Raw genomic sequence first — 144179 nt, 5'->3', positions numbered from 1 at the left:
TCTTCTGGCTGTGCCGGGTGGAGATTATAACAGAACATGGCCAAGATGATCAAATGTTCATAAATGATCAGCATGGTCGAATAATAATAAGGCAGAACAGTTGAAACTGGAGCAGCAGCACAGCCAGGTGGACTGGGGACAGCAAGGAGTCATCATGTCAGGTAGTCCTGGGGCATGGTCCTAGGGCTCAGGTCCTCCGAGAGAGAGAAAGAGAGAAGGAGAGAATTAGAGAACGCACACTTAGATTCACACAGGACACCGAATAGGACAGGAGAAGTACTCCAGATATAACAAACTGACCCTAGCCCCCCGACACATAAACTACTGCAGCATAAATACTGGAGGCTGAGACAGGAGGGGTCAGGAGACACTGTGGCCCACTCCGAGGACACCCCCGGACAGGGCCAAACAGGAAGGATATAACCCCACCCACTTTGCCAAAGCACAGCCCCCACACCACTAGAGGGATATCTTCAACCACCAACTTACCATCCTGAGACAAGGCTGAGTATAGCCCACAAAGACCTCCGCCACGGCACAACTTAAGGGGGGGGGGGGGGCGCCAACCCAGACAGGATGACCACATCAGTGACTCAACCCACTCAGGTGACGCACCTCCCCCAGGGACGGCATGAGAGAGCCCCAGTAAAGCCAGTGACTCAGCCCCTGTAATAGGGTTAGAGGCAGAGAATCCCAGTGGAAAGAGGGGAACCGGCCAGGCAGAGACAGCAAGGGTGGTTCGTTGCTCCAGAGCCCCAAATTCCACCCCAAAACAATCTTTAGGTATTTGTTTCATTAGTTCATTGTTGACAAAGTCACAACATATTCACGATACAGTATGTAACTTAAAACATACAGAAATCAACCCGTATGATGCATTTTGTTGGAAAGCAGATTGAACCAGGTTTTCTTCTGGGATTTTGTCTGTGCTGTTTGTCTGGCAGTTTAATGTGTTTCATAGCCCGTAATGAGAGGGTTTCCTCAGTGTGTCTCGACAGAAGGTTAAATGTTCCTGTTATTTCCACTGGGCCATTTCCCTCCACCAAGTTGATTGCACAAGATGTTCAGCAATTATTCCAGAAAGCTCAATAGTGACCTTGAACAATAACAATTATAGAAACCACCTCACTGAGATGTGGACAAAATCCTGAGAGGAACTGGAGTCTCTCAACACCTGCAAAGAATAGGAATGCAAAAGATGGCATATCCTTACACCTGCAAATACTGAGACGTACATGTTTGGCCCATACCTCTTTTCAGAAACTGTATATCGTTGTTAATTTTCACGTCCATGTACAGTGGGGAGAACAAGTATTTGATACACTGCTGATTTTGCAGGTTTTCCTACTTACAAAGCATGTAGAGGTCTGTAATTTTTATCATAGGTACACTTCAACTGTGAGAGATGGAATCTAAAACAAAAATCCAGAAAATCACATTGTATGATTTTTAAGTAATTAATTTGCATTTTATTGCATGCAATAAGTATTTGATCACCTACCAGCCAGTAAGAATTCCGGCTCTCACAGACCTTTTAGTTTGTCTTTAAGAAGCCCTCCTGTTCTCCACTCATTACCTCTATTAACTGCACCTGTTTGAACTCGTTACCTGTATAAAAGACACCTGTCCACACACTCAATCAAACAGACTCCAACCTCTCCACAATGGCCAAGACCAGACAGCTGTGTAAGGACATAAAATTGTAGACCTGCACAAGGCTGGGATGGGCTACAGGACAAAAGGCAAGCAGCTTGGTGAGAAGGCAACAACAGACCGAGGGTCAATCACCCTCGGTCTGGGGCTCCATGCAATATCTCACCTCGTGGGGCATCAATGATCATGAGAAAGGTGAGGGATCAGCCCAGAACTACACGGCAGGACCTGGTCAATGACCTGAAGAGAGATGGGACCACAGTCTCAAAGAAAACCATTAGTAACACACTACACCTTTTTGTTTTCAGTGTATGCCTACTTTGTTGGTTGATATCCTCAAAATAGTTTTCAGTTATGCCGGATTTCAACTTCTCTGTAATAATACTACAATAAAAAGTGTGACCATTTCCAGTACTTTTGTTAAGATGATTATCTCCATTCTTCAACAGTTAGTGCTATTTTGGATCCTTGGGATTTCCTTACCCTAACCCTTGGGATGTCCATACCCTTACCCTAACCCTAACCTTAACACTTACCATAACCAATTAAATTGTCAACTTAAATTGGGTAGAGATGTACCAATGATCCCAGATAGCAAGGATCATTCTTCAACACTGTTGTAAAATGGGATCTGTGATATAGTAAATTGGGATCTGGGATATAATCATAATGCCACTGGGCCATTATGTGTTAGCTACAGTACAATATATTGTGACTTTCCTACAGTGGATGAAACTAAGCTTTGATGAAAGTTATTGTATTTCTTTGAGATCTAACCTAAGCCACAATGCATCTGACATTCCTAATAAGACAACACAACACCCAACTGTGATTCGTAATCACCAAAACTTGAATACCGCTGTGTAGGTTTTATTGCCATTGCAATCTGTCAGGCACTTGTTTCTCTCCCAAGATAAAGGATATTATTCTGTTTATTTGCTCTGTGCACAACATGATTATGACAATCTGATTCGCTACAGTATTTATTTTTGATGAGCATGAACACTAAATAACTCTTGTGATGACTAATACTAATATTTATGCAGTGTTAGATGGGGGGTATTAGCATAAAATTGATTAGGAGTTGTTTTTCTAGCCAGACAGTCATGCTGGTAATGTGTTGTTTTTCAGATTGAGTTGATTTTTTTGAAATGCAAATTGAAAACTATTTCTAACGGAGTTTCGATTTGAAAATGCCTTTACATTTTGTTCCAACATAATGCATGTGGTTTCAAAACAAACTCTTCCCTCCTATGTGGTGAATTAATGGTTGTATTAGCCCCAAACATGCTCTTGATAAAACAGTAAGTATAATGATGATCAAATGTATTTACGTGATATCAAGGTGTTAACAAATCTGACTCACTGTTTACCTCAGAAGCCCTGTAATATACACTGAGGGTACAAAACATTAGGAACACCTGCTCTTTCCATGACATACTGTAGACTGACCGAGTGAATCCAGGTGAAAACTACGATCCCCTATTGATGTCACTTGTTAAATCCACTTCAATCAGTGTAGATGAAGGGGAGGAGACGGGTTAAAGAAGGATTTTTAAGCCTTGAGACAATTGAGACATGGATTATGTGTGTGCCATTCAGAGGGTGAACGGGCAAGACAAAATGCCTTTGAATGGGGTATGGTAGTAGGTGCTAGGCGCACCGGTTTGAGTGTGTCAAGAACTGCAACCCTGCTGGGTTTTTCACGCTCAACAGTTACCTGTGTGTATCAAGAATGGTCCACCACCCAATGGACATCCAGCCAACTTGGCATAACTGTTGGAAGCATTGGAGTCAACATAGGCCAGCATCCCTGTGGGACGCTTTCGACAGTCCATGCCCCTACGAATTGAGACTGTTCTGTGTCTTCAAACTAATTGCTGAGGGAAAGATGTACCTCCTAAGGCAAATTGAAAATATTCAGCTGCAATACTCCACCAAAAACTAACACAGAGCATTCAGAAGTATTTCAGTTATTGAAAGTGATATTAATGAGTAATCTGTCACATAACTTGAGATGAAGAGGTATTCTCCTGTCTTTCTCCTCTTTTGCAGCGTTAGTACAGGATAGGTCATTGAAGAAGGTATGGGCCATCACCATAGTCATGTTTGGAGTGGTGCTATTTGACTTTGCAGCAAACTTCATCGATGGGCCAGTCAAGGCGTATGTCTTCGATGTCTGCTCGTACATAAACAAAGAAAGAGGACTGCACTACCACACCCTTCTCACTAGTAAGCAATGGTTGATGACATGCAGTAGCCTCCCTCCCACTTTGTCAAAACCTGGTGTTGGGTTGATTGGCTGACATATATGCTGTCTGGATTGATATAGGTTTACTTTGATATGTATTTATACTGAACAAAAATACAAACACAACATGTAAAGTGTTGGCACCATGTTTCATATGCACAAAAAGCTTATTTCTGTCAGCTTTTGCGCACACATTTGTTCACATCCCTGTTAGTGAGCATTTCTCCTTTGCCAAGATAATCAATCCACCTAACAGGTGTGGCATATCAAGAAGCAGATTTAAACAGCATGATCATTACACAAGTGCACCTTGTGCTGGGGGCAATAAAAGGCCACTGTAAAATGTGTAGTTTTGTCACATAACTCAATGCCACAGATGTCTCAAGTTTTGAGGGAGCATGCAATTAGCATGCTGACTGCAGGAATGTCCACCACAGCTGTTGTCAAATAATTTAATTTTAATGTGTCTACCATAAACTGCCTCCAAAATCAAAAGTAACAGTCAGTATCCTGTGTGGCCACCAGCTGCATTAAGTACTGCAGTGCATCTCCTCCTCATGGACTGCACCAGATTTGCCAGTTCTTGCTGTGAGATGTTACCCCACACTTCCACCAACGCACCTGCAAGTCCCAGGACATTTCTGGGGGGAATGGCCCTAGCCCTCACCCTCCGATCCAACAGGTCCCAGACGTTCTCAATGGGATTGAGATCCGGGCTCTTTGCTGCCCTTGGCAGAACACTGACATTCCTGTCTTGCAGGAAATCACGCACAGAGTGAGCAGTAGGGCTGGTGGTATTGAGATTTCCTGCCTCAGTCCAGCCTCTCTCAGCCATCCTGTACCTGTCCCGTGGGTGTGATGTTAGGATATACCGATACTGTGCAGGTGTTGTTACATGTGGTCTGCCACTGCGAGGATGATCGGCTGTCCGTCCTGTCACCCTGTAGCGCTGTCTTAGGCGTCACACAGTAAGCTGTTAGTGTGTTATCGACCGTTCCACAGGTGCATGTTCATTAATTGTTTATGGGTCATTGAACAAGCATGGGAAACAGAGTCTAAACCCTTTACAATGAAGATCTGTGAAGTTAATTCATAAAAATCCAAATATCTTTGAAAGACAGGGTTCTGAAAAAGGGACGTTTCTTTTTTGAGTTCATGATGGTGTGTGATGTATGGAATGCCGTTTGGGTCTTTGCGTGTCAAAAAATATACATGTCAAATAAGCTTGTTGACCAATCAGGACCTGAACATGACTCCACATCTTATAATAATTTAATTTGTTCATACATTTTTTATGTAGTTATTGCACATTGATTACACAATCACTCGCATGTCATATGTCACAACGATTCATCGATACGTATGCTATGACGCTGGTAAAGTTGTCTCGCGCACCTACAGTGCTGGTCATAAAATGCTAGATAATGTTCTTCCTCAAAAACATAGCAAAACGACCATCTGTTTCAGTAACTATATAGCTTGGTGTCATCATCTAAAATATTCCTAATTTACAAAGCTAGCCACAATAAGGATTAGCCACAATAGTGACTTTGCGGTTTGTCTTCAAAAGTATGTCATTGACAGTGATGCAAATGAATACAAATATTAGCATTATGGCATAGTTGAATAGATAATGCTAAACGAGGTTGGAATGTTGTTTAAATAAAATCAACAAAAGACAATTAGTTAATTTGACAATCTGTTGAAATCACACTGGATGTATTATACTTCAGAATTGCATTGGGGGAATACTTATTTCACTGTACAGCCTTACCTATGGATTGTGGATCAGTTACATGGGGTATCAGTCTCCTCAGTGATACCCAGAGACCATTATCATCGTAGCTCTTATTGCGGGATTCTGAAACAACTGTGAATTGAGCCACATTTATTGGCAAGTGTATTGTACACTATTCCAGAGGAAAAACAATACTGCCTGGATGTTTTGGAGTCTGAACTCTGAGGAGGACATTGGGAAAAATATATTGGGTATTGAATAGACTGATACCCCATTTCATTGATCCCCAATCCTTAGGTAAAGCTGTACAGTGCAATATGAATGTCAACACACACAATGGACTGACTGGGGAGGTGATTTCACACAGTCACAGTCCCGCAATAAGAGCTACAATGCTAATATTTGCGTAAATTCGTCACAGTTGTGTTCTGTGGGTGTCACTGAGTAGACTGATGCCCCATTTCATTGCTTCACATTCCAATCTTGTTTAACATTATCTAGTCTATATATGGCTTGATTCCACCAATTGTAACCTTCTGCATCACTTTTAAAGAGGTACTTTTATTTTGAAGGCAAACTGCAAATTCCACTATTGTCCATAACCCTTATTGTGGCTAGCTCTCACCACATACCTCAGTTCGGTCGAGCCTAGCGAGATGAAGCTAGCTGGCTGCTTATAACGTTAGCTTTGGGCAACAGGGTTAAGTAGCTGGCAGGCTATTTATTTTCATGAACTGAAGTTCAATTTCAATAGGCGAACATTAAGTGGCTACCTAGCTAATACTTACACACAAGGATTCCTAAATCATTGCTAAGAATAATGAAAATGACTGCAGTTTCCACTGGTCATTGTTTTCAGACTGGTTGTATTGGTTCTAGCTAGGAACCAAGCTACAGCTAGCTAGCTACCCCAGAAGTTGTGGTTGAACAAATAATGCTTTATTACCAATGTGGTATTGAAAACACAACGTTTGTGGCTGGTGTTTGCTTGTTTGCAGACTTTTTTGTACAGCTTTGACAGTGCTACTGATAGTTGTGGTGGCGCTAGGTTTGCACGTGCAAATTCAGCACACACAACATTCTATAATAGAACTGTGTTATTTGACGAGTCAAATTAAAGCTTATTTATTTGACGCGTCCTTCATTTCACGTGTATCTTTTTTGACATGCAAAGACCCAAACGGCGTTCCATAGTTTTGCATCATCAGGATGGTGTGTTTTGCATCATCAGGATGGTGTGTTTTGCATCATCAGGATGGTGTGTTTTGCACCATCATGATCGTGTCACATCTGCTCCTGCCACAGCCCCTAGTGGACATCCGGTGTCTCCTTGACCTGCAGCCACTCCTCCAGTACACACTCTCTCTCTCCCCGTCCCTTTCTGTATGTTTGTGATTGTGTGGTTGGAGACAGGTGTGCTGGAGCCAGAGCGGATCCTCACCAGCTGCATCCCGTTCCATAATCAAGACCTCTACAAATGCTCAGTCCTGCCACTTCCACTCTGCCAGATTGTAATCTCTGCTAAGTCAGTTTATGATTCTAGCTATTTATGATTATTCAAGATCCTGTTACCCTGCTGTGTCTGTTTCCCTACCCAATGCTGTTTATCCTCTCACTGCAGTTTTGCCACTCTGGTTCCTGTCTCCTGTTCCACATCTCACCACCCTGCTACCCTGTTCTGGATTCACCACACCACCACTCCATTGGATTCCTCTCTGGACCTGTTTACCCTGTTCCAACCCAGCGCACTCCAACCTCAGCCTCCACATCTAGTTTCCTACCACTCATCCGAGCTTCCCCGGATCTGCACTCCATATCTCCCTGTGTTACAATACATATCTTGGTTCATTCATCCCTGTTTCCTCATCCGAGTCTGCTCTTGGGTTCCCCTGTGTCGCTCCACCTAACAGATGGGGGGTTTTGCATCATCATGATGGGGTGTTTTGCATCATCACGATGGGGTGTTTTGTATCATCTGCCCATTCAGCACTGAGTGCACATTCAATGTGATGTAAAGACCTTTCAATGTGCTCTAAGGTTTGAAGCGCCTATTTAGTAACACGCAGGCAACACTCAGAGCTTGCACAGTCAGTCAGTCAATGAACAAGCATGTGAGGAGGTATTTGAGGGTACTAGCGAGTGAGTAAGTGGACTCAGTTGATTTTTATATTTTTTATTTTTTATTTAACCTTCATTTAACTAGGTGTTATGAGAATTATGTTCTCGATATTCATAAACCAATTCAATTAAACTACTCAGTCTGCAAACCAGGATTTGTAACAGACGGAGGCCCAGTCTACAATAGTCAAATGTTTCTGAAGTCCACAATACAAAGACATCCATTTTATAGCGCCGCACATACTTCCACACAAACAGCAGATATCATACGCACATACATACACACGAACAGTAGGTATCCTACGCACATACTGTATCAGTACCCAGCCGACAAAGATTAGGGACCGTGAGAAGCACTCCCTGTCCTTTCCCAAATCTCTCAGTGGCCCCTAGCCAGGGTCGGCACCAAATCTTGCTCAGACAGTCTGTGTTTAAAACCTGTTAGGGTTAGGGGGCAGCATTTTCACTTTGGATGAATTGCGTGCCCATAGTGAACTGCAGCCTACTCTGCCCTAGATGCTAATATATGCATAATATTATTACTATTGGATAGAAAACACTCTGAAGTTTCTAAAACTGTTTGAATTATGTCTGTGAGTATAACAGAATTCATAGGGCAGGCAAATTTCCAAACAGGAAGTGGAAATTCTGGGGCTGGTCGAATTTCAAGTCATCGCCTATTCACATCCAAACAAGATATGGATATGTTCGCACTTCCTACGCCTTCCACTGGATGTCAACAGTCAGTAGAATGTGGAATGAAGCCTCTAGTGTGATGTATGACCGGATGGGATGGGTAATGAGTCAGGGGTCTGTCAGAATGCCAGTTCCTGGTTGCGCACATTACTGTTGATATCGCCTGCGTTCCATGAAATGAATGCTCCGGTTGGAACGTTATTGGATATATATGAAAATAACATCATGAAGATTGATTCTCTACTTAGTTTGACCAGTTTATTCGACCTGGAATATAACTTTTTGAAGTTTTCGTCTAAGTTCGCCTGGACCAGCGCCAGCTTTTGGACATGTGAACTAACCGTGCTAGCAAAAGCAGCTAATTGGACACTACTAATGGACATTATGGAACAAAACAACGATTTATTGTGGAACTAGGACTCCTTGCACTGCATTCTGATGAAAGATCATCAAAGATAAGGGAATATTTATGATGTAATTTCATATTTCTGTTGACTCCAACATGGCGGAGAAATATTGTTACGTCTTAGCGCCGTTTTAGATTATTGCATGGTATGCTTTTTTCGTAACGTTTAAAAAAAATCTGACACAGCGGTTGCATTAAGAACCAGTGTATCTTTAATTATATGTAAAACATGTATCTTTCGTCAAAGTTTATGATGATTATTTCTGCTATCTGTAGCTCTCTGTAATTACTCTGGATATTTTGGAGGCATTTCTGAACATGGCGTCAATGTAAACAGAGATTTGTGGATATAAATATGCATATTATCGAACAAAACATAAATGTATTGTGTAACATGATGTCATATGAGTGTCATCTGATGAAGATTATCAAAGGTTAGTGATTAATTTTATCTCTAATTCTGCTTTTGTGACTATCTTTGGCTGGGAAAAATGGCTGCGTGTTTTTGGGGATTTGGTGGTGATCTAACATAAATATATGTTGTGTTTTCGCTGTAAAACATTTTAAAATCGGACATGATGGGTAGATTAACAAGATGTTTATCTTTCATTTGCTGTATTGGACTTGTTAATGTGTGAAAGTTAAATATTTCTAAAAAATATTTTGGAATTTCCCACGCTGCCTTTTCAGCGGAATGTTGGGGGGTGGTTCTGTTAGCGGAACGTGTGTCCTAGACAGGATTATTAAGATACTGTAGAGACATATTTGTACAGATATATTGTTTTACTGACTAAAACTACACCCATCATTATTAATTATGATTTTACTGACTAATCAATTTCATACAATTATATGGTTTCAGGGTAGAGTATATGGTTTCAGGGTGGAGTATTCTGTGTTGATGGAATTTGAAGTAGTGGTGGTCCACTTTGGCCAAAGACGTGAGGGTTTATGTTTCCTCCTGCTCGGTGTGTGCTCAGTGCAAGGCTCCTAGGCAGCTGCCCCGAGGGAAAATACAACCCCTTCCCGTTCCACAGCGGCCTTTGTCACACCTGTCGGTGGACTTCCTGACCGATCTTCCTCCGTCACAGGGCAACACCACGATCCTGGTCGTTGTGGATCGGTTTTCCAAGTCCTGTCGTCTCCTCCCTTTGCCCGGTCTCCCTACGGCTCCACAGACTGCGGAGGCCCTGTTTACACACGTCTTCTGGCACTACGGGGTGCCTGAGGACATAGTTTCTGATCGGGGTCGCCAGTTCATGTCCAAGGTTTGGAAGGCATTCATGGAGCACCTGGGGGTCTCGGTCAGCCTTACCCCAGGTTTTCACCCCGAGAGTAATGGGCAAGTGGAGAAAGTAAACCAGGATGTGGTTAGGTTTCTGAGGTCGTATTGCCAGGACCGGCCAGGGGAGTGGGCAACGTTCATTCCATGGGCAGAGATGGCCCAGAACTCACTCTGCCACTCCTCTACTAACTTATCGCCCTTCCAGTGTGTGTTGGGTATCAGCCGGTTCTGGTACCATGGCATCCGAGCCAGACCGAAACTCCTGTGGTGGACGAATGGGTGAGGCTCTCGAAGGAGACCTCGGGTGCCTGAAATGGGCTGAAGGGCGGCAGAAGGCAAGCGCTGACCGTCACCACAGTGAGGCCCTGGTGTTTGCACCGGGGGACCGGGTCTGGTTCTTGACCCAAAACCTGCCCCTCTGCCTGCCCTGCCGGTAGCTGGGTCCGCGGTTTGTGGGGCCATTTATAGTCCTGAGGAGAATAAACGAGGTGTGTTACAGGTTACAGCCCCCCCATATTACTGTATTAACCCCTCATTTCATGTGTCTCTCAGGCCGGTGGTGGCTGGTTCGCTTCAAGAAGCTGAGGTGCGGGAGGTCCCCCCGCCCCCCCCCCCCCCCCCCTGGACATCGAGGGGTCCCCGGCGTATGCAGTTCGGATCATACTGAACTCAAGGCGTCGGGTGGGGGGCCTTCAGTACGTCATGGATTGGGAGGGGTACAGAGAGATGCTGGGTGCCGGTGGAGGACGTATTAGACCCATCTCTTCTGAGGGAGTTTCACCGCCTCCACCAGGATCGCCCTGCACCTCGTCCTCCGGGTTGCCCTTGAGGCCAGCATCGGCGTGCTGCAGGAGCCGTGCGTCGGGGGGTACTGTCACGACTTCCCTGTTCGGGCGGTGCTCGGCAGTTGGCGACGCCGGCCTACTAGCTAATCACCTATCCATGTTTCCTTTTCCATTTGTTTTGTCTTTGGTTCAATCACACCTGGTTTTTATTTGCTTTATTTTCTGTGTGTATATTTACCCCTGTTTCCCCGCTTAGGTTTGTGCGGGATTATTTTCTTGTTTCACGTGGAGGCTTTCCTCTGTATTTTGTGTGTGTTTATTATAGTAAGGTGCGTTGTGGTTTTGCGCCTTACTTACTGTTAGTTCCCATTGTCTTGGACGTTGTTTTGGGGTATTGTACTGTACTGTTTTTTTGGACTTGCCCTTATTAAAATATACGCTACACAATCTCTGCTCTCCTGCATTTGACACCTTACCTACCTTCAGTGTGTAAACGCAACATTTGCATCATATGATGGTGTGTTTTGCATCATCATGATGGTGTGTTTTGCATTATGAATAAAAATGTATATACAGTGCCTTACGAAAGTATTCGCCCCCCTTGAACTTTGCAACCTTTTGCCACATTTCAGGCTTCAAAAATTGTATTTGTTTTCTGAGTGCCGTCTCAGATTATTGCATGGTTTGATTTTTCCATAAAGTTGTTTTGAAATCTGACACAGCGGTTGCATTAAGGAGAGGCACAGTGCCTTGCGAAAGTATTCGGCCCCCTTGAACTTTGCGACCTTTTGCCACATTTCAGGCTTCAAACATAAATATATAAAACTGTCTTTTTTTGTGAAGAATCAACAACAAGTGGGACACAATCATGAAGTGGAACGACATTTATTGGATATTTCAAACTTTTTTAACAAATCAAAAACTGAAAAATTGGGCGTGCAAAATTATTCAGCCCCCTTAAGTTAATACTTTGTAGCGCCACCTTTTGCTGCGATTACAGCTGTAAGTCGCTTGGGGTATGTCTCTATAAGTTTTCAACATCGAGAGACTGAATTTTTTTCCCATTCCTCCTTGCAAAACAGCTCGAGCTCAGTGAGGTTGGATGGAGAGCATTTGTGAACAGCAGTTTTCAGTTCTTTCCACAGATTCTCGATTGGATTCAGGTCTGGACTTTGACTTGGCCATTCTAACACCTGGATATGTTTATTTTTGAACCATTCCATTGTAGATTTTGCTTTATGTTTTGGATCATTGTCTTGTTGGAAGACAAATCTCCGTCCCAGTCTCAGGTCTTTTGCAGACTCCATCAGGTTTTCTTCCAGAATGGTCCTGTATTTGGCTCCATCCATCTTCCCATCAATTTTAACCATCTTCCCTGTCCCTGCTGAAGAAAAGCAGGCCCAAACCATGATGCTGCCACCACCATGTTTGACAGTGGGGATGGTGTGTTCAGCTGTGTTGCTTTTACGCCAAACATAACGTTTTGCATTGTTGCCAAAAAGTTCAATTTTGGTTTCATCTGACCAGAGCACCTTCTTCCACGTTTGGTGTGTCTCCCAGGTGGCTTGTGGCAAACTTTAAACAACACTTTTTATGGATATCTTTAAGAAATGGCTTTCTTCTTGCCACTCTTCCATAAAGGCCAGATTTGTGCAATATACGACTGTACGATTGTTGTCCTATGGACAGAGTCTCCCACCTCAGCTGTAGATCTCTGCAGTTCATCCAGAGTGATCATGGGCCTCTTGGCTGCATCTCTGATCAGTCTTCTCCTTGTATAAGCTGAAAGTTTAGAGGGACGGCCAGGTCTTGGTAGATTTGCAGTGGTCTGATACTCCTTCCATTTCAATATTATCGCTTGCACAGTGCTCCTTGGGATGTTTAAAGCTTGGGAAATATTTTTGTATCCAAATCCGGCTTTAAACTTCTTCACAACAGTATCTCGGACCTGCCTGGTGTGTTCCTTGTTCTTCATGATGCTCTCTGCGCTTTTAACGGACCTCTGAGACTATCACAGTGCAGGTGCATTTATACGGAGACTTGATTACACACAGGTGGATTGTATTTATCATCATTAGTCATTTAGGTCAACATTGGATCATTCAGAGATCCTCGCTGAACTTCTGGAGAGAGTTTGCTGCACTGAAAGTAAAGGGGCTGAATAATTTTGCACGCCCAATTTTTCAGTTTTTGATTTGTTAAAAAAGTTTGAAATATCCAATAAATGTCATTCCACTTCATGATTGTGTCCCACTTGTTGTTGATTCTTCACAAAAAAATACAGTTTTATATCTTTATGTTTGAAGCCTGAAATGTGGCAAAAGGTCGCAAAGTTCAAGGGGGCCGAATACTTTCGCAAGGCACTGTATTTACACAAAATAAATGCAGGTGACAGTGAGAGGACGTTTATTTTGTTTGCTGAGTTTATATCAGCTGTCTACAATGAGTATACCAAATATTTGGAACACCTTTAAATGCAGGGAAACTGAATTCCATTTTACCTCATTTCTGCCAGCATCTGTGCAACTAGAGGCGAAAAAACTCTAGATCACCTTTACACCACACACAGAAACGCGCACAAACCTCTCCCTCAGCCTCTCTTTGGCAAATCTAACCATAACTCTATCCTCCTGATTCCTGATTACAAGAAAAAAACTCAAACAGGACGTACCAGTGACAAGCCCAATAGATGGGTTATCTGACACTGTCACGAAAACGATGTGCACTGTTAAATGGGGAAGAGGTCCGTGAGTTGTTGTGATTCTGGATGGCCAGATAGCTACCACAATGACAAGAAACTGCCATGTGGGAAATCCCAAGTCACTCGTTTCAGGTAGTTTCATCTTGTTCTTGAAACCATTTCTTGTTTTGAGGTGTTTTGACTGATTTCATGTCAATGCTAACATGGCTAAAATTTACAAGCTATCCAACAACTGTAACGATGCATTTGAGGAATAACAAATGCTCATTGTGCAAATGTATTGACACTGAACAAAAATATAAATGAAACATGCAACAATTTCCAAGGTTTTAATGAGTTACAGTTCCTATGAGGAAATGAGTCAATTGAAATACAATCGTTAGGCCCTAATATATGCATTTCACATCACCGGGAATACAGATATGTATAAGGGCACATGGCGAGACCAAAATGCAGACACAGGAGGCAGATGGTTGAGCTCCAATATTTATTATACCAAAAGGGGTAGGCAAAGGGCAAGTCGGGGACAGGCAAGAGTTCATTAACCAGGTCAGAGTCCAAACAGTACCAGGCGATAGGCAGGCTCGAGGACTGCCTATCACTCAATCACAGGACCTAATGAAGAGATAAGTCTTCAATAAAGACTTAGAGGTCGAGACCGAGTCTGCGTCTCTCACATGGATAGGCAGAACGTTCCATAAAAATTGAGCTCTATTGGAGAAATCCTGCCTCCAGCTGTTTGCTTAGAAATTCTAGGGACTGTAAGGAGGCCTGCGTCTTGTGATCGTAGCGTACGTGTAGGTAGGCAGGACCAAATCGGAAAGATAAGTAGGAGCAAGCCCATGTAATTCTTTGTAGATCAGCAGTAAAACCTTGAAATCAGCCCTAGCAGGAAGCCAGTGTAGAGAGAACACATTCTTATTTACAATGACGGCCTACCAGAGAACAGTGGGTTAAATGCCTTGTTCAGGGGCTGAACAACAGATTTTTACCTTGTCAACTCTGGAATTCGATCCAGTAACCTTTCGGTAACTGTCCCAACTCTCTAACCACAAGGCTATCTGCCACCACATCATGTTTTGCACCATCATGATGATGATGGGTTTTGCATCATCATAATGATGGTGGGTTTTGCATCCTCATGATGATGATGTGTTTTGCATCCTCATGATGATGATGTGTTTTGCATCACCATGATGGGGTGTTTTGCATCACCAAGATGGGGTGTTTTGCATCACCATGATAGGGTGTTCTGCATCACCATGATAGGGTGTTTTGCATCACCATGATGGGGTGTTTTGCATCACCATGATGATGATGTGTTTTGCATCACCATGATGGGGTGTTTTGCATCACCATGATGGGGTGTTTTGCATCACCATGATAGGGTGTTCTGCATCACCATGATAGGGTGTTTTGCATCACCATGATGGGGTGTTTTGCATCACCAAGATGGGGTGTTTTGCATCACCATGATAGGGTGTTCTGCATCACCATGATGGGGTGTTTTGCATCACCATGATGATGATGTGTTTTGCATCACCATGATGGGGTGTTTTGCATCACCATGATGGGGTGTTTTGCGTCATCATGATGATGATGTGTTTTGCATCACCATGATGATGATGTGTTTTGCATCACCATGATGGGGTGTTTTGCATCATCATGATGGTGTGGCAAGTGACACTTTGCTTCTTGAAAACCTGCTGGGACTATATTAACAGTGGACTAATGAAAAAATACGATTTTTCCTTTAAGTTATCATGGAGTTAATGTGATTATTTTGACATTTTAGAAGTCCTTTTAGTCATGAGTAAACAGCACACGACCCTCAGAGCTCACTCAGTCAGTCAGTCAGTGATTGCGTGAGTGAACAAGCATGTGAGGAGGTATTTCAGTGTACTAGCGAGAGAGCAGGCGGACTCATTGATGGCAGGGAAACCGGCACAGGGTGGTGTGAGTTTGTGTATAGTAGGCTCTAATCCAGCAAATACTCAGTCATGGTTTGGAATTGAGAGAGGGGTGGCACATGACCTGCTAGTCACTGGTATGTGGAGGTGTGTGTGTTTTCTTCATACAGAGAGGATGGTTGTAATGATATTTTTCTTTTGTGTTGTTCATTTGCTTTGCAGTCACACGGCCTGAACAAAAAATATTCCTTGACCTTCGTTTTGACTACCCTCACAACTCACAAAAATGTATTAGCTTGTGAAATAAGAGGATAAATGCATGGAAATATACAAATAAAGAAACCAAAACATTTCATGTTGTGTTGAAAAAGGCCATGTCCAAGAGCTTTGAAGTATCTATGGATTATTATTTTAGAACTAGAGTTGTTTCCATCTCTAGATGTTTTTAGAGATTAGTGAAATGTATTATTTTTAAGCATGTGGAATATTAATAGGATTTATGGTTTTGGTTTTATATCCATTAATTCTAACTCGCACTGTATCTCCAACCATCAAATTAGAATACTGTGAAACTTTAATTCCTTGACAGAATAATTATTCTCATCTATGACTGCATTTTCGGCCGATTTATAAGGGTCTGTACTCCCAAACTTGTTGACTGTTTTTTATTCTAGGCAGTTACTGTAGCTAGCAGTTCAAGACACATTTCAGTTGAATGCATCCAGTTGTACAACTGACTAGGTATCCCCTTTCCCTTTCTCAGCTGTTAGCAGCCATTGGCCAGCAGTTTCTTACTGGCGATAAAAACGGATGATTGCCACCATTTTATGTTGTTGTTGTCATTACTCAATTATTTAATGTAACAAATCAAACACAACCTCAAAAATTCATGGTAATTAATGGTAAACCTGTTAACAATTCATGTAGACTCTGTGTTTATTTGAAACAGGCAATTATTTGCTGAAATGTATGCTGTTGCCCGGTTGTTTGAGACTTAGAAGAAAGAAAAAAAGATGGTAATGCAGATGTGACTTTTTCTAAACTGCTTCTTTGGATGGATACAAAATGGATAAAGTTGTACTAGTTTCTCTGCAATACCATACCGTTTACCATAATGGAAGGAGGGGGCTAGGGTTGCAAAATTCCGGGAACGTTCAATAAATGCCATTGTTTTCCTGAAATCCCAGTTGGAGGATTTTCAGGTTCAGAAGGGAATTAACAGGAAATCTAGAATTCTCCAACAAGGATTTCTGGGAAACCAGGGAATTTATTGAAAGTTCCCTAGAGGGGGCCAGTGAAACTATATATACATTACATACATATAGCCTACCATGTCTTTCTCTATATATGGCTCTAGAGAGGGTTTTTGATATTATAGTCAGGGAGTATGCACGAATGTGCAGTGACATTCGTGGTACACAAAATGCATAATTTATGAGAACGTTTAATTTGCAAGCAGGTTTCTTATAGGTAGGGTGCAACATTTAGGGAACATATTGTGTGTCCAGACTTAATGCAGGCAGACACTTGACATCCAATCCTAGTTTGACACACTCAAAAGTGCTGCACAATTTATGAGAAAGATTGATTTACAGGTTTCTCATTGTAGGGTACTGGTGTAAGAATTGAGGGAACATATGTCCAGATTATTGGGATATGTCTAACAGAACAGGCCACTTGTTCTGTGTGCAGGATCACACATACTACGTGACAAAACATATTTATCATTACTCTCAGGTTCTATGAGATAACCCAGCCTCAACATTGGATTGTGATATGAGCTTTATGTTCAGATGTAAGAAGCATTCTTTTATAAGTCAGACCTTGTGGGTATTAATACAGCACATGGTACAACCACTACAGGCAAATGTTTTTGCAGATAATCATATGCAATCCAGGAATTGTACTGTATTTATAAACATTTGCCTGAGGTGATTTTGAAAATATTAAAAATGTCCATGAAGATAGTGTACTCAATATCTGATGATTGCCTACATTTACATAATTTAGCAGACACTCTTATCCAGAGCAATTTACAGTAGTGAGTGCATACATTTTCATACTGGTCCCCCGTGGGAAACGCGCCAAGCTCTACCAACTGAGCCACACAGGACTTGGGCTATGACTAGTGGCCTTGGGCACCCATCACCTGACCTGATAACCAATCGGTATTGTGCATGTTGTCTTTTGCAGGGCTAGGGGGTGCCTTTGGGTACTTAATCTTAATCTTGTATTGCCGCTTTGCCTGTTTGATGGTTCAACTGAGGGCATAGCAGGATTCCTTATAATCATCTGGATTAGTGTCCCGCTCCTTGAAAATGATAGCTCTAGCCTTGAGCTCGCTGTGGATGTTGCCTTTAATCCATGGCTTCTGGTTGGGATATGTACTTACATTTACTGTGGGGACGACATTGTCAATGCACTTATTGATGAAGCCGGTGACTGAGGTGGTATACTCCTCAATGCCATTGGATGAATCCTGGAACATATTCCAGTGTGTGCTAGAAAAACATTCCAGTAGCGTAGCATCTCACCACTTCCGTATTGAGCAAGTCGCTGATACTTCCTGCTTTAGTTTTTGCTTGTAAGCAGGAATCAGGATGGTGGTGGCGTCATGGTGGTTACATTGTCATGCTGTGGGGATGTTTTTTAGCGTCAGTGACTGGGAGACTAGTCAGGATCAAAGGAAAGATAAACGGAACAAACTACAGAGAGATCCTTGATGAAAACCTGCTCCATAGTGCTCAGGACCACAAAGGTTCACCTTCCAACAGGACAACGACCTTAAGCACACAGCCAAGACAACGCAGGAGTTGCTTCGGGACATGTCTCTGAATGTCCTTGAGTGGCCCAGCCAGAGCCCGGACTTGAACACGATCGAACATCTCTGGAGAGACCTGAAAATAGCCATTCAGCGATGCTCCCCATCCAACGTGACAGAGCTTGAGAGGAACTGAAGAGAGGAAACTCCCTAAATACTCTAAATACACCATAAATACAGGTATTCCAAGCTTGTAGTGTCATACCCAAGAAGACTCAAGGCTGTAATCACTGCCCAAGGTGCTTCAAAAAGGTACTGAGTAAAAAGGGTCTGTTTTTAAAAAATACATTTGCAAAATATTCTCAACCTGTTTTCGCTTTGGCATTATGGGGTATTGTGTGTAGATTGAGGAAAAACCTTTTTTAAGCTGAAACGTAACAAAATGTGGAAAAGTCAAGGGGTGTGAATACTTTCTGAACGCACTGTCTCTCTTTGGACCATTGTGAATAGTCTGTATCCATAATAAAAATGTATCATCACTGTGTGAGACATACATGTATGTGTTTAAATGTCTCTTTTGTGTTCATACAATTGTACATACAGTGGGGCAAAAAAAGTATTTAGTCAGCCACCAATTGTGCAAGTTCTCCCACTTAAAAAGATGACAGAGGCCTGTAATTTTCATCATAGGTACACTTCAACTATGACAGACAAAATGAGAAAAAAAATCCAGAAAATCACATTGTAAGATTTTTTATGAATTTATTTGCAAATTATGTTGGAAAATAAGTATTTGGTCAATAACAAAAGTTTTTTTGTCTGTCATAGTTGAAGTGTACCTATGATGAAAATTACAGGCCTCTCTTATCTTTTTAAGTGGGAGAACTTGCACAATTGGTGGCTGACTAAATACTTTTTTGCCCCACTGTATGTAGGATCTTAATTTGGTGGTGAGAATTGTCCTGTAGATGAGCTTCGGAATATTCATAAATTCACTGGAAACCCGCACTAACAAGTGGCGGCCCATCATTCAGGGCAGAGCCCCACCTGTTTTGAGCCCCACCTGTTAGCTGAAAGAAATACATCTCTATTTTTTTCCTGTTTTGCATGTTATTTTGTCATTAATACGTGTCACATATCAGTTTGCAAACAATAAAAAACAATCATTGAGTTAGTAAAGGCGCATACGAACATACGTCTCTTATTTGCTTTCTTGAGTAAGACAGCTCCAAAATGCAGGTGTTTCAGCCTAGCTCAATGCTTTCCGTGGTGGTGAGGCAGAAAATACAAGGGTTGGTAATGTTCTCTAATTGCACTCTGATTGGTTGGCTCAGTGTTCTGTCACTCATGGGGACGCTATGTCACCGCAAAATCTACAGGGAGAGCTCAAAAGTTCAAGCCCCTTGGTTGCTACCATAGAGTTACTTTAGAAGTGCCCATCCAAGAAGACTCAGGGTCATTGGCTACAGATAAAATTAAGTCAAATCACGTTATATCTACTGTAGCTTTAATTGGACTGATCATGTCAACGTCACACATTCAAAATCTTAGCTAGCAAGCTAGACAAGCAGTCATCGTCATGAATCTACTGGCAAATGTTTTTTTTAAATTACAGAAATTCTATATAAAATGTATCGATGCTCTATGGCCATGGGACATTTAACATTACTCAACAAGTTGGAAATCGCAAATTCAACAATTTGTTTTCTTGGAAGGAATCAGTGGCTAACTACAAGTGTTGCAAACCAATCACTACCCTGCTATTCAGTGGAGTGGGTGTGTGGTATACGTTTGGGTTTAAGGGTCTCTTTCCCAGGCTTAAAAGGATAAACATTCAACACCATGGGCCAGAAAAGGTTGAATACATTGGCCATGCTGTCAATCCAGCATGACTTCTCCGCATTCAAAACTACTGGAAACTTGGAACTGGGAAATCTCAGAATTCAGTGAGTTCAAGACAACTGGGAACAAGCTCCAACTGGGGACATACGTTTTGAATGGTCATCCAACTTAGAATTCCAAGTCGGGAACGCGGGCCTCTTTCTAAATCTCCGACCTGAAGGTCACTGAAGTCATGATTCAACCGTGTTTTCTAAACCCAGAGAATGCCAGACTTTGATGACAAAGTTTGATGACAAAATTTGCCCACAAGGACCGCCGCTCCACCTTCCTGCTCAAGTGAGCACAGCAAGGTGAATCCACAAATGTATTGTATGCTGCTGCATAAATTATGTAATATACCAGGGAGATATGTATACTGTAGCAAAGAAAGTAATACTAAGTGTATGTTGTGTAGTAAAGTGTTAGAAGCCTATGTGCCTCACCCTAATAATCTTCCCCCCTCATCACTTAGCCTACTGTTCTGACTTGGTGATGCACATGCATCCTATAGCCTGTGTTAGAGAAATGTAATCTTTTTATATTTTAAGAGCATTCATTGCCTGCTTATATGCCCCTTTATTTCTCCTACAGTTCTGACTTGGTGTACAGGGAGAATACTGTAAGAATGGCCCGTGTTCTGAATTCTGTCGCTGTACATTTCAAAAGTCCTGAATAAATAGTTATATTGCCTACGTCCTTCCTAGCTCACTCATTAACGTCTTAGTAAAAATTACGGATTGCCTCTTATCCTCTCGTCATCCTCTTATTCCATAGTTTGTACATCTCAATTGTCAGTAGAAACCATATTTCTTTAAGCAAGTCAGCCATATCAGCTATGTTTTTTACAAAGGCGGTAAATGAGGCTGAATGATCTGTTTTGCTGCCAGACAAGGTTCTGCTGATAGCCAGGTGTAGCAATGGTAAAGATTCACTCCATGGTACTGAAAAGAAAGCCCTGCTGTGGGACAGCTTTATGTAGGCCCTAACTGTTTGTGGGCACCGTTTGTCACCGTTCTAGTACAATTAATGTATTGTTTAGTGTTGTGTAGCAGCTTTGCTGGCATGCATCAAAAAACATTTTGGGTTTTTGCCTCACCAAGATTTAGATGCTAAAATCACCACTGGCACTAACACACGGTCTAGACTAATTTTGACCAGCTAATAGCCTAACCACTGATCAAACAACATTATGGACAACATGTTAAAATCCTCTTGCTGCAGGATTATTTTGCTGTTATAATTCAGGTCAAATTAAGATCCTATATGTGTAGCATTGAAATTAGCTCTGGTGTGTGGCAATGGTGACCACTCCCCAGTCATTGCGAGATGTGAGAATTGTTAGAGGACAAGGGTCATGTAGTTATTCTTAGTTACCGGCGGCAGCTGGATTGCATGCATGGATACCTTGATGTTGGTGAGACCAGGCAGTCGTCAGGGTGTAAGACAGTCATTAAAAGTGTAACTCTGTGTTGTTGTTTTTGTTGCACTGTTTTGCTTTATCTTGGTCAGTTCGCAGTTGTAAATGAGCACTTGTTTTCAACTGGCCTAGCTGGTTAAATAAAGGTGAAATAAAATAAATAAATAAAGGTTATAACGTCACCTCGTTCACACAGATAAAGTAATTGAAATGGCCATTATACTGTATTACATGTATAGGTAGCTCACGTCCTGGAATTAAATGAATGATATGATCTCTAAGGCTCAGACAGTCATTCAAACCAGTGCTCTGAATGAGATTCATTGAAACTCAGACTAGCATTCAACAATTCAATTCAGCACCATAGCATTTGACAATGGTAATTTAATGATGATGGATATTTATGCCCAGTGTGTAAATATAGCTGGAAATTAACGATGACTTTGCAGAAGTAATTCAAAAATCTACGAAAAGAGTCAGGAAGTACTTACTATGAATCCTTGCTAAAGAAGACTCTTTTGCAGGCAAGGTTCTCCATTATCACAGTAGCCAGACAGGGCACTTTGGTGCAACCATATAGATTCTCATATTAATTTTCGATTTTGCAGAAGCATTCCTGTAAAGGTTTATGGGGAATATATTTTGGGATGATGATTCGAATAAATGTATGCTGTCATGACAATCTGTGTACACGTAAGCAATAGAAAAACGTTGAATCCTACAGAACACAGAACTATGGTATATTAAACCAGAACAAACTTAAAGAAAGAGCACATGGTTTTAAAAAAAAATTCTCACCCATTTCTTTAAATGTTTTATTTTTTAAATTCCCTCTCTTCCTGACTTGTTAAAACATATATATTTTCAGCATAAGGCTAGTGTATCTGTCATTAGCTACTAGCTTTCATCTGACGTCTTTGTTCTTATCTGACACCCTGCTGTTCCTTGTTCTTTTTTAAATTTCCTGTTTTTGACATTCACTGACTCCCTGCTGTTCTGTGTGAGACCCTCTGAAGTCTCATGATCTAATGATCTGCCATGTGTGTGTCTCTCTATTGTGTCTGCCTGCAGAAGTCTCATGATCTAATGATCTGCCATGCGTGTGTCTCTCTATTGTGTCTGTCTGCAGAAGAAGTCTCATGATCTAATGATCTGCCATGTGTGTGTCTCTCTATTGTGTCTGCCTGCAGCAGAAGTCTCATGATCTAATGATCTGCCATGCGTGTGTCTCTCTATTGTGTCTGTCTGCAGAAGAAGTCTCATGATCTAATGATCTGCCATGTGTGTGTCTCTCTATTGTGTCTGCCTGCAGCAGAAGTCTCATGATCTAATGATCTGCCATGTGTGTGTCTCTCTATTGTGTCTGTCTGCAGAAGAAGTCTCATGATCTAATGATCTGCCATGTGTGTGTCTCTCTATTGTGTCTGCCTGCAGCAGAAGTCTCATGATCTAATGATCTGCCATGTGTGTGTCTCTCTATTGTGTCTGCCTGCAGCAGAAGTCTCATGATCTAATGATCTGCCATGTGTGTGTCTCTCTATTGTGTCTGTCTGCAGAAGAAGTCTCATGATCTAATGATCTGCCATGTGTGTGTCTCTCTATTGTGTCTGCCTGCAGCAGAAGTCTCATGATCTAATGATCTGCCATGTGTGTGTCTCTCTATTGTGTCTGTCCGCAGAAGTCTCATGATCTAATGATCTGCCATGTGCATGTCTCTCTATTGTCCGCCTGCAGCAGAAGTCTCATGATCTAATGATCTGCCATGTGCGTGTCTCTACCCTGTTTCTGCCTGCAGAAGAAGAGGATAACTCTGAAGTCCTGTATCCTGGCTATGATTAACATACCCAGTCACTACCGCTGTCTCTGTGTCACTCACTTGCTGGGATGGACCATCTTCCTCTGCAACAGGCTCTTCTTCACAGACTTCATGGGACAGGGAGAGAGGAAGGGAGGGAGAGAGAGAGACCATTAAAGGACAAACTAATTATATCACTCAGACTACTAATGATTGCCCTTATTTGACAGTGGTCATAAGAGAACTTAATGTTTTCACTCCATTATGCGATCGAGGTTCATCACTGTGTTCATTAAAAGGCTTCCTGTTTATTTATTTAGCACCATCACAACATGCCCTGATTGGTGGGTAGTCTCTCGTCACAGCCTTGGCTGATTTGGTTCTGTGTGCCCAACTATTAATTGCTCTGTAATGAAGACATTGACAGACCGGCTTTATGGTGGTCAGGTCTCATCTGATCTGTATGCTGATGACTGCTCTTACGCAGGCTGCTGTCACATGGTGGTGGTGATTTAGTGGTTGAGACTGAGGCAAACTAAGCAGCAGGTCAGACCTAAACATACTGTGCTTTCACTGTATCAATAGAGAGCCGTGGCAGATGTTCTACACCTGCATTGCTTGCTGTTTGGGGTTTTAGGCTGGGTTTCTGTACAGCACTTTGAGATATCAGCTGATGTACGAAGGGCTATATAAATAAATTTGATTTGATTTGATGTGGTTTATGTTGTTGACACATGGGATGGAACTTGTTAACTGTTACAAGCTACTGTACAGCACATGCATTATAAGATAAATACATCATCGTCCTCCATCACTTCATGCAGGCACAGGCTTTTATCTTAACCCTCAACCACCATACCACCACTTATTGATTATATGTCAGAGGAGTGGGTAGAGATTGGAGAGACATATTGAATCAAACACCACATTTATGTAAGTAACTAGTTCAATTCGTATTCAGCTGTGGTGGTGACTTTGTCTCCATTGTGCATGTAATTATCATAATTATGATAATCATCATACTTGGTCATAAAGTGTGTGTAATAATGGTTATTTGTGTGTGATGACAGATTGTGTATAAGGGCAACCCGTATGCGGACCATAACTCTACAGCCTATGAGCGGTATGAGAGGGGGTGGAGATTGGATGCTGGGGTCTCTGTATCAACTCTGTCTCCTCTGCTCTCTATTCCTGTTGTGTCGCAGCATTCATAAGTAAGACATTATTGACAGGTAGCCTAGTGGTTAAGAGCATTGGGCCAGTAACTGAAAGGTTGCTGGTTTGAATCCCTAAGCTGACTTGGTGAGCATGGAGATGTGCCCTTGAGCAAGGCACTTTACCCTAATTGCTCCTGTATGTTGTTCTGGATAAGAATGTCTACTAAATGACTAAAATGTCAAACGTAAATGTAATTGTAGTCATCCAATGTCCACAATGTGATTTAGCTCCAGGGTATTCGTGTAGTCACCCAATGTCCACAATGTGATTTAGCTCAAGGGTATACGTGTAGTCACCCAATGTCCACAATAGAGCCGTAGCTAATATCCTTTGCGAATGTTTGTTTTGTTGTAAAGAGACTTACTTCACTCCTGATTCTAAAGCTTATGAGTTCATATCTTGTCTGCTCATGTCCAAACAACATAGGGAACTTTCCACAGAAGTTTGCTCCGAGCCTGCTTGGCGACTGTGGTATATGTTGTGTGACACACACTGATGTAATAACGCATACCCTTAAGCTAAGTCACAGCACAGAACGTATTCAATCATTCACTGCATAAGTGCATAGCAGATGCTTATAATTTCATTATTGTTCGGTAATTTATTTAATTAAGTAAGACTTACTTGTCTTATACTTAAACTCCAATCACTGAAAGTAGAGCATGGAGAACAAACCAAATTGATTTTCTGTCTATGGAGAATAGTGACACACATTTGCATGCATTAGATCCAATGCCGGTAAGCAGAACAGCAGGCCATCGTCATCCCATGTAACTGAATTACCAATGATGACGTGTTTGTTTATTCAGTGGCATTCACATTTTTGACACAAGGAAAGCAAAGTAATAAGGAGCACTATCGCAACACTTTGCTAAAATAGATATGGAGGGATAAGAAATGGCTTATTCAAATCCCAAGCAGATAGAATTTTTGTTGTGCCCTTGAGTAAGAAATCACTTCTCTATTTAGTTATACCTGCAGTCTTCTTAGACATGTTGCATGTTCTTACACAGTAGTATATACTGTAAAAATAAAAATAAATCTTACTTGGCAGTACCAATCCACATACCGTGTAAAGATGAAATCTCCCTCCCTCTCTTCCTTCTCTCTTTCTACGTCTGATGTGTCTTCAGATGTCCAGAGGCTGCTGCAGCCCTTCGTTGATCTGAAGGGGCTCAACTTTGTGGGATACTTTGTGTTTGGTCTGGGCATCAGTCTGATCAGCCTGATCCCCAACATCATCACCACCCTCATCCTGTCTTCGGAGTCATGTCCAGCACCTTGTACACCATCCCCTTCAACCTCATCTCAGAGTACCATCAGCAGGAGGAGGTCAGTACCCTCTCTCTCTCTCTCTCTCTCTCTCTCTCTCTCTCTCTCTCTCTCTCTCTCTCTCTCTCTCTCTCTCTCTCTCTCTCTCTCTCTCTCTCTCTCTCTCTCTCTCTCTCTCTCTCTCTCTCTCTCTCTCTCTCTCTCTCTCTCTCTCTCTCTCTCTCTCTCTCTCTCTCTCTCTCTCTCTCTCTCTCTCTCTCTCTCTCTCTCTCTCTCTCTCTCTCTCTCTCTCATTGCCTGGTTCCACGTGTTTGTCCAACTACAATGACCATAGGAGTTGGCAAGACTGCACAAACAGATATCGGACCAGGCTAGTCTCTCACCTCCAGATAGTTATCATGGAACTGACAGTGGGTTGTGCATTCTGGAGCTGTAAATGCTTACATTAAAAGTTAATAATGTGTAGAGTTTGCAAAATTCATCCACCACCTGTCTGCAGCTCAAATATGGAGTGATGCAAACAGCTGCCCTTTTAAACTTGAATGCTCACCATGTCATTTACCACAGTGGAGAGGTGACCTCCCCTTTTCCTTTTGATGGAGGTGTAAAGGTACTTTCCAATTATCTTTATTGATTGGCTCTATATTCTGGTTTCTGTCCAAAGTGTCATAAATCACTTGTAATTCACATAGCAAATGTAATCCCACTGTAGGTTGGTGTCCGTGGAATACTTGAATATCATCTATGCCAAATTACTTTTTACCCTAATTTCTTTTGAGTTTATTCCAAAACTGTCTAAATCAATACCCATCACCCTCCAAAGAAGAGGGAATTTACCTGCCAGCTTGGCCCGAAAATATTTTTGGGTATCACAGATTGTTCTGGCAGTTCTCACATAAAAACTTAATTGTGAGGAATGTGTAACTTGCTTTTTACATTTGTAACACATACAATGTTTGGGAAAATCATGCTGAAAGGGGCCATTCTTGGCCCTTTCAGAACCTTTTCTAAATCCACTTTGAGCCAGGAGAGATTGACATGCATATTATTAATGTTAGCTCTGCGTGTACATTTAAGGATCAGTCGTGCTGCTCTGTTCAGGGCCAATTGTAATTTGCCGATGTCCCTCTTTGTGGCGCTTTACCATATGCCTGGACAGTAGTCCGGGTGCAACAAAACTATGGCCTGTAAGTCTTGTTTTGTTGATAGCAATGTCAAGAAAGTAGAGCAGCGCTTTATTACGGACAGACCTCTCCCTATCTTAGCAATATGTTTTGACCATAACAGTTTACAGTATTTAAGGTGCTCCAATGCTTGGTAAATTAATCGCACAAAGTCAAAGACCTAAAAATCCTACAGCCTATCCCACCCCGAGCTGCAACACTGACAGGCTAGGGGCTGTCCACACTTGAAGAGCTGAGTGAATATTTGTTTTTAGAAGCTCTGTGCACAGGCATGACAGTTGGTATAATTTACTTGAAGCAAAAGTCTACTGCAATGAGACTTTGTCCTTGTGTTTCTTGGCTATTTACATTGTTATGTTCACAAGCTTGGTTGTTTTTCAATATTTGAGTTTCAACTGCTAGGGAAGAGAAGACAACGCAGCCACAGATAGAACAATGAGACAGATATTTCACCGGATGTGTAAATGTGAAGCAACCGCTTGGCATTTCCACTCACTACCCAATATGGTAATGAGAGGAAGCCCAGTGGCTGGCAGTGGGAGAAGATGGATTTTGGCCAACATTCTGCAAATGTTCTCATCGATAGTTCCCACTCTTCCCTAGTTTTCTGTTCCCAAAACTAAAATCTGTTATGAACAGAGTTGGCTACGTTTTAAATACTTTAACCTTTGTCAAAAAAAAAAAAAAATGTTGTTTAGGAGTGCAAAGGCGAATTTAGTTATTGCACACGTGCACTTCACAGAGTAGGCGTTCCCTAGTGGAAATATGCAGATGTATGCTAGAATGGGCTAATAGGACCTCCTTGCTTGTTCTGCCCACGATGATTCATTTGTTCCCATTGGAAACGACAGGCTGGGGTCTGTCTTGGTTTATTTATACAAATCTTTGACGCAGTCAGACTCTCATTCTCACAGGAGAATGACTCAAGTCGCATTGCTACGGAAATCTCCCACCCTTACAGGGACAGGTGAACATCTGTTAAACAATATACCACATTACTTCTTATTAGTAATGCATTTATTGTTTTAGAAACATTACAAAGCATGCTCATCCATTTTTGTTTTGTTGGTGTAATTTTTGCTGAAAAAAAAAGATTTTGTCTGGTAAAAATCTGAATGGCTGGTAGATTTTTTAATTTACCTGACACAGTGGCTGGTGGACAAAAAAAATACATTTTTGGCCCTGATAATACTATATTGAATGCATTAACAGAAATGACCATAACCAAACAAACATTGCAGATTAGAAATGATGGACAGTAACGGTAACTGTAGGCTACTAACTGGTGATATATGTAATGGGGAATTGATAGACAGCAAACAACGCACACAATGAAGTTATGAAACAATGAATACGCACAAAAAGGAGGTAGTGAGCACATCCTGGAGAGAGACGTACCTTGTGCATCTGAGCCACAATCCCCATATTCTTGGTCCGTGTCATCCCTGCGGCTTCTTCAATGGATTAGTCCACTGAGAGAGGCGCAAATCAGACAGGTCTGGTGTGATACTTAACTTGACATTTCTGCCATCCATCGTGAGATCGTGGGAGGACAACCAACCTTTCAATTAATGGCAATGCATTTCTAATATGCAATAAATGCTAGGTTACACAATTTCTTATAATAACAGTCTCCAGTATCATCATTTCCAAGCAAACAAAAACAGGGAGAAGGTCGTATCTGTAGACATGCTGAGATAAAAGAACATCCTCTTTGTCAGAATTCAGTCAGCCTTCACAAGATCAGGCAAGTCAGTTAAGAACAAACTCTTATCTACAATGACGGCCTACACCGGCCAAACCTGGACGACGCTGGGCCAATTGTGCTCCGCCCTATGGGACTCCCAATCACAGCTGGTTGTGAAACAGCCTGGATTTGAACCAGGGTGTCTTTAGTGACACCTCTAGCACTGAGATGCAGTGCATGATATTCAGTTTCACTGGCAGATACTGTAGTTTGTTATATAGATGGTCTTAAACTGCAGTAATGTATGTCTGAGATGATATGAACATGACTGGGCATTCAAAAATATCTGTATCCACTCATCATCATCAATAGCGTCTCCCAGGTCTTCCTCACATTTTAGTTTGACATGTTTTGTGTTATTGGGAAAAGCCTCTATCAACCTTAAATACAGTTTGGAAATCAACTTGAGGTTTGTCAGACTGCCTTAAAATAGTTTCAATCTTTGAAGTTTCTGGCTTGTCCAGTGTTTTCTGCACTGAGAGAATAAAGTGTTGTATCTGCAAAAGGTCACCTCAGCGACGTCACAGACTGGTCTTGCCTAGTTGCCTGGCCCTGATGAGACCCCTGTCACCATCTGATCCTGCTCAGATGAGGCATGACAAAGAATTACCTTGGTGTACATTTATACATTGTTTTATCCAATAATATAATCAATGGTTCTATAATTGAAATAAGCATTATCCCCAGATCCCAGACTGTAGCCCACCCATCAACTCAAGAAGGAACTTTATACATTCATTGATTGTAATTATATACTGCAAAATTCACCTGTTCTCCGTAGACTGCTCTTCCCTGGCTGTCTGACCCTGCTGGGACACCTGTCACCATCTGATCCTGCTAAGACTGACTGTGCACCATGACAGCATAGTCTGTAGAGCTGTTTATACTGTGTCAGTGTGAAAAGTAGGGAATTAGCTAGGGAAACCGAAAGATCAATAACGTTACATTGCTTTACTGATTCCAATAAAAACGCACATTGCACTGTCAAAAAAAGTCAGAATATCGGTCTTCAATCATTTGGCTGCTGGTTTCATTTTTTCATTCAGGTCTAGTGTGATTGAGGCAAAGATAATAGCTAAAGTTAGTAAGATAGCTACCTAATGTTTGCCAACTTATTGCTAGCTCTAAGGGTACATCAACTGACGAAAACTAGCCAAGTTAATTGCCTTCTGTTGAAACGGGACAAAAAGGATACAAAACATTTTCATACACACCCCAGCTGTTAGATACTGCTACCAGACAGATAACTCAAGCTGCACTGGCTGTGGTAGCTACTAACTAGCTAGGTAGTTCATTCTCTTCAGACAGAACTTCAAGCGAGAAAGGATGAAACATCACCATAGCTAAAATTACATGTTAGTTACACTACTAGTTCAGCAGTTACCTCGCCAGCTACATCAGTCAAATAAAGAGTAGCCAGTTTCTGCTCTGCTCGCTTTTACAACTAAGAGAAAATGCTCAACACACACAGCACACAACAGCTGCAGTGTCTTTCAGAATCTTTGCCTTCATGCAGCCTATCTGCATGCTCTGTGGTGTCCCCGTGGTACTAAATCTATCCAGCCTGCTGAAACCGCCAAACAGCCTATCTGTCGCATCTGCATGGTCCTAGAGCACACCAGTGGGACTTCTGGTATCACAGTGCAATGAAAAACTGGGGGAGACAAAATGCAATTTTAGAATGTGGAGGGTCATGCCCCCCCCGTCCCCTTTCTGTCCTTACAACCCCAATCTCACCAATTAACATTACTATAATAGTCTGGCCATAGTTCAGCGTTACCTGCTGAGCCTGTCAATGCTGAGTGATCAACAATTTGTTGGTCAGTATGTGACCTAAGCTAAGAGCAGGTGTGACCTTCACAACAGACACACGTCCCAAAAACCCTCCCCTCTCTTCAGACAGAGAGGACAACCTCCTCCTCTCCTTAAATCAGCAGTCAGCTGTAGAAACAATAACAAAGCCGTGTCCCAGGCCCTGGTTCGGTACAAAGCTGAGGGATGGGGCTGGAGAAATTTAACCACTCTAAAATTCATAAACAGAGCTTTGGATGCAAGGACTGACTATCCATGATATCACAATTATTGCTTTAACCATGTTTTAAGGCTATATAGTGTTTGTTTATATTTTCTTTGTTCAAAAATGTTGAAATAAAACCAGATGTTATTTGGGGTTCTGATGGACTAAGCTCATGAGGCATTTATAAGTAAGTTATATTCTTCAAAAATCAATGGGTACATATCATTAATTCATAAGTCCAAAAATGTATGTGGCTGATTGACCCTCTGAAATCGTTTCTGTTAGATACAGATAAGATTAGCATTCCTGCAACATTATTCTGAGAAATTAAGCTAATTGATTGCACCCAAAATGGCAATTTTAATTTATAGCATTCATATAATATTTAATAAATATAGTACCTAACATCTGATTTTTCTAACAATGAGTTAGGAATCCAAAGAAATGGTGAAAAGCCACCCAAGGACACCCCACGTCAATCCTACCATAACAACCAGTATATAGTATCAGTTCTCTATCTCTGACAAGTAGTATGGAGCTGCAGCTCAGAGTATTGTTTCTTCACCCTATGTAACATATTCTCAGTGAATTTGGTGATGTTCAGAGAAAATATTAATTGAAGTTGTTAGGTTTTTGTCCCACCCCACATTCTGATATTACCAGGTTCTGACCAATAGATGGTGGTGTTCCCTCTACTAGGTGAAAATCTGACACTTTTGTTGGCCACTGTTTCAAATGTTGTTTCACAAGTCAGTGCATTCAGAAGATATTCAGACCCCTTGACTTTTTCCACATTTTGTTACGTTACAACCTTACTCTAAAATGGATTCAATACCCCCCCCCCCCCCTCATCAATCTACCTACACACAATGCCCCATAATGACAAAGCAAAAACAGGTTTTAAGACATTTTTGCAAATTTATTTAAAAAAAAATGAAATATTACATTTACATAAGTATTCAGACCCTTTACTCAGTACTTTGTTGAAGCACATTTGGCAGCGATTACAGCCTCGAGTCTTCATGGATATGACGCTACAAGCTTGGCACACCTAAATTATATTTGGGGAGTTTCTCCCATTCGTCTCTGCAAATCCTCTCAAGCTCTGTCAGGTTAGATGGGGAAATTAGATGGAGAAATTAGTCATCTGAACAGAGGAAAACAAATCCCACAACTCACTGAGAACACAGGACATAGGATGAAGAAACAAAACTATTTGCCACAGCCCCATACTACTTGTCAGACATAGCAAACTAATACTACACTGAATAAAAATATAAACGCAACATGTAAAGTGTTGCTCCCATGTTTCATGAGCTGAAATATAAGGTTCCAGAAAGGTTTCATATGCACAACAAGCTTATTTCTCTCAAATATTGTGCACAAATTTGTTTACATCCCCGTTAGTGAGCATTTCTCCTTTGCCAAGATAACCCATCCACCTGACAGGTGTGACATATCAAAAAGCTAATTAAACAGCATGATCATTACACAGGTGCACCTTGTGCTGGGGGACAGTTAAAGGCTACTCTAAAATGTGCAATTTTGTCACACAACACAACTCCACAGATGTCTCAAGTTTTGAGGGAGCTCGCAATTGGCATGCTGACTGCAGGAATGTCCACCTGCAGTCAGGTTGCCAGATAATTTAATGTTAATTTATCTACCATATGCCACCTCCAATGCCGTTTTAGAGAATTTGGTAGTAAGTCCAACCGGCCTCAACCGTAGAGCACGTGTATGGCATCGTGTGGGCGAGCGGTTTGCTGATGTCAAAGTTTTGAACAGAGTGCCCAATAGTGGTGGGGCTATGGTATGGGCAGGTATAAGCTACGGACAATGAACACAATTGCATTTTATCGGTGGCAATTTGAATGCACAGAGATACCGTGACTATATCCTGAGGCCCATAATTGTGCCATTCATCCACCGCCATCACCTCATTTTTCAGTATAATAATGCATGGCCCCATGTCGCAAGGATCTGTACTCAATTCCTGGAAGCTAAAATGTCCCATTTCTTCCATGGCCTGCATTCTCATCAGACATGTCACCCATTGAGCATGTTCCACCCAATATCCAGCAACTTCACAAAGCCATTGAAAAGGAGTGGGACAACATTCCAAAGGACACAATCAACAGCCTGATCAACTATGCTGTGTGAAGTGTGTGTGGTGCTGCATGTGACAAATGGTGGTCACAGCAGATAATGACTGGTTTTCCCAGTCATGTGAAATCCGTAGATTTGGGCCTAATTTATTTCAATTGACGATTTCCTTATATGAACTCAGTCAAATCTTTTAAATGATTACATGTTGTGTTTATATTTTTGTTCAGTGTATATATACTTGTTGTTGGGGTGAGATTGGCATGTGGGATGGCTTTTCACCATTTCTTTGGATGCCTCATGTCTTACTCATTGTCAGAAAAAACGTTTGGCACCATTTGGATGATAGGTACTATATTTATTGAATATTATATGAATCCTATTAAAATGGCCAATTACATTTTATAATATATTTCAAAATGATAACGTTGCAGAAATGATAATCTTATCTCTTTCTAACTACAGAAACGATTTCAGAACAATCTGAAGTGGTGGGTGTCATGATTTGCTGAAATGACATGGAACTACCCAGATGTGAAACAGGCTTCGCTAAGACATAATGCTTTTCTATTAGTGTTTTGATTTAGAAGTGAACACAACCTTTCAGGATGTAAATAGGGAAAGGTTTGGCTTTGGATGGAAAAAGTGATTAATGAGATTATCTTCGGCCAATCTGCACTTTACCTTATATTCAACCCTTCCTGTCACCTTCAGTAAGGACATCTCTGGACAGCACTTTTCACTGGTTAGTGAAAATATCTATAAACTTAGGACAGTTTTGATCCAAATCTGAATTTGATCTAAATCATTTATATTGTTTATGTTAATATATCTCAATGAAAATCAATTTTCTTTTATATTTAATTAGCATAATCAATCTAAATTATTTGGATCAAATTCAAATTTGGAACAAAACTCTCCTGAGTTTAAAGATGTATACTATTTTATCCATATTATCCACCTGAGAACATAATGTACCGTAATAAAGTTCCAAATTACTAACTGTAGTCCAGTCTGCCGATGCACGAGGCTGATTAATTTCAGTAGAGATAATCCTTAAATCACTGCTTTCACTATAAATTGGGGAAATACTAATACTGCATAATAAAACAGATGGAATGATTCCAAACAAGTTCATAAGTTACAAAGCAAAAGTTCTCCCACCCGGTCAGCGGTCGAAGGCACTGCAGCTCAGTGCAAGAGGTGTCACTACAGTCCCTGGTTCAAATCCAGGCTGTATCACATCCGTCCGTGCTTGGGAGTCCCATAGTGCAGGGCACAATTGGCCCAGTATTGTCCAGGTTTGGCCGGGGTAGGCCGTCATTGTAAATAAGAATTTGTTCTTAACTGACTTGCCTAGTTAAATAAATAAACACATTTTAAAAATCCTCAATTTCACTACCATAGAGCACACATTTGTAATGTGCCTGCTTTCCACTATCCCCTCTGATAGATTAGTCAATTACACTGATTTATTTCAAACTCAGCTCCATTGCCTAGTAATCTATTGTGTTATCAATTTATTTACTCCCTATTGTAATGATGGGGCGGTGAGTCGGAAGCAGGTGCAGATGAAATGTTTTAATAAAACAACAAAACCAAGAACACGACACTAACATAAGGCAGGACATCAATACACAAGGACAATGCAAACTGGTGAATGAAATGGGGACTGACATATAAAGAGGAGGAAATTATGAAGGTAACGGAGGCCAGGTGTGAATCATTATGATAATGATTCCCAGGTGCACGTAATGATGAGTGCCAGGTGTGCGTAATGATGAATCCCAGGACCGGTGGTTAATATTCTGGCGATGTCGTACGCCAGAGGGGAGGAGCAGGAGCAGACGTGTCACCTACAGTATAGAGCAGGACATGAAAGGGATTTGTGTTAACTAGTTTATTGATTTGGAGATGAGGCATTGCTTCTAATTCTGCTTACCAGGCATGTTCACAAGACTCTTCCCCAGCCACTCTTACTCAAGTATTGTGTCACCATGTCTCCCATTCCCTTCAGTTTTACCACATGCTTTTCACTACATGTTTTATAGTGTGAACTGTGAATACGTTTGTCATGAATACATTTTGTTGTGTGTGCATATGTGTGTGTTTGCATATGTGTGCACATGTGTGTGTGCGCATATGTGCATATTTGTGTGGTGTGCACACTTGAGTGTGAGAGTGTTTCTTATGGAATTTCTAAAATGAATTTTTTCCTCTTGTGACATTATACTTATAAAAATTGAATTTTTTCCATCTTCCCACCAGGTGCAGAGGAACCTGGGGAAAGGTAATCTTGCTGGACAGGATCGAGGCACCGGCATGGATTGTGCAGCGCTCACGTGTATGATGCAGCTGGCTCAGATCATCGTAGAGGCGGGACTGGGTCGTTGGTCAACATGGCAAGAAGTGTGATTGTGGTGGTCCTCTTCACATCAACAATGTCTTTACTTGGTTGTCTGTTCATCGCCCTCCACATCAGATACGTGGAATAATCTCTTTTAATAAAGATATTTACGAAGACCCTGTATTAACCTGGTCTCCCTATATTCTTTAAATCATTTGAAGGGTTTTGTAAATGGCTTCAAAAGATGCATTATACAGTTGAATTTGGAAGTTTAAGCACACCTTAGCCAAATACATTTAAACTCAGTTTTCACAATTCCTGACAATTAATCCTAGTACAAAATCCCTGTTTTAGGTCAGTTAGGATCACCACTTTATTTTAAGAATGTGAAATGACAGAATAATAGTAGACATAATGACTTATTTCAGCTTAAATTTCTTTCATCACATTCCCAGTGGGTCAAAAATTTACATACACTCAATTAGTATTAGTATTAGGTAACATTGCATTTAAATAGTTTAACTTGGGTCAAACGTTTTGGGGAGCCTTCCACAAGCTTCCCACAATAAGTTCGGTGAATTTTGGCCCATTCCTCCTGACAGAGCTGGTGTAACTGAGTCAGGTTTGTAGGCCTCCTTGCTCGCACCCACATTCTCAGTTCTGCCCACAAATGTTCTATAGGATTGAGGTCAGGGCTTTGTGACGGCCACTCCAATACCTTGACTTCGTTGTCCTTAAGCCATTTTGCCACAACTTTGGAAGTATGCTTTGGGTCATTGTCCATTTGGAAGACCCATTTGCAACCAAGCTTTAACTTCCTGACTGATGTCTTGAGATGTTGCTTCAATATATCCACGTAATTGTTCTTCCTCATGATGTCATCTATTTTGTGAAGTGCACCAGTCTCTCCTGCAGCAAAGCACCCCCACAACATGATGCTGCCATCGCCGTGCTTCACGGTTGGGATGGTGTTCTTGGGCTTGCAAGCCTCCCCCTTTTTCCTCCAAACATAACGATGGTCTTCATGGCTAAACAGTTCTGTTTTTGTTTCATCAGACCAGAGGACATTTCTCCAAAAAGAACAATCTTTGTCCCCATGTGCAGTTGCAAACTGTAGTCTGACTTTTTTATGGCGGTTTTGGAAGTGTGGCTTCTTCCTTGCTGAGTGGCCTTTCAGGTTATGTCGACGTAGGACATGTTTTACTGTGGATATAGATACATTTGTAGCTGTTTCCACCAGCATCTTCACAAGGTCCTTTGCTGTTGTTCTGGGACTGATTTGCACTTTTCGCACAAAAGTACGTTTATCTCTAGGAAACCGAACCCGTCTCCTTCCTGAGCAGTATGACGGCTGCATGGTCCCATGGTGTTTAAACTTGCGTACTATTGTTTGTACAGATGAACGTGGTAGCTTCAGGCGTTTGGAAATTGCTCCCAAGGATGAACCAGACTTGTGGAGGTCTACACATTTTATTTTTTTTACAATTTCTTTTGATTTTCCCATGATGTCAAGCAAAATTACTTGCACTGAGTTTGAAGGTAGGAAATACATTCACAGATACATCTCCAATTGACTCAAATGATGTCAATTAGCCTATCAGCAGCTTCTAAAGCCATTACATAATTTTCTGCAATTTTCCAAGCTGTCTGAAGGCACAGTCAACTTAGTGTAATGTAAACTCCTGACCCACTGGAATTGTGATACAGTGAATTATAAGTGAAATAATCTGTCTGTAAACAAATGTTGGAAAAATGACTTGTGTCATGCACAAAGTAGATGTCCTAACCGAATTGCCATAACTATAGTGTGTTAACAAGACATTTGTGTAGTGGTTGAAAAACTAGTTTTACGCCATCCTAAGTGTATGTAGACATCCGACTTCAACTGTACAGTATATGTTACTGAGCATGGCAGAACTAACTGTGTGCAGATCAATGATTTCCATTCCACCTCCCTCTCTTCCGGTGTAGATGTTCTCAAAAAGATCTTGATAAAAACATATGAAGCATTCTAATGTTGTGCCCTTAGGCAAGGCTTTTAACCTGACTACTCTCCAACATCAATCCATCTATTAAAGCCTAAACCGTGAACCAAGTGGCTCCAGATTAATTCTGTCAGGCACATAAATCGAAATGTAATTAATAAAAATTAAGAAGTTGAACTCCTCTGAAAGAGATTTACACAGAAGCATGTATTGTGCAGTTTATCGCGTGGTATGCATCCATAGAGATGCAGTATGTCATGCGGTCTACCCTGAGGGTTATTGTCAATGATGTGCCCCTTGCAGTGCTCTTTATAGTTGGGACCGAGAGACTGAAAAACAGCTTCTATCTCAAGGCCTTCAGACTGTTAAACAGCCACCACTAACATTGAGTGGCTGCTGCCAACACACTGACACTGACTCAACTCCAGCCACTTTAATAATGGGAATTGATGGGAAATTATGTAAAATATATCACTAGCCACTTTAAACAATGCTACCTAATATAATGTTTACATACCCTACATTATTCATCGCATATGTATACGTATATACTGTACTCTATATCATCTACTGCATCTTTATGTAATACATGTATCACTAGCCACTTTAACTACGCCACTTTGTTTACATACTCATCTCATATGTATATACTGTACTCAATACCATCTACTGTATCTTGCCTATGCCGCTCTGTACCATCACTCATTCATATATCTTTATGTACATATTCTTTATCCCCTTACACTTGTGTCTATAAGGTAGTAGTTTTGGAATTGTTAGCTAGATTACTTGTTGGTTATTACTGCATTGTCGGAACTAGAAGCACAAGCATTTCGCTACACTCGCATTAACATCTGCTAACCATGTGTATGTGACAAATAAAATGTGATTTGATTGATTTGAGTGAGTAGGTGTCTGTCAAGCAACTTTACAGGTCACTGCACACCTCTGGCATGCCAATTTTTCCTAGAAGCAATTAGCTCAGAATAAAGGACTAACTGCTGGTGTATGCTCTTATAATATTCATGATTACAAGTGATGTCAAATAACTATCTCACACACTGCACCTCTAAATTGAACTCTGAAAGACAATGAAGGACAGAACATTCAGATAAATGTGGGGGGAGAGAAGAGGGTAAGATAGCCCACTGTTTTTTTCCACTTCAATTACTGACTTATAACATCTTTGTGCAACTTAAATAGATTCTGCACAACTGAATACATTCCCTACCGGTTAGATATATCCCAGTAATTGTAAAAAGGCAGTGCAAGTCATGTAAAACCAAGGAGCATGTGTAAGATTTATTTACCACATCACAGTTGTAATCTATCAAGCTGTGTATGTCAAGATGATCCAGGTCTTTATTTTGATGTGCCACACATAGACATTAAAGCCCACAATTTACATAAGATTAACCGACCGACTTATTTTACACATGAATGATGTGCATCTATGAAACACATTTCGAAGAGGGAAATGCCCGTTATTCAGTTGTAACACGATTGAGTGGCATTGGAAAAGGTCTCAACAATACATTTCTGAATCTGTCTAGGCAAGTTTTGGCTTCAATCAGTCCAGGGCATGACACTTCTCACTGATGCGTAAAATTGACAAAAATAGTGTTGATAGAAATAAATAAATACATGTATACATAATTAATAAATAAATAAATCGATCAACACATTAATACATCCAAACAAATCGACTTGGCACCGTTGACAGCTTGGTAGGCTGCATGTACTACGTACTGTTCGGGAGCATATCGTTTCTCCCATTGTAAATGACAACACCAGGTGGATAGAAAACCAAGGCTGGCTCTGCCGGACTTAACGGTACCAACGCATGTCCATGCTCGTCTTGCTCTGGCTTGGTCGTCGCCGTAAATGGTCTCATGTTGGTCACGGATGGAGAAGTTATTTGCCAAAAAAGTTTTTTCAAAGCCTTTCTGAACTCTCTTCTCATTAGACAATATAATATGGGGTTTAGACAGCTGTTAGAGTGCGCCAAACAGACAGACACTGGGAATACATATGCCTGCGTGGTGTAATATGCCCAACTGAAATGCACAAAGTTGAGTTTTATGAGAATTCCCCACGCCGTTAGTGCCTGGTTCGGCAACCAACAGAGGAAGAATGACAGAACCACTATAGTCACAGATTTTGTCACTTTGGAGCGCCTCTTTGCGCTGGAGGTATTCACATTCCTGGATGTGATGAAGCGCAAAAGCAGCAGGTAGCAGACGGAGATGATCCCCAGCGGTATTAGAAACCCGATCAGTACTTTTTGACTATGGTAAAGTCCAAGCCAGAATTGTGCGTCAACGGTGTCTGGAAATTTAACAAGGCACAGTTCCTCGTTGGAGACAGTCGCCGTTGTGGAGAACACCGCATGGGGCAAAGCTGCGGATATAGCAGCAACCCATATAACAACGCTCATAAAGCGCGCGGAGCAGCAGCGGTGACGGCGCCGCCTGCTCTTGAGAGCCGATGCAACCGACCAGTACCGTGCCACACTCATAGCAGTCAGGAAAAACACACTTGCGTACATATTCATCGCTGTCACGTAAGACACTATCTTGCACATGGCTTTTCCAAAAAGCCAGGTGAAGTCCAAAGCGTTCTCCACTGCCCAAAAAGGAAGAGTTAATACAAACTGGAAATCAGTCAACGCTAAACTCGTCACGAAAAAGTTAATGGACGATTTCTTCCATACTTGTTTAGACTTCATCAGATATAAGACAAGGATGTTTCCTATCAACCCCAAGGTACAGACCACAGAGTAAATCACTGAGATTATTATTCTCAGGACGGCGGATCCATCCCCGAATAAATAACTTTTCTCCAAATCAGACAAGTGAGCGTACTCTCCAAAGGACTGGTTCGTTTCGTTAAGCATGAAAGAGAAGTTGAAGTCAGCAACAGGATATAATCCTGAACCTTCCTCGCTTTGTTCCCCATGCATCTCCGACCTCAGCCCCTCACCGCTGCCGCTCAGAAAATCCATTTCATGTCCTGACAGTTGCCTCGGATGTTATGGGTATCCCAAGTGTCGAGACGCACCTGCTGCAGCTTGGTCTCTCTCACAATGTTATGGGTAGTGTTCTTGTTGAGTCTTGCAGAAACACACACAACAACCTGCTAGATGCCAAATCCGCTTTGAAATGGTCGAATCACGACCCCAGATGACCATTATCAAGTTTTGAACGGTTATATCATCATGAAGAAATGAAGGGACCCATCCTCTGAGTGTTAAGTGGGGTATGACTTGGAAGGATCTACCTGGGACGTGTCTTATTTAAACATCGCCGCAGGGATTGGACAATGTGCCTTTTTACGCATGTGCATTTATGGCGCTGGCTGCAGTGCTGGTTTTAGGGAGGTTGCTTACATGAGCGACAATGGATCTATCCAAATCAAATGGATCTATCCAAATCTCTTCTCCCCGCTGCAGTACATCTTTAATGGAACGAAAAGGGAGTCATAAACCATTTGAGCTCATGCATTATATCATAGACCCATAATTGTATTACTCTGCCATTAATCCTGGAGAGCTCCATATTACCTGAAAAACGTATGAGGTAAACTTAAGTTTGTGGCTTCAATTCCACTGCCACGTGATCTGCAGTTGTGTGAGAGAGCCATGCCTTCCAGTTAGGCTTTCCAGTACATTACATACATTTATGTTGATTATAAATAAAAATGTTATCTCAATCATCAACTGTAAACCACTTTTTGACAACTGTTGATGCAAAAGGGATTACTACATATAATGTAATTGATTGATTTGATGAAGTGAGATAATAAAACAATAATTATCTTTATCCTCCTCATCAGTTTTACTAGGCACGTCGCCCTGCTCCACATCCCCAACACTGTCTCGGGACTCGTCTGAAGTGGATAAAGCTGATATGGCAACTTCTGTCTGTAGCATATGAACCGTTTGAGCTACAAACTAATATGACCTACTATGGAAAGGGGAGATTCTCACGAACACGATGGTACTCTCCTTCTGAAGGCAATCCATACAAACAGGCCACTCCAGGACCTTGAGATGATTCTTACGGAGACACTCCTTAATTGCCCTGGCTGTGTGTTTCGGGTCGTTGTCATGCTGGAAGACCCAGCCATGACCCATCTTCAATGCTCTTACTGAGGGAAGGAGGTTGTTGGCCAAGATCTCGCGATACATGGCCCCATCCATCCTCCCCTTAATAGGGTGCAGTCGTCCTCTCCCCTTAGCAGAAAAGCATCCCCAAAGAACGATGTCTCCACCTCCATGCTTCATGGTTGTACTCATCCTTCTTCTTCCTCCAAACACGGCGAGTGGAGACCAAAAAGCTCTATTTTTGTCTCATCAGACACATGACCTTCTCCCATTCCTCCTCTGCATCATCCAGATGGTAATTGGCAAACTTCACAGACGGTCCTGGACATGCGCTGGCTTGAGCAGGGGGACCTTACGCACACTGCAGGATTTTAATCCATGACGGCGTAGTGTGTTACTAATGGTTTTCTTTGAGACTGTGGTCCCAGCTCTCTTCAGGTCATTGACCAGGTCCTGCCGGGTAGTTCTGGGCTGATCCCTCACCTCCCTCATGATCATTGATGCCCCACGAGGTGAGATCTTGCATGGAGCCCCAGACCGAGGGTGATTGACCGTCATCTTGAACTTCTTCCATTTTCTAATAATTGCGCCAACAGTTGTTGCCTTCTCACCAAGCTGCTTGCCTATTGTCCTGTAGCCCATCCCAGCCCAGTCTACAATTTTATCCCTGATGTCCTTACATAGCTCTCTGTCTTTGCCATAGTGGAGAGGTTGGAGTCTGTTTGATTGAGTGTGTGGACAGGTGTCTTTTATACAGGTAACGAGTTCAAACAGGTGCAGTTCAAACAGGTAATAAGTGGAGAACAGGAGGGCTTCTTAAAGAAAAACTAACAGGTCTGTGAGATCTGGAATTCTTACTGGCTGGTAGGTGATCAAATACTTATGTCATGCAATAAAATGCAAATTAATTACTTAGAAATCATACAATGTGATTTTCTGGATTTTTGTTTTAGATTCCGTCTGTCACAGTTGAAGTGTACCTATGATAAAAAATTACAGACCTCTACATGCTTTGTAAGTAGGAAAACCTGCAAAATCAGCAGTGTATCAAATACTTGTTCTCCCCATTAGGTTTTCCAGTTTCTTGAAATACTATGCAAATGAAACTTATTAAAAAATGAAATGATCTATTCATTCCTTTTACTAAACACTCTACTTACAGTAGTGAATGCATATATTTTCGTACTGCCCCACTGTTGGAATTAAACCCACAACCTTAGCATTGCAAGCACCATGCTCTACCATCTGAGCCACATCATCACATCACATCATCACAAGCCACTTGATGTCTCATTGTAGGCCTACTCAATTACTGTATTGCACATGTTTTTCTTCATGGTGATGGAAAGTCTACAGGTTCCAAACCTAGATGACCAGCCAATGTACAATACAGTAATATACATTTACATTATGTGGTTTGTAAGGATGGTAAATTAATACTGCAGAAAATTCATTTTAGAAATTCCATAAGAAACACTCTCACACTCAAGTGTGCACACCACACAAATATGCACATATGCGCACACACACATGTGCACACATATGCACACACAACAAAATGTATTCATGACAAACGTATTCACAGTTCACACTATAAAACATGTAGTGAAAAGCATGTGGTAAAACTGAAGGGAATGGGAGACATGGTGACACAATACTTGAGTAAGAGTGGCTGGGGAAGAGTCTTGTGAACATGCCTGGTAAGCAGAATTAGAAGCAATGCCTCATCTCCAAATCAATAAACTAGTTAACACAAATCCCTTTCATGTCCTGCTCTATACTGTAGGTGACACGTCTGCTCCTGCTCCTCCCCTCTGGCGTACGACATCGCCAGAATATTAACCACCGGTCCTGGGATTCATCATTACGCACACCTGGCACTCATCATTACGTGCACCTGGGAATCATTATCATTATGATTCACACCTGGCCTCCGTTACCTTCATAATTTCCTCGTCTTTATATGTCAGTCCCCATTTCATTCACCAGTTTGCATTGTTCTTGTGTATTGATGTCCTGCCTTATGTTAGTGTCGTGTTCTTGGTTTTGTTGTTTTATTAAAACATTGCCTTGTCAAGGTCTATATCTGTCCATTAACACAATACCCAGTGCACTACTTTTGTGAAAAAATATTTATAAAAAAATAATTATATATACAGTGCATTTGGAAAGTAATCAGGCCACTAGACATTTTCACATTTTGTCATGTTCCAGCTTGATTCTAAAATGGGTAAAAAATAAAAAAAAGTAAAAATCATCAATCTAAACACAATACCCCATAATGACAAAGCAAAAACAGTTTTTTAGAAATTTTTGCAAATGTATGAAATATGACATTTACATAAGTATTCAGACTCTTTACTCAGTACTTTGTTGAAGCACCTTTGGCAGCGAATACAGTCTTGAGTCTTCTTGGGTATGACGTTACAAGCTTGGCACAACTGTATTTGGGGAGTTTCTCCCATTCTTCTCTGCAGATCCTCTCAAGCTCTGTCAGGTTGGATGGGAAATGTCACTGCACAGCTATTTTCAGGTCTCTCCAGAGATATCCGATCAGGTTAAAGTCGGGGCTCTGGCTGGGCAACTCAAGGACATTCAGAGACTTGTCCCGAAGCCACTCCTGCATTGTCTTGGCTGTGTGCTTAGGGTCATTGTCCTGTTGGAAGATGAACCTTCGCCCCAGTCTGAGGTCCTGAGCACTCTGGAGCAGGTTTTCATCAAGGATCTCTCTATACTCTGCTCCATTCATCTTTCCCTCGATCCTGACCAGTCTCGCAGTCTCTGTCGCTGATATAACACCCCCACAGCAGGATACTGCCACCACCTATGCTTCTTGTGGTCTGAGAGTCCTTTGGGTACCGTTTGGCAAACTCCAATTAGGCTGTCATGTGCCTTTTACTGAGGAGTGGCTTCCATCTGGCCACTACCATAAAGGCCTGATTGGTGGAGTGCTGCAGAGATGGCTGTCCTTCTGAAAGGTTCTCCCATCTCCACAGAGGAACTCTGGAACCTTCGGGTTCTTGGTCACCTCCCTGACCAAGGCCCTTCTCCCCCGATTGCTCAGTTTGGCCGGGAAGCCAGCTCTAGGAAGAGTCTTGGTGGTTCCAAACTTCTTCCATTTAAGAATGATGGAGAGCACTGTGTTCTTGGGTACCTTCAATGCTACAGAAATGTGTTGGTACCCTTCCCCAGATCTTTGCCTCGACACAACCCTGTCTCTGAGCTCTACGGACAATTCCTTTGACCTCATGGCTTGGTTTTTGCTCTGACATGCACTATCAACTGTGGGACTTTATATACAGTAGATAGGTGAGTGCCTTTCCAAATCATGTCCAATCAATTGCATTTACCACAGGTGGACTCCAATCAAATTGTAGAAACATCTCAAGGATGATCAATGGAAACAGGATGCACCTGAGATCAATTTTGAGTCTCATAGCAAAGGGTCTGAATACTTATGTAAATAAGGTATTTCTGTTTTAGTTTTTTTTATACATTTGTACATTTCAAAAAAACTGTTTTCGCTTTGTCATTATGGGCTATTGTGTGTAGATTGCTTAGGCATGTTTTTTAATTAAGAAAAAAAAACAATTGAATCAATTTTAGAATAAGGCTGTAATGTAGCAAAATGTGCAAGAATGTAATGGGTCTGAATACTTCCTGAATGCACTGTAAATAGAGTCATTGAACACTGGTCACTTTAATAATGTTTACATACTGTTTTACCCACTGTTTATGAATATGCTGAATTCTGTCATGGCTCATCCTATATAACTACTGCTGTACACACCCTTTCTATTCATATCTGTCCATATTGTCTATACAAACCATTTATATATGCTGAGTATACCAAACATTAGGAACACGTTCCTAATATTGACAAGGTGTCAAAACTTTCTACAGGGATGCTGGCCCATGTTGACTCCAATGCTTTCCACAGTTGTGTCAAGTTGGCTGGATGTCCTTTGGGTGGTGGACCATTCTTGATACTCACTGGAAACAGTTGATTCATACCCCGTTCAAAAGCACTTATGGATTTTGTCTTGCTCATTTTAATCAATTTTAGAATAAGGCTGTGATCTAAAAAACTGTAGTACACGCTCCGAATGCACTGTAAATATATTTTATATCACAATTTTTCAGTACCCCTACTTCCTGTGGCTATTGGTGGTTTGTCCTTTCTGTTATACTTTGAGCAGTGATGAAAAGTAAGGGTTGAAAGAAGAAGAAAGCATTTGTTTTTCAAATAAAAGCGGAAGGTTAACATATGGGTTAACAGAGAACTGTGCTTTGCTGGTAAAACCTTTGAGCGACACAGTGTGATTATATTCACCTCTGAATAGAAAGCTTTGATTTAGCCCCGGGGAGAAAAACATGCATGATACCTGCTCCTCGATTGTAGAAACACATGTCCAAAAGCCATATCAAGACCCCCACATCTCTCTTGCGTTCTCTCACACACACACACACACACACACACACACACACACACACACACACACACACACACACACACACACACACACACACACACACACACACACACACACACACACACACACACTTTGTGTATTATGTAGGTGTGAGTGTCTCACTTGAAGGCATGTTTGTTATCGTTTACCGTCTCCTCTTCAGAATGGCCTCTAACAAAAGTTCACTTCCCGCAATCCTCTTTTCTATCACTGTCACCTGCCAACCTCTGTCACATACTCTTGAGGCATTGCAACTTAAAATAAGTCACTTTCCTTCAATTGTACTAGCTTGCTTTGAATACACATACTCAGTCGAATCAATTTGTATTCTGCTTAGTAGGAAATCATTTTTATTTTCTTGTTTTACCACAATACTTATTGAGGGTCTCACATCACAGGACCCAGAATAAGGGCTTTGGCACTCTTACTTACATAAAGCCCCTTGTCACCTGTGGAGCATAAGGCCTTTACTGTGACACAAACTGTAAGTGTACACAGGGTTGGGTAGGTTACTTTCTAAATGTAATCTGTTACAGTTACTACTTACCTGTCCAAAATTGTAATCAGTAACGTAACTTTTGGATTACCCAAACTCAGTAACGTAATTAGATTACTTTCCCCTTAAGAGGCATTAGAAGAAGACAAAAATGTATGTTACCAATTGAATGTCATCTATTGCAGGATACATCAATGTTAAAGTTTACATAGCTGGCCATATATGGATGTTCAATTTTACTTTATGGGTTGGTTATGTAGGCTTCTTCTAACCCATTGCTTTCTACTACATATAATACGATTAAATAATGCGATTAATCTTTACATTAAAATCCAAAGTCTATCAGTATTCCAGTCCTTCCAATAATTGTTATACCCCTTGATCTTCAAGAATAGGACTTGGAAATATGGAAGTATAGATTCGCCAAATTGTTTTACATGAGCATGACCCCAAAATTAAGGACTTATTAGCCAGCCTTACTCTGTTGTTTGTGATTTTCTTGTCATGGAGGACTGATTGGGCTCATTGATTCAAGTTGAAAAATGAATGCTGCGCTCATGGAATGGCATGCTTTGTGCACTACTGAAAAGTGCTATTTACACGTGAAAAAACAATGCCAAAGGCTGCATTTGCTAGAGGCCTATTGTCTACCTTTTGTTGGTGACAATTTGATATCTAGGTAATATGCAGCTGTTTAAACAATAACAAAACGGTTGTCCCACCTCTGTTTTGGTAAAAAGCTGAGGGATGTGCCTGGAGAAATGTAACCACTTTCAGATTAATAGGACTGACCATCCATGATATAAAAAAGTATTGTTTTAACCATGTTATGAGGCTATACAGTGCTTGTTTACATGTATAATGTTTACAAACATTGGAATAAAACAAGCTTATATTTTGGGTTCTCATGGAGTGTGAAAGTTGATCTAAGCTCAAGAGGTTATATTCTTCAAGAATAAATGTATATATATCTATAATTTATATGTCTAAAAATGTATGTAGCAATTACCGGATTACTCTTTTAAGTCTATCAAAAGTGTGCAAGTTTGAGCATGAGTCCATTCAGCCGATGGATTATTATTATTTAGATCATCATGAATTAGACTGAGCATGAAAGTCCCACTTTTATTCCATAGGCTTGGAACCGCACTATGCAGCTGTTGCAAGAGCCCATTTTTTCACTGGCTGTCCACTGGTGTCAAAAACAATGATTGACAGGCAGTTTAAACTTCTTGAATTCAACAATTATTGTGGTCAAAAACACATTTAGATTTGTGAACAGCCATCCACAACAACCACAATCAGTAATGCGCAAATAGTTAAATGAGAGAGCAGCAGTGTGATTCACATTAGTGCCCTACTGTATATAGTCAGCGGCGGTTCTAGCTTGTATGGCTCCCTGAGCGATAGAAAACCGATTGTGCAAATGTCACCATTAGGATCTTTTTTGTGCGGGCACCACACAAGATGCCGCCCCGGGTGGCCGCCCATGTCGCTTATACCTAAATCCGCCACTGTATATCAATAATAAGTGATATCCGTATCGCCGTAGACTAAACCTATGCTTTCATTCTTATCTCCAAGCATTTATTCAAGTTGGATAATCTTTGGATGCTGACAGCAGTCGTACCATTGGAAGACATAGCTTGGACTGTAGCCGACAAAAGCCTTTTCCTGCTCTTTTCCCGCGATCCATCAAACACATTTGGTGTGTCATCGTAGTGGTCTTTGATTTGTGGTCAAACTCGCTCAGGTGCAACAAACTTAAAATTGCCCTTTTTTTCAATGCTGATTTGAATGTCATTGAGAAAACAGAAAAGTGTCAAATATTTTTTCCCGCAGACATCCTTTCTGAATTTAAAAGTAATCCTTGAAGTAATCATCTAGTTTTTCAAAAGTGTCTGTTATCTGGTTACAATATTTTTGCTGGTTATGTAACGGATTACAGTTACCGTTTTTTTTGTAATCCCTTACATGTAACAGATGACATGTAATCTGTTACTCCCCAGCCCTGAGTGCACGTTATATACAACCATTTACAAAAATGCCTCTTAGGTGAAAGATTATAAAGTTTAGTTACACTTAAATTGAGTTCTTTCCTAATGCCAACCCAAGGTTATCATGAATATGATTTAGAACTTTACGCTATGTATTACATTTATGACAATCCTAGTCTCTGTTATATCACCTCATGTTCCTCTATGCTGCACTCTTTTTGACACTTAAATTCTCAGGTGGCATCGTACCTTCATCTTTAAATCAAATCAATGTTTATTGGTCGCGTTCATAGTTTAGCAGATGTTATAGCAGAGTGCAGCGAAATGCTTGTGTTACTAGCGCCTAATGCAGTAAAAATATCAAACAAGTTTTTTTCTCCTTCAGACTGCATTATTTATTCAAGAATATGTCATGACAGCATGAGAATAATCAGTGAATTCTGCTACAGCACTGAACACAGGGACATCTAAGAGCATGTTGTGGAGAGACACCCAGCTGATATGTAAAATTGAAGATTTGCCAGTGTGCTTTTGCTCTTTTGCTCTACTCGCTATGCAAAATCAACCACAAGTCAATGGTTGAGCCCTGGGAAGATGACAGTTTGTTTTGAAAATACTTTCAGTGAGAGACTTGGAAGAAGAGAAAAAGCAATATAACTTTTTCAGTTGAATAGAGTGCTTCCTCTGCTGTTTCTATTCAGGTGAGTACAGAAAACTACATTAATAATTTACATGATATGAATTAACTGGAGGCAAAATACAGTGTGTGAGGCATGATTTACTATTTCACATCTAATTTATAATATTTCCATGGCAAAATTATACCCTAGAGGTAGTTAGCTTGATCTTTTCCTATTACTTTTTTATTTTTGTTCATTTTCCCCAATTTGTAATATTTTGTTAGCAATTAAGTAATGCATTTGGCAGTAGTGAAGAGAAAGTCTAAATTAATTTCAGGTGATACAACACAGGTTACAATAATAGCTTTTTTTATTATTATTATTATTCACCACACACACACACACACACACACACACACACACACACACACACACACACACACACACACAGCAATCCCAGTAGAAGGGTTTGAAGGACATTGTGTAGGTGTCTTACATGAAAGCATGCTTGTTATCATTTATCATCGCCTCCTCTTGAGAATGGCCTCTAAAAATTGATCACATCCAGCAATATTATTTTCTGACACTGTCACCTGGCGACCTATGTCACATACTCTTGAGGCATTGCAACTTAAAATATGTCACCTTGCTTCAATTGTTCCAGCTTGCTTTGAAAACAGATATTCAGGTGAAACATCTTCAGCTGCCAATCTGTATTCTGCTTAGTAGTTTTTATACTGGACCAATTAAAATAATTGGTATTCTCAAAAACAGAAGAAAAATAATAACCCCACTCCCCTAGGACTCTTGATCGACAGCCTAGTCAATTCATTCAGAAAAAAATAATTGACCTCGAGGCTAACGGTAATAGGGTCGGTCAAAGAAGGAGCTGTGTCCCATGGGCATTCAAATGTATCTCTTATCTTCTTCTTCCAAACTTTGGACTGTCTCCTTAGGAAAAAATGCATATACTATTTTTACCCCTTTTTCTGCACTGCGCCCAGCCCGCCACAGGAGTCGCTGGTGAACGATGAGACAAGGACATCTCTACCGACGCTAGGCCAATTGTGCATCGCCCCACGGACCTCCCGGTTGCGGCCGGTTACGACAGAGCCTGGGCGCGAACCCAGGGACTCTGATGGCACCACTGCGCCACCCGGGAGGCCCCTTGGGAGGCCCCTGAGGTTTCTTATAAGGTATAATGCCAGCTAGCCTCCCTGTGAGATTTTAGTTGTACTGTTATTGTCATCAGATAAAACAGTGAGAGAAAGATACTGGGAACGTTTTGTAAACTCTTATTTTCTATGTGTCTGTCATCTTCAACTCAGAATTTGGGAAGAGGGTTGATGACCACAAGTTACTCATGCACACCACATAGTCCCAATACCTTGTTTGAACAGTTAACCTCACACTCTATACTGGTGGCAGATAGCCTCAAGGTTAGATCGTTGGGCCAGTAACTGAAAGGCCGCTGGTTGAAATACTGGAGCTGACAATTTGAAAAATGTGTTGCTGTGCCCTTGAGCAAGGCACTTAACCCTAATTGCTCCAGGGGTGCTGTACAATGGAGCCCCGGGGAGTTGAAATATGCAAAGCAAATGTTTCCATTACACACTTGTGTGTAACAGGACTAATATAAGCACCCCCCCAGTTATTATTATCTTTGTCATACGGCTGACATGTTTTTGTGTCTAACAGCAACTAACATTTGGCCCCTTCAATCGTTCAAAAGCAGTTGCAACAGTTATAGAAGTTGCAATTGATTTTCTTCATCTTTTATAAAGGTTGTCTGCAGTACATTTCCTCCAGTGAGTTTTCTTCGCCAACCATTGTTCATAGACCCAGAGCATCTGTAGTTAAAGTAGAACAAAGACATACTGAACTGTAGTTGCTTAGTATTTTCCTTGTCAATGAAGTGTTTGTGTGTGTGTGTGTGTGTGTGTGTGTGTGTGTGTGTGTGTGTGTGTGTGTGTGTGTGTGTGTGTGTGTGTGTGTGTGTGTGTGTGTGTGTGTGTGTGTGTGTGTGTGTGTTACTACATAGGACAGAAATTGTATTTCTAATTGCACAAAAACAAAACAGTCCATATCTGTGTCTACAACTGGAAAAATTTTCAAGGACAATTGAGTTGACAATGTCTTAGATGTCAACTTTGAGTGCCCAAGGAACCGGATTGGATGGTGTGCTGGACATCTCTGACAGAGCATAAAGAACAATCTGGACATTAATTGTCTGTTTGCTTGTCTATGATAGAACTAATGGGAAAAGAAAAATACAAGTGTCTTGAAGTTTAAAAGATCACCACAGAAAGTATAAAGATGAATATGTGTATAATCTGCAGGTATGAGGTAGGCCTAAAACAGAGACAAAGTTAATTAACAATGGATTAAGCAAGACACTTTTATCTCAGGTAGTGCGGCTGATAAGATATACTTCTTCGGGCTACTCTTCTTCAAAGAATTCTGAAATATGATGAAAGGTGATCTACTGTTGCACAAGACCCCTGTATCTGAACTGATAGAAAGGTAACAACTCAGCCCTAGGTCTAAACTTAAGTTTGATTGTCAGTGTCAAAAACGTTTAAAAGTGCCACATTTTACAGTGTAAGAGTTGCGTCTTTAAATGTTTGATATCTTTACACAGCGCTAACATTTCAAGAACGACAATGGATTAAGCAAGACAATATATTTAACATGACACATTAGAGATTTAGAAAATCCTCTGAGACAAAATCAAATCTTCAAACTCATACTCCATTGCCTTGAAAATAGTACATTAGTGTCTGTTATAAAAATAAAAATAAACATTGTGAGTGAACAGTGTTGACAGGAAGTATCTCTGCTCTGCTGTGTCTGACTGAGAAGCAAGCACTGGGTGGAGTCCACTAGCTTCCATAGCCAAAAAGTCAGATTGCACAGCCAAAAAGTCAACATGTGATTTTTGATCTTAATTTAAGTTTACGGTTAGGCAGAAGGTTAACAGTGTGGTTAAGGATGGAGTTAAGGTTAGAGTTAGATTTAAAATAATATTTTAAGAACATAAATTGTGGAAATGGGTGGGGTTTATTCCTTTGTGCACTGGGGAGAAAGCCCTTTTCTCAAAAAGCTTTTAACCTTTCTGATCTCCCCATCCCGGATCCGGGATCGTGAATACAGACTCAAGCTCATTACCATAACGCAACGTTAACTATTCATGAAAATCGCAAATGAAATAAATATGCTAGCTCTCAAGCTTAGCCTTTTGTTAACAACACTGTCATCTCAGATTTTCAAAATATGCTTCTCAACCATTGCATGTTCCACCAAAAAACAATAAACAACTCAATGAACGTAAAGCTAGGAGTGCAACATATGCAACACAAAAAGACAAGATCCCACAACCTAAATGTTGGAAAAGGTTGCCTAAGTATGATCCCCAATCAGAGACAACAAGAGACAGCTGCCTCTGATTGGGAATCACACTTGGCCAAAAACAAAGAAATATAAACATAGATTTCCCACCCTAGTCACACCCTGACCTTCCAAATAGAGAATTTAAAGGATCTCTAAGGTCAGGGCGTGACAGTACCCCCGGGTGGGCATCTACCCTCGGTGGCGGCTCCTGTTCGGGACGTCCCCCCCGCTCCCTACGCTGATCCCTCCACTTCTGTGGAACCGGACCGTGGATCATTGCCGGAGGCTCTGGACTGCGGATCGTTGCTGCAGGCTCCGGACCGGGGACCGTCGCTGCAGGCTCCGGACTGGGGACCGTCGACTGGAGGCTCCGGACTGGAGACCGTCGACTGGAGGCTCCGGACTGGAGACCGTCGACTGGAGGCTCCGGACTGGAGACCGTCGACTGGAGGCTCCGGACTGGAGACCGTCACCGGATACACTGGACCGTGGAGGCGCACTGGAGGTCTCGAGCGTAGAGCTGGCACAACCCGTCCTGGCTGGATGCTTACTTTCGCCCGGCAAATGTGGGGAGCAAGCACAGGACGCACTGGGCTGTGAAGGCGCACCGGAGACACAGTGCAATGAGCCGGCGCAGGATATCCTGGGCCGAAGAGATGCACCGGAGACCGGGAGCACTGACCCGGCTCAATCCGTCCTGGCTGAAAGCCAACTCTAGCACGGCAAATGCGAGGAGCCGGCAACGAGCGCACCGGGCTGTGAATGCGCACTGGAGACACAGTGCGCATCACCGCATTACGCGGTGCCTGAACGGTCACACGCTACCCACGGTAAGCACGGGGAGTTGGATCAGGTCTAAACCCTGAGTCCGACAATCTCCCCGTGTGCCCTCCAAATTTTTTTTTTGGAGCTGCCTCTCACGCTTCGGTCGTTGCCGTGACTCCTGGTCTCGTCGCCATTTCTCCCTTGCTGCTTCCACCTGTTCCCATGGGAGGCGATCCCTTCCGGCCAGGATCTCCTCCCACGTCCAGGATCCTTTGCCATCCAGGATGTCCTCCCATGTCCACTCCTCCTGGCCACGCTGCTTGATCCGTTTTTGGTGGGATCTTCTGTTACGTCCGTCGTTAAATGAAGACCAAGGTGCAGCGTGGTAGGTGTACATTTTCTTTAATTATACATGTTCCACCAAAAAACAATAAACAACTCAACGAACGTAAAGCTAGGAGTTCAACATAAGCAACACAAAAAGACAAGATCCCACAACCTAAATGTGGGAAAAAGGGCTGCCTAAGTATGATCCCCAATCAGAGACAACAATAGACAGCCGCCTCTGATTGGGAACCATACTCGGCCAAAAACAAAGAAATATAAACATAGATTTCCCACCCTAGTCACACCGACCTACACCTACCTACACTGACCTACCAAATAGAGAATTTAAAGGATCTCTAAGGTCAGGGCGTGACAATTGTCCATATATCACAAACCCCCGAGGTGCCTTATTGCTATTATAAACTGGTTAGTAACTTAATTAGAGCAGTAAAAATACATGTTTAGGCACGATGCAACCTTGAACCACCCAGTTGATAATGGTAAATAATGTATTGTGTCATTTTGGAGTCACTTTTATTGTAAATAAGAATATAATATGTTTCTAAACAGTTATGATGAGGGAGAAAGATACAAATACATAGATAGCAACTTGTCAAGACGCTGACTGTCCACGTGGTCACTTTTAAATGTTTCTAAACACTTCTACATTAATGTGGATGTTACCATGATTACGAATAGTCCTGAATTAATCATGAATAATTAAGACTGAGAAAGTTACAGACGCACAAATATCATACTTTCAAGTCACGCTAACCTTTCACCATTGCAATAGCAGGGGAAGATAGCATTTTGGGGGGTGTATGATATTTGTGCATCTGTAACGTTTTCACTCATCATTATTCACAATTCATTCAGGACTATCCGTAATCATGGTAGCATCCACATTAATGTAGAAGTGTTTAGAAACATTTAAAAGTGACCACGTGGACAGTCAGCGTCTTGACTTGTTGCTATCTATGTATTTGTATCTTTCTCACTCATCATTGTTCACAATTCATTCAGGACTTTCCGTAATCATGGCAGCATCCACATTCATGTAGAACTGTTTAGAAACATATTCCATTCTTATTTACAATAAAAGTGACTCCAAAATGACACAATACATTATTTATCCATTAATTTCTATAGGGCACAAAATAATCTGAAAAAAAACCCAACCAAAACAAACAGCGAATGCATCCAATAAGTTTGTAGTCACAAACTTGATTTATGGGAATATAGGAATATGGGACCAAATACTAAACTTTTGAATACTTGAAAAAACATAAGTGAATTTGCCATAATTCTTTTTCTCCCCGAAAATGGGGGGACTATGTACAGAAAGTTCTGTAATTTCTAAACGGTTCACACAATATGCATGAAAATACTCTCAAAGTAAATCTGACAGTCTGCAGTTTAACCTTATAGTCATTGTATCATTTAAAATACAAAGTGCTGGAGTACAGAGCCAAAATAACAAAAAATGCTTCACTGCCCCAGTAATTACGGAGGGCACTGTAAATACTGTACGTGCTAAAACACATGACACGTTTCTCCAGCTAGCTCACACTTTTTGCAAGCAGTGTAACAGTCGGAAAGAGACCAGAAACACAGTCTTGAAAAAACATCTTTCAAGTCAAAGTTGTCAAAACCAAGGTATCGTCTGCAGGTGGTGTGAACAGCATATTGGCTATGAGTTTGTATTTTCCAAACTTGAAGATCAAAACCACAAGAGAAAAAAAATAAACCACAGTAAAAGCAGAGCCCTGTCTTATCTCAGCCCCCTCACCGCTCATGCTGAACACATACAAGGTGCCTTCTTCCATGGACTCAGTGGGCTGCTCTACCAGGCCACAGGATGGAGAGATTCAGCAGAATCATATGTTTTGGGGAACACTAGTGCAAACCATCCTCTTGATTGCCTCTGTTTGGAAATTAGCAAGTAGTTACCTTTATGTCCATCTTTCAATCTGTCAGTGGCTGTCACGTTGTCTTACTCTAAAGCACTGTGCTGTACTGTATCTACTGTGACACAGCTTGCTCTGAGGTTACCATCGTGGGAGGACATGAGGTCAAGCCTCACTCCAAGCCATGGATGGTGTCCCTTCAGGTCTATAATGAGGTCTATAAAGATGGTGTCCCTTCAGGTCGATATAGTCACCTTTGTGGAGGGACTCCGAGACCAGTGGGTTCTAACAGCAGCTCAAATCAAATCAAATCAAATTGTGTTGGTCACATACACATATTTAACAGATGTTATTGCGGGTATAGCGAAATTCTTGTGTTCCTAGCTCCAACAGTGCAGTAGTATTTAACAATTCACAACAATACACACAAATATAAAAGTAAAAGAATGGAATTAAGTAATGTATAAATTTGAGGACGAGCAATGTCGGAGTGGCACTGACAAACATACAGTAGAATAGAATACGGTATGTACATATGAAATGAGTAAAGCAGTATGTAAACATTATTGAAGTGACTAGCGTTCCATTATTAAAGTGACCAGTGATTTCATGTCTATGTATGTTGTGCAGCAGCCTCTAAGGTGCAGGGTTGAGTAAACGGGTGGTAGCCGGCTAGTGATTACTATATAACAGTCTGATGGCCTTGAGATAGAAGCTGTTTTTCAGTCTCTCGGTCCCAGCTTTGATGCACCTGCACTGACCTCACCTTCTGGATGGTAGCGGGGTGAACAGGCTGTGGCTCGGATGGTTGATGTCCTTGATGATATTTTTGGCCTTCCTGTGACATCGGGTGCTGTAGGTGTCCTGGAGGGCACGCAATGTGCCACCGGTGCAGACCACACCACCCTCTGGAGAGCCCTGCAGTTACTGGCGGTGCAGTTGCCGTACCAGGCGGTGATACTGTAAGGGGTTGGTTAATTGACTGATAGCCTGTATTAACACCATGGTAATACAGTATCATATTTACAGAGTTCAGGCAAGGACACCATACATACACCGTACTGTAAAAATAATAGTTTTTTTGCTTTCATTTATATTGTGTGTGATTATACTATTTAGAAATGGCCAGTTCAGATGAAAGTATACTGCATAATGTGAACAAGAAAAACTGTGCCTTGAATTACAGTTTCTTTGGGGAGTCTAAGAAATCAGTGACAGCCCTCCTTGGAGCTCACTCTGACGAGCAGCAAAGACACACAGTGGGTGGACATAGAGGAGTACTATATGCCGGGCACCTACAGTGACAAAACATAGGCAGAAAACATCATGTTGATCAAGTTGAATTAATCACAGCAACTGTAGACACATTAGGGCCTCATTAGTAGAACATGCGGCATCAATAGTTCTATTCAGGTTGATGTCTGAATGTATTTGTTTATTGAAGATGCCATGAGGATGCTTGCATCATGTAGTGCAAGGTACACCAATATCCATTTCAGACATAGGATGTGGTATAGTATATTACCTTTAAAAGAAAAAGTCTGGATTTCATCATCACAAGATAATTACCTGGTACTGAACAGTAGGGGGGTATTTTTGTTCTTATTTTTACCTTTATTAAACTAGGCAAGTCAGTTAAGAACAAATTCTTATTTTCAATGATGGCCTGTTCAGGGGCAGAATGACAGATTTGTACCTTGTCAGCTTGGGGATTTGAACTTGCAACCTTCTGGTTACTAGTCCCAACACCATTAGGCTACCCTGCCGCCCCATATGGCAAGAGTCAAGACAACAAAGTCAAGACAACAAAGGCAGACGCTTGCCAGGTATGGTGTGTGGGGGTACTGATAGATCTAACTCTATTTATTACCACTTTTTTGCAACATACTGTGTGGGCATTTTTCCATGGTTAATTACCTTATGAACCAGTCAGATGCCATGAGGTCTAGCTACTTTTCATGAAAGATCAAATGTGCAACTAGAGTGGTGCCAACTTTTTCCTGACAGTTTTCTTTTCCTTTCTAGAGGATGCATGTTTCAATGAAAAATAGAGAGGGGCTTTTCAGTGGGCTTTTCAATGCATTCTCAAGCTGACTTGAAACTTAGGCAGGCTACATTAGGTAGGCTACATGGATGAGGTGAGGTAAACATTAAGCATTGGGCTGGGCAATACATGGTAGTCGCTGGATTTGTTCACACAGATTTTGGATGCCCATAGCACATTGACGTTATGCAAAGATGTGAAGATTCACAGGGCAAGAATGAACTACAGTATAAAGACCACAGCACAGCGAAGACCACAGCAAGGACAAGCACAATAATAACTTTTAACTTTTGTTTTGTTTGCAAAATATATTTCATTATGCAGTAAAACAGGTCCTGTCACTTAATAATTTACAAAATCCATAAAACAAGAAAAGCAGCTAGTTTGAAGGATTTATTTTCTCCGACAATAACACTATTCTCGGTCTACCATTATTTCTAAAATGAATATAGTGGTATTCTTGATTTTCCAAATATTACAACACCAACATCAGACTAAGGATGGATGAAAAGGACTAAAATATTAATGAGAGGAGAGACTCATGGGAGCAGAATTCTCGTTGCTGTAGGACTGCAGCAGGACTTTCAGTACCAATCTTATTCCCAAAAGACCTGTGGAAATTGGGGGAAAATATCAAGATAAACATACAAAATGTTGAAATATGACTGCTGTGCTATCATGAGATCCTTTTCTGTGGATGTGTCATGTCAAAGTAATGCTCGCCGAAAAGGCTTCTGGAAAAAGGCTTCAATCAATGTAAGAGCTGACAGTTTATTAAATCCAAGAGTAGAAGCCTAAAGGTGGGTTCTACTCTTGACAGAAAAGGCTATACGGACACTCCTGACCTGCAAACCAACATTTTATTACCGAATTGGTTCAAATTAAATTAAAGTTAGGATTAGGGTTAGGTTTAGGGTTACGGTTAGGTTTAGTGGTTTGGTTAAGGCTAAGGTTAAGGTAAGGGTCAGTTTTAGATGTTGGTTAGTCGTTTTACAAGTCAGGAGTGTCTTTATAGTCTCCCCACTATGACCGAGCCAAGCAATCTCTTCTCTAGGCCAAGAGAGGCCAGAGAGTGGCCATCTAATAGCCAGATAGACAAGCATTGAGGCATTCAGTTGCTGTTAGATGGGACATTAAAATGGGCAAAACGGGTGACCGAAGTGACTTTGAGCGTGATATGATCATCAGTGCCAGGCGCGCCGGTTTCAGTATCTCAGAAATGGACGGCCTCCTGGGCTTTTCATACACAAGGTGGTCTAGGTTTTACCGAGAATAGTGCGACAAACAACAAAACATCCAGTCAGAGGCTGTCCTGTGGGCGAAAACAGCTCGTTGATGAGAGAAGTCAAAGGAGAATGGCAAGTATCGTGCAAGCTAACAGGTGAGCCACAAACAGGCAACAGCACAGTACAACAGTGGTGTGCAGACTGGCATCTCGGAACACACAACTCGTTGGTCTTTGTCATGGATGGGTTATTGCAGCAGACGACCACACCGGGATCCAGTCCTATCAACTTAAAACAAGAAGCGGCTCCAGTGGGCATGCGATCACCAACACTGGACAATTGAGGAGTGGAAAAACAATGCCTGGTCCGACAAATCCCAGTTCCTGTTGCGTCAGGATTTGGCATAAGCAGAATGAGTCCATGGCCCCATTCTGCCTGGTGTCAACGGTACAGGCTGGTGGTGGTGGTGTAATGATGTGGGGAATTTTTTCCTGGCACGCGTTAGGTCCCTTGATACCAATTGTGCAACATTTGAACGCCACAGCATATCTGTAGCTGTTCTGGAGACAATGGGGGGTCTGACCTGGTATTAGATGGGTGTTCCTAATAAACTGTCCACGGAGTGTATATATCTCGAGAGCAGAGCATCTTGCACTTTACAGCCCACACACCCCTACACTATCTCAGCACCATAGTGAGGATGAATGAGTAGAGAGAAAATTACAGAGCATTACCACCATCTACTGGACAGATTTATAGAAAGCACTTCCCATATTGTAACAGCACCAACAGTGTAATCCCTGCAGAGTGTGCAACATTGATGCAATCTCACTCCAGGTATTATGCAGTCCTGACTACAAAGCCCACATAGGAGGGTTTTGGTGCAGTAATTGCCCAGCTCTGTTAACAGTTAAACAGAATGGAAAAAAAGGAGAAGACCGATACTATTCAATCCCTTTTTGCTCATGCCCCTCGTCAATTGCTAAAGTCTTGCCATAAAACTCTCAGTGGATATTTCACTGCTATTACATCATGAATGAGACTTGAGCAATGATGCTCCTTTAATCTCCAGGGTAGAGTTAGCTCAATATCCAATATGCTGAGGCAAAGTTGAGGTCAGCAATTTTACAAATTTCATGCAATTCTACTCATTTTGCCATGGGGTAGAGAGAAAAAATGTGCAATTTTACAGATAATTTCTTGCAATTCTACACATTTTGCCAGGACTTATGCCATATTTATAATATCTGAGTGAGAGTGATACAAATCAATCGGAGCCAACTGGAAGTCCCCTGTGTCACGCCCTGACCGTAGATTGCTTTGTATGTTTCTAGTTTGGCCATGGTGTGATGTGGGTATTCTGTTTGTATTTCTGTGTTTGGCCTGGTATGGTTCCCTATCAGAGGCAGCTGTCAATCGTTGTGTCTGATTGAGAACCATACTTAGGCAGCCTGGTTTCGTGCCTTCCGTTCCCAGTTAGAATTCGTCCATGATTACTACAAGTTTAGATAGCTGGTTTGACTAATTTACCAATCTTAAATTGTTAGCTGAGTGACTGTCAGTGACTGACATAACAAGAGAAAAACTGCTGATGAACAACCAAATTCCAACCTTGCACTATTCTACTGTTCTAACTATTAACAGTAAGTTGAGAGCTAACCGAGTTCCTATATACAGTGGGGAGAACAAGTATTTGATACACTGCCGATTTTGCAGGTTTCCCTACTTACAAAGCATGTAGAGGTCTAATTTTTATAGGTACACTTCAACTGTGAGATACGGAATCTAAAACAAAAATCCAGAAACACATTATGATTTTTAAGTAACTAATTTGCATTTTATTGCATGACATTAGTATTTGATACATCAGAAAGCAGAACTTAATATTTGGTGCATAAACCTGTGTTTGAGATCATACGTTTCCTGTAGTTCTTGACCAGGTTTGCACACACTGCAGCAGGGATTTTGGCCCACTCCTCCATACAGACCTTCTCCAGATCCTTCAGGTTTCAGGGCTGTCGCTGGGCAATACGGACTTTCAGCTCCCTCCAAAGATTTTCTATTGGGTTCAGGTCTGGAGACTGGCTAGGCCACTCCTTAGTTGCCCTGGCTGTGTCTTTCGGGTTGTTGTCATGCTGGAAGACCCAGCCACGACCCATCTTCAATGCTCTTACTGAGGGAAGGAGTTTGTTGGCCAAGATCTCGCGATACATGGCCCCATCCATCCCCCCCTCAATACATTGCAGTCATCCTGTCCCCTTTGCAGAAAAGCATCCCCAAAGAATGATGTTTCCACCTCCATGCTTCACGGTTGGGATGGTGTTCTTGGTTGTACTCATCCTTCTTCCTCCAAACACGGCGAGTGTAGTTTAGACCAAAAAGCTCTATTTTTGTCTCAGACCACATGACCTTCTCCCATTCCTCCTCTGGATCATCCAGATGGTCATTGGCAAACTTCAGACGGGCCTGGACATGCGTTGGCTTGAGCAGGGGGACCTTGCCTGCGATGCAGGATTTTAATCCATGACGGCGTAGTGTGTTACTAATGGTTTTCTTTGAGACTGTGGTCCCAGCTCTCTTCAGGTCATTGACCAGGTCCTGCCGTGTAGTTCTGGGCTGATCCCTCACCTTCCTCATGATCATTGATGCCCCACGAGGTGAGATCTTGCATGGAGCCCCAGACTGAGGGTGATTGACCGTCATCTTGAACTTCTTCCATTTTCTAATAATTGCGCCAACAGTTGTTTCCTTCTCACCAAGCTGCTTGCCTATTGTCCTGTAGCCTATCCTAGCCTTGTGCAGGTCTACAATTTTATCCCTGATGTCCTTACACAGCTCTCTGGTCTTGGCCATTGTGGAGAGGTTGGAGTCTGTTTGAGTGAGTGGACAGGTGTCTTTTACACAGATAACGAGTTCAAACAGGTGCAGTTAATACAGGTAATGAGTGGAGAACAGGGGGCTTCTTAAAGAAAAACTAACAGGTCTGTGAGATCCGGAATTCTTACTGGTTGGTAGGTGATCAAATACTTATGTCATGCAATAAAATGCAAATTAATTACTTAGAAATATTACAATGTGATTTTCTGGATGTCTGTTTTAGATTCCGTCTCTCACAGTTGAAGTGTACCTATGATAAAAATGACAGACCTCTACATGCTTTGTAAGTAGGAAACACTGCCGATTTTGCAGGTTATCAAATACTTGTTCTCCCCACTGTATATATATTATTAAATATATTTATTTTCAAATTGGTCTGGGGCCTCCTAGTGGCCAGGGGCTCTAAGAGACCGCTTAAGTCGCTTATGTCTGGGGGCCTTGACTGTAGAACAAAAATCTAACCAGGCTGGTGACAGCCTTTATGGTAATGTGGATTAGATGGACAGATGTAGGCTACCACAGGCAACTTTTGTTGCTTCATTAATCCAGCCAGATGTCTTTGTAACATGGCTTCATGCATGATTCAAATGCTGTAGGTCTGCCATGAAATAGCCTATATATCTGGTGAGGCTAGATTGCACTGATGTTTGGTTTCTAAATGTTTGTATAGTAAACCATTCTGCTGAGCTGAGAGAGCAAGAGCCTGATGATATCACAGATGTTCACATTGGATAAACATAGCATTAAAGCAGACATAAACCATCTCATAAGTAAAACAATTAATGTTAACAGTGAGAGAATAGATTTGCATCGGAGAAAATATGAAAAATAGACAGAAGGGCAGAACACTGTCTATTTGTAGCTTATACAGTAGTGTTGCTATTTTTGCGCATACCTATGCCTTTAGGAGAAATGTAGTGTGCTTTTGCGTACATGCTATTGCTGTCTACCTATTAGAGAAGTGTGATCAGTCACGTTGGTGTTGTAAACAGTGTTTACCTGTTGTAATTGTTGTCAAATATTACAAACACAAGACTATAATTCAATTGCACATTTAGCCTACAAAAGGTTTATTCACGATTGGGAATATGCAGAAATATTTGGTCACGGGGGAGGAATGACGTCACCATTTCAACTGGAGTAACACTCAGTGAGCTAGCTTCCGAGCAGAGCGATAGGCACTTGAATAGTCCAACTTTTAATGTATTCAGCCTGAACCTAGCCAGCATAGCCTATCTAGGCGGGCTATTTGTTCACACTAGCTAGCTATTCCTTTTCTGTTTGTCGATTCTAATTTTAATATATTTCTACTGACTGACAATTTAGTCAAATCTGTAGGCTGTCGAACAGAATATTACTGTGAGTCCCAACTTTTAAAGGGTAAGTGTGCAGCGTGTTCATACATTATTTACAAAGTTGATGCTAGACTGAATTGTTAGCTTGCTAGCTGTTCCTATCTTTTGCTAAAGAGCAAGCGTGGTTGAATGATACAAATGTATCAGAGTACAAATAAAATATGTTGCCGTTGAACGTTGTGCACTAATTGTAGCAATTATATACAGCAATCTATTGCTACAGGCTAACGTTACTGTGACCACCTCAAAATAACTTCAAACCGTGCCATGGGACTCGCGATGGATACTTTGTATCAGCCTTTACGTTCTGTCCCTTAGTTTGTTTTTATTCATTTGTGCTGGGTAGGCTATTGCGCGGATGAGTGCAAGACACGTTTATATTGCAAATGGTTAAAATTACACAGTTACACATGCATAATAATAAGGGCCAACTCTCAAATAAGTTACCATGAAATCAGAGAAAAGTGTTACATTTGCACATGTTGCCTCTCCCTGTTGCACTTTAGAGACGACTTATTAAAAGTATAAGATGTGTAACTCATTTTTTTTGTTTGTTTCAGAGGCTCACCTGGATACGTGGGAAACTGTATGGACCAGGCCTAAGATGAAGAGTTTTAAAGCAAAGTTTAGGAAGAGCGATGTAAGAACATGCATTACTTTTCAATGGGGTTTTGCGGTTGTGGTGGTATGTTCTTGCCTGACAGAATGCTTTCATTCATTCATCAATCCGTATGGCTCTGTGACTGTCATAGCAATGAAGCCCTCTGCCATAAAGTTATTTCAGTAACAGCCTCCATGGTAGTTTCTCCATAGTTGTGACTGAATCATTTGGGAGTGACTTTTCCAGGCTGTGTTTCCTAAAGATCCTACTAGGGAGTGACTAACTTCCATTGAGTGTGACTCATCAGTAGTCACAGTTAAATAGTTTCCTACTTAAATAAAGTTTAAATAAAAAATGAAGACAGTGACTGTAATCAGACGGCATCAGTGCCAGAGAGGAAGTGTGGCTATGAAGGGGGCGATTTAAACACTTTAAATTGGGTACATCCGTCATCTTGGATGAGTACGTACCTAATCTGGAAGCTGGGGATAAACCAAAAGTCAGGCAACTAGAGTTTTTTTTTTGTTGAACACATTACATTTCAGAACTGTTCCAATGTTTTTGACAGGTGGATTTTTAAGGCAGAATACCTTCACTGAAATATGTAGGAGTTGAAGATTCCTTCTGAGTCACTGGAATACTTTGAGTTTTCAAGAGGCCCAAGGCAGTTTTGGGGTGTGATTGTCTATAGGAAGTACTCTGTGCTTAGTACTATTAATGTGCCCATATGATATAGAGAAGATAAGATATATACGTAGAGTATAAACCTAGAAACCTTTATTAGCTTGTAATTATAAAAGTGAGAGACTATATACAAATATTATTTCCACAAATAACAGGGTATTGTATCTGATGCTGTTGTTGTAAAACATAACCATTGCTTATGGCTGACTAATGTATTTTAACAGTGGGAGTTGAAACCCGTGGGTGTTTTTCACATTTGGGTTGCTTAGGAACAGTCCGTCCGTATCTCTGTAACCATCCTCTTTGATAGTTAACACCCACATAACCACTTCTCACACTTGCTTTGCTATTAAAAAAAATAATATTCTGTCCACAAGATTGGCTACAGTTTACTGTTTCCACTGGTCCCGTTAGTGTTAGTAGATAGAACATTATCTAAACTGTGATCCGATAGTCAACTCTCATTCTCCCTGGTGAAACATGCCATTGGCGGTTGTGGAAGAGTCTTGGACTGAATACATTTAAACACACTTTCCAAAGTGTTCACTCATGAAAAAAATATCTGAAGCTGTTGAAGACCTGCCTTTTTAAAAACAGATTTATCATGTTTTGGTTGAATTCTGGTTTTGCATAGAATTCACCCCATCATATGAATTTACTAGTTGAGAAGTGTCTCATGAGAGTTTTTCAAGTTGAGCTATAGGCCCATACATATTCTATGTGGCCTATAGATGGACAGCCTTAGTCAATACCATACCCATGTGTCATTATGTCTATTGACTGAGAAAACCCTCCTCATATACTGTAGTAGTGGGGTTACTGTGGATCATCTAGCTCCACAGACCACATTCATTTTGCTTTCATTAATACCACATACTGTGCTTTTTATAAAGAGCTCATCAAGAGCAATAGCCCTAAAATAGAATCAGGATATTTTGTTTCTGTGTCAGCTTGACCTTGCAGTGGAATTCATTCCAGAGCCAGACATTCATTCTTTTCACAAAAACAAGGAGATCTGGAATGCCAGTATAAATAGTTTTATGAAGTCAGCCATTTGCCAAATAGCCCTTGTAATATAATAGTTATTTTATCCAAGGACTACCACAATGTTAGTGTCAAATCAATGCTAAATGTCTTTCAGGATCCCTTTAATCTACAACGATATACCTGCGATATATATATATATATTTTTTTATTTCACCTTTATTTAACCAGGTAGGCTAGTTGAGAACAAGTTCTAATTTATAACTGTGATCTGGCCAAGATAAAGCAAAGCAGGGCGACACAAAACAACAGAGTTACACATGGAATAAACAAACATACTTGATCAAGAATGATCAGGAATTAAGTGGAGTGTCTACAGTAATTAAAAAGTCTTGCTCAGCGCTTCCAGCTGTGTCTTTAAAGTTCATAGAGTACATCCTAGTCCCAGCTACCCTTCCCTATGCACCTCCTCCCCGCCCCCCTGTTTCTCACGGCCCAAGTGCATATTTTTGTTTTGAAATAGGAGACAGACCAGACAGTAATCCTCTAAAGGCATGTCCTCACCTGACACCTCCGGTCTGTTACAGGTTAGCCTATTTTGCTGCAACTTTATCTTACTGGTTAGGCTAGACCCTGTTGCAACAGTTTCATACAGGTTAGAGAGTGTTGCATTGACCTGAGGCTGTTACGAAGTGCAAGCACCTTCAAAACCCTAATTGGAACTGGATCATTTATTGTAGACATGTATTGACAGGGCCAGGTGGTGTAAATGTACTCTCCCAGTTTAGTATTAAACACATTTAATGTTGCATGAAGGAAACTGTTATATCAGGAAGCAAGCCATGTCTAAAAATAAGTTTCACTGGTAAAGAAAAAACAACAAACAGTAGCAGGTGTCTTACAGTTCCTAGCTATACAAGGTCATCCTAAAGGAGAAGAGCTCATGCATTTTTTTGTGTCTGTGAATACATTGTTAGAATTTTAGCCTAAGCCTTTTTGGCCCTGTTTTTGGCCCTGTTTTTCTGTCTCAGTAAGTCCGTCTGTGGTTAATGGCCAAGCACATTCCCAGAAACCAGGTTATATCCAGTCTGCTCCATCCTAGGCACCAATCAGAAATCCACAGCTGCATCTTGACTACAGAGCCAATCAGGAGAGAACTTGACACCTGGTCAAACTGCAGGTGACCAGTCATAGAATCTGTTAGTGGTTCAGCAAAAGGAATGAGACTGGCTGGGTGCATCAATGGGACAGGGAGGAGTTCAAGCCTTTTGAAGTACTACGATATTAGAGTCCTTGTGGAGCCCTATTCCTGAGTTCTCTGTGATTTACAGCAGCTAGCTCCCTTCTGGTCTGGCTAAGTTATCATGCACCACACCTATACATTTCACAATATTCCTCATTTGAATTATTAGTGAAATATAAATCTTGGGAGTGTAGTCAATGTCGTTCCGTTAATTAATATGAGAATCGTGCTTTTCCATCTAGATTTACCCCCACACCAGGGTATCGCCAGTGTTTTATGTTAATCTGAGCTCTAGTGTTATTGTGTTTCCTAAAGACTTGTGGTGAGCAGTATCAACAACCTCTGCATCACTCAAGACTGTTGCTTTGTGAGGAGGTGTTAACGTTCATAGTTAGCCATTGTTATGTAAATGACAGATGAAAAGTACCCAGGGCCTTGCCTTGGCTACTATACTTGCCACTATACTTGCCACAGTCAGAGCAGGTTGTCATCTTGGCCAGTGAGACACGGGTGTCGGTCCACGTAGATGGAAACAGAAAAGTCACTTAAACACCTTGGTAAATCCTTAGTGGAAATGTCCCATAGAGTGTTCTTACATTACCCTTCTCCTTCCCAGACAGACTCTTTAGCTTACTACCATACAGTTTAAACATTACACTGCTCCCAGCTGCCCTGCATTGGCTGCTCAGAGGGATTAAGTAAGGCTTGTAAAAACACATTGCCCCCTCCACAACCCTCTCCAGCCTGTGCCTAATTCATGTGTGTGGTGGATTATGCATCCTCGACTCACCAAACACAGCTGTCTGAATGGCTTAGAATGATCTCAGAGCAGACTGTCTCTTATCGCTGTCATCTCACTGAAAGGCCTCTTAATGGGGGACAATGACAGTAAACCAGTGTAGTAGGGCATTAATCTGGGCTGCCTGAAGGGGTGTGGGGGGATGGATCCTCGAGGCTTGTCTTAGGGGGGTCCCAGAGACAGCCCAAACACTGAATTGAGTCTATTAAAAATAGGACCATGCGATTTCTTTATCTGTTGTTTACAGAAGCAGAGAGACAGTAGGGGAACTTCTGGTCAACAACAGATGGCTTGACTCAGTAATTGTAGGTTGAGCTGACTCTAATCTTGAGCATGGTATATAATTACTCTGTGGATGTTGGAGATGTTTAGTGTGGCACTAATTCTGTCTCTGTTTGAACACAATAATGAGAAAAATGTGTTAATAAATCAAATGTTCCTTGCCTCCCTGGGCTCAGGCTTGTGTCGGTTACTGTATCGCCAGGAATGAGGTAATGGTACATGCCAATGATCACAGTTACTAGAGCAGAGGAAGAGAGAAATGTAAGCAGTGGGCACTAGAGAAGTCAAGGAAGGCCTCACTTTAACGTTAACTTGGAGCATATTGTGTTACTGGATCCATGGCAAGTGAACTGAAAGAGTTCAGGTGAAAAGCTTGGCATGAGATCAATGACAAGGTCATACTGCTATCTGTGAAAATTTGGCAACCTTGTGTTCATTTGTTGTTCTCATAACATTCCTCAGTCATCTGATTTAGCTGGTATTTTGTCAGTTGCTCCTACTACTGCATAGATTCAGGGTAAGGAGAAGAAGAAAGATATTCACATGCCTTACAGTAACCATGTTACATGTATGAATGTGTGTCTGTGAGGGAGAGGTGTTTTTCCTCAACCCCAATTTCTGAACAGGCATTCAGTCTTTTCAGAAATGTTTATTTATAGAACAGGCTATTTTTGTTAAAGGAAGTGTAGTACTCTGACAATTTTTTATATATGCTTCAAAAGTGACAATTAGGCCTCTGCTCTGGGACGTAAATGTAAGGAAACTCCAGCACAATGAACCTCACTCCACCAACTGCAATGGTTCAGAAAACCAACATCTTCACCAAGATCACATATGAGGGAAAACATGTTGTTCTTACTCTTCAACCCATAGCATATACATAGATCCATATGCCACGTTATGTCTGTGACTTTGTGTTTGGCTCCCTGCTCTCTCTCTGACTCAGCGCTCCTCCAACAACAGTCCCTTGTCTGTACTCTGCCTTGGCCTATTCAGAACCTTCACAATAAGTGAAGGCCATCTAGCCAAGCTCAAGAGTCAGCTCTGTGGTGATGGGGAGGGAACAACTGAGACTCTGGGACTTAAGGCAAAAGGAAATGTTGAAATTATAATATATAGCAGAAGTTTATATAGCAACTGTTGATGCCATGGCAATACTGTATACAGTAGAGTGTTTGCATGATTTTAATACTCCACATGTTTATTATCTGCGATTGCTAGTCTAAATAGGCTCTAAAGTTAATTTGACTAAATGTGCGGTTGTGCATTCAAACACATTTTTTGTTGTTTAATACCATGAGGTGATCTATGGGAAAATGTATGATTTTGTATGAAAAAAGAACACTGTTGTGCTGTAGTGTCTGAGAGTGGAAGTCTGTCTGAAACTTACCATATGGTCTTTGTTTAGCCACGATTTCTCTGTGGTTTCCAGTCCCTTATGTTAGAATTTCTGTCATGTAAACGGCTCGAGTCTATTTGAGACTGCTTAAGCAGTTTCAGCTGTTATTTAGTAGAATGGAGGCATTGTTTGGGGACATTGTGCATATGCTTTGTATTAGGAAGTGCTTGAAATGAACATTTAATTGTTTATCGTAAGGCTGTAGATACTATACTTGCCACACTTTCTACACAAACATGCATCGTTGTGGTGGTAGACAGACAATACCCATAGGGACACATTGGCATTGGTGTCAAAACTCGGGTCATCAGCTGTTCCTCTGATTGTTTTGTACAGTTTTCTTTGCTGAGACTGAGAGACATATGGCATTGCCTGTAGCAAGTTTTTGCTCCAGTATAAAACTTTACTCACATTTCAATTATGAAAAGCGTACTAGTCTACACGCAGTAAGATCATGGCTCTGGGGTTTCGGTTGTCTTTGGGGGGTCCAGAGCAGAGAGAGAGTGACTTTTACAGCTGCTGTCTGTCTGCACTTACTGGTATCAGTATAAATCTAGGCTGAAGATTTCACCAGCAGCCCGTAGTGGAAGTCGTTCAGACCAGACCCCAGACTTGGATGCTACTGTAGTATAGTGAGAATACCAGAAGCAGCAGGTATGTCTTACAGTATGTTGCTCTTATTGTGTGGAGAAGTAATCATTGAAGAATTGGCACAGTCCAGTATAGTGAGCATTGGATTGAGAACAAGTCTACATATTGGAAAATTTGGGTGGAATGGCAATCCAGAACACCCCATATACTTTAGTATTGTGTAGAAAGTATATGCCTTGTTTTGCAGTATTTGCAGGAATACTGATGTTGAAGGAACACACTTTCCATGGACTGCTTGATGTTGAGTTCATTGCCCTCTCCCTCTGTTATGGATTTCATCAATATGTAGAGCAGAAGAAAATCTATTGGGCTGCAGATTATGGCTTTAGTGTACTTTTGCCTTAAGGACATTGCATCCGGGATAGAGCTTTGCAAGATGTCCTCATCTTTGTTTGACTGGAAAACAACAGTGCAATTGAAGCAGTTTCCAGAAATGCTGCATCTGCATCTCTCATGGTTAATCTCTGCTATCCAGGGAAAGCTGTGCTGTTAAACTGGTGTGACCTAGTGAGCATAATTTACAGTGTGTTTATGATGTTGGCCCAGTTGTCTGCTGTACTGTAATGTAAGTGGTACGTTATGTTTATTACATACCTGGCACAGCTAGCAGACCCTTGCATGACCTGTGGCTAAATAAATTATGCACTACAGTTTTTTAGACAGACGGCACTCAGTCTTTTGATGCGTTATTGTTATTATGTAATTAGCAACATTGGTACTTGTTTTGTTGTTTTAGCCTCATACTCCGGTTACTGCTTGAGAGGATGTGGAAGTCTTCTGATGTAGACATTTCCTTTTTTGATTTTTGATCTCCCTCTTCCTAATTTAAAAAGTGGGTAAAACTAAACAAATACGTTGAGTGTAGCTGAAGGAATTACAACTTTGCGGGTCAGGTTTGTTTTTTCATTTGGAGACATGGGGGCCTCAGAGGACAGGAAATGGACTCTAGGACAGATTTGGAATAACATTTGATGTGAACATTTACATTCCCCTAATTAATGTCTATTTTCTTTTAATTCTCCAGGCTTCTTAGCAAAATGCTTATGATGACTTGGGATGCATTTGTATATTTGTGTTGCATTCAAAACTTATTTTGTTATTTGCTATGAGGATAAGCATTTAAAGTGATACAATGTGTCACCTAAATGTCTCCCAGAGACTAAATTGATAACCTGTTGGGGTTTTGACAGACACATCCAGTGAGGTTTACAGTTCTCACATAAAGTAGTCCCTCTGGACACCGTACTGTAACCGGACTCACCAGGGATAGAGCAGTTTGTGAAAAACATGCTCGGATGCATTACAATAATACAATTTCAAAAATACTCTCAGGCTACTTTATGGCAAATTTAGTAGGGATGCATGATATATCGGTGAACATATCGGAATCAGCTGATATGAACTAAAAATGCCAATATCGGTATCGGCCAATGTCTAGTTTAACGCCGATGTGTTAAACAGTTGTCAAAGCTGACGTGTATACCTATATAACTTAGGTACATGCCGTAATGACGCCACATAAAATGTTGCGCTATATGTGCAACACAGCATTGGTAACCTAGCCCACAATGTCTGCTGTGTGGATCGAGCAGTCATTTGAAAGAGTAAGAACATTTCAGTGAGACAATTCAAAGTGAAATCCATTAAAGCCAAGATAATGAAATTCATTGCCCTTGACAATCAACCGTTCTCTGTCGTGGGTGATGTTCGCTTTCGCCGACTGGTCGAGCACCGGTACACAATACCAAGTGCGCTATTTTTCAGATGTTGCCCTACCGGAGTTACACAGTAATAGCGTCACTGTTATTAGCTTGAAGACATACATACTTTGGAAAGCCATTTGGGTCTTTGCGTGTCAAAAAAGATACAGCAGCACTGTCAAATCTGTACAAAAAAGTCTGCAAACAAGCAAACACCGGCCACGAACGATGTGTTTACAATACCGCGTTGGTAATAAAGCATCATTTGTTCGACCGCAACTTCTGGGGTAGCTAGTTTTAGCTTGGTACCTAGCTAGCACCAATACAACCAGCCTGAAAACAATGACCATTGGAAGCTGCAGTAATTTTCATTATTCTTGGCAATGATTTAGGAATCCTTGCGTGTAAGTATTAGCTAGGTTACCACTTGCTGTTCGCCTATTGAAATTGAACTTCAGTTCATGAAAATAAATAGCTAGCCAGCTACTTAACCCTGTTGCCCAAAGCTAACATTATAAGCAGTCGTGCTAGCTTCATCTGGCTAGTGAGGCTCGACTGGACTTGGCACAATAGTGGAATTTGCGGTTTGCCTTCAAAATTACTACTACATACTTTTATTTTGAAGGCTAACTGCAAAGTCCACTATTGTGGCTAATCCTTATTGTGGCTAGCTAACTGTAGCTACTGAAACTGATTGTCGTTTTGCTATCTTTTTAGGGAAGAACATTATTTGCATCCATGAGCTAGCTAGCTTTTTTATGACCAGCACGGTAGGTGTGTGAGGCAACTTTACTAGCATCATAGCATACGTATCGATGAATCGTTGTGACGTGAAATACAAGTGATAGTGTAATAACGCCGTAAAAAATGTATGAAGGCGTTCAATTATTATGTGATGTGCAGTCATATTCAGGTCGTGATTGGTCAACAAGCTTTTTTGACACGTCAAATAGTGTTATCTACTGGTCATTGTTTTCATTTTTGACACGCAATGGCCCAAATGGTGTTCCATAGCAATGACCCAAATGGTGTTCCATAGCAATGACCCAAATGGTGTTCCATAGCAATGACCCAAATGGTGTTCCATAGCAATGACCCAAATGGTGTTCCATAGCAAAGACCCAAACGGCGTTTCATAGCAAAGACCCAAACGGCGTTTCATAGCAAAGACCCAAAACGGCGTTTCATAGCAAAGACCTAAAACGGCGTTTCATAGCAAAGACCCAAAACGGCGTTTCATAGCAAAGACCCAAAACGGCGTTTCATAGCAAAGACCCAAAACGGCGTTCCATAGCAAAGACCCAAAACGGCGTTCCATAGCAAAGACCCAAAACGGCGTTCCATAGCAAAGACCCAAAACGGCGTTCCATAGCAAAGACCCAAAACGGCGTTCCATAGCAAAGACCCAAAACGGCGTTCCATAGCAAAGACCCAAAACGGCGTTCCATAGCAAAGACCCAAAAGGCGTTCCATAGCAAAGACCCAAAAGGCGTTCCATAGCAAAGACCCAAAAGGCGTTCCATAGCAAAGACCCAAAAGGCGTTCCATAGCAAAGACCCAAAAGGCGTTCCATAGCAAAGACCCAAAAGGCGTTCCATAGCAAAGACCCAAACGGCGTTCCATAGCAAAGACCCAAACGGCGTTTCATAGCAAAGACCCAAACGGCGTTTCATAGCAAAGACCCAAAACGGCGTTTCATAGCAAAGACCCAAAACGGCGTTTCATAGCAAAGACCCAAAACGGCGTTTCATAGCAAAGACCCAAAATGGCGTTTCATAGCAAAGACCCAAAACGGCGTTTCATAGCAAAGACCCAAATCAAAAGAAATGGTAAAATCAAAAAAATTATAGACCTCCACAAGTCTGGTTCATCCTTGGGAGCAATTACCAAAACGCTCTGACTCCTAGACATGAACATACTTTGGTGCAAAAAGTGCAAATCAATCAGCAAAGGACCTTGTGAAGATGCTGGAGGAAACACACACATGAACGCAGCGGTCTAAGACACGGCATCTCAGTGCAAGTGGCGTCACTACAGTCCCTGGTTTGAATCCAGGCTGTATCACATCCAGCCGTGATACAAAAGTATCTATATTCACAGTAAAACAAGTCTTATATCGACATAACCTGAAAGGCCGCTCAGCAAGGAAGAAGCCACTGCTCCAAAACCGCCATAAAAAATCCAGACGACGGTTTGCAACTGCACATGGGGACAAAGATCATACTTTTGGAGAAATGTCCCCTGGTCTGATGAAACAAAAATAGAACTGTTTGGCCATCGTTATGTTCAGAAGAAAAAGGGGGATGCTTGCAAGCCGAAGAACACCATCCCAACCGTGAAGCACGGGGGTGGCAGCATCATGTTGTGGGGGTGCTTTGCTGCAGGAGGGACTGGTGCACTTCACAAAATAGATGGCATCATGAGGGATGAAAATTATGTGGATATATTCAAGCAACATCTCAATTCATCAGTAGGAAGTTAAAGCTTGGTCGCAAGTGGGTCTTCCAAATGGACAATGACCCCAAGCATACTTCCAAAGTTGTGGCAAAATGGCTTAAGGACAACAAAGTCAAGGTATTTAGTGTGGCCATCACAAAACCCTGACCTCAATCCTATAGAAAATTTGTGAGCAGAACTGAAAAAGCGTGTGTGAGCAAGGAGGCCTACAAACCTGACTCAGTTACACCAGCTCTGTCAGGAGTAATGGGCCAAAATTCACCCATCTTATTGTGGGAAACCTGTGTAAGGCTACCCAAAACATTTGACCCAAGTTAAACAATTTAGAAGCAATACTACCAAATACTAATTGAGTGTATGTACATTTCTGACCCACTGGGAATGTGATGAAAGGAATAAAAGCTTAAATATATCATTCTCTACTATTATTCTGGCATTTCACATTCTTAAAATAAAAAGTGGTGATCCTAACTGACCTAAGACAGGGAATTTTTACTAGGATTAAATGTCAAGAATTGTGAAAAATGTAGTTTAAATTAAAACATTCGGCTAAGGTGTATGTACACTTCTGACTTCAACTGTACATTCAGCCTCTTGCGAATTGAAGGAAAATGATGAAACACAGATTTCTGACTCGGATCAGGCTCTAAATTGTTTTACTTCTTTGCTAAACTGTATTGCAGACAAGTATTCACCGTTCAAGAACCTAAAGTTAAAGGATAGAGCTAATTCCTGGTTCACACATTAACTATCAGAAAACTTCAGGAGAGAAATTCAGCTTGGGCTGACTGATTCTTCGTCTGACTGGCAGTCCTTCAGACGCTTGAGAAATAGATGTCTATCCCCGATTAGAAAAGCTGAATGTACATACTACTTGAAATATCTGTGAATGGTATAAATCCAGCTGCCTTCTGGAAGATAGTCAAATCATTGAAACAATACTCCACCCCGTCATTGCCCCAGCAGGTTTTGACGGCCTCTGGTCCCATAATATTTACATTTTGTGGTGCTTTTAATAACCACTTTGCCTAAGCAGGCCACTTATTTACAAAAAAATTGCTTCTGAAAACTCTGATTCCAGTAGAGGGAGTCCTTAACTCACCTCAAGCCAGGTTGCAGAGAACGATACATTCCCAGATACACATTCCTCATTTTAATTTCTACCATTTTATGTCTGATGTACTAAGTGCCTTATTGAAGATCACTATTTAAAAAATCTACTGGGGCTGACTCACTTGACCCTTTCTGCTGCAGTTTTCTGCCACACTTATTGCAGAATCATTAACTTATATTTTTTACTTGACAATTGTTTCTGGTGTTATCCCTAAGATCTGGAAAATGGTACATATCCTCCCCCCTACACAAAGGCGGAGATCCTCATGATTTCGATAACTACCGTCCGATTTCCAAGCCATCTTGCCTTGACAAATTTTAGTATCCCTGGCCAACTCTCAGCTTTTTACTTCTCATTCTGTTCTTAATGAGCACCAATCTGTTTTTAGACATGGACATAGCAAAGTTTCAGCGGCTACACATTTATTAGATGATGTGCCTTATTGTTTAGACTTTAGACCATAAAAATCATGTACTGCCTCATTTATTGACCTGTCGAAGGCGTTTGATAGGGTTGATTATTTCTTAAGGTTGTCTGAAATAGGCTAGATTAGGCATCTTGCAATTTGTTCATGGACAGTCTAACGGACAGGACACAATGTGTGCATACCTTTTTTTAATGATGGTTTTCTTCTTCTTCAAACAATGCCAAACAAACACATATACAAGACAGCATACAAATGTTCTTTTGATGTTTGAGTGCATCACACCTGCCCAGACCCACCTGCTCACAACCCCATCTCCAGCGTCCTCATCACTCTCTGCCACATTTTATTTTATTTATTTAACCTTTATTTAACATGGCAAGTCAGTTAAGAACAAATTATCATTTACAATGACGGCCTACCCTGACCTCAAGCTCAACCATTTTGTTTCTCGACGTCACCCCCAGAAGGCATGGATTATTGAGTCATTGTTAGTTTTACACTTAAGACATGACTCTCCGTTGTGCTGTAGAATGAGAATTTTGTCTCGTATAATACATTCTATACATTAATTTATACTGGATTAAGCATACATTTTTGTTAATTGTAATTTTGTTAGTTATGTTCCAACATTCCCTCCATCTTGTTCCAATATAATTTATTTTTAAGTCTTTGTTCCAATAATTTAAAAAAAATGTCATGAATATCCTTTTCTGACTCAAATAGGATTCCTTCAAGATTGCTCTGATGTCCAAAATATTTCAAATATAAATTTCATCATATGTTAAGTTGCATATATTTGAACATTTTACATTGGTCAGTCCAAAATTGCTTTTTTAATTCTGTCATGAAAATAAATGTATTCATTAACAACAAATGTACAGATTCTACTATGTCTTTAGTTTTCCATGTGGACCAATGTATCAGTGAATCCTTTAAACCCATCCAAGGATTGTGTTTTTAGGGAGTGATATTGGTTCTTGTATAAAATAAGTTACATTTTCTTCCATATTGGGGGTGGCAGGTAGCCTAGTGGTTAGGGAATTGGACTAATAACCAAAAGGTTGTAAGATCAAATCCCTGAGCTGACAAGGTACAAATCTGTCGTTCTGCCCCTAAACAAGGCAGTTAACCCACTGTTCCTAGGCCATCATTGAAAATAAGAATTTGTTCTTAACTGACTTGCCTAGTCAAATTAAAATACAAATATTGTTAGTGTTCTTAAGAATGAAATTGTTAATGTTCTTAGCTCCATCCTTTGAAAATATACACGTGAAAAGTTTTTGGAGGTGAGCATGCACATCTTCAAATGTACCCATTGTTCCTCTTTAGTTTATTCAACTATATGTCTCAAGTAAAAGCCTTGAGTGGCGAGTTCATACAATTCCATATCTGGAAGGTTAAAACCACCCTCAGACTGTCACGCTCTGACCGTAGATATCTCTGTTTTCATTATATTTAGGTTAGGTCAGGGGGTGGGTATCCTAGCTTTTGTATTGTCTATGGGTTTTGTAGGTCTAGGTATTTGTATGTCTATGGTGGCCTGATATGGTTCCCAATCAGAGGCAGCTGTTTATCCTTGTCTCTGATTGGGGATCATATTTAGGTAGCCATTTCCCTTTTGTGTTTGTGGGTTCTTGTCTATGTTTAGTTGCCTGTCAGCACTAGTTTGGATAACTTCACGTTTCGTTTGTTCTTTATTGTTTTTGTTCGGCGTTCATTTAATAAATAGAGAATGTACGCATACCACGCTGCGTGTCTTCAGCCCGGTGCCACCTGTACCGGTCCCACGCACCAGGCCTCCAGTGCGCCTCCACAGTCCGGAGCTTCCGGCGACGGTTCCCGGCCCGGAGCTTCTGGCGATGGGCGGATCAGCGTAAGGAGGGGTTGCGTCCGGAGCCGCCACCGAGGGTAGATGCCCACCCGGACCCTCCCATATAGGTTCAGTTTTGTGGCCGAGAGTCCGCACCTTTGGGGGGGGGGGGGGGGGGGGGGGGGGGTACTACTATCACGCTCTGACCTTAGATATCTCTATTTTCTTTATATTTTGCCCATATAAAGTCTGTTATGACCAAGTATACACTACCGTTCATAAGTTTGGGGACAATTAGAAATGTCTTTATTTTTTAAAGAAAAGCACTTTTTTTTGTCCATTAAAATAACATCAAATTGATCAGAAATATAGTGTAGACATGGTTATTGTTGTAAATGACTATTGTAGCTGGAAGCGACAGATTTGTAATGGAATATCTACATAGGCGTAAACACCAGTCTCAACGTCAACAGTGAAGAGGTGACTCTGGGATGCTGGCCTTCTAAGTAGAGTTCCTCTGTCCAGTGTCTGTGTTCTTTTGCCCATCTTAATCTTTTCTTTTTATTGGCCAGTCTGGGATATGACTTTCTCTTTGCAACTCTGCCTAAAAGGCCAGCATCCCGGAGTCGCCTCTTCACTGTTGACGTTGAGACTGGTGTTTCGCGGGTACTATTTAATGAAGCTGCCAGTTTAAGACTTGTGAGGTGTCTGTTTCTCAAACTAGACACTAATGTACTTGTCCTCTTGCTCAGTTGTGCACCGGGGCCTCCCACTCCTCTTCTATTCTATTCTGGTTAGAGACAGTTTGCCATATTCTGTGAAGGGAGTGGTACACAGCGTTGTCCGATATATTCAGTTTCTTCCTTTCTCAGAACAAGAACACACTGACGAGTTTCAGAAGAAAGTCCTTTGTTTCTGGTAGAGGTCGACCGATTATGATTTTTCAAAAACAAAGTGTTGGAGAAGAAAGTAAAAGTGCAATATGTGCCATGTAAGAAAGCTAACATTTAAGTTCCTTGCTCAGAACATGAGAACATATGAAAGCTGGTGGTTCCTTTTAACATGAGTCTTCAATATTCCCAGGTAAGAAGTTTTAGGTTGTAGTTGTTATAGGAATTATAGGACTATTTCTCTCTATACGATTTGTATTTCGTATACCTTTGACTATTGGCATGTTATTATAGGCACTTTAGTATTGCCAGTGTAACAGTATAGCTTCCGTCCCTCTCCTCGCTCCTACCTGGGCTTGAACCAGCAACACATCGACAACAGCTACCCTCGAAGCATCGTTACCTATCGCTCCACAAAAGCCGCGGCCCTTGCAGAGCAAGGGGAACAACTACTCCAAGTCTCAGAGCGAGTTACGTCACCGATTGAAACGCTATTAGCGCGCACCCTGCTAACTTACTGGTTACACCTGCCTAATCTCGGGAGTTGATAGGCTTGAAGTCATAAAGAGCTCAATGCTTGAAGCACAACGAAGAGCTGCTGGCAAAACGCACAAGTGCTGTTTGAATGAATGCTTACGAGTCTGCTGGTGCCTAGCATCACTCAGTCAGACTGTTCTATCAAATCATAGACTTAATTATAACAAAACACACAGAAATACGAGCCTTAGTTTCCGGATTCGACCATATTAATGACCTATCATCTCAAACAAACATTTATTCTTTCAGTGAAATACGGAACCGTTCCGTATTTTATCTAACGGGTGGGTGCCCCCCCCCAAAATATATAGTCTAAATATTCATAATGTCATAATTATGTAAAATTCTGGCAAATTAGTTTGCAACGAGCCAGGCGGCCCAAACTGTTGCATATACCCTGACTCTGCGTGCAATGAACGCAAGAGAAGTGACACAATTTCACCTGGTTAATATTACCTGGTAAATATGCAGGTTTAAAAATGTATATTTCTATGTATTGATTTTAAGAAAGGCATTGATGTTTATGGTTAGGTACAGTTGTACAACGATTTTATAAATAATATTGGTATTTCTGTTAACCTGTAACATTCATGTCTACGTGGATGGTAATTATTTACTCCTGTGTCCTCTCAGTACAGCAGGCCATTCATGACCTTCAACGTGGTTTTGACTCCATTCAAAAATCGCTTACTGTTCTTAAACTAGTACTAAATGCTAATAAAAGCAACTTTATGTTGTTCTCTCGGTCTTGTTATATTGACCATGAGGACCTGCATATTTGCACATTGAAGGGAGCCCAAATTGAACACGTTCCCCATTATAAGTACTTGGGTGTTTGAAATGATGATAAGCATTGTAAATAAGAATTTGTTCTTAACTGACTTGCCTAGTTAAATAAAGGTTAAATAAAAAAAAAAAAGAATAGACCACACCTGTTGTTTAGGGTGGGGGTTATGTTTGTCCCATGTCTTTCTTTTCCCTGACCGTCATTTTAGCCACACAAGCCCCTCCTGATAATAATGTTGAGTGTTTCTTGTTTTTCCAGGGCCTGGCCCCGACTCAAAAGAGACCTGGGCCGTTTTACACAATCTCTCTCTGGGCTTTCGGTTTCTGAATTGATGTAGCTAATCTTGGTTCAGTTTTATATGCATCCAAAACTAATTGAAAATCTGTTCAATTGTTTACCCTTTGACCTTTTCATTAGTTTGAGTCTAAGCAAATGCCTCGAACCCCACTCAAACTGATCACCTGTCTCCCTGTTCATGTTAGACAAAAAAAGCATATTCCAGCCTGAGTTGACCCATGCCGACCCATCACTAATGTGATCCATGTCATTCTACTGATCTGTAGCTAGTGTTTGCATGCTGTTTGATGGGGCTCCCCTGATGCAGCCGGATACGGTATTCTGAGTTAAGAGTTCATTTGTTAAACTCTGGATTAGCCGTTGCTCCAGATTTGTTTTAAATGCTTGTAAATCTGCACTGGTCCCCTATAAGTTAGGCCCTAAGCTCTGAGCAGGGAGGAATTTCGTTCCTCTCACGCCTCGTGCAAGGGCTCATGGAAGTTGGCGCTGACAGACATGGCAGCTCTGCTTCTAGCTCCTAAGCAACTTTGCAATATTTTGTTTTTGTGTGTGTAATTTCTTACATTATACAAGCATTTTGCTTCATCTGCTAAATATTTGTATGTGACCCCCCCCCCCAAAAATTGTGATTTTAGTGTAGTGACTGAGTGTTCTATAAGTAAAGTGTGAATACTTTTTGAAGGCACTGGTAAGTGTGTATTACTGTGCTCTAGCATTTGCAAGCACTAATACATTACATTTAATTGCGGGGTTTACTGTTGTGCATTTTATGGCAACACAGCATCCAGTCATGACAATATTACAGTGGTTTTGAATTCCATTCCATGGAATGCCATGGAATGTCACTTCCTTTGAAACTTGAGCATTGCATTCTGCTTTATTTAATCCTCTAGTGTAGATCTGTCAAATATAATGTTATTAAGGCATCCACATACTGTACCACTGCAGCAGTAGCCCTCCTCCTGTGTGTCTGTCTCATCTACCGTATTACATAGTACAGTTACACGATATTGTTCAGTGTTCTGTTTGGTCAGTTCTGGAGCACATTAGTCTTTTTAAGTTTTATGTTCTTCTCTGTTCAGCTGCAGTTTGAGTAATGCTGGTGCAACCACAGTTCCACAGACATCCCCTGGGTGCAAATTAAAGAAAACTGAACTCTGGATGTGGATGTAGGTCGGAACGGAGCCTGCAATTTCTTTTTTCGCAGGCTCCTCATCAGAAGAAACACAGTATATGCAAAACAATTCATAATAACTGTGAAACAACTTTCTTCTATACCTTTTTCTAAACGTGAACATCTAGATGGAGTGTAGGCCTAATGGTCAGGGAGCTAATGTGGACTTTGACCCCAGTCTGTCTATATGTCAGAGGTGTTGGAGAATAGAACAGAGCAGGCTTGTCACCAAATACAGTAGCTACACTGTGTATCTTTATTCATCTGTAATCCTTGTGGTTAGTGTTAACCCTCCTACACATTCTGTCTGCAGCCGCTATAGTCCCTTTATCTGGCTGTCTGGTTCACTCCCTTACTTTACTTTACACTGACCGAGTCTGTTACTGTTTGTGTCTTGATCTGGTTCACCTCTTGCTGCAATACCACCTACTACTGGTTATTTTACTATACTGACCGATCAATCAAATTTCATCAATCAAATGTATTTATAAAGCCCTTTTTACATCAGTGGTTGTCACAAAGTGCTTTTACAGGAACCCAGCCTAAAACCCCAAAGAGCAAGCAATGCAGATGCAGGAGCACGGCGGCTAGGAAAAACTCCCTGGAAAGGTAGGAAGCTAGGAAGAAACCTAGAGAGGAACCAGGCTCTGAGGGGTAGAGATTATAAGAATACATGGCCAGTAAGGCCAGATTGTTCTTCAACATGTTCAAACGTTCATAGATGTCCAGCAGTGTCAAATAATAATCAGGGTGGTTATAGAGGGTGCAACAGGTCAGCACCTCAGGAGTAAATTTCATTTGGATTTTCTTAGCCAGGCATTCAGAGGTCGAGAGAGAGAACACAACAAACTGGATTAGCAACATGACAAGGTAGCTCTTCCAGTGAACAGGTCAGGGTTCCATAGCCACAGGCAGAACAGCAGAAACTAGATCAGCAGCACGACCAGGTGGAACATGTGGACTGGGGACAGGGACAGCCAGGAATCGTCAGGACAGGTAGTCTTGAGGCATGGTCCTAGGGCTCAGGTCCTCTGGGAAGGGGAGTAGAGAGAGAGATGGGATAATTAGAGGGAGCATACCTAAGATCACACAGGACACCAGATAAATTACACCAGATAGGACAGGTGACCCTAGCCCCCCGGGATATTGACTATTGCAGCATAGATACTGAAGACTTAGATGGGAGAGGTGGCCCTGTCCAAAGTGGACAGGGCCAACCAGCAAGGATATAACCCCACCCACTTTGCCAAAGTACAGCCCCCACACCACCAATGGAATATCAACAGTCCACCAACTTACTACCCTGAGACAAGGCAGAGTATAGCCCACAAAGATCTCCCCCTCTGCATGAGCCAAAACTGGACTGCAAGATCACGTCAGTGACTCGACACACTCAAGTCGAGTATAGTGAGAAAAGCCTGGCACAACATAATGCACCCCTCATAGGGACGGCATGGGAGAACGCAAGCAAGCCAGTAACTCAGCCCCCGTAATAGGGTCAGAGGCAGAGAATCCCAGTGGAGAGAGGGGAGCCGACCAGGCAGAGACAGCAAGGGTGGTTCATCATGGATAGGCAGACCATTCCAAAAATGTTTAGCTCTGTAGGAGAAAGCCTTGCCTCCAGCTGATTGCTTAGACATTCTAGGAACAATAACGAGGCCTGCATCTTGTGACCGTAGCATATGTGTAGGTATGTACGGCAGGACCAAATTGAAGAGATATGTAGGAGAAAGTCCATGTAATGCTTTGTAGGTTGTAGGCTTTGTAGGTACAATCTTGAAATCGGCCTAGGACTAGCTTTGGAGTAAAATGGCATGTTGGGGGGGTTCTAGTCAAGATAGCAGCTGAACTTTAGCACTGGCTGAAGTTTATTTAGTTCCTTATCCAGATAGCCGGAGTAGAGCATTTCAATAGTCTAGTCTTGAAGTGACAAAAGCATGGGTTATCTTTGCTGCATAATATTTTTACAAAAAGTTTTGGATTGTTGCAATGTTACGAAGATGGGAAAAAAAGCAGCTATGGATTTAAAATATATAGACACTACCATTCAAAAGTTTGGGGTCATTTGGAAATGTCCATGTTTTTGAAAGAAAAGCTACTTTTTTGTCCTTAAAATAACATCACATTGATCAGAAACAGTGTAGACATTGTTAATGTTGTAAATGACTTGTAGCTGGAAACGGCAGATTTTGTTTATAAAATATCTACATATGCGCACAGAGGCCCATTATCAGCAACCGTCACTCCCATTTATAATTTTGAAAGGTTAATTGATCATTAGAAAAGTTTTTCATTTATGTTAACACAGTTGAAAACTGTTGTGCTCATTTAAGAAGAAATAAAACTGGCCTTTAGACTAGTTGAGTATCTGCATGTCACGTTCGTCGTATACATAATGAGCTGACCAAGGTGCAGCGTGAGTAGAGTTCCACATTTATTCAAGTGAACCTTCAAAAAACAACAAAGAATAAACAAACATGAAGTTCGTAGTGCACATAGCACTAAACCAAAATGAAACAATATCCCACAAATGCAGGTGGGAAAAGGACCACACTAAGTATGATCCCCAATTACAGACAACGGTCATCAGCTGCCTCCAATTGGGAACCATACTCACACCAACATAGAAATTCAAGACTAGAACACCCCCTAGTCACGCTCTGACCTATTGCACCATAGAGCACCCCAAGGGCTCTCTATGGTCAGGGCGTGACAGTACCCCCACCCAAAGGTGCGGACTCCGACTGCAAAACCTGAACCTGGATGGGGAGGGTTAGGGTGGGCAACTAGCGTCGGTGGCGGCTCCAGTGCGGGACGTAGCTCCCGTTCAGACCGCGGATCTGACCCTGAAGCCGGGCTGAACGCCGTGCCCGGACTGGGCACCGGAGCAGAGGAAGGCTCCGGCCATGGAGCGGGACTGGATGCCGTGCTTGGACTGAGCACTGGCGCAGAGGAAGGCTCCGGCCATGGAGCGGGAATGGACGGCGTGCCTGGACTGAGCACCGGCGCAGAGGAAGGCTCCAGCCATGGCACCGGCGCAGGAAGCTCTGGGCCGTTGACAGTCACCAGAAGCTCTTGACCGTCACCGGAAGCTCCGGAACGTTGACCGTCACTGGAAGCTCCGGAACGTTGACCGTCACTGGAAGCTCCGGAACGTTGACCGTCACTGGAAGCTCCGGAACGTTGACAGTCACTGGAGGCTGAGGACTGTGAACCATCTCTGGAAGCTCTGGACTGTGAACCGTCGCTGGAGGTTACGGGCTGTAGACTGTCACTGGAGTTTCCAGACCGTCGCTGGAAGTTCTGGACCGTGAACTGTCGCTGGAGACTCCGGACTGTACACACGCACTGGTGGACGAGTGCGGGGCCCCGGCACAGGACGTACCGGGCTGGAGAGGCGCACTGGAGGCCTGGTGCGTGGAGCCGGTACAGGTGGCACCGGACTGATGACACGCTCTTCAGGGCAAGTGCGAGGAACCGGCACATGACGTACCGGGCTGGGAAGGTGCTCTTCAGGGTGAATGCGCTGCAGAATACACCTGACCAACATTTCTCTCCAATCTCCTTCCTCCAACAGCTCCATCGACTCCCCGACAGTCTCTGACTCTATCCTCGGCTCGACCGACAGCCCCTTGTGCCTCCCCCCAAAAATCTTGGGGTTTCTGTGGCCGCGGACCCCGGTGTCGTCACTGTCCTCCTATACTCCCGCCAAGGAAGGGTTTCGCATCCACCCATTATTTCCTCCCATGTCCAGCTCTCCTTTACCTCCATGGTACGCTGCTTGGTCCTGTAGTGGTGGGATGTTCTGTCACGTTCGTTGCATACATAATGAGCGGACCAATGCGCAGCGTGAGTAGAGTTCCACATATTTATTAAAGTGAACCTTCAAAAAACAACAGAATAAACGAACGAAGTTTGTAGCGCACATAGCCTAAACCAAAACAAAACAATAACCCACAAACGCACACTAAGTATGATCCCCAATTAGAGGCAACGACCATCAGCTGCCTCCAATTGGGAACCACACTCACACCAACATAGAAATTCAAGACTAGAACACCCCCTAGCCACGCTATGACCTATTGCACCATAGAGAACCCCAAGGGCTCTCTATTGTCAGGGCGTGGCACTGGAGCATCATCATTTGATAACAGGCTAAAAATGGCCAGAAACAAAGGACTTTCTTCTGAAACTCAGTCTATTCTTGTTCTGAGAAATGAAGGCTATTCCATGCGAGGAATTGCCAAGATACTGAAGATCTGGTACAGCGCTGTGTATTACTCCCTTCACAGAACAGCGCAAACTGTCTCTAACCAGAATAGAAAAGGAGTGGGAGGCCCCGGTGCACAACTGAGCAAGAGGACAAGTACATTAGTGTCTAGTTTGAGAAACAGACGCCTCACAAGTCCTCAACTGGCAGCTTCATTAAATGTTACCCGTAAAACACCAGTCTCAACGTCAACAGTGAAGAGGCAATTTTGGGATGCTGGCCTTCTAGGCAGAGTTCCTCTGTCCAGTGTCTGTGTTATTTTGCCCATCTTAATCTTTTATTTTTATTGGCCAGTCTGAGATATGGCTTTTTCTTTGCAACTCTTCCTAGAAAGCCAACATCCCGGAGTCGCCACTTCACTGTTGACGTTGAGACTGGTGTATTCTTGATAGATAAGATCTAAACCAGGCAGGAACTTGTCCTCGTAGACCTATTAGGGTTTTCAAAGAATGTGGTGAACGATGGGGTCGAAAGTGGCGCGAGGCATGAGGACAGACGCCAGAGCCTTGGTCTGTGTCTTGATCTGGCTCACTCCCTCACTAAACTGACTGTTAGGCCTGGCACAATAATCGTATAATAGAAAATGATGTGCAATAATCGTGAACAAAAAAATGTATACATAGATTGGGGTTAAGGACCTGCGTTAGACTAGCGTCCTGGCCAGGGGGTGTATTTGTACATCAAGTTGCCACACCCTAGAGAAACAGGAGATAGGTTCCTGCCCTATGAGCTGTCCCAGCTCGCACAAGCCAAGGCTACTTACTTAATACATTTTAGGACGGGTGGGATTCAACTTTATTTTCAAGTAGATATAGTTTAGAATAGCAGTTTTTTTATTCATGTAGAGGGTGAAATTGGTTAGAATTTTATGAACATAACAGTGTGGTCAGGAGAATCTTAATTTCCAAAAGTTCCAAGTTGTCAAAACCATTTTATTTTTGAGATGTCACCAAAGTATTCATTATGTATGTTGTAGATACTTTTCACAGATGCATTATGATACATTACAAGCTCAAAGATGTTTTCAACAAAATGACAATTAGCTATGACAATAACCGTTTTAATTTGCATGACAATTAATCGTTACCCAAAAATCAATAATCGCCGCAGCCCTACTGAATGTCTGTCTGTCTGTCTGTCTTACTCAACCCTCTCTGTCTATCATGTAACACTCACTGTATCAGATATTTAATTACCAGGAAATTGCGTGTGATGAGCTGCTGGATTTTACGGCTTGACTTTTCCCTACCCTCAACTAGCTGGCTGTAGTTTGCCTAGCCGACTGGAATAACGCTGGCTATTCCCAAATCTCTTGCAGAGCTGTTTCTCATTACGCTGCATACCAAAAATAGTGACAGACGATAACAGCCAGCAGACACCCAGCCCCTCTACAGTATCTATCAGAGCTGACCTCGCTGCTCTACTTTCCCCTGGCCCCTACTGTGGCCCTGCTGTGTACAAACTGCAGGTCACAAGGTCCTTCACCAGCACGGCTCAGATAGTGTTACAACAGCAAGGGATACATTCATTTATAAACCAAGCACTGTCAGCAGTAAGCAGTGAACACCACTGTTCAATCACAACACATGGACAAATTCATGCGGTATAAAATCATTTTTGTGAGTACATAAGTGTCTTCAGAAATTATTCACACCAACTTTTTCTAAATGTTGTTTTGTTACAGCCTGCATTTAAAATGAAGCCTACACACAATACCCCATTATGAATAAATGAATAAAAAATGAAAAGCGGACATGTCTTGAGTGAATAACTATTTAATAACCCCTTTGTTATGGCAAGATTAATTTTGAATAACTACCTCGTCTCTGTACCTCACGCATACAATTATCTCCAAGATCCGTCAGTCGAGCAGTGAATTTCAAACACAGATTCAACCACAAAGACCAGGGATGGTTTCAAAAAATCTAATCAAACTTTTTGTCACATGCGCCGAATAAAACAAGTGAAGACCTTACCGTGAAGTGCCTACTTACAAGCTCTTAACCAACATTTTCAAGAAGAGTTATGAAAATATTTACCAAATAAACTAAAGTAAAAAAATAATAAAAAGTAACACAATAACAACGCTATATACAGGGGGTACCGGTACCGCGTCAGTGTGCTGGGGTACAGGTTAGAGGTACTTTGTACATGTAGGTAGGGGTGAAGTGACTATGCATAGATAATAAACAGAGTATCAGAGTATCAGCAGTGTATAAACCAAATGGAAGGGGGTGGGGCGCGTCAATGTAATAGTCCGGTGGCCATTTGATTAATTGTTCTGCAGTCTTATGGCTTGGGGGTAGAATCTGTTAAGGAGCCATTTGTTCCTAGACTTGGCGCCCCGGTGCCGCTTGCCGTGCGGTAGCAGAGAAAACGGTCCTCTGACACCGCCTATTATATAGGTCCTGGATTGCAGGAAGCTTGGCCCCAGTGATGTACTGGGCCGTACGCACTACCCTCTGTAGCGCCTTACGGTCAGATGCCGAGCAGTTGCCATACCAGGCAGTGATGCAACTGGTCAGGATGCTCTCAATGGTGCAGCTGTAGATCTTTTTGAGGATCTGGGGACCCATGTGTTTTCTCGTGCCCTCTTCACGACTGTCTTGGTGTGTTTGGACCATGATAGATTGTTGGTGATGTGGACACCAAGGACATTGAAACTCTCGACCCGCTCCACTACTATTGATGTTAATGGGGGCCTGTTCATCCCGCCTTTTCCTGTAGTCCACTATTGTCTTGCTCACATTGAGGGAGAGGTTGTTGTCCTGGCACCACACTGCCAGTTTTCTGACCTCCTCCCTATTGGCTGTCTCATTGTTGTTGGTGATCAGGCCTACCACTATTGTGTCGTCAGCGACCTTAATGATGATGTTGGAGTCGTGTTTGGCCACACAGTCGTGGGTGAACAGGGAATACAGGAGGGGACTAAGTACACACTTGAGCGGCCCCAGTGTTGAGGATCAGCGTGGCAGACGTGTTGTTGCCTACCCTTACCACCTGGGGACGGCCCGGCATGAAGTCCCAGGGTCCTTAGCTTAGTGATGAGCTTTGTGGGCACTATGGTGTTGAACGCTGAGCTGTAGTCAATGAACAGCATTCTCACATAGGTGTTATTTTTGTCCAGGTGGGAAAAGGCAGTGTGGAGTGCGATTACAATTGCGTCATGTGTAGATCTGTTAGGGCGGTATGCAAATTGGAGTGGATCTAGGGTATCCCGGAGGATGCTGTTGATGTGAGCCATGACCAGCCTTTCAAGGCACTTCATGGCTACTGATGTGAGTGCTGGGGTAGTAATCATTTAGGCCCGCTGGCCCTGCGGGTTTATGAATTGTTGACCTGATTAAAGGTCTTGCTCACAACGGCTACCGAGAGCGGTATCACACAGTCATCCAGAACAGCTTGTGCTCTCGTGCCTGCTTCAGTGTTGCATAAAAGGCATTTAGCTCGCATCACTGGGCAGCTCACGTCTGGGTTTCCCTTTGTAATCCGTAATAGTTTTCAAGCCTTACCACATTCGACAAGCGTCGAAACCGGTGTAGTAGGATTAAATCTTAATCCTGTATTGACGCTTTGCTTGTTTGATGGATCATCTGAGGGTGTAGCGGGATTCCTTTTAGGTGTCCGGATTAGTGCCCCGCTCCTTGAAAGAGGCAGCTTTAGCCTTTAGCTCAATGCAGATGTTGCCTGTAGTCCATGGCTTCTGTTGGGATATGTACGTACGGTCACTGTGGGGACGTCGTCATCGATACACTTCTTGATCAAACTGATGACTAAGGTGGTATACACCTCAATGCCATTGGATGAATCCCGGAACATATTCCTGTCTGTGCTAGCAAAACAGTCATGTAGCATAGCATCCACGTCATCTGACCCCTTACGTGTTGAGCGAGTCACTGGTACTTCCAGCTTTAGTTTTTGCTTGTAAGCAGGAATCAGGAGGATCGAATTATGGTCAGATTTTCCAAATGGAGGGCGAGGGAGAGCTTTGTATGCATATCTCTGTGTGGGGTAAAGGTGGCCCTCTGGTTGCGCATGTGAAAACCTGGTGAACCTGAAAAACCGGCCACTAGGAGTGCCGCTTCTGGGTGAGCATTTTCTTGTTTATGGCCTTATGCTTATGGCCTTATAGAGTTGGTTGAGTGCGGTCTTAGTGCCAGCGTCGGTCTGTGGTGGTAAATAGACGGCTACGAATAATATAGATGAGAACTCTCTTAGTAGATAATGTGGTCTACAGCTTATCATACGGTACTCTACCTCAGGCGAGCAATACCGCAAGACTTCTTTAATATTAGACGTTGCGCACCAGCTGTTATTGACAAAAAGACACCCCCACCAGACAGCTTCTCTGTTCTGCCGGTGCATTAAAAATCCCTCCAGTTCTATTTTATCTTTGTTGTCGTTCAGCCACGACTCTGTGAAACATAAGATATTACAGTTCTTAATGTCCTGTTGGTAGTGTTAGGTTCTTATTTTTCAGAGTAAATAACCCACGGACACTAGAGAAGCTTTAACCAAGTTTAATTCTTCCCAAAGATTCTGTATAGCTGTAATCAGACAGCAAAACATTTCTCTCCAATGGTTATATACATCCTACTTCAGACACTCCCTCTCTCCAATCCTTAGTTTATGCCCAAGAGAAATAAGGTAACCAGATGCTAACCCTGATTACTCCCTTAAGGGGAACTGACCTCACCCCCTGACCAACTCCTCCTTCACCTAATCCACAGATATCCATCTGTCTGCCCTATATCAACACATCGCTCTCCTCCATCAAACACATTCCAAAACCTTCTGGCTTTCTACAGAGAACCCTTAACTTCTGACACAAAACCCATTATTTTCCACTCTTTCTATTCAAGGCATCTTCTCTATAATTTATTTAATATCTCAATGTTCAAAGTTTAGCCGATTTCAACAGTAGGATAATCGTACTTCATCAATTTTATTTTCCAATGATTGCATGTTATCAAGTAGAATTGATGGCAGTGGGAGTTTACTCGCTCTCCTACGGATTCTCAAAAGGCAACCGATTTGCGTCCTCTTTTCCTTTGTCTTTTCTTCACGCAAATGACAGGGATCTGGGCCTGTTCCCAGGAGAACAGTACATTTTTCTCATTGGACTCGTTAAAGGAAAAATCTTCTTCCAGTTCGTTTTGAATAATCCCACTTCTGATGTTCAAAGTTATTTTCAGTCATAAGAGACATTATGTTCAAAATAAGTAAAACAAATAAGTTACAAACCATGCCAAAAAATATTATTTTTTTGGCACAATTGGTTATGGGCATGTAAAACGTCAGCTATCCTCTTCGGCGCCATCTTAACAGATTCTGTGTTTTCCAATGCCTCGCAAAGGGCACCTATTGAATATTCCTTTGAGCATGGTGAAGTTAATTACACTTTGGATGGTGTGTTAATATACCCATTCGCTATTTATTTCATTTTTAAATGTTTTGTTTAACCTTTATTTAACTAGGCCAGCTAAGCCAGTTAAGAACACATTATTATTGACAATGAGGGCCTACCAAAAGGCCTCTTGTGGGGATGGGGGCTCAGATTAAAAATAAAAATATAGGACAAAACACACAACGACAAGAGACACCACAACACTACATAAAGAGAAACCTAAGACAGCTTCACAGCATGGTAGCAACTAGAGGTCGACCGATTATTTTTCAACGGCGATACCGATTTATTGGAGGACCAAAAAAGCTGATACCGATTAATCAGCCCATTTTTTAATTTTATTTTTCATTTGTAATAATGACAATTACAACAATACTGAATTAACACTTATTTTAACTTAATATAATACATCAATAAAATCAATTTAGCCTCAAGTAAATAATGAAACATGTTCAATTTGGTTTAAATAATAAGTGTTGGAGAAGAAAGGAAAAGTGCAATATGTGCTATGTAAGAAAGCTAACATTTAAGTTCCTTGCTCAGAACATGAACATATGAAAGCTGGTGGTTCCTTTTAACATGAGTCTTCAATATTCCCAGGTAAGAAGTTTTAGGTTGTAGTTATTATAGGAATTATAGGACTATTTCCCTCGATACCATTTGTATTTCATTAACCTTTGAATATTGGATGTTCTTATAGGCACTTTAGTATTGCCAGTGTAACAGTATAGCTTCCACCCCTCTTCTTGCTCCTCCCTGGGCTCGAACCAGCAACACAACGACAATTAGCGCGCGCTAACTTGCTGGCCATTTCACTTCGGTTACACGAGCCTCATCTCGGTAGTTGATAGGCTTGAAGTCATAAAAAGCGCAATGCTTGACGCACAACGAAGAGCTGCTGGCAAAACGCACGAAAGTGCTGTTTGAATGAATGTTTACGTGCCTGCTTCTGCCTACCACCGCTCTGTCAGATACTTAGATACTTGTATGCTCAGTCAGATTATATGCAACGCAGGACACGCTAGATAATATCTACTAATATCATCAACCATGTGTAGTTAACTAGTGATTATGATTGATTGTATTTTATAAGATAAGTTTAACGCTAGCTAGCAACTTACCTTGGCTTACTGAATTCGTGTAACAGGCAGTCTCCTTGTGGAGTGCAACAAGAGAGCCAGGTCGTTATTGCGTTGGACTAGTTAACTGTAAGGTTGCAAGATTGGATCCCCCGAGCTGACAATGTGAAAATCTGTCGTTCTGCTTCTGAACAAGGCAGTTAACCCACCGTTCCTAGGCTGTCATTGAAAATAAGAATGTGTTCTTAACTAACTTGCCTAGTTAAATAAAGGTGTGTGTGTGTGTGTGTATATATATATATATATATATCTCGGCAAATCGGCGCCCAAAAATACCGATATCCGATTGTTATGAAAACTTGAAATCGGCCCTAATTAATCGGCCGACCTAGTAGCAACACTAAAAACAGGTGTCCTTCCTAGCTAATTTTCCAGAGTGGAATGAAACTGCTCAGGGATTTCACCATGATGCCAATGGTGACTTTAAAACAGAGTGTAATGGCTGTGATAGGAGATAACTGAGGATGGATCAACAACATTGTTGGTACTCCACAATACTAACCTAAATGACAGAGTGAAAAGAAGGAAGCCTGTACAGAATTCACCTTACAGCAGATCAATAACTAAAACACAAGGCCAAATACTGGAGTTGCTTACCAAGATGACATTGAATGTTCCTGAGTGGCCTGGTTACAATTTTTACTTAAATCTGCTTAAAAATCTGTGGCAAGACTTAAAAATGGTAGTCTAGCAATGATCAACAACCAACTTGACAAAGCTCAAAGAATTTGAATCCAGGTGTGCAAAGCTCTTAGTGTTTTCACTTTATCATTATGAGTTATTGTGTGTAAATGGGTTATTTATATATATATATATATATATATATATATATATATATATATATATATAGTCCATTTTGAATCCAGGCTGTAACACAACAAAATGTGGAATAAGTCAATGGGTTTGAATCCTTCCTGAAGGCACTGTACATGCTAGAAATGTTGTATTGATATTTGATTTAACAATTCACTTTTTATGTTCCTGCAGTGCACAATATGTCATATTGTACATCTATAGGAGCTTTAAAAGGGCCTTTCTCCAGACTATATACATATCAGGTTATCTACAGATCACAGCTTTCAGATGCGTTGACTAGTCTGCTGTTACAGTACTTGAGCTTGATGTTTATAAGAGGATGCATCTCTACATATAACAACAATGTCAGATCATCCTGACAGTATATCTCCTTCACCACTTAACCACTACTAAGAGCAGGAGTTCTACAGGGCAGAAACATGCGTCCACTAATTGTTTCCGCTAGACTTGTCTCACCTAATGCTGTAACAGAGACTGGTCTGAGTTTATCAAAGAAAACCAGTTGTCTAAATCCAGATGCATGTTTGGGAAGTTGGAAACCAGTCAGCTGTAAAGAGGTTTCAGATTTCTTATTGGACTTATTTGTCCACTTAGGTATGTTAGTTTTTAGTCATACCCTGCTGTGTTTACCAGGTCAAATAGTGCCTTTTGCCGGTGTGGAGTTGGGTAAGGTTTGTTATTCCCAGACTGTCTTTGAGTTGTCTTCTGTTACAACATTCCCAAAATTGAATGTTGTAACATCATTTAACATTTTTTATTAGTCGTATGTACAGGATACACACGGGATACACCATCCAATGAAATGCTTACTTTCAGCTTCTTTCTTCGACAATGCAGCAACAAAAAGAAATAATAAAAGATTAGAATACGAATATAAAGTAAATTGCTCAGTGGAATAGGATAGTAATTCTTGCAGAAGTATAATACAGGAAAGCACAATTTATAGTAAAATATTTATACGTATTTTGGGGGTCAAGTGTTTAAATGAAAAAGGGGTGATTGACTTCAAATGGGTGTGAGACCGTGATCATCTTGGAATTTGAGGTTATGTTAATTGGCCAGGCCAATGTACATGGTCACCAACAGTACCATTGGGGGGGATTGGCACATATCAGACTCAAAAGAAACACTTGGTTTTTCTCTGCAACTTCACTATTAACATTACACTTCGTTATTATCAGTATAATTTCATTATTATTATTATTATTCAAGTTACTACCTCTAAATATTAGTCTAGTATACAGATGAAGGAATGTCAGATAGGAGAGGATTTCCGAAAAAATACAGATCCCGATATTGACGCACTAAACCATTCACACCAAGTTCGATGCGTTTTTCCCTCCACTTTTCCGAACAATTTGCACAAGGTCACCAACGTTTCTACGGTTAGCCACTTTGTGGCAATTCGTTGTTCAAAGTGGCTAGAGAGGATGGATGCAGTAATGAGAGAAAAATCATATACTACTGGAAAAATAATATGCTGCTGAGAAGATTAGAATATGGGCTATGCATCCTATAGGATGAATCATGAAAGGAGCTTGGCTACGTTTCAGTCTGTTGCACCCCATTTAATAAGAGAAGAAATTCAAAACTGGCTCCTGTCATCATTCCTAGCACATATGCAGACAAGACACCGCTTTTTTTCTATCAGATTAAAGAGATGAAGTCCACACAGTCTAGGCCTATTTCAGGGATACTTTCTGAATGGATATAGAGAATTAGTGAACTCATACATGCTCACCCACCCACCTAAAAATCCCCATCAATCAAAGCCACCTGCAGCACATTTCACTCAGACACGTAAGCAAATCAAATTTGTCCTTTACGAAAAACGTATTAACTTAGCTTCAAATCCTTTCTGTAGGATAGGAAAAAAATGGTCTACATTATAAGATGATGCTACATCAATGTAGCCTATCATATACACTGCAGAGAAAAGTTAAGGGTGATATTCAACGAGTGTACAAAAGATTAGGAACACCTTCCTAATATTGAGTTGCACCCCATTTTGCCCTCAGACCAGCCTCAATTAGTCAGAGCATGGACTCTACAAGGTGCCGAAAACGTTCGCCAGGGATGCTGGTCCAGGTCGACTCCAATGCTTCCCACAGTTGTGTCAAGTTGGCAGGATGTCCTTAAAGTGGTGGACCATTCTTGACACACCATCCCCCATATAAAGGCACTTCAATATTTTGGCTTGCCCATTGGCTTGCCAATTCAGCCTCTGAATTAGACACAAAATCCACGTCTCATTTGTCTCAGAGTTTAAAAATCCTTCTTTAACCTGTCTCTTCCCCATCATCTACACTGAGTGAAGTGGATTAAACAGTTGACATCAATAAGGGATCATAGCTTAATGATCAACCTGTCAATAGCATAATGATCAGCCTGTCCATAGTCTAATGATCAACCTGTCCATAGCCTAATGATCAACCTGTCCATAGTCTAATGATCAACCTGTCAATAGCCTAATGATCAACCTGTCCATTGATCAACTGGATCAATTTTAGTAAAGCAATGGCTGGTTATGTTGACACTACATTTTGAGTGAGTGCTTTATCTAAATTTGCGCAACCACTTATTGATAAGGTTAAACTCCAGCTGATATTTATTTTCTTGTCTTTTAGAGTTGCCTATAGCACAGGTGGTCTAGGCCTAGATTCACTTTAGTAGGCCTATAATATATAGCCTATTATAAACTGGTTACCAACGTAATTAGAGCAGTAAAAATCAGTTTTTTTCATACCCATAGTATACGTCTGATATACCATTTCTGTCAGCCAATCGGCACTCAGGGCTCGAACGTCCCAGTTTATAACAGACTGTATACCAGACCGTATACTAATGGGTTAGCTGCTGGTGCATCAAACAAATGTTGGAAAGAGGAGGAGATGTAGACAGATTAAGTTAGCAAATAAATTGCTTATAATCATTAGTAAACACTCCCGCTATTAGGTAAAGTTTATCTACATGTTAATACATTTTCTTTTTTATGTAGGCCTATTTAAACAGTTGACTTATTTTATTTCCATGGCGGTCTTTATCCGTAACCGTCAGTTACACAGTTATTCAATACCCATCACAGCCCTACCCCTCTGCTCTTTCTGCAGCTCATCTATGCATACCTGAGTTTACAGGCCCCTTCCTCATGTGGCAGTGTAGAGATGGTAGAACCCATAAGAACTAACAACATAGCTTAACTTTGAAATAGAGTAGGAAAGGACACCATGGAATAGCATCTCCTACCATTCATATACTTTAAAACCTCTTGGCCTTGTGAAATGTCTGTCTCATAGAAATCTTGACTTATGATGACACTTCTATTGAAGGATCATGGCCCTAAAAAAAAAAACTGAATTGATGCGAGCTACCAGACCAGACAGTTTATTTCAAAGCAGCACATACAGGTGCACCATCCTGATTTGACCCTGCTTCTCACAGCAGGAAAATAATCTTGCAGCAACAGGAAACGTAAATTATTATGTGGATTATTACATTTTTGTAGGGGTTGGGGCAAATCAAGTCATTAGGGCAAATTTTTAAGTGGAAATGACAAACTTTAGATTTTGCATTTCCTACTGTGCAGGATGTTCTATGTGACAAAAGAGTGATCAAATAAAGATGTCAGATCTGTAAAGCTCAGTACATGCGTCATGCACCTTACTTTCCCTCCTCCTGTGTGTGTGTGTGTGTGTGTGTGTGTGTGATAGATACTCTTTCCCCCCGGTTCATAACTCTTCTCTTTCAGACTGAGCCTCCCATCATCCTAACAGTTAAGCCAGTGCCTTAACCCTACGAATAGATGGAAGTGAATGGGTGCATGGCTGCTATAATCAAGCCTGTGTGTATGAGCATGCCAGACAGGGTAGGACAGAGTCAGTGAGGCCAGCCAGTCACCTCAAGAAGGAACACACAGCCCCCACTATGAGGTCAGGCTGGAGCCCTGTATGTCTTGACAGTCAAGCAGGGTTTCAAATGTGGGAAATTCGTTGTGAAAATGGACTGCAACTGAGTTTAGGACATTAGTCATTTTCGGTGCATTTCAACCGTTCATGGGCTCTGGTGAAATTCATGCCTATATAAATCTCTGCAGAGAAGCTTTCATTTGAGGCATTGATTTCATGGTTTAGGTGCAGGGGGATGCTGGCTTCCTTAGGCATTGTGTTATCACAGAAATACGATCCAATGGTTTCAGGTGAGAAAGCAAAGTATAGGCTAAGCGTTTCGAACTGAATGACTGTCGTGTCATGACTGGCCACGGTCTTCAAGGTTGAAAATATGTTGAAAGTGAAACAATCTTCTGTTGATGGTGTTGAAACAGAGCTCTGGTTCAGCATGCCTAATGCCTATATGCCATAATGAAACGTGTTTTCCTCAGGTTATGTAAGGGGAAGCTCCCTACTTAAGGATTAAGCATAAATGGGATAATCACCCTCTAGACTAGAGGTTACCAGAGAGACATGGCTGGCCGCATTCACAGGCTGAATTGTGTTAGGTTCACGGTGGAGTAAAACCAACAAACAGCTATGACGTCTTTCATCTTTTATGCTAATTGTCTACAACGGGTAAGGGGCTGTGGTTTTCGCCACACCAGGTTTGAACAGTAATGATTCAGTAATAGATATATTCAACTGTGAATGAGAAGCATTAACCTCTGATGTTTTATCTCTCTCTCCTCAGGCCCATGAATGGAGCAAAAATGATGAGCGCCTCATGGTAGCTGTGGAACATGGGGAGGTAGAGAAGGTGGCCTCCCTCCTCACCAAGAAAGGAGCCAGCGCGTTCAAACTGGACAGTGAGGGCAAGTCAGCGTGAGTATCAAGGGTTGAGGGACAGGGTTTGGTCAGACACAGATTAGAAACAGGGAATTGGGACCGCTTAGGATGTGTGTTGTGCAAACTGAATTAAGGGACAATGTGGAATATCAGTATAGTAATGTTTATTGTTAAAATCAATCACATTTCTGCTCATCTTCCCTGAAACATCTAACATTTCAATATTGATACCTTTTCAGTGCAGCAATGAAGTTACAGTACTTAGATATTCCCTCAAAGTTCTATAATGACACATCTACAATAGTTGATAGTGATAGAATTGCCCCCAGGCAAATGTTCAGATCGATAAGCCATAGTCCCTGTCACTATTGGAGATGCTACTGTACTGAACAGAACTGCCCTAGATACAGTATCTTGAGACGACTTCTGTTGAAAGAGGACTCAGTCATGTGGAGTTAGATTAGTTTGAGATTTTATCATGGTTAGAGACCTGTGATGGTCAATGGCCTTTCATTGATAGCCTATAAAACAAATATACAATTCCCATAATGTACAGTCGGCATGGTCTCCTTTGTGTGTTTAACAAGCTTCCAATTATCACGCAGCGTGATTGTGTCCTGATATTTTCCTGATTTCTATAAGCTCTGAATGGATGTGACCGCCATTTTAATTTTATTTATTTTAATTTTATTTATTATGCTTCCTAACTGGACCTGATAATGTTCATGTTTGACCATTAGGAAAATGTGCCTAATTGCATGATGTGTTATTGCAAGAACAAAGACATCGTCATTAATTAATACTGATTTATTGTCTTCTAGGAGTTAAATTGTCCACTAGTGCTTGTTATTAAAAATTAATCATATCAAATTGTATTAGTCACATGCACCGAATACAACAGGTGTAGTAGACCTTACAGTTAAATGCTTACTTTACAAGCCCTTAACCAACAATGTGGTTTAAAAAAGACGAATAAGAATAAGAAAGAGGCTATATACAAGGCGTACCGGTACAGAGTCAATGAGCGCGGGCACCGGTTAGTTGAGGTAATTAAGGTAATATGTACATGTATGTAGAGTTATTAAAGTGACTATGCATAGATAATAACAGAGAGTAGCAGCGGCGTAAAAGACAGAGGGGCAATGCAAATAGTCTGTGTAGTCATTTGATTAGATATTCAGGAGTCTTATGGCTTGTGGGTAGAAGCAAATAAGGAGTTGGACCTAGACTTGGCGCTCCGGTACTGCTTGCCATGCGGTAGCAGAGAGAACAGTCTATGACTAGGGTGGCTGGGGTCTTTGACAATTTTTAGGGTCTTCCTCTGACACCACCTGCTATAGAGGTCCTGGATGGCAGGAAGCTTGGCCCCAGTGATGTACTGGGCTGTACGCACTACCCTCTATAGTGCCTTGCGGTCGGAGGCCGAGCAGTTGCCATTCCAGGCAGTGATGCAACTGATCAGGATGCTCTCGATGGTGCAGCTATAGAACCTTTTGAGGATCTAAGGACCCATGCCAAATCTTTTCAGTCTCCTGAGGGGGAATAGGTTTTGTCGTGCCCTCTTCACGACTGTCTTGGTGTGCTTGGACCATGTTAGTTTGTTGGTGATGTGTACACCAATGAACTTGAAGCTCTCAACCTACTCCACTGCAGCGCCGTCAATGAGAATGGGGGTGTGCTCGGTCCTCCTTTTCCTGTAGTCCACAATCATCTCCTTACAAAGCATGTAGAGGTCTGTAATTTTTATCATAGGTACACTTCAACTGTGAGAGACGGAATCTAAAACAAAAATCCAGAAAATCACATTGTATGATTTTTAAGTAATTAATTTGCATTTTATTGCATGACATAAGTATTTGATACATCAGAAAAGCAGAACTTAATATTTGGTACAGAGACCTTTGTTTGCAATTACAGAGATCATACGTTTCCTATAGTTCTTGACCAGATTGGCACACACTGCAGCAGGGATTTTAGCCCACTCCTCCATACAGACCTTCTCCAGATCCTTCAGGCTTCGGGGCTGTCGCTGGGGAATACGGACTTTCAGCTCCCTCCTAAGATTTTCTATTGGGTTCAGGTCTGGAGACTGGCTAGGCCACTTCAGGACCTTGAGATGCTTCTTACGGAGCCACTCCTTAGTTGCCCTGGCTGTGTGTTTCGGGTCGTTGTCATGCTGGAAGACCCAGCCACGACCCATCTTCAATGCTCTTACTGAGGGAAGGAGGTTGTTGGCCAAGATCTCGCGATACATGGCACCATCCATCCCCCCCCTCAATACGGTGCAGTCGTCCTGTCCCCTTTGCAGAAAAGCATCCCAAAAGAATGATGTGACCACCTCCATGCTTCACGGTTGGGATGGTGTTCTTGGGGTTGTACACATCCTTCTTCTTCCTCCAAACACGGCGAGTGGAGTTTAGACCAAAAAGCTCTATTTTTTGTCTCATCAGACCACATGACCTTCTCCCATTCCTCCTCTGGATCATCCAGATGGTCATTGGCAAACTTCAGACGGGCCTGGACATGCGCTGGCTTGAGCAGGGGGATCTTGCGTGTGCTGCAGGATTTTAATCCATTACGGCGTAGTGTGTTACTAATGGTTTTCTTTGAGACTGTGGTCCCAGCTCTCTTCAGGTCATTGACCAGGTCCTGCCGTGTAGTTCTGGGCTGATCCCTCACCTTCCTCATGATCATTGATGCCCCACGAGGTGAGATCTTGCATGGAGCCCCAGACCGAGGTTGATTGACAGTCATCTTGAACTTCTTCCATTTTCTAATAATTGAGCCAACAGTTGTTGCCTTCTCACCAAGCTGCTTGCCTATTGTCCTGTAGCCCATCCCAGCCTTGTGCATGTCTCCAATTGTTGCCTGATGACCAGCTCTCTGGTCTTGGCCATTGTGGAGAGGTTGGAGTCTGTTTGATTGAGTGTGTGGACAGGTGTCTTTTATACAGGTAACGAGTTCAAACAGGTGCAGTTAATACAGGTAAAGAGTGGAGAACAGGTGGGCTTCTTAAAGAAAAACTAACAGGTCTGTGAGAGCCGGAATTCTTACTGGTTGGTAGGTGATCAAATACTTATGTCATGCAATAAAATGAAAATTAATTACTTAAAAGTCATACAATGTGATTTTCTGGATTTTTGTTTTAGATTCCGCCTCACAGTTGAAGTGTACCTATGATAAAAAATTATAGACCTCTACAACCTTTGTAAGTAGGAAAACCTGCAAAATCGGCAGTGTATCAAATACTTGTTCTCCCCACTGTAGTTGTGCATGCTCGCAGTACACGTTCTGGTAATCAGTCTTGTGAATGTTGACCTGTTTAAAGGTCTTACTCACATCGGCTGTGGGGTGTGTGATCACACAATCGTCCAGAATAGCTGGTGCTCTCATGCAAGTTTCAGTGTTATTTCCCTCGAAGCAAGCATAGAAGTAGTTTTGCTCGTCTGGTAGACTCGTGTCACTGGGCATCTCTCGGGTGTGCTTCCCTTGGTAGTCTGTAATTGTTTGCAAGCCCTGCCACATCCGACGAGCTTCGGAGCCGGTGTAGTACGATTCGATCTTAGTCCTGTATTAACACTTTGCCTGTTTGATGGTTCGTCAGAGGGCATTGCAGGATTTCTTATAAGGTTCCAGGTTAAAGTCCAGCTCCTTGAAAGTGTCAGCTAGCCTTTAGCTCAGTGCGGATGTTGCCTGTAATACATTGCTTCTGGTTGGAGTATATACGTACGGTCACTGTGGGGACGACGTCATCGATGCACTTATTGATGAAGCCAATGACTGATGTGGTGTGCTCCTCAATGCCATCGGAAGAATCCCGGAACATATTCCAGTCTGTGCTAGCAAAACAGTCCTGTAGCTTAGTATCTGCTTCGTCTGACCACTTTTTTATTGACCGAGTCACTGGTGCTTCCTACTATAATTTTTGCTTGGAAGCAGGAATCAGGAGGATATAATTATGGTCAGATTTGTCAAAATGGGGAGTGGTGGAGAGCTTTGTACGTGTCTCTGTGTGTGGAGTACAGGTGGTCTAGAGTTTTTTTCCCCTCTGGTTGCACATTTAACCTCTCTGGGATATGTGGGATGGTAGCGTCCCACTTGGCCAAAATCCAGAGAAAATGCAGAGCGCCAAATTCAAATAAATTGCCATAAAAATCAAACTTTCATGAAATCACACATGTAAGATACCAAATTAAAGCTACACGTGTTGTGAATCCAGCCAACATATCAGATTTCAAAAAGGCTTTTCGGTGAAAGCAAACAATGCCATTATCTGAGCATAGCACCATAGTAAACGAAAGAGAGAACATTTCAACCCTGCAGGCGTGACACAAAACGCAGAAATAAAAATATAAATCATGCCTTACCTTTAACGAGCTTCTTCTGTTGGCACTCCAATATGTCCCATAAACATTACAAATGGTCCTTTTGTTCAATTAATTCCATCCATATATCCAAAATGTTCATTTATTTGGCGCGTTTGATCCAGAAAAACACCGGTTCCAACTTGCGCAACGTGATGACAAAATATCTCAAAAGTTACCTGTAAACTTTGCCAAAACATTTCAAACTACTTTTGTAATACAAATGTAGGTATTTTTTAAAAGTAAATAATCAATAAAATTGAAGACGGGATGATCTGTGTTCAATACAGGAAGAATACAAACTCAAGCATGCTTTCTGATCTTGTGCCTCTATCAAACAGTCAAGTTCAAGATGGCCGTACTTCTTCATTACACAAAGGAATAACCTCAACCAATTTCTAAAGACTGGTGACATCCAGTGGAAGCGGTAGGAACTGCAAGCAAGTCCCTTAGAAATCTGGATTCCCAATGAAACCTCATTGAAAACAGGGTGACCTAAAAAATAAAAAAATCTGAATGGTTTGTCCTCGGGGTTTCGCCTGCTACATAGTTCTGATATACTCACAGACATGATTCATACAGGTTTAGAAACTTCAGAGGGTTTTCCATCCAAATCTACTAATGATATGCATATCTTATCTTCTGGGGATGAGTAGCCGGCAGTTGAAATTGGGCATGCTTTTCATCCAAAATTCCAAATGCTGCCCCCTATCCTAGAGAAGTTAACATGCTGATAGAAATGAGGTAAAGCAGATTACAATTTCCCTGCATGGACCTTGCAATTTATGTACTTGAGGAAGTGTAATTGGTGTTGAAATGTGGGCTATCTGAGGAAGCTGTTGTAGAAAACAGAATTACCCCTGAAATTTATCGGTCTGTGCCAGGCATATCAAACATGTTCGTCAGGCAAGTGTGTTTTAAATTGCTCTCCATTCTGAGGGGAATACATTTCACGAGAAAGGTCAATGAAATAGTCTAAACACTTGCTTATCTCAGTATTCCTGTATTAGATCATCTCTGTTCATTAAATAAGTGACAACAACTATTTGGAAGAAATGGTTTTGCTTTCTCTTCCAAATCTGTTATGCTGTTTCCTGTTTCAATGTAGTGAAGACATCCTCTATAGCAGTGGTAATTGCTCTGTCTTCGTGTTCTTCAGTGGAGGGGTCCTATGGGTAACCCAGCTGCCTGTGTTAGCTCTGTGTGTGTGTGTTAGCTCTGTGAGTCTGCGTGATGGCCTAGAGAGCAATGCTCATTGATCCACAACAGTGCACTAACCCTGTTCTAACAACACATGCGAAAGGCAAAGCTCAGAACATAATCAGTACTTTGGCGCATGCTGAATAAACTCATTCTCTAGCACAGAATTCAATAGTCCCCACACTACTTAAAATTTTCTTGATGTTTCCACCTTAATTAAAGAAGCAGATCTAGCCAGTGAAAATTATATTGACCGATGTCAATTACCTTCATTTTCATTTTATAGAAGGAATTGGAGGGATTTCTTTTTTCAGATTTGATTGCTGTACTTTCTGTTTATTCATCCAATGACCTGTTTAATCTCCCTTGTATTAGACTGATCATGTTGTTGCTCTGTGCTGTCTCTCTCTTCCCATACAGTCTCCATGTGGCTGCCACCCGTGGTCAAACTGAATGTCTGGCAGTCATGCTGGCCCATGGAGCAGACACATCTGTCATAGACGCCTCAGGTTAGTGGACTACAAACCTGGTACCGTGCCTGCCCAACAATGAATCAAAAGGCCACCCAGACTATTTGCATTGACACCCCCCCTCCCCCCACCCCCTATTTATTTTTAAACTGCTGCTACTCGCTGTTTATCATCTATGCATAGTCACTTTACCCCTACCTGCATGTACAAATGACTTCGACTAACCTGTACCCCCACACATTTACTTTGTACCGGTAGCCCCTGTATATAGCCTCGCTATTGTTATTTTATTGTGTTACTTTCTATAATTTTTTACTTTAGTTTATTTTGTAAATATTTAGCTGCATTTCTTGAACTGCATTGTTGGTTAAGGGCTTTTGAGTAAGCATTTCACTAAGGTCGACACCTGTTTTATTCGGCACATGTATTTGATTTGAGATCCAGATGAATATTTGAAGGCAGAGCTACTTACATAACGTGAGTCTATCCTGAGCATACTGTAGGTGAACATTCCCTGTAGAACTAATCTGCCCAAAAACTTTTCTCAAGTATGATTTTACTAATAGTTGTTACATATATTACTGCTAGTGGTTACAGATATGACTGCTAGTGGTTACAGATATGACTGCTAGTGGTTACAGATATGACTGCGAGTGGTTACAGATATGACTGCGAGTGGTTACAGATATGACTGCTAGTGGTTACAGATATGACTGCTAGTGGTTACAGATATGACTGCTGGTGGTTACATATTTAACTGCTGGTGGTTACATATTTAACTGCTATTGGTTACAGATATGACTGCTAGTGGTTACAGATATGACTGCTAGTGGTTACAGATATGACTGCTAGTGGTTACAGATATGACTGCTAGTGGTTACAGATATGACTGCTAGTGGTTAGAGGCTAGTGGTTATAGATATGACTGCTGGTGGTTACATATTTAACTGCTATTGGTTACAGATATGACTGCGAGTGGTTACAGATCTGACTGCTAGTGGTTACAGATGACTGCTAGTGGTTACACATATGACTGCTAGTGGTTACACATATGACTGCTAGTGGTTACACATATGACTGCTAGTGGTTACATATATGACTGCTAGTGGTTACAGATATGAATGCTAGTGGTTGCAGACATGACTGCTAGTGGTTGCAGAATGACTGCTAGTGGTTATAGACATGACTGCTAGTGGTTATAGACATGACTGCTAGTGGCTAGAGGCTAGTGGTTATAGATATGACTGCTAGTGGTTACAGATATGGTTACATATTTAACTGCTAGTGGTTACAGACATGACATGACTGATAGTGGTTGACTGCTGGTTGAAAAATTCATAAAAATCGGCACTGGACAATTTACCCCCCCCCCCCCCCCCCCCATCTTGTACACTTCTGCTACTCACTGTTTGTTTGTTACCTATGCATGGGCACTTCGCCCCTACCTACATGTACAGATTACCTCAACTAGCCTGTACCCTCGCACACTGACTCGGTACCGGTGCCTCATTATTGTTATTCTTTTGTGTTGCTTTTTATTTTAGCCTACTTGGTATATTTTTTCTTCTTCTTGAACTGCACTGTTGGTTTAAGGGCTTGTAAGTGAGCATTTCATGTTAAAGTCTACACTTGTTGTATTCGGCGCATGTGGCAAATAAAGTTTGATTTGATTTGTACTTGGGAGTTGAATGCAACGAAAATATGTCTTACCTGGATGTCTTTTTCTCCTCAGGTTTTAGTGCTTTACACCTCGCTGCCAAAAACAACCATCAGGAGTGTGCCAAAAAGCTTATACAGGTAAGATGGAGCTACTGAATGAATGAAACTGCAAACATAAATGGTGACCGATAACTCACTCACTGACTGTATCGGATGAAGCCATTGATTTGTTCTTGGGTAGTTCATTATCACCCTTATTGATGGGTGATTTCTATGCCGGAGAGCTAAAACAGTTGTGCTTGTTGTTGAATCACAATTTAAAAATGCACTCTGACCAATGTGAAGATGAGTTCACTGACTGACTGTAACACAACTTGTGATGGGAGACATGTGATATCTGTCTGTGTTCTGCCTGGTGATCCTCCGGTCTGTCCTAATGTATCTGCTGATCTAACACGTGAACCCCTCTCTATCTTCCACACAACCCTGATATAACCTCAGTTTAGCCATACATAAAATAACGCTATAAAAGGCTTCTGCAGGAGCAATATTTATAGCTTGTGGAAAACAGTACAGTACAGTGGACAGCTGGTTCAAGTCCTATTGTAGTTCAGGTATTTTTGTGTAGTTCAGATATTAAGAACACATTATCTGTGCATGAACTGTTGTTAGTTAGTATTATTCAGCATGTCATAACTGTGGTACAGTGAGGGTAAAAAGTATTTAATCCCCTGCTGATTTTGTACGTTTACCCACTGACAAAGAAATGATCTGTCTATAATTTTAATGGTAGGTTTATTTGAACAGTGACAGACAGAATAACAACAAAAAAATCCAGAAAAATGCATGTCAAAAATGTTATTAATTGATTTGCATTTTAATGAAAGAAATAAGTATTTGACCCCTCTGCAAAACATGACTTAGTACTTGGTGGCAAACCCCTTGTTGGCAATCAGAGGTCAGATGTTTCTTGTAGTTGGCCACCAGCTTTGCACACATCTCAGGAGGGATTTTGTCCCACTCCTCTTTGCAGATCTTCTCCAAGTCATTAAGGTTTCGAGGCTGACGTTTGGCAACTCAAACCTTCAGCTCCCTCCACAGATTATCTATGGGATTAAGGTCTGGAGACTGGCTAGGCCACTCCAGGACCATAATGTGCTTCTTCTTGAGCCACTCCTTTGTTACCTTGGCTGTGTGTTTTGGGTCATTGTCATGCTGGAATACCCATCCACGACCCATTTTCAATGCCCTGGCTGAGGGAAGGAGGTTCTCACCCAAGATTTGACGGTACATGGCCCCGTCCATCGTCCCTTTGATGCGGTGAAGTTGTCCTGTCCCCTTAGCAGAAAAACACCCCCAAAGCATGTTTCCACCTCCATGTTTGACGGTGGGGATGGTGTTCTTGGGGTCATAGGTAGCATTCCTCCTCCTCCAAACACAGCGAGTTGAGTTGATGCCAAAGAGCTCCATTTTGGTCTCATCTGACCACAACACTTTCACCCAGTTGTCCTCTGAATCATTCAGATGTTCATTGGCAAACTTCAGACGGGCATGTATATGTACTTTCTTGAGCAGGGGGACCTTGCGGACGCTGCAGGATTTCAGTCCTTCACGGCGTAGTGTGTTACCAATTGTTTTCTTGGTGACTATGGTCCCAGCTGCCTTGAGATCATTGACAAGATCCTCCCGTGTAGTTCTGGGCTGATTTCTCACTGTTCTCATGATCATTGCAACTCCACAAGGTGAGATCTTGCATGGAGCCCCAGGCCGAGGGAGATTGACAGTTATTTTGTGTTTCTTCCATTTGCGAATAATTGCATCAACTGTTGTCACCTTCTCACCAAGCTGCTTGGTGATGGTCTTGTAGCCCATTCCAGCCTTGTGTAGGTCTACAATCTTGTCCCTGACATCCTTGGAGAGCTCTTTGGTCTTGGCCATGGTGGAGAGTTTGGAATCTGATTGATTGATTGATTGCTTCTGTGGACAGGTGTCTTTTATACAGGTAACAAACTGAGATTAGGAGCACTCCCTTTAAGAGTGTGCTCCTAATCTCAGCTCGTTACCTGTATAAAAGACACCTGGGAGCCAGAAATATTTCTGATTGAGTCAAATACTTATTTCCCTCATTAAAATGCAAATCAATTTATAATATTTTTGACATGCGTTTTTCTGGATTTTTTGTTGTTGTTATTCTGTCTCTCACTGTTCAAATAAACCTACCATTAAAATTATAGACTGATAATTTCTTTGTCAGTGGGCAAACGTACAAAATCAGCAGGGGATCAAATACTTTTTTCCCTCACTGTACATGAAATTCAAAGCTTTGGTGTAGCAATTATGTACTAAAGCTATTTTTGTGATTTGATATTGATTGATCAGTTGGGAAGCTGAAGTCAGATGTAATACATATCCTTCCCTCTCTGGTCATACCTGTCAAATGAATGGCCAGCTAAGCCATTGCCCATACAGATCGACTTGACACACTGTCGGAAATCTGATGCAAGGGCACTATCATTAACTCCAATTAAAATGCATCTCAAAAACATCTGACATACTCTTAGCAAACAGTTCATTAAGGCTCAGTCACATTTTTCAGATCAACCATCACAGTGATAAAGAAATAATATGGTCATATAGATGTCGACCTAAACCTGTGTTTTCCCACCAGAGTAAATGTGTGTTGGATACTCTGGACTGCTCAGGGAAGACAGCCCTTCACCACGCAGGTAAGACTTGGTTAGAGATAACTTAATGAGTGTTATACCTATGATTAAGGGCTCTATAATGCCTACATAAAGGTATGAAAAGTTATGGCTGGGAAATTGTAATTTAGCCATTAATTAACGATTCAACCTGAAATTAGATGAATTTGTATTTCTTAAATTGACATCCATCAAACTAGGAGGATAATACGTCTCAATGATTCTTCTTCTTTGGCGCAAAGCAGCAGATAGCGTATCTACTAAGCACCTGATCCCCATTCCCCTCTTTCTGTCGTGGTCCTCCAGCTGCAACTATGACAGTACCAATCTATCTCACCATCCACCCATTGCACCCTGCTGTACCTCAGCTAAAAGGCCTGCTGATGATTACCGAAGATTAGCTGCAGCTCTAACACCAGACTACCCATTATGTGTACAGTAGATGACAGGAATGTTTCTAAGCCTGGAGTGAACCATACATGTACTGTACTCTTGAATGGCTCAGAGAAGAACATCTTTCGCTGTACACTCACTGTGACACTAGTCAGTGAATAGGCCACTTAGTTAGACAGATATTAGATACAGGAGTGCTGTTCCAGTTGTTAGTGTTTGTGAAATTGGAGGCATACTGGAGAGTTTCCTACCATTTTAGAGAGCTTTCAGCTGGCAGGGGATGCTTTTATCTTTGGATGAAAGACCTGGATCAAAGAGAACTGTATAAAGGACCATATCAATTACACAGAAGACTCTCTATTGCCAGGTTCTGCCTAATTATCTCCAGGGTCCCAACTTCCAGCTATGAACAACTGTAGGATAATTCCACCATGTTGGACACAGTGGAGTTCTATTCAGGCAATGAACGGCTAGATAAGTAGTCATGCCTGGCTCCTGTGGGAGATCAAAAACATGTTGTTTTGTATTAGTGCCATATATAACTCCATGGTAGACAAGGCATTTTAGGTGTTCAAATTATTATTTTATTTTCTCCCTCAGCTGCCAGTGGAAACATTGTGATTGTCCAAACCTTATGTGAGCGCAAGTGTCCAGTGAACGTCAGAGACATGGTATGTATGCCATTCAATCAGATACAGTCCAGTTCCCTCATTCAGTTCAAGTTATTGTTTGTATAGGGCTTCTTTGAATGTCTTCAACTCAAACTAAAGAAATAGGGAAAATACTTCCACATAAATGCAGCATGCAGTAGTCCTATTGTTCTGGTTCTGCTGTGCCTTAAACATGACAAACAAACTAACATCCTCTGACTGACTGACTGTGTGGGGGTGTGCATGTGAGTGTGTTTCTTTGGTTGATGTCATGTTATTGTGGTGTTAACTGTGTGTGATGTGGGTTTGCTGTGTGTGAGAGGCATGCATTGCGTATTTGTGTTGTGGTAGCTGGGCTGCGTCCCCGAATAAAACAAATCGTGGTTGACCGAGAGTCATCCTGTCTCTCGACCAATCGATTGGTTGAAATGTTTAAACTTATGTGTCCATTTATAGACACACACCCTATGTGTTTGAATAAAATTGCCTACATATGCTTGTATGATGCTTTAAGCACACTGTTTGATTAAATAATTAAGACACACAAATGACTCAAGAAAGAGCCCAATGGTCACACTGTTTAAAAAAATTACAGTGAATTACTGTGTGACTGGCGCATATTGTCTCGCTCTCCTCCCTACTGCAGCGAAAAGGCACCACAGCACAGCAAGTGTATTGCGCTGTCCATGCTAAAGCTGCAACATAATTTCAGCCATTTAGTTTCTTATTTGTTTCTGACTGAAAAGTTCTGTTTCCGAAATCCCAATTTTTTTTAGGAAAAACATTCCCTATTCCCTCAACCCTTGCTCTCTTTACGTGAAACATGTTAACCATCGCATGCATGTGACCAATAGGGCCTGACATCAGTAAATGGATTATTACAAACTCTCAAAAACAGTAACTCCTGACAGCAAAATGGATGCGGAGCATGTGAAACAGACACTTGAAATTGGCAAATGTTTACTGGTTGCTCAGGAGGGAAAGTGGAAGTCAGATCTGTGGAAGACTTAGACTTTGACTTAGTTGTGGAAACTACTGGAAATCAAGAAAAGGGGAGGGTATAGGAGCAAGCCTAGCATGAGTATTATGAGTATTATATTAAACTCTGTTGGAGAGCCTTTTGCATGTACTTTGTGCATTGGTGCGGTGATGATGAGGAAGGGAAGGCTCTCCTGGTGCATGGATCCCATGGTGAAGGTGAGTGGTGCTGTGATGTGGGTGATGATGCCAGATCCCACTGGTTGATTATCCAGAGCAAGGACCGGAAGAGGAGAGGAGAGTGGGTACGAGGAGAGTTTCATGAAGGAGACGTGGGCCTGGTCGATGAAGTTCCCTGCTGCACCGGAATCCACTAGAGCGGTAGACACAACACATGTGGGACACCCAACCAGTGAAATGGGAACCAGTGAAATGGGAACCAGGAGCGGTCTTTCGGAAAATGATGATCGCGGAGTACTTATGCCTTTCCTGGGAGTCTGATGATCAGATAACCGCCTCTCTGCTCTTATGGATCCCGGGCTGGGACGCACCGAACATCGCTGGAGTTGGTGCCCCTCCTTATCACTATATGTGCAGAGCCCCAGCTGTCTCCCATTTGACGCAGCTCTGCTCCAGGGAGGTGTGTGGACCCTATCTTCATGGATTCAGGCTCTCTCTCTGGATGGCCAAAGGAGGGAGGTGAGTGGTGAGGTGGGCACTGTCGCTCCCGAAGTAGGTTATCTAGACGGATGGCCATCGCGATGACTGCATCCAAGGATGTCCTCCCGACACGCCAACTCCATCTGGACCTCTTTGCGCAGTCCTCTCCGGAATAGATTTTACAATCTCGGTTGACCAACAGCCTATCGACCAAACAATCGACCAGCCGACTAAATGGGGTCAGCCCTAGTAGCAGCGAACTTGTGGTCTCCATTGGGGCGAGGTTACATGTCTGTGGTTTCTTTCAGCTCTGTGTTTTTCCTCCTCCTCTTTGGGATGTGTAAGGCCACATCCCTGCTGTTCGAGATGTCTCCCTCCCTCTCGCCAGCTTCACTGACCAACTCTCCCAGCACACATTCATTGACATCTAAAAATGCCCATGTTTTTTTCCCAATTACATTAATTGCAGCACAGGGGTCATATAAAGAGCTGTGAGGACTTTTATGTTTTTATTTTTTACAGTTATTCTGATCCAGTAATCTACAATGGAGATACATGTTTAAGAATGTATGACTTGGTATTATGAACTGGGTGGTTTGAGCCCTGAATGCTGATTGGCTGACAGCCAGGGTATATTCAGACTGTATACCACAGGTACGACAAAATATTTATTTTAACTTAACTGCTCTAATTAAGTTGGTAACCAGTTTATAATAGCAATTACGCACCTCGGGGGGGTTGTGATGTACGGCCAATATCCTCTTACAGCTACCCCCCTACTATTTTCAATTTCCGCCTGAAGACATACCCAAATCTAACTTCCTGTAGCACAGGCCCATAACCAAGGATATGCATATTCTTGGTTTCATTTGAAAGAACAAACTCTGAAGTTTGTGTAAATGTGAATTGAATGTAGGAGAATATAAGACAATAGATCTGGTTTAGATAATACAATGAAAAAACCATACGTTTATTATTTTAATTGTTGTATCATATTTAAAATGAACAAGACAAAACAAACATTCAGATAGGATGATGGGGACAATTTCAGTGAAAATCATTAGAGGGCAACAGTACCTGTGCAAAGTTTCAGAATGATAACTTCCAAAATGAGTGTGCTACATGACATTTATCATGAAGTCACCCAGGTGTCCCACACAAGTTGCCCAAATGTACCCAAGTGGCCAAATTGGTGAAGTTATACATTTTGAATGGAATAACTATATACAAAATACCAAAATGGTATTCTAACACCCCCCCACAAAAAAAAATAATAATTGAGAAAAAACATGAAGAAAAAATATATATACATTTACAAAATAGCACTTTCAATATTTGGAAAGACCCTCAGTCCTCAACACAATATTGTGCTGCTGATGCCAGGTGTCATATCAGTCTCTTTCTGCTGTAAAGCAGAGGGTCACCAAGCATGTGGTGCAGGTGATGCAGAAATACATTTGGGCAGATGAACACCACTTGTGGCAGGAGCAGAAGGGACAGAGGTAGAGGGGCCAGAACATGGTGCTGTGGTGCTTTAGCCAGCAAGCTCCTTGATGAGCAGCTCTCTGAAGGCTAGCTGTGAGATGGGGGGCTTTCCACAGCTCTTAGCCATTCCCTTGTGTAGGATGAATGCGTTCACCACAGCAATGTCGATGAAATGATAGAAGGTCTTGTACCATTTCATCGTCTTATGGAGAACATTGTAATAGCCTATCAGCGCATCTGACAGGTCCACGCCTCCCATGCTCTTGTTGTAGTCCTTTATTGCAGATGGAATGGGGACATTTTTTGCGGTCCATGCCCCAGTAGCGCTGAGACAACAGGTGTCCGGCTGGATGAACCAGCTTCAGTGGGTGATGGACACCTTGTCACTGGGGGCTCCCATTCGGAGTCAGTGTCACTGTGAAAGAAAATGTTCAATTAGAATAATTTCACATATGAGCCCTGTATCAACAGGTATAATAAACAGATATATATAGAGTACAGGGAACATACGGTTGAATATATTATTATAGACCCGCTAGATCTACTGTCTCATTTATATTATGATAGACCAGCTAGATCTACTGTCTATTTTATATTATGACATTTCAGCTAGATCTACCGTCTCTATTATATTATGACAGACTAGCTAGATCTACTGTCTTTAATATATTACAACAGACCAGCTGTATCTACTGTCTCCATTTCACTTTGGCCATTGTTGTGGGCCTGCCCTCCCCCAAACAGCCTCAAATAGGCTATTTCATGTGGGGGTGGGGTGGGGTGGAGCGGCAGACACACGCATCTCGGCCATGCTCCCTCTAATCCACTATGTGTATATACAGTGCCTTGCGAAAGTATTCGGCCCCCTTGAACTTTGCGACCTTTTGCCACATTTCAGGCTTCAAACATAAAGATATAAAACTGTATTTTTTTGTGAAGAATCAACAACAAGTGGGACACAATCATGAAGTGGAACGACATTTATTGGATATTTCAAACTTTTTTAACAAATCAAAAACTGAAAAATTGGGCGTGCAAAATTATTCAGCCCCTTTACTTTCAGTGCAGCAAACTCTTTCCAGAAGTTCAGTGAAGATCTCTGAATGATCCAATGTTGACCTAAATGAGTAATGAAGATAAATACAATCCACCTGTGTGTAATCAAGTCTCCGTATAAATGCACCTGCACTGTGATAGTCTCAGAGGTCCGTTAAAAGTGCAGAGAGCATCATGAAGAACAAGGAACACACCAGGCAGGTCCGAGATACTGTTGTGAAGAAGTTTAAAGCCGGATTTGGATACAAAATGATTTCCCAAGTTTAAATATCCCAAGGAGCACTGTGGAAGGAGTATCAGACCACTGCAAATCTACCAAGACCTGGCCGTCCCTCTAAACCTTCAGCTCATACAAGGAGAAGACTGATCAGAGATGCAGCCAAGAGGCCCATGATCACTCTGGATGAACTGCAGAGATCTACAGCTGAGGTGGGAGACTCTGTCCATAGGACAACAATCAGTTGTATATTGCACAAATCTGGCCTTTATGGAAGAGTGGCAAGAAGAAAGCCATTTCTTAAAGATATCCATAAAAAGTGTTGTTTAAAGTTTGCCACAAGCCACCTGGGAGACACACCAAACATGTGGAAGAAGGTACTCTGGTCAGATGAAACCAAAATTGAACTTTTTGGCAACAATGCAAAACGTTATGTTTGGCGTAAAAGCAACACAGCTGAACACACCATCCCCACTGTCAAACATGGTGGTGGCAGCATCATGGTTTGGGCCTGCTTTTCTTCAGCAGGGACAGGGAAGATGGTTAAAATTGATGGGAAGATGGATGGAGCCAAATACAGGACCATTCTGGAAGAAAACCTGATGGAGTCTGCAAAAGACCTGAGACTGGGACGGAGATTTGTCTTCCAACAAGACAATGATCCAAAACATAAAGCAAAATCTACAATGGAATGGTTCAAAAATAAACATATCCAGGTGTTAGAATGGCCAAGTCAAAGTCCAGACCTGAATCCAATCGATAATCTGTGAAAAGAACTGAAAACTGCTGTTCACAAATGCTCTCCATCCAATCTCACTGAGCTCGAGCTGTTTTGCAAGGAGGAATGGGAAAAAATTTCAGTCTCTCGATGTGCAAAACTGATAGAGACATACCCCAAGCGACTTACAGCTGTAATCGCAGCAAAAGGTGGCGCTACAAAGTATTAACTTAAGGGGGCTGAATAATTTTGCACGCCCAATTTTTCAGTTTTTGATTTGTTAAAAAAGTTTGAAATATCCAATAAATGTCGTTCCACTTCATGATTGTGTCCCACTTGTTGTTGATTCTTCACAAAAAAATACAGTTTTATATCTTCATGTTTGAAGCCTGAAATGTGGCAAAAGGTCGCAAAGTTCAAGGGGGCCGAATACTTTCGAAAGGCACTGTATACACACACAAACAGGCTATGGGTCATACACATACATACAAACATACCCCCACCCACAATGTATAGCCAACGTGTACTTTACACATTTCATTACATTTTTATATATTGCGACTAAAATAAAAAAAAATCACAAATAATATTTTATATTATTAATTTCAAACAACGGCATTAGCATGAGAAGAACTTACCAGTCCAAAACGATGTCCTCTCCGTTCAAAAAATATTCCTCCATTTGGGAATCAAAGCTATGCTAGCTAAATTAATCGCCCTCCAACAATCTCTGTCTCACTTTCCCGATCAATTTCTTCTAAAATTGTGTGTACATCTGTATATCTAGACTTAGATTTAGCTTTCCCTGACTTTGTCGCCATACTGATTGATATATAAACAGCTGAAGATGCGCTTTACCAAAATAGTGCTGTGCGTAACATGCGTGGCTTCTTCCAGTATGAATCTTCAATGGCGAATGACCCTCTTTACGCCGGAGTTTACTACATGGGTTGGTCTTCCAACATATAACCATTACATATTGCCGTTTACCTCAGCTTATTGGCTATCTACCCAGCTAGATTTCAAGACGATCAATGGTCATTGGGTTAAAATACAGTCAATCAACGAAACAGTGGTCATATCATTGGTGCACAATGATGGCATTACTTGTTGTCTGCAAATCGGTTTCTTTCAGTCAATACGTCCCGCGAAATGACGCATCATGTTTGGTTGCGTTACAAACATCCAGTTGATTGCAATGAAACCAAACATGACTGGATAAAGTCACGTTTAGTGTGTGTATTTACAGCGACTGTGTCGTCAAATTGAATGAGACGGAATTCACGACACAAGCGGTTCACAAAATGTTTTGTGTTAGGCTCTAAAATGGATTTTATCAAACAAAAGACATTCATTGTGTAACAATGAGCATTGGGATTGCAAACAGAGGAAGATAGTCAAAGGTAAAAAATTATTTTATTGCAATTTGTGATTTTGTTGCGCCTTGAAATCGTTTTTTTTATGGGGCTCTGTCCTCAGATAATCGCATCGTATTCTTTCGCAGTAAATCATTTTTTAAATCTGACAACGCAGTTGGGTTAGGAAGATTCTAGGCTTTCGAAACATGTGAGACACTTGTATTTTTATGAATGTTTAATATGATTATTTATGTAGCGATCACCGTATGTTGTCGAATTTAATCCCGCTAACGGGTTCAGTGCGCAGAGAGGATATTCCATGGCTAAGGGCTGTGTCCAGGCACTCCGCGTTGCGTCATGCATAAGAACAGCCTTAGCCTTGTTATAGTGGCCATATACCACACCCCCTCGGGCCTTATTGCTTAAATAACCAATACAGCACATTCAGAACTTCTGATTAAACTCTGCCATAGAGAATCATACTCTTCCTTTAGTGAGGGTTCGTGTTACATACAATCCTCAATACTTGATTGTTTTAAACGTTTCTCAAATCCTGCATTACCAAGTTTATAACACCTGAGAGAAAATTATACACACAACAAGATGGGATTTAGAAAACTATTTTGTTAACAAAGGAATCCATTTGGCGCAATCAAAGATTCTCCAAGGAACTAACTGGGCTCTGGAGGGTCCTGAAAGGGAGTCACACACCAGTCAGAGCATTTAAGTCCATTGTTTTCATGCCCCACTCAAAGCCGGACACGTCTTCATTACTGTGAGCTTGTTATCATGTCTGAATCCTCTAGATGGTAAACACACAAGATGACTGTGTTGTCTCTGTCAGAGAGCTATTGCTGCAATCAAAATTGTCTCTCTCAGAAACAATCAAGTGTAATGGTGTAGTGCTCCACAGTGCGATCTATCCATCAGATATAAATGGGCTTTGATGCCATCTGAACAGAGATACTTTAGCTGTGTGGGCAGAGCCTGCTGTTCAGACAGAGAAACAGTCGGGCCGGGAGATAGGGAGCAGTAGGTATCCTTGTTGAGAGGTTTTGTAACTTTACAGAGTATGACCACACTAGAAGGTGATGGAGACGGTCGTCAGCAAGGTTAGGTCAAAGAATGTAATTTGGCTGCATTTCACATTCAGTGGGATGAGCTGTAGCTTATGCACTGTGGACATGCGCACACACACACACACACACACACACACACACACACACACACATTTGTTTTACTATCCTTGTGGGGACCAAACAATTTATTCCCATTCAAAATCCTACTTTCCCTAAACCCTAACCATAATGGGTTACTTCGGGATTTTGACAATTAAGCCCTTTATCTACTTCCCCATAGTCTGATTAACTATTGGATACCATTTGTAAGTCTCTGCGTTGAGTATGAAGGAAGTTAGAGGTAGTTTTGAGGGCCAAAGCAAACTAGCGTTAGCGCAATGACTGGAAGTTTTTGGTATCTGCTAGCATGCTAGCAGTTACCATAGACTTCCAGTCATCGTGCTAATGCTAGTTAGAAACTTCCTTCAAACTGCACGCAGAGACATACAAATGGTATCCACTGGGTAAGTAGACAATGGGCTTAATTGACTAATTATCCCTTTAACCCGAACATTAACCCCTAAACCTAATCATAGTTCTAACCCTAATTATAACCCAAACCCTAAACTCTGAGCCTAAAATAGCCTTTTTCCGTGTGGGGACCAGCAAAATGTCCCCACAAAATGTCCTTGTCACACATAGAGTTCTTAAAGATTCACGGTCATGGAGGAGTGGATGTTTATAGTGTGGTTGTCTGTAAGCCATGTTCATGTCAACGTACCGATACAACACACAGAGACAGAAGTATCTCAGTATTATACAGGATGGTGATGAGGTGTAGTCACTCATGCCTTGCCTTTCACTTGCAAGTGGGACACATACATACATACAGTGTCTTCGGAAAGTATTCAGACCCCTTGACTTTTTCCACATTTTGTTACGTTACAGCTTTATTCTAAAATTGATTCAATTGTCCCCCCCCCCCCCCCCCCGCCCTCAATCTACACACAATACCCCATAACAAACACAGGTTTTTAGAAATGTTTGATTATTTATTAAAATATAAAAACGGAAATATACATTTACATAAGTATTCAGACCCTTTACTCAGCACTTTGGCACCTTTGGTAGCGATTACAGCCATGAGTCTTCTTCAGTATGACGCTACAAGCTTAGCACACCTGTATTTGGGGAGTTTCTCCCATTCTTCTCTGCAGGTCCTCTCAAGCTCTGTTAGGTTGGATGGGGAGTGTTGCTGCACATCTATTTTCAGGTCTCTTCAGAGATGTTCAATCTAGTCCATGTCCAGGCTCTGGCTGGGCCACTCACAGACACTCAGAGACTTGTCCCGAAGCCACCCCTGTGTTGTCTTGGCTGTGTGCTAAGGGTTGTTGTCCTGTTGATAAGTGAACCTTCTCCACAGTCTGAGGTCCTGAGTGCTCTGGAGAAGGTTTTCATCAAGGATCTCTCTGTACTGTGCTCCATTCATCTTTCACCCATCCTGACTAGTCTCCCAGTCCCTGCCGCTGAAAAACACCCTCACAGCATGATGCTGCCACCAACATTCTTCACCGTAGGGATGGTGCCTGGTTTCCTCCAGATCTGGTGCTTGGCTTCAGTCTTTTTTTCATCAGACCAGAGAATCTTGTTTCTAATGGTCTGAGTGTCTTTAGGTGCCTTTTGGCAAATTCCAAGCGGGCTGTCACATGCCTTTTATTGAGGAGTTGCTTCCGTCTGACCACTCTACCACAAAGGCCTGATCGGTGGAGTGCTGCAGAAATGGTTGTCCTTCTGGAAGGTTTTCCCATCTCCACAGAGGAAGATGGAAAACCATCAGGTGACCATCGGGTTCTTGCTCACCTCCCTTACCAAAGCCTTTCTCTCCCAACTGCTCAGTTTGGCTGGGCGGCCAGCTCTAGGAAGAGTCTTGGTGGTTCCAAACTTCTTCCATTTAATTCCATTCAATGCTGCAGAAATGTTTTGGTACCCTTCCCCAGATCTGTGCCTCGAAACAGTTTTTGCTTTGTCATTATGGGGGGCTATTGTGTGTAAATTGCTGAGGATTATATATATATATTTGAATCCATTTTAGAAAAAGGCTGTAACATAACATAATGTGGAAAAAGTAAATGGGTCTGAATACTTTCCAAAGGCACTGTAATTAATGTAACATTGTGGCTTTGCTAGGACCCTGTACCCACTCCTTCATGATTAACCCTCTCTATCTCTCTGTGTCAGGCCAGACAGCCTTAGCCACAGCTCTCTGTGTCAGGCCAGACAGCCTTAGCCACAGCTCTCTGTGTCAGGCCAGACAGCCTTAGCCACAGCTCTCTGTGGTGCACTGTGCTGAGTGCTGAGATTACACATGGCTTAATTGTCAGATTGTTACATAGGCTTCCTGGGCCCTGGCAGACAGCCTCTGCTCCGCTGGCCTCAATCACAGATGCCATCCTGTGGCTTTATTTAGGCATGAGGATCAGACCACCTATTTCTCATCCCCCCCAGACTGCGAGAGTATGAAAACAGTCACTCTCTGCGGCTGCCAGAGCTTTGTTTTTTTGTCATATAAATCCTTAGAAACCCGCATAATAGCTGTGCCCTTTGTGATATATGTTAGTAGTGTACCATTAAGCAAGTCTGACACATTTCTAGTGGACTCTGACATATTTCCTATCCCCATTTAGATTCCCCAGGAGTGTCAAATGTCATATTTGTCACACCTGCACACAATGGCTAGTAATGTTTCCTCTTTCCTACCAAGGTTGATTTTGTCCTCTCTCACCTACAGACATACAAACACTTATTAAAACTGTACAGTGTCGTCTGAAAAGATTCCCATGTTATTTACCAAAGGTCATTCCAGTGAATAAGAATAAGGTATGAGGTGGAAACTGTGTGGTCTGAACATAGTAAGCAACTTCTCCTTTTGATGACTGCTTATGTTGCGTCGATATGAGTCAAACTTTTATTCTAGTGTTCAAATTGACTACAAAGTCTACATAAGATAATTTTGGTCATAAATTCAGTATCGTCCAAAACTGAGATTTGCGAGATAATTAGTAATAAAAAAAAATGTATGTCAGAATGAATGGTACTGTAGCAGTTTTCCTTCGGTTGGTTTTTATTTCAATCCTACCCAAATTCCCACAGATTGCAACACCCAACTAATCATCAGTTTGGAGCACAGCTGCACGCCACCCGATCACAATGCCGATATCCCTAAGGGGATAGTTATGGACCATTAGTAAATTACACAATATACATGGGACAACATTTTAAACTATCAATAGCTCCAAATTCCAATGACATAAAAACCACAAACAACTATAAATTGTAGGAATTCATATACAAATAAGACAACAAAAAGGTGTGCAATATGAAATAATTGTCCAATTTATATTGTATAATTTATTGGCATTCTCTAACTGACCCTACAGACAGGCTATCCAAAGTCAAACCAACTTTTGCCACGGTTGCACACTGAACGGCTGAACCTAATTGGCGAAAGAATTTGGCTAGCTTGCTAGCTAGTCTAGGCTACTTCCAGACAAGACCTGGTTAGACTGTTTCAAGTTATCTAGAAGGGTGAGTGACTGTAACTCTGTACGGTTTTGGCGACGTGAAAGTACAAACGCTTCTCACTTTCAAACAAACACACAAGATAACCACATCAAAGCACGCCTCCAAAACCCAAATCTCGTTCTCAGTCGCATTTCCTAATGAGAAGAATTGAAACCGACGCTAAATCAGGAAGTTCAGCCCCCCTTTAAGCAGCTGTGAAAGTTCCATTTTATACACCAAGAATCATCGGAGGTCATTCTTGGTGTTTAAGAGCTGTCAGTGTTCTCACACCTGGCTGTCAGAAGGCTCACCACGTGGACATGGCTGGTTGTCAGCATATTTGACAAGTTATTATCTATGTATTTGTGAGTCTGCATCTTTCTCACTCATCATTATTCATAGTTCATTCAGGACTTTCCCTAGTCATGGCAGCATCCACATTCATGTAGGAGTGTTTAGAAACATATTCCATTCTTATTTACAATAAAAGAGAATCCAAAATGACACAATACATTATTTACCATTCATATCTATTGGGCACAAAATAGTCTGAAAAACAACCAAACAAACAGCAAATGCATCCAACAAGTTTGTAGAGTCACAAGCTTGATGTTGTCATTGTATGCTAGGAATTTGGGACGAAATACTAAACTTTTGACTACTTCAATAGACATATAAGAGAATTTGTCCCAATACTTTTGGTCCCCTAAAATGGGGGGTCTATGTACCAAAGTGCTGTAATTTCTAAACGGTTCACCCGATATGGATGCAAATACCCTCAAATGAAAGCAGACCATCTGCGTTTTAACTTCATAGTTCCTTTATCATTTCAAATCCAAAGTGCTGGAGTACAGAGCCAAAACAAAAGAAAATGTCACACTGTCTCTACTTTTGGAGCTCACTGTATCACCAGAGAAATCACTCAACCTACGGGTTGTGATGTTTGGTGTCCCTGGGGAAAGTACATTGGTGAAATTAGTTTTCCATTGGCTCCTGGTTTTAATCTATGGTCGAAGTTATGAAGTTAATTTGAAGTTGAGTATGAAGTCTAGCGTCAGCCATTAGTATTTCACGTTTATGGTTGTCCTTTTGTGTTGTTATGTAATTTTGAAACCTTTTCCATCTACCAGTGAGACAGTAGATCCATATGATCCTGTTAAGTAACGAGTCAACGCCCAGTGCAATGTGTAATGTTCCGTGAAGCGAAGACTGGGCCTGTAGATATTGCCTGACTCTGCTTTTGATGAGGTGTCAGTTTCCTGAACCTTGTTAATAAGGCAAGCCAAACCCTGGGAAAGAAAGGTAGAAATGAAAGGATAGACAGAGAAATAAAAATAAAAAAAATAAACACATGGCTGGCTGGCTGGCTGGCTGGCTGGCTGTGTTGTGTGCATTAGTTGATAGTGAGGACTGTCTGTGCGTCAGAGGAGAAGGGGCGGATGTTTGTGGAGGTGTAATGAGGGGTTTGTGTATGTGGGTGTGTGTGGCTGCCTGGTAGAGAGATAGAGGGGGGTAGAGTAAAGTTTTTATTTCTCTCTTTTTCCCTCTCGCTGAGCTGTGGGGGAGAATGGCCAACTCAGTGTGCCAAAAGGATACAATAAAAGGACTTGGCTGCTTTGCTTTCATGTGTTTCAGTGGAGGTTGGAGCTATAAAGTCATTCTTCTACTTTAGCAGGATGCTGAAGGATGTAGCCCAGCCTGTTACTGCTCATAGTGTTGTCTTTGGAATTGCATTGTGGTCATGGACTACATGACTGAAACAGCTTGTTTCTAGTATGGTATGCTTTCATTGCAGCAGACCAAACAATGTACTATCTTCTAGTATACACCAGCTGAATATACTGTAAAGCTTACATTCCAACCACTTCTTCCTCTTCTTCCTTTCACTTCCCGAGAAACAAGGTCATGGAGCCTTTTACAGTACATTATGTGAACTTCAGTATGTCAGTACAGTATGCAAACTTCTGTTCCGTGTTACTATGATCAAGGCATCTGTACACACTGTATGCAATATACTGGTAGTGAACTATGATGTGTGTGTGTCTTGCAGGATGGCCTCAGCCCCCTGCTGCTGTCCGCCAGACACGCCCATGCTGATGTTTGTAGCAGCCTCCTGGACTGGGGAGCTGACGTCAACGCGTGTGATAAGAACGGCAGGTAGGGAAGGAGAAATTTGTCAGATCTCACGTGCATTCTACTTCATAACTTAATTGAATCATTACAGGGTCGTCTTCAAGCACATTACATCAAAATACCCTGATGGTGATGTTGTGGTTGATGGTAATGATGGTGATGAGGATGATGATGATGAAGAATATGTTAATGATGAGTATGATGATGATTATACTATTTCTGACTGTTTGATACAGGACAGCAGTGATGCTGGCCAGTGAGAGCAGCAGTATGTCTGTAGTAGAGGTTCTGGTCCAGAGAGGAGCTGTTCTTCAGGCTGTGGACTCTTTGGGTCATGACGTTCTGCACTACGCCAAGCTGTCTGGCAGCAGTGAGATCAGGGCCGTCCTCACTGCCGAGTTGCACAGTGCACATTCAGACAGCGGTGAGATAGGAACTGTCTTTAGTACTGATCGAGCTTACTATGAGGCAATTAACCAGACACTAGCAGGACCTTCAGACTTAATTTCCCTTCAAATCCATTTGAGGTGACTGAAAGTTATGAAATTCAAGCTCTCGGATGCATGTAAATGGTTGTAACATGAAGCATTGTTCTATTGTTCACACTGTAAAGTTATAAAAAGAGAGATGCTTTGACTAGAAGAACTTCAGGCTTTTCTTTCCTTTCCTCCATAATCGACCCAGATACATCATTGACCTCCTTGTGGTCAAACTTTGAAATGCAACTTTTCAGTTGGCCTATCATGCAGAATTTATCCAACACTGCCATCTTCAGGCTGTGTCTTGAATGTTGTTCTTCCCCTCTCTCCTCCCTATACACAGACACCCCAAAGTCCCCCAAATCTCCTCAGGTAAGTTAGGTCAGCTTGTGCAATCTTTCTATCTTCTTCCAAGCTTCACAACTGCATCCAGTTTTTCCTAATCATTGAACCTACACACATTTAACTTGATATCAACGTGATAAATTACACCTATTAGTCTAATCAGAACGAATCGTACACATTACACAGTCAAACCAATCTCTTTCCACTGTAGTGTCATCATTGACAACCTTATCTTGAATGAGAGGATAGCTTTGTTTAAACCTTATGTTTCTTTTACGTAATGACTCAATTTGAAATGCACCTCAAGCAGCATGTATGAGCACGAATATAACCCCTTAGCTAAACAGATACATCTCCAGGGCCTTGTTACTCCTCGATAAATACCTTCTTTGATCACAAATTCTCCAAATGTTTGAGATTCTTCTCTTTCACTAACTAACCTAACTAAAAACTGCTGGATCGTTCTTCTGTTTTTGTTCTTCTCTTTATTCCCACTCCTTCACTCACACCTCAGCATGATCAAGTGGCTAGGTTAGGTGGCGATCGAAGCACAACTCCCAAAAAACGAAAAGCACCTCCACCTCCCATTAGCCCTGTGCAGGTAAAGGCATGTCTCTGTCTGTTTGTCATGTTGGTCGGTCAGTCTGTCTGTCTGTCTGTTGGTCTGCCTGTCTGTTTTTGGTCTGTCTGTCTCCCTTCTGTCTGGTGTCTTCCTTTTTGGGTCCCTTTTTCTGTCTGTGTGAGTGTATTTGTATGTATAGATAGTAATTACTGTGTCTATGGTGCAGAATGCAGGAGTAAACAATAAGAAATGTAATTCATGTTTCCAAACTTTCTAGATGTCTAGTCCCAACTCTCCCGCGTACATGACCCCAAATGAAACTCCAGTCTCCAGTAAAAGTTGTGGATTTGAAACATTTAATTATAAGGTACATGCACTTACAATCAAGAACATTTCTTATCAGTCATTAGGCCTCTCATTTGGTTGTTTTCCATCATATTTTATTTTCTGTGTCACCAACTTTTGTTTATGTTGGTTTTGCTCTCTCTCTCGCTCGCTCTCTGCATATCTTTCTCGCTCGCTCTCCCTCCCTCCCTGAATAACTTTCTCGCTCGCTCTCCCTCCCTCCCTGCATAACTTTCTTTCTCGCTCTATCTCCCTCTTCCCCTCTTTCTCTCTCCTATCTCTTTCTGTCAGGAAGGGGAGTTGCATGGCGTGTCTCAGAGGGAGGAGGTGGAGAAGCTACATGAGGAGAAGTGCATGCTGCTGGAGACCATTGAGAATCTGAAGCAGATTGTGGACCAGACTGTGACTATAAGCCAGACGGAGCCGGGGCAGGAGCCCAAGGCGAGTTACATCTACAGCGCAGGCCTTTAATATCACTGGCCTGCGCTGCTTTGATCTCAGTCCACTAGCTTTCTCGGTCCCATTTCTCTCTCTCTGGAATCCATTTACACAGCACAGCAGCTCAAAAACCCACACTGTAATCTAGTCAGTTATAGTACAAGTTAACCACCCGCTGCACTACTTTACTTAACAGAGTCTGAAATGTTGACTAATATTACTACATGTACCTCAGATATTACTAATGGAAGTGTGATGTAAGTTTCATGAGATGTCCCAAACTCCTTACATAATATTCCCTGGTGGTCCAAACCATTGTATGTTAACTGTATAATTTATGTTGATACAGGCAGAGGACTGTGGGAAGGCAGACTCAGCTCTGGTAGTGGCCCTACATGCCAAGATTACAGCTCTGTCTCTGGAGAACCAGCAGTTAGCCCAAATACTCAAGGTAAGCCAGATACTCAATATAACTTGTCATTCCAGGGACGAAGATATCCCAACATGGTGATATCCCTGTGTGGTGTTTACTGTAATTACACCTTCTACCTAAGAAAGATCCACTTAATAAGATCCTAAATAATCAACTAAATCTTGTTTACTTATCTTTCCCCATCTCATATTTCCTTCTATCTACATCTCTCTGTAGAAGCGTCCGTCTCCCCAGGGAGGTGAGGTTAGCCAAGAGGACTCGTCCCGCCCCAACAGTATGAACTCTAATGCCTCCTACCACATCACCCACAAGTCCCCCAGCGAGTCCCTGCTCCAGCCCCAGGGGACGGAGGAGGAGGACATGTCTGAGGGGTCTGCCCTGGAGCTCAGTAGCTCCTCCGTGAGACAAGAGGAGGAAGAGAGTGGGGAGCGAGGGAAGGAGGGAGGCGAGGAGGAGATCCGACTGCTGAGGGAGACCCTAGGGAGAGTCCACTCCAAACTGCAGGAGACGCAGAAGGAGAACTGCACGCTCCATGCCAGGCTCAAACTTGAGCAGGGGGAGGTGATGGGGAGGGAGGGGGAGGTGCTGCTGGAGAGTCTAGCAGAGCTCCAGGCCAAGCTGACAGAGACACAGGAGAAACACCAGCAGGCCAGAGAGGAGGTGCTGGCCCTCATGGCACATATTGAAAGAGGAGATGGTGGAGGAAGTGAAACGACAGAGCAAAAGCTCCAGAAACTGAGAAGCTCTCTGGAGCAGGAAGTGAAAGAGCTGAGGTCCCAGCTGGCCCAGTCAGAGCAGCAGAGGGAGAGTGATGTAGGCCGGATCAGAGAGCAGGAGGCCAGGCTGAAGGCAGCAGACGACAGCAGTGATCGGGAGAAGAGCCTGCTGGTGGACCGGTACCAGGAGGCGCAGGAGGAGATCAGGATGCTGCAGGAGGCTCTGAGGGGGACGGTCCCCGTGGAGGCTGCAGCTAAAGACTTTGAGGAGATGAAAGGCGAGCTGGGGAGCGTGATCGATGGGCTGCAGCGCCGCCTGCTGGAACTATCCAAGTCCTACAGTGAGGCCAAGAGTGAACTGAGCTCCACCAGGAACCATCTGGAGGAGATCCGGGCTGTCAAGTCTAAGCCTGGCAGCCCTGTAGCCTCCCCAGACAAGGAGCAGGCCATGCTGAGAAGCAGAGTAGAGGAGCTGCAGGCATCGCTAGCCGACACACAGAGCAAGTACTCAGCCTCTCTGGAGGAGATTGCCCTCCTGAAGCAGGAGGCTGAGGCTCAGGAGTCAGTGGCGTTATCTGACCACACCCAGATGGTGTCCTCTCTAGGCAGCGCTATCAAGGACTTGGAGGCCCAGGCAGATGCTCTAAGACAACAGCTGTCCCAGAGGACCTTGCAGGTGGACACCCTACAGAACAGACTGACCATGGAGAAGGACCACACACCGGAGGACTCTATATCACGGCTGGAGCACGAGCAGATGAGAGAGGGCCTGGAGAAGGAGGAGGGCAACCTGACGCAGCTCCTCCAGGGGGCCCTGAGGAAGCAGGATGAGATGGCTCTGGAGGCGGCTGCAGCGTGGCAAGAACTGAGGGAGGGGAGGAGTGAGAGGGAGGCCCTGCAGGAGCTGGCCATCAGCAGGGAGAAGGAGAACCACACTCTGAGCACCAAGCTCAGAGAAGCCCAGGATGCAATTGTTCAGCTGAAGAAACTGGTGGAGGAACATGTCAGCTCAGAGAGAGACAAGAATAAGAAGGTTTGTTATTTACTGCTTTCTGTTGGTAGAGTGCTTTATACAATGTTCAATGGTAATGAATAGCTAGCAAATTCCCTGGTTTGGCAAAGGAAACACTTAAAGGCCCAGTGCAGTCAAACACGTGAATTTCCTGTGTTGTGTGTATATATATTTCCACACTATGATTGGAATGATACTTTGAAATTCTTAAAATGATGATTATGCCCTTTTAGTGCAAGAGCTGTTTGAAAAGACCACCTGAAATTTCAGTCTATGTTTGTGGGATGGAGTTTTGGCCTGCCTGGTGACATCACCAGGTGTTAAATTAGTTAATAGACCAATAATAGACCGTTTTCAATTTTCTCGTCCCCACTCAGACAATTCTTGCTTGAGAAATTGCTCTTTGCTAATAAATGAATTTTAATTGAGAGCAATCAGGTACTTTAACAGTAAGGTACTTAATTGCTACTCAGAAATGATTTCATATTGAGATAGAGAACCTCTGCATTGGACCTTTAAAGAGTTTAGAGGTATCCCTCTATTTTGCTTTCTTATGACATTTTGTTTCGTCTTTGGTTATGATAGAAAAGCACTTTTGTCAAAGCACTTTTATTGATCCCCATGTTTGTGTCTCAGATTGATGACCTGTCGAGAGAGGTGGGGAAGTTAAAGGATGCCTTAAACAGCCTATCCCAGCTGTCTTACAGTGCAGGCTCAGCCAAGAGACAGCAGACCCTGCTGCAGCAGCAGCTGGACAACCTACAGCAGCAAGTCAAGCAGCTGCAGTACCAGCTAGGGGTAAGTCATACTCATTCAAACTATATATAATATGGCTTATTCAACCAACAATCAGTGTACTGCATTCAACCTCACTCAGATAGCATCAGAGACAGAAGACAGGATATACCATTTCACACAAATTCCTAAGACTAAATACTTTCCTGGAACATCTGTCAGACAGTTGGAAGCTAACAGTTGGGTGAGTTACTGTGAATCTCTGTACTGTCATGATTAGCCAATACCTTTAGTTTTTTAGAGCCAAGACATCTAATGGCCGGATACAGGGCAGCCTCCTCTGGTCCAAGACATAATGAGTCACAGGCATGTGTGGACTGGGCGGCCAAACTCCCACTGGCCAAAAACTGGTTGAATCAACGTTGTTTCCACGTCATTTCAACAAAAACATACGTGATGACATTGAATCAACGGGGAAAACTGATTGGATTTCCAAAAAGTCATCAACATAAGGGAATTTCATCTTTTAACCTAAATCCAATTACATGGTGACATGTTTTGTTGATTTCACATTGAATTTACATTAGTTGACAACTCAACTAAATGTACATTTAAAATAGATGTTGAACTGATGTCTGTGCCCAGCGGGCTGTATCTCCCCATCTGTGGCTGCTTCTCACAGGCTGCAGTACACACGGCTTCTTAGTTATTGACCACCCTGTTTCTTTGGAAGTACTTAGATAGCTATGACTAAAGACAATGTAGATGCTGATCTAGAAAGTCTACTGAAGATTATGCGTTTTTTTTATGTCACTGCTGGGGGTTTGCCTGAATATGCAGTCTTCATTTTTGATGGTTATCTTTCATAATTCTGAGCAATTTCAGCATGGTTTTATAGCTGATGGATATTTCACTAGCTAATTGGGTGGCAGGTAGCCTAGTGGTTAGGAGAGTTGGGCTAGTAATCTAAAGGTCGCTCGTTCGAGTCGGCTAGGCGATAAATCTGCCAATGTGCCCTTGAGCAAGGCACCTAACCCTAATCGCTCCTGTAAGGCACTCTGGATAAGAGCGTCTGCTATGTGTAAAAATAACACACTAACCTGTTTCTGCATCTCTTTACTATAGGAGTCAAAGAGGCAGCACCATGAGATAGTGTCCGTCTACAGGATGCATCTCCTATACGCCGTCCAGGTATGTTCTTATGCATACTGTGTACTCTGTATATGATCTCATATTAAACGTTGCAGGTGTGGTTTTAATGTTATGTCACCATTACTTTATTCCTTACAGGGTCAGATGGATGAGGATGTTCAGAAAGCCTTGAAGCAGATTCTGATGATGTGCAAGATGCCAACAGAAGCCAAATTAAGTGTCTGAACAGCCTATCTGTTTACTGACCATGCTGGAGAGGAGACGCATGGAAACTATATCCTTGGTCTCCTAACCTATCTGCTCTATCACACTACAGTGCACGTGTGCCCATCAAAAGCAAAGATAATGATAAAAATAAAATACATTCTTCATCTGTCTACAAATGTTGTCAGCAGGGAGCTATGAAGACAAAGGTAGGATGGCAGTCAATAGATTTGACTGCCATCCTACCTTTGAACTAGCAGTGTTTGTTTTGTAATGTTTTTTCGTTTTCTAGTCTGGCTAACACCTAACTCGAAGTCCTCCTGACTTCACAGTGTGAAAAGGCTATTTTGATGTTGTCGGCACGACCACTCACAGCCCCTGAGCGCCGTCCCTTCCAATACAACTGTTGGATTTTCAAATCCAAACAACGTGAGGTCTCAACCCCCCAGGAAAGAAGCCATTTGAGGGAACCAATCAAACAAAGCTCAACCTATTTCAGCGCAAATACTGCATTTACGAACAGACTCCTCTCCAGACCATTGTGTCACAGCTCTCTTTCGGCTGTGTACCATGTGAGTCGCGTCAGCCAGGCTAATGGTGTTCATGATATAATCAAAATAATTTTTTGGATCTCTGCATGCAACTTCCAAAATCAACCAAAGAAGAACACTGCTAAACGCTTTAGTGACACTTCAAATTATAAAAGTAATATTTTCAAATATATGCAAGATTTTTCAAGATACATTTATAAATTAAAACAAAGTTTGGCGGTTGTATTTTTTAACAACCCTATTTGGTGGTTTTTGTATGAATTCAATATTGTGTGTGATAACCTAGGCACTTTTTAGTGTCTGCAATCTGTGAATGCCAATTTTACCCAATTGTGGGTTTTTGTCCTCATTTACACCATATTCCCTTGGGAGTCTTTTTAACTCAATGACTTTATGAACCAAATTGACTTTTAAAATAATGAAAGCCACCTTTCGTTGCTTCAACAATTATACTCATTGAGCAATAATCCAGTACTTGAAGGGTGATGTGGTATCAGAGCTCTGGGTAGTCTCTCTGATGACAGAACATACCCATGTGACTAATGCACTTTCCTCATGCTGTCCTCCTGTTCAAACTCTATAGTCTGCAAGAATATATGGTCTCTGCAGATTACCTGTTACACCTTTGTTTTGTGCCAGCTCTTTTTGTGTTGAAGCCTGACAGATTTGTCTTGATTCTTGAAGGGTTTAAAAGTTATATTGCAGTGTTCTTCTTCCGTGCTTTTGTAATATCATTATAGTGTAAGCTGTATAAGGTATTGTTTCTTGATTTTTGGGGGGATGAAACATCCAACCATTTCAGTGTTGGTATGGCAGCATGAGAGGCTCTTGGGATGTTGAGCAAGTTGCTCAGCCTCATTCAATCCACTTCATCCACCTACTTACTATACCTGAGCAGTACAGTATGTATTGTATTGCGTTGTGGAAATTCATTATGCATAAGTAAGAACTCTAATCTCTCGATGACAGATGCTCGTAACATACAGTAAATGGTAGTAGCATCTGTCCACAGACTGTGGGATCTGACGACTAACGAGAAACTTTGTACCGGTATGCAGATTTTATGTCACTGATCATTTGGACAAATCACGATTTCGCAGGTGCCCACATCTTTAAAATTTCAGAAGGGGAGGGGATATTTGACCCCTAGACTTGCCCGAAACTGGCTGAGTTTATGTATAGAGGGGCAAAGACTTTGCTAGCCCAGTTAGTACCTTTTCTAACACATCTCCCCAAAAAATTTAAACAAGCATCTGATACAATCACTCAAGATTTTAGTACAGTGTGTCCTAGATAAGTATGGCTCCAATGTGTCTGTGGTGCTGTTTGTTGTACTGTATTACGTTTAAATCAAGTGCTGTATGATCTCATTGTAGCCTGATAAGTGTAACAACTGCACTATTTCAGCCCTTCACTTCCACTGTTGTCCTCTACAAATCATGTCTTTTCAACAGCCTAGGAAATCTGAACTCTTTTCAGTACAAGCAACTTTACGGTTGTACAACTGCAATGTTACAAGGAACAATGCAGCAGATGCATCCAATGATAAATAACTGAGTATGTTAGTGGGTTGAACACACAGGATTGTCACAATTACATGGAATGTGACATATCTTACACATAGTGTACTCCCATAGAATGATTACTGTGGTTGATGTACAATTACATCAGAGCTGTGATATGCAGGATAGCTCCAGATATGGATGACATACTGTACATAACCCAAACCCACCAAAGTGCTGTACTTGATGTTCTTATCATACATTTCTGCACTTAAGGCTCCTCTGATGCTGCACTGTAAACATGTTTTTTTTTTTTTTTTTTTACCTGGCAGTAAGTTACTGTAAAAATAAAAGTACAATATGTTACCATAAATTCCAAATAAACTTTGGTTTAACAGTACATACTGTACTTTTTTAGTTTTACAGTAACATACTGTAAAACTGCCAGTAAGTTACTGTAAAAACAACAGGATTTAAAAAAAAAAATTTTTTACAGCTTTTGTTTACTCATGCATCCCAATTCTGTTATTTTCTCCAATGGAGAAAAAAAGAAAGACCAATTAGTGGCAAAATATCAGTATTGAGATGCCTGTGTAAACGCAGCCTAAATGATTTAGGATTATGCACTACATCTTCATACTACTCATTGGAATACATTTCGAAATGATTACCTTTACAATATCTATGAGTACTTGATCTTTCAGACTAAGTACACGGTACAGACAGGAGTGAAGTTTCCCTTTTATCGCAGGTCACTAAGGCTGTGTTTAGACAGGCAGCCCAATTCTGATATTTTTTCCACTAATTGGTCTTTGGACCAATGACATCAGATCTTTTCACGTCAAACTATTTTCAGAGCTGATCTGATTGGTCCTTAGACCAATTAGTGAAAACAATATCAGAATTGGGATGCCTATGTAAACGCAGCCTAAGATTTTCTCAAATAACTCTTGTTAATAAGGTAAAAAGAAGTCTCCTCCCTCAATGACAGAGAAGTTAATAAGCGTTGCCTGAATGTTTTACATTTAGAAAGGGATAAGGAATGATACATGTCCTTTGTGCTTCCTGTTTTCCAACTTGTTTTTCTAATTCAAACAGATTTTTGTGTTTGTTTGCCAATTGCTTTTCACCCACTTCAATAAATTGTGAATGCCTCGCCTGTTCCCTTATCCATAAATATGGCATTGAATGGCTGTGGTGATTACTTTTCATTTCAACCCACCAGAGAGCACAAGGGCCCTTGATCAATTGATCAATAATCAATTATGATGACAGAGGGGCTTCTGCCAAACAATAAAGAATGTCTAGGCTCTGATTTCAACACACGCACACACACACACCACTTTTGGTGATGTAAAGCAGGTGGAAATAATTTGTTCTCTGCAAAACTAGCTTGTTATTTATAGAAGTTGTAGAGCATTAGATGGATGTTGATATGGGTAGCTGCTTAGGTTACCCCAGGCATGGATAGTTGTGTTAGATAATGGCTATTAGATAAGAATTTATCTCTACTAGCCTGACAGTAGACTACATTTACAGCCCTGATGCCATCCTCCTTTTGTATAAAAGTCTGGACTGTCACAATGCTCCATCTCAGGTATTATTAACGTCTGTTCCTCTCAGGCCTAGATTCAATCAGTACTGTGGAAGATCTGCGCTATAGCGCAATTTTAATTTATAGGCATTGTTCCCGTATTCGCTGAGACCGCATTCACGGTAAACTCTGCATATGTCCACTCAATCAGAAATGACCTTACAATTGCGGTATAACACAGATCTTTCGTACAACGGGTTGATTATAGCTCTGTGTCCAACACTCTTATTAGTATGTAAACCCACCCTGGAGGTTCCGATCAAACCCTTCTGAAAGTGGGAAAAGCTCAAAGTATTCTATCTAGTTAATACTTTTCTCCATATTGTGTTGCTTTAGCTATTTCTTTATTATAATTCAAAATCAAGCTTTATTTATACAGCACATTTCAGACATGGAATGCAAAAAACTCTGAAATATTTACTACACAACAAACAGAAGATAAAAAACTAAAGAATAACAATAAAAACTGCACGACTATAAAGCACTGCTGCTGTAGCCTCACTGACTGCTGCTGTACTCTAAATGACTGCTGCTGTAGCCTCACTGACTGCTGCTGTACTCTAAATGACTGCTGCTGTAGCCTCACTGACTGCTGCTGTAGGCTCACTGACTGCTGCTGTAGCCTCACTGACTGCTGCTGTAGCCTCACTGACTGCTGCTGTAGCCTCACTGACTGCTGCTGTACTCTAAATGACTGCTGCTGTAGCCTCACTGACTGCTGCTGTAGCCTCACTGACTGCTGCTGTAGCCTCACTTACTGCTGCTGTAGCCTCACTTACTGCTGCTGTACTCTAAATGACTGCTGCTGTAGCCTCACTGACTGCTGCTGTACTCTAAATGACTGCTGCTGTAGCCTCACTGACTGCTGCTGTACTCTAAATGACTGCTGCTGTAGCCTCACTGACTGCTGCTGTACTCTAAATGACTGCTGCTGTAGCCTCACTGACTGCTGCTGTAGGCTCACTGACTGCTGCTGTAGCCTCACTGACTGCTGCTGTAGCCTCACTGACTGCTGCTGTAGCCTCACTGACTGCTGCTGTAGCCTCACTGACTGCAGCTGTAGCCTCACTTACTGCTGCTGTACTCTAAATGACTGCTGCTGTAGCCTCACTGACTGCTGCTGTAGCCTCACTGACTGCTGCTGTAGCCTCATTTACTGCTGCTGTACTCTAAATGACTGCTGCTGTAGCCTCACTGACTGCTGCTGTACTCTAAATGACTGCTGCTGTAGCCTCACTTACTGCTGCTGCAGCATCACTTACTGCTGCTGCAGCATCACTTACTGCTGCTGTACTCTAAATGACTGCTGCTGTAGCATCACTGACTGCTGCTGTAGCCTCACTTACTGCTGCTGCAGCATCACTTACTGCTGCTGTACTCTAAATGACTGCTGCTGTAGCCTCACTGACTGCTGCTGTAGCCTCACTTACTGCTGCTGTAGCCTCACTTACTGCTGCTGCAGCATCACTTACTGCTGCTGTACTCTAAATGACTGCTGCTGTAGCCTCACTGACTGCTGCTGTAGCCTCACACTGCTGCTGTACTCTAAATGACTGCTGCTGTAGGCTCACTGACTGCTGCTGTAGGCTCACTGACTGCTGCTGTACTCTAAATGACTGCTGCTGTAGGCTCACTGACTGCTGCTGTAGGCTCACTGACTGCTGCTGTAGCCTCACTGACTGCTGCTGTAGCCTCACTGACTGCTGCTGTAGCCTCACTGACTGCTGCTGTACTCTAAATGACTGCTGCTGTAGCCTCACACTGCTGCTGTACTCTAAATGACTGCTGCTGTAGGCTCACTGACTGCTGCTGTAGGCTCAGACTGCTGCTGTACTCTAAATGACTGCTGCTGTAGGCTCACTGACTGCTGCTGTAGGCTCACTGACTGCTGCTGTAGCCTCACTGACTGCTGCTGTAGCCTCACTGACTGCTGCTGTAGGCTCACTGACTGCTGCTGTAGGCTCACTGACTGCTGCTGTAGGCTCACTGACTGCTTCTGTAGGCTCACTGACTGCTGCTGTACTCTAAATGACTGCTGCTGTAGCCTCACTTACTGCTGCTGCAGCATCACTTACTGCTGCTGCAGCATCACTTACTGCTGCTGTACTCTAAATGACTGCTGCTGTAGCCTCACTGACTGCTGCTGTAGCCTCACTGACTGCTGCTGTAGCCTCACTTACTGCTGCTGCAGCATCACTTACTGCTGCTGTACTCTAAATGACTGCTGCTGTAGCCTCACTGACTGCTGCTGTAGCCTCACTTACTGCTGCTGTAGCCTCACTTACTGCTGCTGCAGCATCACTTACTGCTGCTGTACTCTAAATGACTGCTGCTGTAGCCTCACTGACTGCTGCTGTAGCCTCACACTGCTGCTGTACTCTAAATGACTGCTGCTGTAGGCTCACTGACTGCTGCTGTAGGCTCACTGACTGCTGCTGTACTCTAAATGACTGCTGCTGTAGGCTCACTGACTGCTGCTGTAGGCTCACTGACTGCTGCTGTAGCCTCACTGACTGCTGCTGTAGCCTCACTGACTGCTGCTGTAGCCTCACTGACTGCTGCTGTACTCTAAATGACTGCTGCTGTAGCCTCACACTGCTGCTGTACTCTAAATGACTGCTGCTGTAGGCTCACTGACTGCTGCTGTAGGCTCAGACTGCTGCTGTACTCTAAATGACTGCTGCTGTAGGCTCACTGACTGCTGCTGTAGGCTCACTGACTGCTGCTGTAGCCTCACTGACTGCTGCTGTAGCCTCACTGACTGCTGCTGTAGGCTCACTGACTGCTGCTGTAGGCTCACTGACTGCTGCTGTAGGCTCACTGACTGCTGCTGTAGGCTCACTGACTGCTGCTGTAGGCTCACTGACTGCTGCTGTAGCCTCACTGACTGCTGCTGTAGCCTCACTGACTGCTGCTGTACTCTAAATGACTGCTGCTGTAGGCTCACTGACTGCTGCTGTAGGCTCACTGACTGCTGCTGTAGGCCCACTGACTGCTGCTGTAGGCTCACTGACTGCTGCTGTACTCTAAATGACTGCTGCTGTAGCCTCACTGACTGCTGCTGTAGGCTCACTGACTGCTGCTGTAGCCTCACTGACTGCTGCTGTAGCCTCACTGACTGCTATTGTAGCCTCACTGACTGCTGCTGTACTCTAAATAACTGCTGCTGTAGCCTCACTGACTGCTGCTGTAGCCTCACTGACTGCTGCTGTAGGCTCACTGACTGTTGCTGTAGCCTCACTGACTGCTGCTGTACTCTAAATGACTGCTGCTGTAGCCTCACTGACTGCTGCTGTAGCCTCACTGACTGCTGCTGTAGCCTCATTTACTGCTGCTGTAGCCTCACTGACTGCTGCTGTAGGCTCACTTACTGCTGCTGTAGCCTCACTGACTGCTGCTGTAGCCTCACTGACTGTTGCTGTAGCCTCACTGACTGCTGCTGTAGCCTCACTGACTGCTGCTGTACTCTAAATGACTGCTGCTGTAGCCTCACTGACTGCTGCTGTACTCTAAATGACTGCTGCTGTAGCCTCACTGACTGCTGCTGTAGCCTCACTGACTGCTGCTGTAGCCTCATTTACTGCTGCTGTAGCCTCACTGACTGCTGCTGTAGGCTCACTGACTGCTGCTGTAGGCTCACTGACTGCTGCTGTAGCCTCACTGACTGCTGCTGTAGCCTCACTGACTGTTGCTGTAGCCTCACTGACTGCTGCTGTAGCCTCACTGACTGCTGCTGTAGGCTCACTTACTGCTGCTGTAGCCTCACTGACTGCTGCTGTGGCTCACTGACTGCTGCTGTAGCCTCTGACTGCTATTGTAGCCTCACCTCCTGCTGCTGTTGCCTCTCTGACGGAAGTCCTTTAGTCTGTGGTACAGACAGGAAGCACAAATAAGATGTTTTTTTGTCTTTGCTTTGACTTCTTGGAAGTCATTCTCAATTGTTTCCTGTTATCAATCACCCTCCAGCTAGCTGCTAGCGAGTCATCATGTGGCATAGGAAGATATTGAGGCTGTGATGAGAATCTGATTTATCCTGAAGACATTCTATTGATAATTGAAATTGATAATGTGCTTCAGAGAAGTGGAAATAAGGATATTGTACCCTGCGGACATCTACTGTAACTTATGCACAGTCATGCTCCTGCTGACACACACTCATTTTATGTCCATATTATTGTGCCTTCAGACGAGCATGACTGGTACCTGCGGTTCTTTATGATTGTAATCTACCCTGAAAGTGGTTTTCTAATAGCATTCTAATTTCTCCTGAAACTCATATTAACATCACTGCTATACCTTGGTACAGGAAAGCTGTTCTTTTAAAAGATTCAGGGAAGTTAGGAGATGGGCTGACAAGGGTGGAGGGCACTCTACTTCCCCACAGGCCTGTGCTGACCTTAGGACATTGACAGCTCCTTTTGGTATGCACCCGACACACTCACGTCAACCGATTTTCCTTGCTGTGCCGTGGTCTCAGATGTGCTGCCAGCTGAATTTCGGGTAATTTATCCGCTCCATTTTCCTCTTCCCAGTGGCACGACCCTTTAGAGTTTCCTCCCCTGGCTCACTATCATCCCCCTAGGGCTAGAACAGAGAGCCACCACTATAAACCTCTGCCATATACTGACTGAATTATCCTAGCTCCTAGTACAAATCTCATGACTCATAACAATAGATCTTTATAACCTCTCAATAAAAGTTTTTTTCTGGTGGGCTAATGGCTGAATTGTTGCTACGAGAGGCAATGATAAAACCTGTAGAACTTCAAGGATTTAAGTCAACCACACTCCCATGTAGGGTTGCAAAACTCTGGTAACTTTTCCAGAATTCCCAGCTTCCAAAACAGGTTTTCTGGAAAACCTTGGAAATGTGGGAAAGTGATTTTGCAATCCTACTGCCATATTTCCTCAAATCAGGCAGTTTCGTGCAGGCACTAGGCCAGGGATCATCAGCTAGACTCAGCTGCGGGCCATTTTTTCTCTTGAGTGGATGGTCGGGGAGCCGGAACATATTTACAAATCATTTGTAGACCTCAAATTGACCGCAAGAAGCCCAAAGAGATATGTTTGACTAAAACATAATAATTTCAAACCTTGCTTACATTTGTATATTATCACGTGTCTCTCTATTTTGCATGAGAATACTTTGGAACAGATTTCTTAAATGAAAATTACTTGGTTGATTTCCTGTGTTTTTACAGTCTTTTATGTCCAACAATTAAATTATAATAATTCAAAAGAATTGTGTTCAGAAAACTTGGGGAGACAAATAAAACCACCTGCGGGCCATATTCCCCACCAGTTGGGGAACCCTGCACTAGGCCTTCCAGTGCATTGAAGCCAGTGCAAGATTGTGAGGTCCAACTCAAATCATTCAAATTAGTTTGACGAAGTTCAGGAAAATGGTTTTAGAATTATGGTTCGCATGCACTATGTTAATGGTGTCATTGACCATATATCTTTACTTCACCAGTGAAGAAGTCTACTATTTACCATATACTGTATTAAACATCTCTTATGGAAATGTGGAAACATCTTCATAGCAATTCTCTCAGCCCCTGGTAGGTGGCAGTATGGACTTACCAACATTATGGTCACACACAATATTGGCTAAATTATAGACAGAAGTTCAACTTTGTGTGCGTTATTGCTTTGTGAAGTCATCAAACTCAACTGCAGTAAAAGTAAGTCATACTAATCAATACCCTGTCTCTAGGCTTTGCATCTGGACTTTATAGGGACATAGAGGAAGTTTGGGGCAAATACAAATTATGAAAGATGTGTAGATGAAGTTGGCAATAAAGTCAGGTAGTCTAGTGGTTAGAGCATTGGACTAGTAACCGAAAGGTTGCAAGATTGAATCCCGAGCTGTACAAGGTAAACATCTGTTGTTCTGCCCCTGAACAAGGCAGTTAATCCACTGTTCCTAGGCCGTCATTGAAAATAAGAATTTGTTCTTAACTGACTTGCCTAGTTAAATAAAAATTATAGGTACAAATAAAAACTATGCTTGTAGAAAGATGATTGCTTGTCTCTGAAAAAGTTAAAGTTGTGCCTAATAGACTGGCCCAGAATCAGAACTGATTAATGTATTCACTGTACAAGACGCATGCTGCTAAATTGCTGCAAGATGGATGGCCAACTTCTTACCCATAGATCACACATAGTGTGGTGGTGCTCGCTCATGAACCCAGGTCAGGGAGGTTGAGTTCCACTGCCAATTTGCAATCAGAATTTGTGGAATCCTAGAGCCTGCTCTGGTACATTTACACACAGGTAGGTATGTGAGTTATAATGTGGGTTTGAAATGATCTATCCCACAGCGAATGGCAAATCTAATCATATACGGGCAAATAGCTTTCTCTCTTTATCTCTTATTTCTGTGTGTAACGACTGTATTCATGTGTGAGTATTCACTCATATAGCCTAACTTTATGTATTATTTAGGATATCCACAATGGTCTGCAGACATGCCTTTTCCCTGGGACGCAGGCTTTGAGAGTACACAGGGCAGAGACTCACTCATCACAGGTAGTGTCAGCACGCTGTGCTGCTAAACCAGGAAACCTACCATTGCCCTCTGGATCCTTAAATCTGCACACAGCATCCACATCAAGTTCTCATGCGCCTAAATCTAAACGTGCCACAACTGGTTTTCAAAACAAGTTAAATTTTATTATTAATGACAAAGAGAGCTTCAACCTGGGGGGGGGGGGACTTCTCAAAGGCTGGGCTTAAATAGCTCAACACGGTTTCTACTAAGGAAGTTTCTCTGAGCAGGGAGAACCAGAGAATGCCTCTGATTGTCTCAGCAGTAACTGCTCAACATACAGAGTTTACCCCAATCCTAAGCCGACCCCACACACACTCTGTTAGACACATGCTGTTAACAGAGGTGCTACCGCCTTGAACTAAAACCCTGGTCCCCTTTGACCTTAACCACCCGCCGAGGTGCCACTCTAACCCTAACCACACCAGCCCAATGTGCTTTGTTTGAACCCAGGGTGGCACATATAAAGCAATTAGCGCACCCAACTCCCTAAGAAATGGCTTCTTTAACATCCAGTCACACCTGATTCACCAAAAAGGTGTGGAAGCTGCAGTTGCACCGAGTCAAAAAACAAGCAAACAGACACCTTGGGGGAAGAGGTTAAAATGTTTGCAACCAAGTGACAGAATTTATGGGCACACTAAAGGTCTAAGAGTCTGACAACTTTGCCAAATTGTCTATGAGTGGCTTACTAAAAAGGTGAGAAGTGAGTGTCTGGAGGGGGGAATAATTGTGCTTTTAAAAAGGCCAGCGGTGTCGGTGCAGTGTTAGCAAACGTGTGAAGGGAACCCAGGGAGCAAGGGTTTGCTTCTTTAGCGTGGAGGGAGAAACTGCCTGGTTGGACAGGGGAAGGTGGAGGGAGACATACCGCCTGGTTGGGGAGGTGGAGGGAGACACAACGCCTGATTGGAGAGGGGAGGTGGAGGGAGACACACCGCCTGGTTGGAGGGGGATGGTGGAGGGAGCCACTCCGCCTGGTTGGAGAGGAGAGGTGGAGGGAGATGCACCACTTGGTTGGAGAGGTAAGGTGAAGGGAGACACTGCCTGTTTGGTGTGGGGAGGTGGAGGGAGACACACCGCCTGGTTGGAGAGGGGAGGTGGAGGGAGATGCACCACTTGGTTGGAGGGGAGGTGGAGGGAGACACACCGCCTGGTTGGAGGTGGAGGGAGATACTCCGCCTGGTTGGAGAGGGGAGGTGGAGGGAGACACACTGCCTGGTTGGAGAGGGGAGGTGGAGGGAGACACTGCCTGGTTGGAGAGGGAAGGTGGAAAGAGGCACAGACATCTGTCCAGGTAGCCATGGCCGTAACTACATATGAGGAAAACGAGGTTCGGACCTCTGTAATTGTTTCTATTTAAAAATATATATATACAGTGGGGCAAAAAAGTATTTAGTCAGCCACCAATTGTGCAAGTTCTCCCACTTAAAAAGATGAGAGAGGCCTGTAATTTTCATCATAGGTACACTTCAACTATGATATATATATACACTGAGTGTACAAAGCATTAAGGACACCTGCTCTTTCCATGACATAGACTAACCAGGTGTTCTTAATGTTTTGTGGACTCTGTGTATATTTTATACACAATAAAGAAAATAAATTATGCGTCAACATTTCCCAGCATCTCCCAGCATTGATTAATCCCCTAGAGTCAATGGCCCCGCCCAAGCAGAAATTAATTAGCATAATAGCAACATCCCCATCAAAATCCAGCTATTTAAGCTGGAGATATGTTTTTTTTTTTGCAATCCACTGCATCCACTGATTTCGCCCCTCTGCATCTGCAGTGAAAGGTGGCAGAGCTAGAGCGATGTTTGTCAGACCATGATACATTACGAAAATCAGTCTGTAGCGTCTGAACGGTTAGGCCTAGAAACTATGGAAAGATGGAAAGATGGGACTCTCATGAAAACTATGGTGTTCTCCGTTTTGCTCTACGGCCCCCACAAGCATCATGGGACTTGTCTGAAGTCGATACAGCCGATCTTCCAACTTCTGTCTGTAGCACAATAATATGACCCATATATGGAAAGGTGAGATTCTCACAAAAACGAACGTCAATTGTTTTGCTCTAGGACGCACACAAGCCTCACAACACTAGTCTGAAGGTAGCTGGACACCAGTTAAAAAATGTATGGAAGTACAGTATATATAGAGATAGGAGATAGTTCAGTGCCTAAAATAAGTGGTTAAATACATGTAAAATATATATATATACTGTACAGTACCAGCCAAAAGTATAGACACAACAACTCATTCCAGGGATTTTCTTAATTTTTTACTACTTCCTATATTGTAGAATAATAGTGCAGACAACAAAACTACAAAATAACACATTTGGAATAATTTAGTAATAAAAAAAAGTGTTAAACAAAGCTGAATATATTTTATATTTGAGATTCTTCAAAGTAGCCACACTTTGCCTTGATGACAGCTTTGCACACTGCTAATGGGATATGTTTTAATAAATGATTAGAATATTACACTCTGAAACCATATGATTCTATGAAATTGATTAGAATCATTAGATTATTTTAATGCTGTGTGGGTTTAGTCAGTAGAATGATATATCCGGGAGTGTAGTTCTTAATCAGAATGAATGTTTTGGTGACAATATGTCTAGTATTTTGATAACAGACTGTCTGAGCAAGATTCGGTGCCGACCTTGGCTGGGGGCACTGAGAACTTCCCAGGGTCTCCCCCTATCTTGAGGGAGGGTGGGAAGAAGTTATTCTCACAGACTCCCCTAATCCCTGTCGGCTGGGTAGCAGGACAGTGTGGGCGTAGGATACCTAATGTTTTGTGTGGAAGTATGTGTGTCGCTATAAAATGAAGGTCTTTGTACTGTGCACGCCAGAACGTTCCCGTGAATAAACATTTGACTATTGTAGACTGGCCTCTGTCTGTTTTCATTTCAATCAGTATTTTACCAATCCTGATTTAGCAGACTGAGTAGTTTAATTAAATTGGTTTATGAACATTGAGAACAATACTCATGACAATTGGTCCTTCGAGCCGGATCTCAAAACTGCCTATGTCGTCCAAGTGAACTGCTGAAAACCGTGCACGGGTGGATCCAGGATCCGTAAGACAGAGACCTGACCTCTGAATTGAGGGTTTATTTCAGGCTAGTGGTGAACTGGTACACGACAGAGGTGGTGACGAGATCTAAACTACATTTATTTTCCCAGTCTACGAGAAGGTCAGTAAATCTTTATTCACGATTTATGGGGAATTGACGCTCGGGCTACATTCAGAAATATATTTGATTGTTTTTGTGTAGTTTAGGTGTTGATTTTAAAAATCCCACAGGGCATTCTTACCTGGTGACCTATTTTTAGAATTTTGTGTAGAGAACCCTGATATAGGTAGTATTCTAGACAATTGGAAAATAGGAATTGGGTGTAGAGCCACCTAGGCAGCAGCAGAAGGGGGTCCGTAATGACCCAAGGTATCTGTGGCCACTACCAATAAACTATCTAATGTTGAGACCTAACCACTAAATTGGTCAACATACTGTACATGAAATTTTTTTTAAAATTAAAAAACATTAGCCGGTCTAACATACTAAGATCTAACAGTAATCGATCTGGAGTATATTAGCAGAAAGGTGAGAGTCAAATCTACTAATAATATGCATATCTTATCTTCTGGGGATGAGTAGCAGGCAGTTGAATTTGGGCATGCATTTCATCCGGACATGAAAATACTGCCCCGTCACCAAGAAGTTAAAACATATAAACTGAACGTTTTAATAGCATGTTTAGGTTAAATTGAGGGACTAATTCATTCTAAATAGCGAGGCGATTTCGATGTAATACGTTTTCTTGCCTAAATGGTCTGCTGGAATAACGTATTGCGAATGGAGTCATATTTAAATTGCTGAATCATAGAAGAGACTGTTACCTAAATCTAATGAATTCTAAATAATAATGGAGAGATAATTACGATAGAGTTGTGCCCATCTAAATATTTTTATTCTTATGGATTGACTGACACGTTATAAATTTAGCGAAGTACATGGTACTTTTACATTTGAGTAGAGAAAGTTGTAAAGTTTGGTTTTACTCTTACGATAGAATTAAAGCAGAACTCAGTTTGAGTAGGGGGTATATTTTTGCCCAGAGGCAGGAATAAGAGAGTTGGTTGCAGTGTTGCCAACTAATTTTCAGGGTAAGTTGCTGGAGGCAGGTTGATTTGTTGCTAAATGACGTTGTGATATCATTGCGTGATAACGTAAAACTGCGTCATTACGTAGAATACACAATAACGTTACTCAAATTGTTTACAGTTGTTCAGGTACAGACTCTCACTCTTTTCTGTACTTCTGCCAGTACAATTTTGATTGAGAGATGTTGATAGATGTTGTAAGTTCTGTTCAAGATCAAACATATGTGACTGACTATATTCATTGGGTTTTGCTTGTCGAACCCGTACATACGTACTACTGCTGCTGCAGTCAGCCTAGAATGATTTGCAATTCGCTGAAATTGCTGCTGCCTGGGCACAGACTGAGTGCCTGCTGCTGATGTCACTCACAATGCACTTTTGCAGCCAGGCAAAAGGGTGACTGAGGGTGGGACACAGAACATTGTTTGTGTCATTTAGACGGAAAATGTGTGCATTATAGCTTTGAGTCAAAAGTTGCTAAAAGTTCCAAATACATTTTTAAAAGTAGCTAAATTTGTCAGGGTAGTCTGAAAATATGCTAAATCTAGCAACACAATTGCTAGGTGGGCATCACTGGTTGGTTGTGCGCGCTGGGCTATATTTGGCTGTAAGGGATTCAGGTCTGAATAGTTGAATCGCAAAAGTTTTGTGATAGTTTCCGGTTACTGATTTTTGGTTTGATTGTTTAGGTAACACCAGTGCAATTGAACAGGAAGTTTAGGTATACTAACATTATAATCTGTTTCCATTACGTGGAACCATAACAGGTCCGCAAAGTGGATTGCAGGTTGAGGTAATTTTATTTTAAAGGGACAGTGCACACAGTTGTGTGTGTCTAATGGCAGGGTATTCCTATCAAGCATTTTGGGAGACTGTTTGCAGACAGACTGAATGGGTTTTACATATAACCATTGAGGAAATGTAAAACTAATGATTTGAGGGAGTACAGTGGAATTATCATTATTATTAGGTTTTGTTTGTAGTAAACATTCAGGTTTGAGGAGATTTCCATGTTTCCCAGCGACACGATATCTTAACCTCTAGTGACACCCCATCCCGTGAACGGGACCGTTGTCATCATCTGACACTAATTAGCATAATGCAACGGACATAAATATTCCTAGAAAATATTCCTATTCATGAAAATCACAAATGAAATATATTGAGACACCACAGCTTAGCCTTTTGTTAATCACCCTGTCATCTCAGATTTTCAAAATATGCTTTACAGCCAAAGCTAGACAAGCATTTGTGTAAGTTTATCGATAGCCTAGCATAGCATTTTGTCCAGCTAGCAGCAGGTAACTTGGTCACGGAAATCAGAAAAGCAATCAAATTCAATCGTTTACCTTTGATGAGCTTCGGATGTTTTCACTCACGAGACTCCCAGTTAGATAGCAAATGTTCATTTTTTCCAAAAATATTATTTTTGTAGGCGAAATAGCTCCGTTTGTTCTTCACGTTTGGCTGAGAAATCTCCCGGAAATTGCAGTCACGAAAACGGCGAAAAATATTCCAAATTAGCTCCATAATATCGACAGAAACATGGCAAACGTTGTTTATAATCAATCCTCAAGGTGTTTTTCAAATATCTATTCGATAATATATCCATCGGGACAATTCGTTTTTC

The 144179-nt window shown here is 42.0% G+C and overlaps 2 protein-coding genes and 1 pseudogene across 3 annotated transcripts; 2 read left to right on the top strand and 1 right to left on the bottom strand.

Annotated features, from left to right (window-relative positions):
• The first annotated feature begins 23179 nt into the window (after window positions 1-23179).
• On the top strand, window positions 23180-35464 carry LOC110536808 (membrane-associated transporter protein-like; annotated as a pseudogene). Its single transcript, XR_016484922.1, has 4 exons — window positions 23180-23533; window positions 24463-24590; window positions 25749-25947; window positions 35210-35464. The product of XR_016484922.1 is annotated as a membrane-associated transporter protein-like (transcript).
• A 3040-nt stretch (window positions 35465-38504) lies between these two features.
• On the bottom strand, window positions 38505-40601 carry LOC110539124 (relaxin-3 receptor 1-like). Its single transcript, XM_021626096.3, has one exon. The coding sequence runs from the start codon at window positions 40275-40277 to the stop codon at window positions 39015-39017; it is 1263 nt and encodes a 420-aa protein (XP_021481771.2). The 5' UTR covers window positions 40278-40601; the 3' UTR covers window positions 38505-39014.
• A 22020-nt stretch (window positions 40602-62621) lies between these two features.
• LOC110537130 (ankycorbin) lies at window positions 62622-131410 on the top strand. Its single transcript, XM_090191469.1, has 18 exons — window positions 62622-62879; window positions 63415-63494; window positions 97003-97133; window positions 103082-103170; window positions 104864-104928; window positions 107459-107516; window positions 108486-108556; window positions 121677-121783; window positions 121996-122183; window positions 122582-122610; window positions 123098-123184; window positions 123423-123512; window positions 123782-123931; window positions 124278-124379; window positions 124578-126110; window positions 126726-126887; window positions 127950-128015; window positions 128115-131410. Exons 2-18 carry the CDS (start codon window positions 63459-63461, stop codon window positions 128199-128201), a joined length of 3051 nt encoding a protein of 1016 aa, XP_090047595.1. The 5' UTR covers window positions 62622-62879; window positions 63415-63458; the 3' UTR covers window positions 128202-131410.
• Window positions 131411-144179: the final 12769 nt, after the last annotated feature.

Source organism: Oncorhynchus mykiss, chromosome 12 (genome assembly GCF_057628025.1).
Source record: "Oncorhynchus mykiss isolate SJ-2025 chromosome 12, ASM5762802v1, whole genome shotgun sequence".
Taxonomy (NCBI): Eukaryota; Metazoa; Chordata; class Actinopteri; order Salmoniformes; family Salmonidae; genus Oncorhynchus; species Oncorhynchus mykiss.
This window is presented reverse-complemented; position numbering and strand designations above follow the sequence as displayed.

Coding starts and splice junctions, on each gene's coding strand:
- LOC110539124 (XM_021626096.3), bottom strand. CDS start 40,277: ATGGATTTTCTGAGCGGCAGCGGTGAGGGGCTGAGGTCGGAGATGCAT.
- LOC110537130 (XM_090191469.1), top strand. CDS start 63,459: ATGAAGAGTTTTAAAGCAAAGTTTAGGAAGAGCGAT. Junction 108,557..121,676: donor CAGTGAACGTCAGAGACATG/GTATGTATGCCA, acceptor TGTGTCTTGCAG/GATGGCCTCAGCCCCCTGCT. Junction 128,016..128,114: donor ATCTCCTATACGCCGTCCAG/GTATGTTCTTAT, acceptor TATTCCTTACAG/GGTCAGATGGATGAGGATGT.